Below are 144,179 nucleotides of genomic sequence, written 5' to 3'. Positions count from 1 at the left end.
TCTTTGGTTGAAAATTGAACGTTCTCAATTTTCAATTATTATAGATAATACATTATAGTAATTCTGTATTATGTTGTGTTCTTCTGAGGATTATTGGATTTTTGTTATAGGAAGCATTTAACCTCCCTAGAGTGCTCCCTTTTTATGGCTTTCCACTGCTCTTTTTTTAGCCTGGCTCCCTGGGGGTCTCCCACGTGCCTGCATGACTTGGTTATTCACCAAGAATTTGGGCAGCAATAGGACTCACACTTTCAATAGTTTTTCTTTTTTTCTTCTCAAGTTTCCCCAAACTTGATTTCTAGTTTGCCAAACTCAGGTTCTGTTTCCTGACATTTCAAGCCCATAGGACTTTGGTTTTCTTGTACCCAAGCTGTGCAAAAGTGAGAATGCACTCAGCTAAACAGGACAAAACAGAAAGCTCATAGAGCCCACCCATGTTAGCACTGCCTGGAAGAAGCAGAGTTCTTTCTGGTCAGTACATGCTTTCTGCTGCCCCTTTGCATCTCTCCCATAAATGCATGGGTGAGCTGTCTGCCAGGGATTTGGGAAGAGTTTATATATAGCATTTGCATCTCACTGCTTCTGTGCTTCTCTCATTGCCAGGAATTCCTCTTTAAATTTTCACCTGCTTGCATAGCCCTGTATTCTGATCTCTGGCACCCTGGGCCACAAAGGTGCTGGGTTTTCATATTTGAGCCATGACAGTTGTAGAGTACACTTGGGTCAGGAAGCCACAAATTCCCACCTTTTCTTCCTCACAGTTTTGTGTGTGGGTGTGCATGTGTGTTTTCAAGTTTAAATTCTTTTCTTGCTTTTGTTTTTGGATGCTTTTCAGGGTCTTTAAACAAGTTTTTTTTTTTTAATTCAGTTTTTATAATGGTCATCTGCAGGAGGATTTATTGTGACCACTTCATTCTTGCTCCATTGCTCCTAATTATATTTGACTCTGGGAAAATAATAAAGTTAAGACATGCAGGGTGGGATGAAGTGTTTGTCTACTTCAGACATCCTGCTAAGCTGAGTCCATTCTTGGGACTCTGCTGCCGTTTCATTCCTGTTAGTCCCCTATGTAGGTCAGAGAGGCTATGTCTTCAAATAAAATATAAGCTCTTGAGGTTAGGGCTTTTTGTGCAACTGAGCTGGTGTAGACAAAGAGGCATTAGTGATCATAATTATGCCTGCAAGGAGAAGTCAGTCTCGCTGGGGTGACATGGTGGGTGAATCTGAAGGCACTTTGAATAGTTTAGTGCTGAGAAAAGGGCTTCTGACCATTGTGCTATAGGAGTCCAGATCCCATTTGCTTTGCAAAACATTGGTTTAGAGATATAAGGCTCAATGTAATGTAGAGCACCTGGATGCCTTCTTTTGAAAACTGAAGTTATTCAACCCTGTCACTTTCTTCTTTTGAATCTAAGATTGGCAATATATTGGTTTTTCCTGCCCAGTGGCAGGATGTTTGACCTCTCTTCTGGTCAAACATCCTAATTTCTCTTTGGGGAACCACCCTTGACTTACCCATATGAGTGGTGGTTGAGTGGGGTAAGAATGCACTCAGGCTAATGAGTGTCCCCATCTTACTACAGTGATTAAAGGATGTCATATGCCTCAAGGTACTCCACTGAGATATAGTCCCAAGATTTTTGTCTTAAATGTAAGGAAAAAGAAGTTCTTTTTCACTCAGGATTGATGAGAAGATAGGGTATTACCCCTAGGAACTGCCCTCTACCAATAACTACAGAGAAAAATAAAAGCAATGTAGGTTTAGTCATTTGTCCTTTTAATCCTATTGCTGGAACTACAGAGGCCACCTTGACATCTCTTGAGAGGAATCAGCTTCAGGGAAACCAACACAGAGGAACTGGACTTGAGAGGTGCTGAGATAAGGCATTAATATGGGCACCTGGAAGAAGATCTACGTCTGAGATCCTTTTATACCTAAACTTTTTAGTTACCTGAGTTTATAAATTTCTTTCATGTTTAACCTGTTTCAGCTGAATTTTTATCACTTATAATCCAAGGAGCCCTGACTGAAATACACTAATTATTTGTCTCTTTAGTCCCTGCCAGGTAAAGTTAGAATTGATGGGCCTCATGGTTGTGGTGAATTGAGTAGTGTCCCCTCAAAATTCGTGTCCACTTGGAACCTGTGAATGTGGCCTTATTTTGAAATAGGATCTTTGCAGAGGCAGTTAGTTGAAGATTGAGATAAGATCATACTGGGTTAGAGTGGACCCCCAATCCAGTAGATGGTGTTTTTATAAGAAGAGAGAAGACTCACAGAATAGAAGGGGATTTGGGATGGGGGCAGAGGTTAGAGTGATGCACCCACAATCCAAGGAAGCAAAGGATTACCAGGAGCCACCACAATTTGGAAGAGGCAAAGAAGGATCCTATGCTAGAGACTTCGAAGGGAGCACAACCCTGCCCATACCTGGATTTCAGCCTTCCGACCTCCAGACTGTGATAGAAAGAGTTTCTGTTGTTTCAAACAACTCGATTTGCGGTAATTTGTTATGACATTGCTAAGAAATTAATGCAAAGATCTAATTCCTGCTTATCCTACCAGCCTCACTGTAGAGGCCACAGAGCATAGTGGGAATGGTGCAGACCCTGAAACTGAGCTTTCTGGACTCGAAAGTTTGACTTTTTCACATGTACCTTTCTGAGCCTCAGTTGTCTAATGGAGGTAATGATAGTAATAACTCACTTGAGGTTGTCATGAGAATGAAATGAGTTTAGTTTTTAAGGTGTTTAGAGCAGGCTGTGGCACAAATGAAACACTCAGGACAGGATAGCTGTTGTTATTGTTGCTGTTATGTGTGGTCGTCATCACCACTGTCTCCTATTGTATACCCACCAGGACTGCCTATCCCAGCTATGGAAAATGACTTGTACTTTCTCACATGCAACTGAAGCCCAGAGAGTTTCAGGAACTTCTTGCCCATGATCCACCAGCTCCCATGAGCCGGGTGCAGAATTCCAATCCTGCTTTGCTTGCATTCATAACAGGCACTTTTGCATCGTCCCAGAGCAAAAGTAAAGAATGGCATAGCAGGACCCTCTGTCCTTTCCCTCTCTTTTTCCTTCTCCTGAGCCCTCTTTTCTAGCTCTGTCAAGCCTCTGATACTGCTCAGTCGTCCAACTGTGGTCTTGGGTGATGGTGTACAACACCCTGCAAAGAGGCTGTGACTTTTCCCGAGGCCAGAGTTTTCTTTTCTAGGATAATAGGCCCCTCTTCCTGCCTCTAAAATCATGAAATACCTTTTTTTTTTCTGTGTGTGTGTGGGGGGGGAGGGGTGCTTAAAAAACTCATCTGTTCCATTTATGATATTTGCAGTCAGTAAGCCATCCCCTAAAAGCACTTTTATAAGCCCAGAAAGAGACAGACTGGGAAGGAAGTCTCATAAACCTGTAGGGGAAATTTCTGATTAAAGCAAGTAGGAAACACGTTATTATTTAACTGAACCTTCTGCAAACTCTGCTGTCGAAACCTTGTATTGATTTTGTCTTGGTCTCTGTCAACACAGTTACCCCTGGGTCAATACATCCTGATTATCTATCTCAGAATGGTTGGGAATGAAGAAATGACTTACATTTCCATCCAGGAAGTTTTCTTTGTGTTGAGGGCATTTTTTTTTTTTTAGTACTCTGTCAAAAAGCCAGAGAGGGGCACCAGCATAGATAGAAAGAATGAAAGAAAAATAGATAGATAAATATTACACATACATATACAAATATATTTTATATGTAAATTTAAATCTCCTGTTCCTCCCATGGAATGGTGTTTTTCTTTTTTTTTTTTAAAGACTTTATATATTTATTTTTAGAGGGAGGGAAACATTGATTGGTTGGCTCTCACATGCCCCCAACTGGGGACCTGGCCTGAAACCCAGGCAAATGCCCTGACTGGGAATCGAACCGGAGACCTTTCGGTTCACAAGACGGCATTCAATCTATTGAGCCATACCAACCAGGGTGGAAGGGTGTTTTTCTTAATTCCTTCCTCTTGCCTGTCTTTCTCCCCTATGTCTCTGCTTCTCTTCCTTCACCTGTCTCCTCAGCTCTTTTCGTTTTTTCAGTTTACCTATTTCTCTCATCTGCATTTCTCCATTTCTATTCAGGCTCCTTTACCCCACAATAAACTTGTCATTGGCTATATGTCAGGAGGAAGAACTTTACCCCCTAAGCCTAGGGAAAATGGCCAGTTCCATTAGCTTGCCCTCCTTCTGAAGTTGTTATATGTGCAGTAGGAAGTCGTTTATATATTTTTTTCTCTTCTCCTGCAGAGTTGCCATCCTGTGACATCAAGTTTTTTTCTGGAAGATGATAGAAGAGGGCAGCAAGCTTTTTCGGTAGAGGACCTGATATTGGTCATGTGAGACTTTCCTAGTCAGATGACCTCTGTCGTAATTCCTCACCTGGCCATCGTGTGCCACAGTGTAAATAGATAGTATGCCTGTGTACCAATAAAATTTTATTTGCAACAATAATGTAGTTTACTAACCCCTGAATACTCTTTGTGGGAGATGAGGCATGTCCTGATGTATATCTGAGCTTCTTTTCTGGTCTCACCCCTTTGATATGGTTTCCCAAGTTTACATAGTAGGAGTGGAGCCTGGGTTTGAGACAGGACCACCCTCCCAGCTCATGTTTATTCTTAGTTCATCACACTTTTCTGTGAGAATACAGTTATGATCTGCTGCAACAGATGAAGTTACCTTTCCTTTCCAAAACCCCTTCCTGGCTCTCCAGTGCTGACCTGATGGGTTATGTCCTTAGCCTCACATCCAAGCCCACAAGCTTCATTGCCTCTAATTTCTGTAGACCTTTATTTTGGGCCCTTGCATTCTCTTCTCTAGGTTAACATGTGGAGCATCAGAGCTTCCTTTTTCTAATTTATTGTTGCATCTTCTCTTGTTCATAGAACATTCCTTCGGAAGACACACTTCCTATTTCTTGGACTGGATTTAATTGAACTGAATTGAACATGCCACTCTACCTGACTTCTACATTCTGCATCATTCATTCAATATTTACATTTGCCAACTTCTTTTGTTAATTACTTTTTTATTACATTTGTCTAAGTTGCATCGCCATTATCTAGCATGGGACCTTTATAATATTAGGTTTTCAAAAGAAGTTTTATTCAATGTGATGAGTATTGACCGTGAGCCTATCATGTGCCAGGCCCTGTGTTAAGTGTCATGGCTGCAACAGAGAAGATGGCAGGTCAGGATGCTGCCTTCATAGGTATAGGCATTACATAATGAGACATGCACACATAGAGATGTGTTCTGAGAACTGAGATGGATGAGAAACATGGGTGAGTTGAGGGAAAGGCAGCATCATCCATAAGATGAACGACTTAGCAAAGTGGTGGGTGAAAAGTAGCCATTGCCTTTCTTGATTGGATCAGGTATCCCCTTCTCCAGCTTATGCTGAACCTACACGTAGAGCTATGCCCCCTCTTTGATTCTTCCAGAGATTCTTCCAGGGGAGTCCATGGCCATCTCTTTTCTTTTTTCCAACTGCATTTATCACATTATATTAAAATCTTCTATTTATAGACTGGCTTACACTCAGAAAACAGATTGTATCTTACTTAGCAAGTGTGTCTCTAAGTGTCTAGCACTATGCTTGGCACATTGAATGCCCAAGAAGCTTCTGTTGAATGCAAAAATGAACTAAGAAGGTGGGCTTGGGTTGGGTTGGGGGGAATGTGAGGTTTATCTGAAAGGTGCAAATACAATGGCCACCTGAGGTCCTGGATAATGCACTCAAAGATAAAAGAGTTCATGGAGAAAGGCTCCTTGTTACAGAAGGTGGGGTGAAGGAGCCCAGAGTACAGGGACAAAGGCTAATGTCCTGATGTTGTTAGAAGCAAGAAAATCTCAAATAGGGAAGCACTTGACCCTTTGTGCTAAACTCAGGGACGAGAGTCCTTGACTGGCAACTGGAGGAGGAGAGATGCTGTTATAATCTTCCATCAAGAGGTTACTGGAGAGCACACCTCCCTCCCAATTCCTAAAAGCCAGGGCCATGGCCTTGTCTGGGGCCCTGTCTCGTTTCAAAGAAGTCAGTGCTTTGGCACTTGCCTTTGTTTTCCTTCTTCAAAAACAAAAATAGACTCAGTCCTTGGGTAAACTGTATTCTCTGGTCGGGGAGGGGTGCTGAAGAGGCATCAGCAAACATTGAATGTGGACACTGAGCTAGCAGGTGCCCTTGGGTTCTGTCAGAGGCTCCCTGCACGGGGGAAGGTGGGAAGAGAGAATTGTGGTAGGTATCTCCTATCATCGGGAATGTGATAACTACCAACGATGATTATTGTTATCATTTCACATTCTTTATGCCCTAATTATGTGCCAGGCACTGTGCTGATCTCTTTACATAAGTCTTCTTATTTGTTCCAGAAAACAGCCTCATGCAGTAGGGACTGCCAGTATCTCCACTTGCAGCAGGAGATAAGCACATCCTGAGCTAGCTGCCTGTTTTGGGTGCTGGGCCCAGGGACATGAGGAAGCACCAGTGTGTGGGTGGTGACATTTTGGTTTATAGACCCCCTTGCCCACCATGTGGGCCAGTTTAACCAGTGGTAGAGAGGAGAGAAAGAGGCAAAGACTTGGACTCCCCTCTCTCCTTCTCTAACCTTTCCTTCTATGTGTAGACAGACATATCCCTACACCAACATGAAGAATGGTGAGGAGGACTAGCTGAAGACACGTAGAAAAATATGCATCTTTAGGTTAGATCGCTGTGGGTTCAAGTTGCTGCTCTTTCCCTTCTGCTGGGAGACCATGGACATGTGCTACAATACCTCACCACTGGAATATTTTCCTTCCGGTTTTTCATCTTCTAATCTTCCCAGACTAATTAGCACAAATGCACCCACTCTCTGAATTCTTTTCCGATCCTACTTGAGAAAATGGGTATATTGAGAATTCACATATTTTTTAGTGTCCCACAGTTTAATCTTGGGTTCACAATTACCCATTATGCTAAACTGTCAGTTCCTCAAACATTCTACTTTCCCCCCTGCCTCAGGACCTTTGCACATGCTGTTACCTAGACAAACTCTTCACCCCACACTCAAGCTGGTCTCACAAGCCTGCCTCCTGGTGCACCTTTAGTTCTCAACTTCAATGTATTCTGCGTGAAAAGACCTTGCTTGATCTCCTTTTTGCAATTTGCACGGTGGCTCTTCTCTCCCATAGCACCTTGCTCTCCTTCTTTCATACCCCCATCACATTTGTTAATTGTATAGTAATTCTTTCCTTTATTATTTAATGTCTCCTCCCCTCTCTAAACTCTATAGATGAACAAGGACAGAGCAAGGACAGAACATCAATGTTTTTATATCTATACCTAAATCGTTATCTGACCCCATGTCACGTATATGATGGGCACACAATGAACATTTTGGGGGAGTCCAGGATTGAGCAAATTAAAGAGAAGTTATAAGTAAAGTGGGAGAAAGGAGAGGTTGCTGGAGAATTGTAGAAATGCTATTTTCCTTGTGGAATTTGGTGATGGACGCCTGCATGGCTGACTTTCAGAGGCTACAGGATCAAGGCACCTGGGCACATCTGTGAGGCTGTTGTGTGCTTTGTGAATTTACGGCAGTCACAGGTTCCTAAGGGTTCTGTTGCGGCTGCAGAAGGGGATGTCTGGTGAGTGTGGCCCTCCCTGCAGTGTGCAGCTGCTGTGGAGACCAAGGCCCAGCTGGAGCTTGTTGGAGGCCTGGCAGGTGTAGCAGCCTGCAGCATTTTTCTTGCCTGGACCCAGGCAGCTCTCTGACTGTAAAGCTGGAACATGCTGACCCGGAACACTGCGACCTTTTGGCACAATTCCCTCCCACCCCTTCCCCTGCTGGCCAAGCAGGGAGGAAGGAGCCCAGCTCTTTAGCACTGGATTTCTCCTGCCTGGAGAACAGTTTTTTTTTTTAAATCCAGAGACTGAGAAGAGCGAGATGGGGCGAGCCAGAGGGAGCTGCCCTCCAAGCATCAGGAGAGTCAGATTGGATTCCACCAGACTTGGAATTGGCTTGTGAGGTTTTCACTCCCCAGGCTCCAGCTCCTGCTCATCAGAATACCTGCCTAGACTATGGACAAATTAAAGAGTGGGGCCACCTTCTACTTAGCAGCCCTGTCATCCAGCCTCTCAAAGGTCATCCAGTTAGGGACGAGTCAAATTGGATCTGACTTGGCTGACGGTTACAAAGGGCTCACTGAGTCTCATTTTTCTGATCTTTGAAATGAAGATAACAAAATTCCCTAGGGCTGTTATGAGGAATGAAGCTAATGTACACACAGTGCCTAACAGAGGGCCTGATGCAAGGCAGCAGCCATTAATCAATGATAGTTGTCGTCGTCGTCATCATCATCATCCCGAGTTATCTTGCTATCCTAGGCTATGTTGTCATGCAGCATCTATTTTATCTCTAATGACAACTCTGGGAAAGAGTTAACATTATCCACGTAACCACTTCTCAGCTGAGGAAGCTGAGGCTGGGATGTTATCAAATGACTCTGCCATAGCCTCATTGCTAATACTTATTAAAATGGGCTGTGCACACCCAGGTCTGCCCCACTACAATCCTGCTTTGGTAAATGGAAAAGAAAATTAGAGAGTATTGAGACAGTGACTTCATGGAGATACTTCCCTCTGAGTTAAGGCCTTACTTGCACGTGCCAGGGAGTGATTACCTAATTTCTGGGCTGTGAACTTATGTGACCTGATTTAATCTCAACTCTGCCATTTATGGGCTCTGTCTCTTCATCTATAAAATGGGGATAATTAACAACAGTATGAGCCAATGTATAAAAACTGCTATCATAGTACCTGGCATGCATAAGAACTTGATACATAGTAAGTACTATTATTAGGCTGAGAAATACTCAAGTTCTGTTCTTAGCCTTCCTTTTCTTTTTCTTTTGCAGCAGGGTAAAATTGGCCTCAAAAAATGATCTTAGATACTACCAAGGAAACCTATAAGCACTGGGGAATTGAGCAGAAACCCCCAAAGTTCTAGGATAACCAGAAATAACAACGGCCAACGGTGTGGTTTTGGTTAAGAACCAAGGACAGTTCCTGACTTGCTCCCTGCCCCCTTCAGTGGGGACACTGTATGCCTATAAGTGTCGGAGAAAGAAGTCTTCCAGGCCAGGGCTTCCCTGTTCGGTCATTGTCACAAATCCCCTCATCCCTCTGCCCTAGCTCATGCCATTTCTCCCCATCTGAAATCCCTCTACTTCCTCTTATCAGTGAAGTACTTCTGAAACGGGAAATAAAACATTCACCTTTGTGCCTACCGATCCAATTTAACGCATGTTGACCTTTTGCCACAATTGCTTCTGATATTTTGTTTTTATTTTTAAAGTGAAACTTGGCAGAGGCCATTGAAATTCCCTCTGTGGCCCTCCCCATCACATGCCTCTCCTTCCTGCTGAGAGGTGGCCAGTCTTGTGAGGCCGGTATGCAGGCTCCTGCATCTTCTTCACCTTACCACCATCAGTTCCCTTCCACTCACCCAAGGCCTCCTCGTTTTTAAGAGCAGAGTCAAAGCCCTCGACCTCCAGCACATGATGACCTTCCTTGCAGAGCAGTTGCACTCAATCCTAGAGTCTTCTAGGGTTTCTCATTTCTCATCGTAATCATTTATCAGTCAGGTGCTGAACATCCACTACTTCAAGGCAGCAGTCTTTTATTTTCTGCAATTGCAGAAATGACCTCCACGTGGTCCTTGCCTCCAAGAGCTCACAGGACATGTCATGTGGCTTTAATACTATCTGGCAGTGAGAAAGAAAGCATGTTGGGAGAGAGTTCCATCTTCAGAAGTCTGCCACAGCTTTCACAAGAATTAGCTCTTACATAATCCCTTGGGGCTTTGAGATCAGAAGACCAGAAGTTATATGGGAATAGGAAGTAAAGTAAAAGTTTCTACAATGTCAGGCCTTGTGTGGGGCTCTTCTAATACATCATCTCGTTTTGTGTTCCATAAACAAGTGAAATGAGTTTTAGTACCTTCCTTTAAAAGATGTAAAGGCAAGGCTTGGAGACTCACCAAACCTGGCGGGAGGGCGAGTTCCTATTTAACTTAGGACTTTCTAATGTCAATGCCTGTCTTTATGTGGCTCTCTCTTTAGGCCATGACCCGCTTGAAATGGACACTGAGCCTAATTCAACTCTGGTTCCTAGGCCCAGCACTGTCCCTTAGCAGATATTTGATGTTTGAAAGTTTATGCTGTGATCTCTGGGGCAGAAAGGAAACAGACACATGGGCCCTCTGCTCAGGAGCTCCGCGTGTAGATTAGATGGCAGGCTCTGGTGACGGGTGCGGGAAAGTGTTGTCCAAATGCCTACCACACAAGGTGCAGTTCTCCCTCTGAATGGCAGGTGGGCTTATATTCTCTTTGCTGGTCTTTGCCTTTAAACACATCAAGCGAAAGCTGCCAGGGACACAACTTCCCTGGGATCCCCTGCATGGCACAGCCAGGCTGGCTTTCTTCTCCCAAGGTCCAACATTCCTGGCTCCAGCCCTGGCTTCTCTACCTGCCCTTTGCTCTGTCAGCCTTTAGATGTTGGACTCAAACTTACCACGCGGGTTTTCTTCTCTCTTGTTTTCCTCGGGTGCCTTCTGCTATCTTAATAAAAATCTGCTCCAACCTGGGACACCCTATCAGCTGAACCAAATCTCACTCCCTGGTTCTCCTCATTCTTTCCCTTCACTGCCTCCAAACTCAGGAGGCTGTAACTTCAGATGTATGTCATTCCCTAATACCCCTTTTGCAACCTATGTCTTCTCCAAAACATCTCTGGGTGGCATGGACCACGTTGGCAGATGGGTGAAGCCTATGACCCCCTCCTTAAATGTATAAAATAAAAATGCATGGGTTTTCAAAGGAAACCACTTAATGCTGAATACAGTTATCAGTCACTATATACGTGCATATGCATATACACTGTCCTAGTTACATATAGTACATACAAGGTCTGTCCAGAAAAAGCCCAGCTATTGTTAATATAATGAGAATGGTTTGTGCCGCATCAGTGCAACCTGGCAGCCAAGGAGAGTGGACTGGAATGCATATGTATGACCAATGATGACTTCACTGGTCATACATATGCATTCGGGGCAATAGGCACTCATTGAGTGAGCATGTGTACTGTGTGGCTGTCCCATTCAAAATGACTGAGCAAGTAGAGCAATGAATCTGCATCACATCTCGTGCAGAATTTTTTTGAGAAACATCTAATCACCCAGGTGACTTAGCCCCCCTATAGTCCAGATTTGGTGCCCTGCGACTTCTGGCTTTCCCCAAAACTAAAATCACCTTTGGAAGGGAAGAGATTTCAGACCAGTGATGAAATTCAGGAAAATATGACATGGCAGCTGATGGTAATTCCAACAAAGGATTTTGCAGAGCGTTTTGAAGGGGGGAGAGACACTGGGAGAACTGTGTGAGGTCCCAAGGTGCCTACTTTGAAGGGGACTGAGGCATCACTGTCTTATGTACAACGTTTCTTGTGTCTTGGATCTTCTTCAATAAATGTCTTTATATTTCCTAGTACACACCTGATACTTTCTGAGCAGACGTTGTATATAACTGTTCATATATATAACATACATATATGTACTATATGTAGTTAATGTAATATATTAGTTTCCTATTTCTGAGTAAGAAACTTAGCATATTAAAGCAACACACATATATTATCTCACCATTTCTGTGGTCAGGAGTCTGGCTGTGGCTTGGCTGGGTCCTCTCGCTCAGAGTCACTCAGGAGGCTGCAAACAGGTATTATCCAGGGTCGTAGTCACCTTAAGATAGACAGGGATGGATTCTTCCAAGCTCCCTCACAAGATCTTTAGCAGGGCCTGGTTTTCCGTGCAATGTTCACCTGGGGCCCTAGTGCCCCACTGATTGTTGGCCAGTGGCTGCCCTCAGTTTCTCCGCAGGGTATCTGGCTTCATCAGGGTGCATGAGTGAGAGGGAGGTGAGCAAAGTGGCATCAGAGTCTTTTATAACAGCTTCAGCTCGCACTCAAAGGAGAAGATTACACAGGGCGTGCAAACCAGGGGGTGGGGACCATTAAGGACCATCTGAGAGGCCTGACTACCCGAGTACTGTTATATACATGGTTCTTTATGAAGGCATAAATAAGATCGAGGAGGTTCAATAATAACTCGTGGGACTTTGAGGGAGACATGACGTACCTGCAACAGTTGATACGTGATCTAAGATTATGTGTGATTTCTGTGGATGATAAAAATCACAGATACTGCTGATATGCTGGGGTTTGTTGCTTATGTACGAGACAGGTGACTGAGGCTTGAAGTTAGTGGGGTTACTGTTAGGAAGGTTCTGGTTTTCAGCTTTGGATATTTGCAGGATCAGCTTTTTAAATGAATATATACTAAGGTGATCAAGGTTTAAGGTTAGAGTCATATTAACCAGATTCTTAAAAGGCTGAGGTAGAAGGCATATTTTACTCACTCAGCCACTAATGGATTTAACTGTTTATGAGGTCTTCATTCTTTCAGCAACATTGTTAAGAGCACGCTTATTGACCATTATTATTTGACAGGTAGAGAGATACATGCTAGGGCCTGAGGTATCCAAGTAGGGGCTGATGACATCATCCATGGCCTCCAGGAGCTCACGGTTGTTCACCTTTGTCCTTGACTTCCCTTTTCACCCATGACATATGCATGACCATGACATTTACTCTAGGGAGAACCATTCTCTTTCCAACGACCCCCACACTAGCCTCTGTTCTACACAGACACTTTTATAATCTCAGAAGAATTGAGGAGGAAGCTTCTACCCTGGCCTGCCCTTCCCCTCGAAAGAATGGCTCTTCTGATTGGTGAGGCTGGGATCAGGGATCTGGGCTGGCACTGCCAAGCCATTTATTGCTTCTCTTCTCTCTCTTCAGTGTCACACGTGTTCTTTGCCATACGATCAGCCTACTAGGGTTGGCCTCATTCTATATCAGGATGATGCAGGGATAGGAGGGCTGAGGGAGAGAGGGAGGGAGGGAAAGAAGGAGGAAGGCTCAGAATTTATAGCTGCGACGGGGTGAGTCATCCCATCAGAAGAGGAAGGGACAGAGAGCCTACTTCAGACTCCGTCCTAAGCTATGTTGTCTAATCTGTATTTACCATCATAAGGCAAATAATTCATTTCTACATAACTCCCAGTTCTCTGGCTCCGTTGGAGTGGAGAGGGGTCTAATTCTCACCAAACATTTTATATCCTCCCATGGCCACATCCAAGGAAACACACAACTCACCACTCTCTAGTCACAACTCACACTTTTTACCTCCTATGCAAAAATGTCATTATTAAGACCATAATTCATTTTAATGGTTGTGCATTCAACAAATGCATGGTGTGGTAAAAGTAGGTTACTATTGTTCATATGGAAAATAAGACAATAATTAATAAATAATAACACAAGAATAAACTATTTTGCATACTCACCATGGTTAACCTACTTTTGCCCCATCCTATACTTATTAAGCATCTACTATGTGCCAAGCAATGAGCAAGATGGATGGAGGCAAGGGTATGATGAGTTCCTGCTCTCATAGAGCTGACATCCTGGGGGATAGAGACATGGGACAAATGAGGAAACCAAGATATTGACAAGATCCTGGGAGGTGCTTTACAAGAAATAGTCAGCAGGCTAGAAGGGAGGGTAACGAGGGGACAGTAGTGTTTCACAAGGTGGCCAAGTGGTAGGACCACTCCTGTGAGGAGAAGGAGTAGGACTGATTCCTGCATGACACGAAGGGGTGGGTAGCACAAGTGGCCCAAGAACACTTCAGGCAGAGAACATTGCATGGGCCCTGAGGCCTGGCATGACTGAAGAAAGTTTGCATGTTTCACTTAATTTTGTTCGAAGAAAAAGTCAAGGATATTACAGGGTTTCGTGTCCAAGTGGTATGAGTGAATGTATAACCACTAAGATAATTTTTCTTCCCATGTATATTTCATAATTATTTTGCCTACCATATTTTGGGAAAACTAATCATTTCTTTTAGACTCATGTCAGAGAACTCAGAATCATTCTACCAGCCACAGAGTCTGTGTTTCTGAAGTGGGGCTGGATAACTCCCAACCTGGTCTTCCTTTTATTCCAGACTTCACAGATACCTTGTCTATGTTGATCCACGTTATCTTCAGATGGATACCTTAGCTCTTGAAACAATGAGTTCCCATGGCTATTAACTCATGTAACCTCATCCAAAGAGATCTCTGATTTTTGTAAAGTTCTGGCATTTCCTTTTGTCCTTGGTGAGATCCTTGACCCTTAAGGATCTCTGAAATTTTAAGGAATTTCCACTGTTATGTAGGGTTTTTATTAAAATTCTTTCTCTGGCCGTTTGTAGGTTTCTGGCCAGTGAACCAGCTGTGCCAGGATTTCCTCCTCTCCCTTCCTCCCTCTCACAGCTGCTCAGTGGAGCCCCACTCCATTTCCAGCTGGCAGATCTGCCTGCCTCTCTCTCCTCCAGGCCCTCTTTGGCCTCAGATGCTAATTGAAGAACTCAGAAAGAGGACCTAAAAAGGGGGCTTTCCGGTGGGCATCAGTGAATCACTTGCAGAATCACTGTTCAGACGAGCCGAGACAGGGCCTTCTCGCCATCTGATGAGTCATGACTGAGCCAGTGGTCACCCAGACAAATGATGTGTCAGTCACTGTCCTCTGCCTGGTCCTGGACATCGAAACACTTTACAGTTCACTCCATCTGGGTCCATCAGAGTCATTGGACCCAACTCTATGAAAAATCTCAACTGAGGGGAGTAGTAAAGCCCTGCTTTTTAGAAGGTTGAACTGAATTTTATGTCGTAACATGGCTTCTCAATATGTTTGCCATCCTGATCGGCAACCACCTGGGCCGTGTTTTACTGAGTCAGGTCCAACCTCTCCACAGATAAATATACATGATCTACTTTTCATCCAAATGGGTTCTCATCATCAAGGTGGTCATTTCATGTGCCAGGGACCAGTGCAGAGTGAAGGAGAGTACTTCCGACAAGGCAAATAATAATACAGGGTCTGGTAGAAGTAACGCCTGCTTGAGTGTGGTTGGTAGGGTAATAATATGGGTGTAATAATTTATAGCTTTAATTTGAACATCTCATCTAAAATGTCAAATGGTGTGCTTGAGTGTGCTGTTGTTATGTTACAGAATTACTGGCTTCTGATTTTGTAATAAAAAGGGGCGTTATTTGTGCCAGACCCTGTATAATGACAGCCTCTCACACAGCTATTGCTCCTTCTGTCATGCAGACCGTGAGACTGAGGCTTGGGGAGTTTCAACCATCCCCCCACATGCTCACAGGCAGGAAAGGGTAAAGTTCAGAACAAGGGGATCACATCATTTATCATCCAAACGCAGGCACTTTTGAGGGTGAAAAGAGGGACTATGGGAAATGACACCAGCCAACACATGCAAAGGTGGCATGTCCCAGCAAGCCAGAGAACGTGGACGCCCAAGTTTTGAACCAGTCTTTTTGGTCTCAAAGCCCAGCTTTTCTACACTTACCCTATTGATTCCCAGGAAGGTAATGAGAGAAATTTGAATTCAGCTTTCCCCTCTTTTTGTAACGGTTTTGCTTGCTGACTCATTCCCTTCTTCCCACACCAGGGTGTTGGAATCAAGTCTTAACTCTGTGCTTTTAAGAAGTCCCATGGGTGATTCTGATGTGCTGCCAGGTATGGGAACTCGCGTGCTTGAGACTGTGATCTTCGAGATCACAAAGTCCCTTTCATCCACCCTTGTATCTTCATAGCTGTCACAGAGGCATGCACTAAGTGCATAATAAATGTTCAGTGAGTGCATGAATCATTGAATGAGTGAAAGTGCGTGCAGAGGCAAGCGGGCATGAGCATCACTGTGTGTCTAGGTAATAAAAATTAGTCTTAGAATGAGACAGAGCTAAGCAGTGGACACATGGGCCAGGCTTCTATCTCATCCTGAATGTGGAGTCCCCCAGGTTCAGAACAGGAAGGTGACACAGTATGGTGGCATTTTGGAAAGAACACTCCCATGGTTGTGTTCTTGGTGAAGCCGCAAGAAATTGGACACCGATGGTATTTAAAACATGTTTTCAAAAGGGCTACTGAGTGCCCAGCATAATATAACCTTTTACATATTTGAAAAATCTCCAAGTTGGGGTTAGCAACACCCTTGCTCAGCATCAGCCTCTGGACACGCCATTGCACAGTCATTGGTCACCTCGGCGGGGCACCTAAGAGCTACTCTTTAGGGGGAATAATTCCTCCCTGTATGTTCCCTGACTTCTCCCCCAGTAGCAGTGCTTCTACCTTGTGGGGGGGAGGGAAGGGAGACAGTCACCAGATTCAGGGAAATGAGGAGCAGTTTCTCTGCCCAGAGCAGGTCCCTGGCAGTTTTCCTTGCATCATTTTCTATCCATGACCCCTATGCCTTTGGAAGTCATGGACATGGCTTGCAGCTCTCCAGCTGGAGACGGGGTGCACGAGGGGGTTTCAGACACGGTTGTTTGCTTTTTCCCCTGAGTTGGGCTGTGGTTATTCTTGCTCCACCAGGGCACCCAGGGGACCTTGCTGTTTGCAACCTTGTGTCCTGGGGCTTCCCACAAAATTTTGCCCTGTCTGGCCTGCAGGCCACAAGGGAGCATGAGATGAAAGGTACCGTTCACACTTATGGCGACTGGAATGCTCTCTCTCTAAATCTGGTGATGTGGAGACCCATTCATGAGTCCAGTGATGAATGGTGGGTCCCTGGTATTGACCCTTTAATTGGCTTCCCTCCAGGGACAGGCTTCTTTTGAGAGGGTCTGGAAGCAGCCTAGGGCGTGGGTGTCCAGGCTCAGGGCTCAAGGGTGCCCAAATATGTGCTCTTCCCTCCCTGGCCAAAGCCTGCATCCTGCTGCCACCCTCACCCCCACTTCCCAGATCCTGTCTTCTCTCCCAGCACCATCCACCACCCTGAAGCCTTCCCCTACCACCCCAGTGCTCATCTCAACTGTTACCACATTCTGGCTCATGCACAGTCTCTACCTTTCTACGTTCATTCCACAAGCATTTTTGCACTGTTCGCCAGGCCTTTGCCGGAGCGTTTCATAAGAATACTACAATGTAGCATTAGCACTTCCCAGCCTTCTGCCATATCTCTTGGGCCAGAATGACTCAGTGGAATATCTCTTCCACTCCCACCTCCAACTGCAAGGAGGTCTGGGAACTCAGATTTGTCTTCCCAGCTCCCTCTGGGAGGCAGCAGTGGGGAATGGGGTTGGGAGAGGGTCAGCCAATGAACAAGGTTTGTGTCACAGCTATCATTGTCATCCCCATTTGGCAGATTAGGAAACTGAGTCACACAAAAGAGAGGTAGCTTGCTCAAGGTCACACAGCTTGGTAGTGAGGGAGACATGGGTAACATCCCAGGCTGACAACTCCTGAGTCAATGCTTGTAATGGCCAGGATACCCTCAAAGGGAGAGGCAGGGATAGGCTAGCTTATGGTATATTAAGAGGTATGTTTAATGGTTAAAATACTGGTCAGGTCTTAGAGAGAAAGTGCAGTCAAAGACAAATCTCTCATTTGCCTGAAATAGGACATGTTGGAGCATAACTTGATAAAGTAATTAGTAATATCAAATTTTTAAGGGATTTCCATGTGCAACTCTCTGTATATATTGGTTCTGATTCTGATAATGAGTTTGTATCTTTATCTTTTAAAAAATGAAACATTTGAGGCTTATCAAGGTTATGTGATTTGCCCAAAGTCACAAGGAAGGAAAGTAAAGATGATAGCTGGACATGAATTGGGTCTGTGTGGCCTTAAAGTTCAATCGGTGACTATCCATTTCTTTACACTGCCTCCTTACAAGGGACAACGAGAGCAGGAGGCACTGGCCTGCTTCTGTGCATCTCATGTTGTGAAATTACTGTCCTTCCTTGACTCAGATTGTAAACACAGGCTTTGTAAGCCAAGGCACACACAGGCAGATGCAGAGAAGCAACCCAGCCAGGAGAAAGTCGCATGTGTCCTGGTAGTGTGAGTCCGCCTGAGGCCTGTGTCCCCACAGACTCCTGGCCAAGCCACTGGGGGCCTGGGAGTCTGCAGATGACCACAAAGGAGCTGCAGCCTGGGCGGTCTGGGGGCGGCAGGGGTGAGGGGTGCTGAAGGGGCAGGACAGCCAGCTGACAGAGCTTACGTCTGCTTTTTCTAGGCTCCACGCTGAGTCCCTTTAAACAGAAGAGGTGAAATAAGTAAAGGTATTTGTTACAGGAACCGGAATGGCTGCCACTTATTCATTCATTCAGAAAATACTGATTAAACTTCTGCTATGCAAGGCTGTAGCAAAAACATACCTTTTAGAAGTAGATCTGCATCAGAACCGAATCTACTGGAGCCATGATCTTGGACTTCCCAGCCCCTAGAACTTTTTTTTTTTAATTTCTATTGTTTTGAAGCCACCGATGCATGCTATTTCTTTATACCAACCCAAACAGTTCCTGAGAATGCACACGAGGCTAATTAAATCAGAATCCCTGAAGTTGGTTTTGGGAAACGATTTCATAAGAGCTCTCCGAGTGATTCTAAGGTGTAGACAGAGCTCAGAATTACTGTTCTTGTTTGGTGGTTCTCAAAGTGCGGTACTGGGACCAGTAGCACAGGCATCTGCTTGGGGGCTGGTTATAAATGCAATTCTGGAACCCCACTGAGATCTGCACAACCAGAATTCTGGGGCTGGGACCTACTGTGTTTCAGTAGGTTCTCTGGGAGATTCTGATGCAGGCTAGTTTGAGAAACCCTGTTCTAGGGCACAGATCAGCACTCCCCCCCCCCCCCAGTAGGCAAGATGGCTAATATTTTAGGCTTTGTGGATCATATGGTCTTTGTTGTCACTTCTCAACTCTGCAGCTGTAGCATGAAATCAGACACAGATACTACAGAAATGGGTGGGTATCTCTTGAGTTCCAAAGATATTTATTTATAAAAACAGGCCGCAGGCCTGGGCTTTCATTTGCTAAACTTTGTTTTCAGGGGCTGAATCGGTCAGTTGTTGATGTGTAACAAATTACCCCAATACTTAATGGCTTCAGATCAAAACCACTTTTTCTTGCTTAAATATCTGAGCAGAGACTGATGTAATGTAGGCTTGTCTGAGGAGAAAGGGGTGGGAAAATATGCTTCACCTCTAGGGAAAAGAGCTAAAACGTCAATGGCCAAGAGCATGGATAAGGGCAAAAAGAGGGACAAAAAGTTGGGAACACTAATTCAACATGTAATGGGGATTCAGTGAAATAACATATGCAGAGTGCCAGGAGTATCTGGACATATGGTTAGTGCTTTGTAAATGCTAGCTATCATTACTCTTATTATTAATTATTATTCTTTATTTTGTATGAGTCAGGACTGGAAATTGGATGCAGGGGCTTATTATTCGGGCTGTTACAGACATCCCCACTGATGGGTGTCACTTGCCATTAGCACTATGGCCACCGGTGTAGACAGTCATCAGCACCTGCAGCCTAGTGGTTGACAGAACAGTTTATTCTTGGTGCTGGGAGGCTGTTTGTTCACTGTGGGACCTGGGACTGGCTTGTCACTTTATCATGAGATGCTGCTTATCAAAACCAGGCAGATCATCCCTGAGAGCCCTTGTTCAGTAGGGACTGAGAACTCAGACACTTATCTGAAAGAAGAAATGAGTTGATTGATTCAAGCTCAGATAACAAGACCTTCTCAATTAATGAAAGCATGTTTTGGGCACATCTTAGTGGAAAGAGACAAAAGAAGAGGAAACAAATTTGTCTTAAAGATTTATTTCAACGAGTAATGATTAACTTGTAATGTGTATCCTGGGCTCAGCACAACTTTCATTTAAACTCCTTCCCCTGTGGTTCCCACAGGTTCTCTGTAGACCTTTTGCATCGGAAGCACATACACACTTCTGGGGCCTCTCGTTGATTCCAATTTGGGAGGGTGAGGTGGGGACACTCTGCTTTTAGAAGCTTTCTGGTGCTTGTGATGAGCAGTCCGGTGAAGGTGGCACTGGCCTCCCGATATGTACACTCACATCTATCTGTGCTCTTCCATGGAAGCTGGGGTCCCCACCCATAGCTGATCAGAACTGGACAGCTCTGGATGCTGAGCCCATGTCGTGTTCATCCTTGTATCCCAGACTAGGTGCCTTGGAGGGATGCAATGTTGAGCCTGGTATTTTCAGAGCCTTCACTCTACAGGACAGGAGAGAGGCCCAGGAAGGCTGAGTGACTCACCCAGGGGTGTGCCACAGAGGCATCCCCCACTGTTCCCCTTGCCCCTTGGGGTCCAGCCCTTCCAAGCTTCTTCTTGTGGGGGGGAAGTCCCATGCATGAACCACCTCTGACATGTTAGGCCTTGTGCTAGGTGATTTAAACATGTTATTTCATTTTCTTCTTTAATAAACAAAACCTGCTAAAGTAGCATTATTAGCTTCACTTTGTAGAGGGAAAAACATGCTGAAAGTCTCACAGCTAATGAGGGAGAAAGTAGAAGTCAAATCGAGGTTTGTTTGGTGGATGTAGTGATGGAGAGGGAGGGCGAGGAGGGATCCTGGGGTCGGGATGATGCTGTGGTTCTTGATCCGGCCGTGGTCACTCAGGAAAGGGGTTTCAGGGTGTGAAAATTCATCCCTGTGTACACAGGCTTTGTATACTCTTCTACGTTGTTACTCTGCATTCACAAGGCAGGAAAGCCAAGCTGGGTGCATCTGGGTTGCAGACTCCTTCTCCTCTGTCCTACCCTGCCACCTCCTGAAGTGAGATCCTGGCTCCTATCCCATGAACTCTGATGCATGGGGCATTTCCACATAAAAGCACACAGGGTGTAAAGGGGGGGGGCAGGCATTTTTCTTTCTCGACCAATATTCTCTTCTTCTGCATCCATCATCTCTGGAGGGGTCTCAGCAGATGCCTGAATGTGACTTTACGTAGGGTTACTGTCAGAGCGCAAATGTGCCCTTTCAGAGCCCATTTTATGCGGAAGTGAGATGTCATTATTGTTGACATGTACATACCTGTGTCCCTAATTCCAGGATTTTATTATTTTTATAAAAACACCTTTATCCATGTATAATGGACATTAATAAGCTGCATACATTTAAAGTGTATGGTTGATAAATTCTGATGTATGTATTTATCCATGCCAACTTTACCATCATCGAGACCCTGAAGATATCAGTCACTCCAAGTTTCTCTGCAGGCCCTCCCTGGGTGCCCCCCACCCCACCCATCCCTAAGGCAATCAGTGCTCTGCTTTCTGTTGCTGCACATTAATTTTCATCATTTAAGATCTTATATGAATAGAATCAATTATAATGTACTCTTTGTGTGTGGCTTCTTTTGACCAGCATAATTATTTTGAGATTCATCCATGTTGTAGCCGATGTCCATCATTGGTTCCTTTTTATTGCTGTGTGATACTCTGTGCGGCATAGGTATATCATGGTTTGTACATTCATTTACCTGTTGAGGAACATGTGGGCCACCAATTTGGTGTTATATCAGACAAAGCTGCTATGAACATTCTTGCAGAAATCTTTGTTGGACATATGCTTTTCTTTTTAGATGTATGTATACATTCTTAAGAAGCTGTCAAACTGTTTTCCAAAGTGGTTGCACCATTTTATATTTCCACCAGCAGTGTAGGAGAGTTCCTGTTTCACTACATCCTTGCCAACACTTGCTATGGTTAGTCTTTTCATTTCAGCCATTAGAATGGGTGTGTCGTGCAGACTTCCGAAGCTGTGTCAACATGGCACTCCAGCCACATTGTGCTACTGGACTCTTAGCTTCTTTCCTCAGTTCAGTCTGTCTGCTGGGTACCGTCTGAGTGCTTCCTCTGGGTGCTGAGGTCTGGAAACTTTCTCAAGGCAGTAAACAAAAGCAGTCGTAAGGCTCATTGGAGCTAGAAACCAGGTCTGTTCCTCCTTGGCTGACATCTGGTGAAGAATTGGCCTAAGGCCACAAAGTCGTTTCATGGAGCTCAACTTGTTAGCATTTCCAAAGCACTTTCCCATTCTCGTTTTGAATCTTCTAGAGTCCCAAGGTTTGGTTATTAGCATCTCAATTTTACATGCAAAGACATAGAGGGCTGGTGATACAAGGTGCAAGATGAGTAATAGGCAGTCATGCAATATGGAAATCAGAGCTCAGGCGAAGAGACATTGACTGATATGTAAGCCTGACCCCCTCCTGAAGTCTAAAGAGGTGAGGTGCCTTGCTTGAGGTTGGCACAGAGGCAGAGTGTTGACTGGAACCCAGGTCTCTTGTCTCCTAGTACATGACTTTTCATTTGTCTCACTTATCATTCAAAACATGTCCAGGATGCTGCCTCCTTCTGGAAACCTTCCTCACCCCTCCATAGCCCAGAAAATTGAGCATTGCTGTAACATAAAAGTGTCCTCCGAGCTCTTATTGTTATCACATGTTATTACTGTGTATTTCCCTTTCTTATTAGGCAGTAGGGACAGGGACAGTCTTCTATCACTGCATCCCCATGTCTCCCAGTGCCAAGGAATTGTAGATGCTTAACAGATGTTGTCTGAACAAATGAATGACTGAATGAATCCACAAGTGAACAGACTAGATCAGACATATCTTGTGGAAGGAGAGGGACTCAGGTTTGGCTGTGAATGACAAGTCAGATTTAGAAAGGCAGAGAAGACAGAAACAGCATTCTCAGTAGAGACCTCTTCAGGAGCAGAGACCCGAGGCACATGGAGGTCCATGTATTAGTGACCTGGAAGAAGGCTAGGCTGTGGTAGTTTGCATCTTAGGGAGCAGTTTGAAATAAAGCTGGTGATGGAAGCAGGGAACTGAGACATGGTCCCTTTGGGTCTCAGATTTGTCAGATAGCATTGGATTGTTCCAGTTGCCTCTGAGCTGCTTTGGCCTGGAAGTCAGCATGCTGATTCATGCCTTAGTCACTACCAGTCTGGATTCCCCTTCACAGTACTATTCTATAAACCCCTACCCACCCCCATCACCAACAGACACTTCAGCTGTCATTAGATGCTTATTAAGGGGAGTGAGTCAGGATGGTGGCTTAAGACAGTTTCCACCCTGCTCCATGCCCCTTCCTCTCCTCTCCCTGCCATGCTATTTCAAGCACACAAACTCACAAATCTTTGAGGGGGGGGGGTTGGAAAGAATATGGGTTCTGAGCTACAAGCCCTCTCAGTATATTTTGGTACTTCAGTACAGTTGAGATGTGACCTTGAGCAGACTGCTTATCCACTCTGAGCTTGTTTCCTCAATATCATGGAGGGTGGTGTGAGGATTGAATGGGGTTAAGCATAAAGGGTTTTGCACAGAATATGGGGTACAGTGGGTCTGCAGGAAGTGCCGAGGATGCCTGTGGTTTGAGGTTCCTGAGTGCTGATTCTCTCGACTTCAGGATGGAGATGACAGGGCCATTTTCATGTGGGTCTCCAGAAGAATCCTGGGAAACCATTCCCTCCTGGTTGGCTGTTGTGGATCATCCTTGCGAAATTCCTTTCTGTGGTTCCCTGGGGTGCCTAGCTCAACTGCTCCAGAAACAGGAAACTTTCCTGGCTTCCTGGTCAGCTACTCATGCCCAGGCTGGCAGGGCCACGTGAGCTGGTTTTGGCTTTGTGGGTTTCACTGAGTTGTTCCAACACAGAGTCTCAGGTCTTCATATCAGCTCTTTGGTGATGTGGACAGGCACCAGAGCAAGAACCCTTTACCTGAAGGCCCCTACTCAGGCTTGGGTGTGCTGTTTGTGGAGTTTGCTTTTGCTTCCTGACACACTGCTGGGCTTTCAGACTGTAGAAGGACTCACCCATCCAGCAGCCCTCCACTCCTGTGTGTAGTCCTCCTCTTCCTTCCTCACCTAGCACGGTGCAATTGGGCCTTGCATTTTCCTGCCTCTTGTACATCCAACCCACCCTCAGCCTGGGACTTGCTGAGATTACGTTCTCTTTTTATCAATATTCACTTCCCACAGCCTTCAAAACTATCCTGTTTTGTGCCCTATCCACTCAGGAATCTTCTTCTATCCTTGACTTCCCTGCTGTTTGGAGTTAATGGCACACATTCGTTAGTTATCCTTCTCTGGGGGCAGAAAGAACCATTCTCATTCCCCAAGGAATAATTCCAAGAGAGGGAGCCAAGTAACTGAAGGTAGAGTCATAAAATTGGCATTCCCAGCTCTACTGCTCACTGGTTTTGTAATCTTGGGCAGATCACTTAACCTCTCTGGCCACAAGCTTTCATATTTGAAAGGGTGGGGCTAATGCTAATTGCCCTGTTCCCTCATCCCTCCAACTCCCCATTTACTGTGAGAATCAAATGAGATAATGTCTGTGCAAGTGCTGTGTAAAACAGAAGCTGTTATTACATAGAGGCGACCTATTATTATTCAGAACTGGTTTTCCTGATGATTCTTCGAGCCCCCCTTCCCTTTCTTTTGCCTGTGCTGACTTAAGGTTCAGCCTGTGTGGAGCTGTATCTTTGGGCCAGAAATTAGAAAAATCTGCTCTACTCACCAAGAGAATCTTTGGAATTGCTACGATTTCCACAGGTGGACCCAAAGAGGAAGGATAAAGGAGTCTGACACCCAAATAGTTCTTGGTTTAGCTTTAGCTCCTCAAAGTCTTCCCAATCCAGTCACTTTCTATGACCCATTGTTATTCTCCTGTGGACTGCCATCATCTCCCAGAAGCTTCTGCCTCCAGGCTTGCTCCTCTTGATCTTATTACTTCTTGCCTTAAACCCTGAAGTATGGGTCCTCATTGCCCTCAAGGGAAAAATCTAAGTGTACTTACAGGCATTCTTGCCGAGCTTTCCAGCCTTATCATAAGCTCTTGACCTCTTACCCAGGACCTTACTCACTGGGTACCTTGCTTTTGGACATCACCTTCTCTTCCTGTAGGGTTCAGTTTAGATATCACCCATTTGTGAAGGTTACCCTTGCTCCCCTTTACAAAGTGGGATGCCTTGCATTGTGCCTCTATAACATCTTGCTTTTCCCTGTAGCAGGGAAATCCACTGTCAGTTATCATCACGTGTTAGGATCTCTGTTGTCCAGGGAGCTGGAAGCTCCATTAGCCCAGGTACTGCCACTATCATACTCATTTAGGAGAGCCATGGCACCCATTTGGGGCCCAGCAATAGATGAATGAAAGGAGTATAGGATTCAGTGTTCTAGACCTCATCTTTGGGAACTGGGGTGCTCAAAGGTCTTCATGGATCAACACAGATGGGCTCCTTTTAGAGAAGAATGAGTACATTACTGAACAAAAACCTTCAAGCTTTAATATTTTCCTTTTAGACCTTTCTTTCAGCAGATGCCAGCTAGCTAATGCTGCCCAACATTTATTGAGTTAAATCTGTGCTGGGCTCTGTGCTGAGCATTTTACATGAGTCAACTCCTTTAATCTTCACTGTCATGCTCAGAAGTGAGTGTTATTATTATCCTGCTGCAATAGATGAGAGACCTAGGGTTCTGAGAGGTTGAATCACTTGCCTGAGGTTAATCAGCCATCAAGTGAAGGAATATGCTTGAGCCCAAGTCTGTTTTCCTCTAAAGTCCAGGCTTCTAATCACTACATGTGACTACAGGGATTTGATATCAGAAAAATTTAGGTTTGAATTCCGAGGACTTACCAGCTATGTTAATTGAAGGAAGTTAGATTTTTATCGCCTTGCAATCCATTCCTAATTTTTTGTTCTGTGCATTAAACAACATGGTCTTTGTCACTTACCTGGCATTTAGAAAGTGCCCAACTTCAACTACAAGTCAGTACGTCAGAGATAGGGTTTAGATTTTAAAAACTTGGGCAATCCTAAAATTAGGATGAATTGCTTTCTTCTCTAACATCCCTGAAGAATGGGGGAGGTCAGTATATAACTGAGCTTTTGACATGATGGGGAACTTACTCTTTCCTGAGACAGACTAATTAATATATCCTTTGACAACCAAGGTTGTGGGAAAGTGCTTTGCGTGTTTAGTAGAAGTCTGCTGCTCTGTGGACCTATTTGCTGAAGACAACTAGAAAAAAGTCCAGTCACTATGCCATAGGTACCTCTCCAGCCACTGAAGGCAGTTCTCCTATCTCCACTGTTGCATCAGGGGTCTCACTTCTGTAGATGGGATGATCCCTGTCAGTCCCTTCATACTACTTCTCAGGGAACGAGGCTAAAAGTCTCATTATCCACCCAATTGCTAACCTAGAACCAGCCCAATGCTTCTGTACCTACTAACAAGTAAGAACTAAAGACAAAGACTTAGCAACAAGGATGCTTACAATAGCATTGGTTATACTTGTAAAAAACTTAAGGTGACCGCTTAAATAGTCAATGACAAGGGATTGATTGATAGAAAACAACATGTCCACAGTCCATATGAATGAATACTTAGTAGCTATCAAGAATGACTAGAGGAATAACCTGGAATGCTGGTTATGGTGTTTGGCAAATACAAAGTCAGGTTGTAAAACAGAATACAATGTAAGACATCCAATTGTATGGAAGAAAATCTGAAAGTATTTAAAAGGTAAAAGTGTTTATCTCTGGGTCATGAGGTGATGGGGATTTTCTTCTTGTTCTAAATTTTCTATTGGGGGAGGAAGTATAGTTTAGTGGTTATGAAAATGGACTTCAGAATCAGCCAGACCTGATGTTAGTCTATTTTCTGCCACGTGAGAGCTTTGTCACCTTAGTTTCATAATTTGTAAAGTAAGTAGACTAGTAGTACCCCTCTTAGTATTGTTGAGAAAACGAGGAGACTGGCTGAGGTTCTGGAGATCTTGCTCTATGTCAGGTATTCGGGTCAGCAATCGATTTGCATGTTTCCTATCAAGATCTCATGCTACAAAGAAGGAAACTGAGATTTAGAGATACGAAGTTACTGGCCCTGGACTTACAGGATAGGAGATTACTTTCCCCATTCTTGGCACTTTGGACCTTTCAGTGTTGCTAAGCTACAGTCTGTACTTCTATCATCCACATCTCCCTGCTGACTCATTCTGGACCCACTTTGACTAAAACCCCCAGACATTTTCATACTGGTCACGTCCTAACTATCCCCTAGTTGTGCTTTATCTTTATCTTTTTTTGTGGCGGGGTTGGGGGGCTTGAGTGAACTTATTATGGAGCAGACAGGTGGATGAGGAACCTGAGCATTCAAATCACCCTTGACTATGAGGAAGTCCAAGAATACGCCCTCATAATTTGGTAGTGAGAAGTTGTTAATCACACCTACTTTACCTCACAAGCCCCAGGGGTAGTAAAATGCATGAGCTTTGCATTTTCCTTTTCAACTCAGAGAGTAACTTCTCCTGATGTGAGAGTGGGGAAGTGGAGCAGCCAGGACTGGTCTAGTGAGAATGTCATTGGCCCGGACTCCTGGTAGAGGCTGAAGGGCAGCGGTCATGGGAACAGAGTACAAAGCACAGCTTCAAGAGCAGGAGCTTGGATGCCTGGTGGATTTGAGTTCAAGTTTTTGCTTTGTCACTCACCCACTGTGTGACCCTGAGAAACTAACTAAATTCTCTGAACTTCATTTTCTCATCCTCAAAATGCAGCTAGCAGTATTTATTCGGTGGAAGGTCAAAATGAGATCATGGGAGTGAAAGGCTCCGCCCAGCACCGGGAGCCTTCCCTTCCTGCTGGAGTGATCCAGAAAGTGTGGATGGAGAAGAGAAATTAGAGTAGGAAGATCACACAGCCCAGACCCTTAGTGCTGCCAGGGAGAAAGGGAGCTTTGGAGGTCAAAGTGGCCCGAACCCATGTTCCTCTTCATTTTAACAAATTTATTATTATTTACATTTTATAATCAATGTGTTTGTGGTGAAAAAATCAAACTATGCTGGAACATATAGAGGAAATAGTAAAAATTCCTTTTAATAATTACCCTACAATCCCATTCTATACCTCCAGAGATAGCCACAGTGAAGTTCCCCTAGGTACCTTTCTGGGCATCTTACTAGGGATTTGAAACATGCAGAGTCAGACATAGAGGCTTCCTCACCCGGGTCATGTATGTTCTATGACTTGAATGTTCACATATCTTCCATGAGAAAAATAAAATGCTGGAAAAACAGGAGAAGATGGGTTCCACTGCCCTGGTATTTCCAGCACCGCTTTTCTGCCTGGGGTGGAGGTTAATGAGTCCAGATGACTACAGAAGTGGAAGTGGCTGGGAAACCTCTGGACAGCTTAGTTGTTGCACATGGTTAAAGCTTCTGCACATGACCCTGAGCTTCTTCTTTGGGCAATATTACCCTAGGCCAGATCTGTCTCCTGAAGTCTCGGTCCTTTGGGCTGGAATGATCCTTCCTCTTCCAGGGGGAAACAGGACAAGCCCAGGCAGAAAGATGGGTCTGGATCACAAACTGTGAGTCAAAGGTACTTGTGAACATGACCAACGTTATATTAAAACATATGCTGTCTCCCAAGGAGGAAGGTAGTTGCTTCTGCTTTCTTTACTTGTTAGAGTGGGTGGAAGTCCTTCAGAGATGGTGATGGATAACGGTTACTATTTAAGGGGTGATAGGGGCGTTCATGCTCCTTTTGGCTCCTTAGTTTCTATAGAATGCTATTTGGGGTGGGGGTCAATTCTAATGCTTTGGGATTGTTGAAGTACAACAAAAGCTACACAGGTTTTCATTTTATAGATTTCCTCCCCACCCACCTCCCCTAAGACATTTACTATGAAATGTGATTCTAAGGCAGGGGACAGAGCCTTATACTTAGGAGTCACCTAATTGCTATAGATTGATTTACTACAATTGTTTGTATTCTTACCGACCATTTACTTATTCATTTGTTCACTAATCAGAATGTTTTCGGGTGACACTGTTTGCCAGGCACTGTGCTGTGTGCTATGTATGGTGTGGGCACGAAAGGGCATGTGACCAGTTGTCCTTTGAGCTGCATCAGGGACAGGCTTTTAGCAGAGTAAATATTTGAGAAGGGTTTCAAACTAGGAAGAGGAGTTGTCCAGGTAAATCTGGGGGAAGGGTATTTCATGGAAAGGAAGCATTGTGGGTCAACAGAGGAAACACAGGAGGAGGGGCCAGGTGGTGGGGGTGAGAAAAGTTGGGGCCTGTCCTGATTGATTGGCTCAAGTTGTCCTATACAGACAAGATCTCAAATACTCACTGAAGAAAGATCTCCTTCCAGTCTGTCAGAGTTGGGTTCCTCTGAGCCACTGATTTACTCTACAAAGATTTATTCAACAGCTATGTGCTTTGCACTGTGCTAAGTGTCAGAATCATAATGCCCACTGTTTTCTTTCGGCTGTTTTCTTAAAGGCCCAGGAAACGGTGTTAAAGTTTAACTTGGCAGTGATCACCTAGATCTTCAAACTATGACAAAGCATCTTTCTGTTTAAGGGGCAACTACTGTGAGGGTGGTATTATTCTTTATGTTCTCAAAAATGCGAGGGAGAATGTGACACAGCCTTTTACTACATTCCCCAAATAGAAATCTAGATATCAGTGTGACGTACAGCTTTATCTGTTGACACAATGCCAACATGACCAAACCCTGGTTTGTGATAGATAACTTATGAATGCCGTTAAGAAATCATAACCATGGCTTTGAATGCCATCACTTGGTCAGCCCTCTGTCACACACGGGAGAGATGACTTGCATGAAGTTACACAAGTTTCATCAGACTGTGAACAGAGACAATGCAGCTGATGTCCAGGATGCTGCACTCTGATACCTCCATAAATGAAACGTCTGTGTCCCACAATCAGTTCACAATCAAAACAATAATGGGCTCTGCCCTGAAGTCCGTGTTATTGCAATCCTATCTCCTAACCCCTCCCACCTCCACCTCCTCCGCCCAGCTCTGGGGGTTAAAAGGGCAATCAGTTCAATTCTCATCACCCTGCCTTTTGGTCTCACCCTGCCTATGGTCTGTTGCCCACCACTCAGCCTTCCAAAAAGACACACAATATCATTCTAGAATAGTCTTTGCACAGGCTTTCACTTGCTCCTCTCAGTGTCTTTTTGATAAACAAAACTGGAAACCCAGATGGGCAATTAGGAATGAAGGGCAACAGCGGTTTGGCATTGTTTCAGCTAATTGCTGTCCGGAGTGAAAGATTGCACCATCTGTGACAGCTGGCCTGAGGAGTCATCACTGTCTCAGCAGTAAGTTTCCCCGTCCGTGGGGTAGGGACTTCCATGGCTGTTTTGACTAGTGTGTCCTACAGACGGGTCAATCTGAAAAGGTACTGTAGATACCTCATTGCTATTGTAAAAATTAAATGGGACAAAGCCATCACATTCTTAACATCTGTCTGCTCGATTTAGGTGAGGCATTTAATTTTCTAGAACCTGTGTATCCTGACCCTCATAACACGGGACCCTGTGCTTGACTCCATTACTGTCTGCTGTTGATGGCACATTGCCTGTGATGCCTTCTTTTCTCTGGTTTTGGAGGTGGAGAAAGGAGAGATGTGATGTGTGTATGGTTACCCAGAGAGCTCTGCCAGCCATTAGCTCTTTGCTCTCTGGGGCACTGAGCTCTGGGACATGCTGTAAGGCCTAAAAGGCCTTTTTGGGTATCCTGAGTTATGTTCTTATTTATACTAAAGTGGCAAGGACTGCGACCTTGACTATTTAAGCCAAAGTGGGAGGGGTCCCTAGGCAGAAGGCAGAATAGGCAATAAGATGTCCATATAGATCACTCATAGAGTTTTTTGGAAATAAGGGATTATAGCAGGGTTGTTTTGGTGCTTCCCCCCGCCTCAAACTGCCAGGTACAAACCCAGAGAAGGAGGAAGTTAATTCACATTCTTCCTTTCTACTAAGGGCAAAAAAAATCTACCAGTCTGTTCCCAAGGGCTCATTTTCCATCTCTGCTGTGCTCATCAAAGAGTATTGTGAAACTGTTCAAAGACTTTGAGGGGGGACTGGTGTCCAGAGCTCACTTTTGTGTCCTTGCCTTCTTTATGTGACATGTGCCACCTCCTTGGTAACCTGGCCCCAGAGGGCTCTACTTCTGCTCTTGGGACGGGTGTGTTTATAGCGATGCAGCAGGCCAGGCCACACAGGGAAGCTGCAGGGGGTGCCTAAGTTCACATCTCCCACATTCCAGGTGAATGTTTTTGACATTGAGCAATGGAATGAGTCTGCCAGGCTTTGGTCTGTTCGATTGGAATGCAACCGAAAAGGAAAGTCCCGGAGTGATTCAAACACTCACCTCCCCACAATGCCTGCTGGTTTTTAGAATTCCTTTTTAACTCCTTGATGATAAGCACAGCCCAGCACTTTTATCAACTCCATGGCACTTGTTGGTGCCGATGAGTGCATCTTCCCAAGAGACAGGGATGCGAATCAGAATATTTTGTTGAGTCATGTGTACTCAGCGGCTCTTTCCCAAACACGGCATCAGACCCGTAATTGGCAGCACCCAGGACTCTGCTGGATGACACCAAACCTTCAGGAAAACTCAGTTTATTTCTCGAGCAATTGTAGTCTCACACTCTCCATTGGTCTGGTTGTCATATCCTGTTCTTAAGAAAGCCGAACCCCTGGATGGGGCAGCGGCACAACTGGTTTTGCAGATAAGTTTGAAAATATGGCTGTTGCTTTTTCCCACCCACTCTGGCTCTTAGCAACAGGACAGCTGACGGCCTCCACTAGGGGAAAAAGCACAGAACCTGTGGGGGAGCCTGTCTTGAATTCTTGCCTGAAGTCTGATTTATTTAAACCTTCCTGCATTCTTGGGTGTGGAGACCCAGGAATCATGACAAGAGAGAATTCCCCTGCCCTTCTGGTGACCTCAGCAAATGAGCAGGCAGAGAAAAATCTCAGAATGAGATAGACTTTCTTCCCTACAGAATCTGCCTTATCTGGGCCAGACATTTCCTTTGATTTGGGGAGTAACCATTGGAAAAGTTGGACGCATTCATACAGGGAGGTGGGCTGGGGTGGGGCTCTAGAAAGAGCACTAGGCTAGGGTGGGGGTTCTGATGCCCCCTATTTTAACGGAGGCTGCCTCTCCTTCCCTATGGGACCTCAGGTAGGAAACCCCTGGTGCTCTCACTTTCACCTAGTGTTGGCTTTCCAAACTGCAAAGTAAGGAGATTGAACTGGATGTTTTATAAGGTACCTTTCAGCACTGAGTCTACGGTGGTAGTGGTGGTGGTGAGGTGTGTGTGCGTGTATTTACAAAACTTTATTTTATATCATATATCCATCTGATTCTCTCTCTCTCCCCTCCCCCACACCCTTCTTTCTCTCTTTCTCACTTTAGAGTTAATCATAGTAAAGAAAGAATTTGAGGCCAAATCTGAAGCCCATGTTCTTAACCGTTAAAGCAATACACATAAAGGCACCATGAAGTTGCCATTTTATGTTCTATCCATTGATCTTTATCTACATCTATTAATTTGTGGGAGGAGGATTGGGGAGTTGTGGAGGACTTCAGCTTTCACAGTCAGAGAGATCTGGATTCGCATTCTTGCTCTGCTTCCTAACAGTTTCGTGGCCTCAGGATTCTCAGCTGTAAAATGGGAATAACAAAGCCTGCTTGGTCAGGTTGCTCTGAGGATTAGGTGAAGTGATATCTGTGAAACACCTGGCACAGTGTAAAAACACCTGCTGCATAGTAAGTGTTCAAGAAAAGGGAAGTGAGTTTGAGATATTGATTGATTATTTATATTTTTTGATGGTACAGACTTGCCTTAATTATTTATCATGAAGCCCCACACATTTTGTGGCACCCAGAAGACAGTTGTGTTTGCTGAGCCACACAGATGCAACGCACACACACACACACACACACATCAAGGAATGATGAGTTTTATGACTTCATGTTGCTGGAACTTCTTCATCGGGCTCCACATTTTCGATGACTAACTCATAGCTGAGATAACCAATGTGATTTGGTTGTGGTTGGCTGTTTCTTACACAACCTGAATGTTCAATTATTTTCAAAATATGAACAGTTGCTTTCAAAGTACTATGATTTTTTTTACAGGATGTTATCAGGATCTCTATCTCTCCCTGTATATTTACCTTTTCTTTTTATTGAGCATTTGCTATGCAGCAGGCACTATGCCAGGTGTTTTACATTTGTTATTTCAACTGTCCTCATAGCCTCTCTCTCAAATAGATTTTGTTATTCCCATTACACAGCTGAGGATCTTGAAGCTTAGAAAGTGTGAGTCATTTAAGACCATTGTAAAGACCATAACTGTTAAGAGGGAGAATATGAATTTGAACTCAGATCCCTCCAAGTATTAAAATAAGGGCAGGGGCAGAGAGAGCAATCCATCTCATGTCTTATTACTGAGCCCACTACTTTGGGGGGAAAAGCCATCTACCTCCTTATTATTTTTAGAGAACCCTCATGCTGTGTTCCTGGCTCCGCTATATATGATTTTATTTAATGCTATTAATAATCCTGCTGGGTAGATATTAATATTAAGCCTAAATATCAGAGGAGATAATGAAGATAATGATTGATATGTAGGTAGATTAAGCAATAAGCCCAAGTAACTCAGGCTATAATTGGAACAATTTAACTTAGTCTCACTGTACAGTAAACTCTTCTTATAAGTCTCATCTACTGATTTTATTAGTGTCCATGAGGTTATGTGGTCTCTGTTATTCTGGGGAGCATCATTATGGCTTATCTAGAACTTAACTTCTACTCTTTTGGGGGATGCCCATCACCAGCCTTTCCTCATTCCTGAGAATAAACAATGTTGAAATACTTCTTTAAGAGGTCATCTAGTTCACTGGTTTCTAACTGTGGGGGATTACCTATTTACTGGGTTGTAAAATCCAGTTTAGTAGTCCATGACCAACACTTAAAAATGAAATGATTAGACTACAAAAGATAGAATGTATTGCACTTAGGGTGAAATGGTGTTTAGAAACAGTTGTTTTAGTCACCTGTGTGTATGTGCTCTGAGTCACTATGTGAAATGCATTGCTTATTGAGGGTGATGTTTAGCAAAGTTTGAAAGACATTGGCTTCATTTAACAGTTTTCAAATTTTGTTCCATGGCCTCCAAGGAGAGGAAGTAGGGATTGGAGAAGTTGTGTAGAAAGAGCCTCTTCTAGCTAAAGTTGAGTAGGAATGTTCCCTCTTCTAGCTAAAGTAGTTCCATATTTATCTGCTTTCCATGTTGGATTTTCGTATAGCATTTCATCTTAAAAAATAAAAGGACTTAACTGGAAAAAAGAAAGAAAAAGAATGGAAGAACCATTGATGTACTTCATTGGAGTTGTGTTGCTTTGACCATTGATTCATTTTTGTGTGACTTCATGTGGTAGCAAAGGACCAGCCATGCGCCCAGTCCTGTGATGGCTGCCATAGAGCAGCAATGCTAGAGAATGTCCCTAAACTGTTAGGACCAACTTGATAACAACTTGTCACTGAAACCAGTTAGAGTAAAAAAGTACATGAAGATGTTGTTCAGAACTTGGCAGCTTCTTTAAAAAGGCATACAAAACATTATTATAAGAAGAGGTATGAGAGGATCAAAGCTGGCTGAAACAATGAAGATGAAATGGAATACAAAGGACTATACTTTGGTTAAGATCCACAATATAAATTTCCTTGACAATAGTTCGTGTCCCAAAGTTTGAGGTTGTTAATTGACTTCTAAGTCAACAGGGTGGCATAAGGCAGACCTCAAGGTAAGCCTGGATGCATTCTATGCATTCATAGCAGATATTATAAAATATGCCCATAAGGGGATTGCAGAAATGGCTGAATACTTTGTAGCTTTTTCCATATTAGGTAGAATTTATGTTCTGCTTCTTGATTTGGGGTTGGCCCTGTGAATTGCTTTGGCCAATAGAATGTGGTAGAAGGGGTGTTGTATCATTTTGAATCTATTCCTCAAGCAGGCAGCCTCCATGCTTGCACACTTGGACCATGATACCAACATAGGAATAATCCTGGCTAGCCTTCTGGAGGAAGGCAGACAATGTGGACAGAGTCCTTAGGTATCCTTGCTGAAGCTGCTCTAGAGCAACCAATTGTGCTCTAGATCTAGCCAATCTTATAGCTAATCTGCCAAGACTCACAAGTGAGCCCAGATGAGTTCAACCATGCCCATCCCATACTAGAGAAATTGCCTAGTTGATCCACAGAATCATAAGCTAAGTTTTGGAGTGTTTATTAGGCATCAAATTCTAACAGATACACCCACTGTCCTGCACTGGCAAATCCACACTGGAAGATAACAGTACTGTGATCACATCTGATTGACAAAATTTTCTAGAAATGTTAACAAGCAAGAATGTGTTCTGGTTAGTGTGAGGGGAAGGAGCCTGGAAACCTGGTAGATAAGAAGTTAACGAAGCTAAATCTGGAAAGTAAGGATGTTTGTAGGAGCACAGGTTCTACTTTCTGACATTAATGGGAGAAGTGAATAAATTCTTTGTAACTTCTGTGATGGATTGAATGATTGGCTGTGAGTTTTATCTCATTGCCTCTATGGTCTTATGGTGGGCCATAAGTTTCAAGAGTGTTCTGTCCTCTTGAATACTTTCTTTGACATTGAGCTTGGATGTCTGACTTGATTTGGCCAATGAATTATAGGCAGAAGTTAAGAGTGCCAGTAGTGGACTCAGTTTCCTGTATTTCTGCCATCACCATCATAACAGCTTGCCCCAGTTGTCCCACTGAATCCCAGAGGAGGATGAGATGAGAGACATGGGGAGCAGAGCCACTCCCACCACCCTGCAAAGTGCAACAGAGCCCTTCTAGCCATCCCATAGAGTCGTGAGTGAGAAACGGATGCTTATTGTTATATACTCCTGGGGTTTAGGTATTGATTCCTACCCAGTCTTATGTGACCAAATAACTTTACAGATTAAAAGTAGAATCAACAACCAGTTGCATCAAAGATGCAAATTTCCATTGTATTTAAGGAAGGATCTCTTTGCCGAGGAAAAGAACTGTCCCCAAATGAAACATATGGTGTGATTAGGTCTTCTTACTTAGAGTGGAGTCAGACTTTCATTTCAGAGTGACTAGGTTGCTAAGCAATCTGGAGCATAATTACCAGATAATTTCAGTTGTGTGTTAGCACAGAGAAAGGATGAGCATGGAGGGGTAAGTGTGTGTGTGCAGAGAAGGTGTTGGTTAGGAGCAGTAGACACTATGGGGAGCTTTGAATGTCCCACTTAGGTTTTGACCTTTGATTTAAACCTGTGTGCATTTGTTATTCAGCCTGAAAGCCCTCCCTCTTACCTCCATGTTCCACTCATTCCTAAACATCCTCTCAAGTACAATTTCCTCTATGCAAATTTCCCTGACCTTTCCAGCCTGTGGGGACCAACCAATATCTGAACTCTTCATTGTGGCTGCCTCAACTTTTTCCTTGACTTTTTGTGTTCATTCATATGCTGTCTTAACTCTTCCTTTGATTTTTTTCCGGCTGAGATGTTTTCCATGTGCTCACATAGTGTTTCCTTCCTCAAACAACTCATTGCTCTGTACTGAGATCTTGTCTCTTCAAAAAAACTGTGAGCTAGTTGAAGGCACGGAGTGTGGCTTATTCACCCTGGTGTTCCCTCTTATCTACTCCAGTGCCTGGTACACTCTAGGGCCTCAGTAAATATTTCTTGAGTGAATGGATATGAATTTCTTTCATCTTTCTGATGCAACTGTAAACTCCTGAATGGCAGTTGGTACTTAACATTCTCACAGTGTTCCAAGGCCTGTGCATTTATTCAATCAACAAATATTTGTTCAGGGAGCCTAACCCTGGCTACAGAACCCTATGTCACCTGGCTTCTCCCCACCCCAATGACATCATCTTGTGTAACTCCCCTTCACTCACTGATCTGCTCAAGCTACACTGGACTTTTCTCAGTTTTTAAACCCTTAAAGCTCATTCCCACTTCAGGGCTTTCCTAATCTACTTGACTGCAATCTCTTCCCCTTGACCTTCTAAGGCTTCCTCCTTCTTGTCATTCAGATCTCAGTGTAAAGGTCACCTCCTTCAAGAATTCTGTCCTGAATACTCAATCCATGGTGCCACTCTGCCTCTCTATTATATTGGGTTGGCCGAAAAGTTTGTTCGTTTTTTTTTTTTTTCTGTAAGATGGCTGTACTAGTGCTTAGTTGTCTTTAACTTCATTTAAACAATATAGATTATATTGTGAGAGCTGTCATATCAGCATGCATTTAAATTGGTGAATTTTTATGTAGCCATTTTAATATTGAAGATGGAAGAATATAAACAATATTTTTTTGGCATATTATGCCATATTATTTCAAGAAAGGTAAAAGCACAACTGGAATGCAAAAAAAAAAAAAAAAAAAAGATTTGTGCAGTGTGTGGAGAAGGTGCTGTGACTGATCAAACATGTCAAAAGTGGTTTGTGAATTTTCCTGCTGGAGATATCTCACTAAATGACGCTCCATGGTAGGGTAGATCAATTGAAGTTGATAGCGACCACATTGATACATTGATTGAGGGCAATCAATGTTATACCACATAGGAAAGAACCAATGCACTCAAAATATCCAAATCAAGTGTTGAAAATCACCGGCACCAGCTTGGTTATATTAATCACTTTGATGTTTGGGTTCCAGATAAGTTAAGTGAAAACAACCTTTTTGACTATTTCTGCATGAGATTCTCTACTGAAATGTAATAAAAATGTTCAGTTTTTAAAACAAATTGTGATGGGCAGTGAAAAGTGGACACTTTACAGTAATGTGGGATGGAAGAGATCATAGGGTAAGCAAAAATGAACCACCAACAACCACATCAAAGGCTAGTCTTCATCCAAAGAAGGTGATGTTGTGTATATGGTGGGATTGGAAGGCAGTCCTCTATTATGTGTCCTTCCAGAAAACCAAACAATTCCAACAAGTACTGCTTCCAATTAGACCAACTGAAAGCAGCACTCAATGAAAAGTATCCAGAATTAGTCAACAGAAAATGCATGATCTTCCATCAAGATAACTCAAGACCACATGTTTTTTTGATGACCAGGCATACAGCTTGGCTGGGAAGTTCTAATTCATTCAGTGTATTCACCAGACATTGCACCTTCAGATTTCCATTTATTTTGGCCTTACAGAATTCTCTTAATGGAAAAAAAAATATAATTCCCTGGAAGACTGCAAAAACACCTGGAACAGTTCTTTTCTCAAAAAGATAAAACGTTTTGGGAATATGGAATTATGAAGTTGCCTGCAAACTCCAGAAGGTAGTGCAACAAAATGGTTATTAAACTTATTGGTGAAAATGAAAAATGTGTCTTTTCTTTTACTTCAAAAACTGAATGAACCTTTTGACCAACCCAGTTCTTTCAATCCCAGTTCTCGGCATGATATTCATGACTTTTTGATAATTTTCTTATTTCCTCCCTCTCCCCCTTTCTTCCTTCTTTCCTTCCTGCCTTTATCAGTATGCCTCTTTATTGATTGATTGTCTCTTTCAGCTAAAATGTAAGCTTCATGATAACTTTTTGGTCTTATTCACTGCTGTATCCCTAACGTCTGATAAATGTATATTGAGTGAATGGATGAATGAATATGGGTCTAGTATTCAGCTGTGTGTTGGTGAATATAGTGGAGAGAAGGCAGACAAGTTCTTGACTTCGAATATCTTATAATTTTTGCTGAACTGATCAAATACATAGTACAGCAGGAAAAACCAAAATGAAATCAATAAACAACACCACAAACCAAAACAGACTGGAGTGTATGTGGCCCATCTGGTACACTTAACTGTCAGCTTCCTCTGTGAAATGAGAGAATACCTAGTTTGTAAGTGTGCCATGAGGATTAAGTGATGTAATGAGCGGGCAGTACACAACCTCATGCCTGGCATTCAGCATGCGCTCCATGAACGGTATTCTCCATCCACCCCCCCATCTTCCTCAGCACATGTGCAATCAAATGTATTTAGAAGCTTACATTGGTCTGCCCATCTAATCCACTCTAGAGAATTGAACTTCAATTCCAAGTATGGCTCCTGGGTTTAGATCCAGTGATAAAAATGCTTCTGTCCCAGGTCCTCCCAGAGTGTTAACAGTGGAGGTGGAACTGATTATAGTTCATTTATACTTCATTGCTCTATGTGCTTTGATTTTGTTCAAAGTCTTTGTGGCACCCGGGAGGTCTTGTTAGTTGCTGTTCCAGCAAAGTGTGGCGGGGAGCTATGTGATAATTGATCTCAAGCCACTGAAAAGTCATGAAGAGTCAGGAAAGGCTGTAGACAGGGCTGGTCTTCTGCAGAGGTACAGGTGATAACTGCTGGTCACGCCTGAAGTGCCATCATTGGAGTCAGTCAGTCCTTTAGGTCCAATCCTTGATGGATTAGAACAACAACAAGGATGACACTTTTAGCAGTCACTTGCATGTTAATTAGAGTTTGCCGAATGACACTGTTCTGTTCCCTAGAGATATCTTGTTCAATTCTAACAGGCAAAATAATCATGGTATTGAGTACAATACCATGTCTTGTACTCAAGACATGGCTCTGGGTAAGTCCATGTCTTGGGGTAGTTCTTTCTAGAGATGGGGTGGCTGAGTGTCTAGCGGGCTAGGGCCCCCAGCAGCCCTGGAGAAGGGGCCAGATTGGCCCACAGAGAGGCAAGGGCAAGGACAGTTGCACAACAGAACTCCCAAAGTTAACTCATATCTGTTTCTAATCTGTTTTCCCCTCCCTGCTCCACCTACACACATGTGCCCTTTAAATATTTATTTGCCCACCTCTGCCTTGTGTGGCAGACTTGGTCTCAAAAGTCAGCTTGATCCCTTTGAAGGTGTTTACTAATTAGATCAGGCGGGGAAGTTAGGCAACTTCAGATATATTTATCCTGCCTAAGGTAGTTCCTGAGCACAAGACCCTAACAGCCCGGGGGAGGTCAGCTGCAGGCTCCCTGCTTCCTTTCTTTATTGGAGGAAGTCCTAATGATTGCCCAATTAAGATGAATGACATGGCCTCTTTTTCTGTCATTAGCTCCCACCACAATTCTAAGACAGACATCAGAGTGACTAGAGCCAGAAGGCTAAATGCTCTTAGTAAGTCCAATTATGGATCAGTTGAGTTCTGGGCTCAATTTGACACAGTCCACATGAAATTCTTACTCAGTGACACTGCATCCGGGCCATCAGCATTGACTCAAATCTGATCTTGGCTTGAAGGGAAGATTAAATTGCTGCTGCAGCAATTCAAGTTCAATAGACATGCAGGACACTGCCCTCAAATATTTTAAAATAATATTTGCTTCAGGAGAGGCTGTGCACGTGTGTGAGTATATGTGCTTTGGTGTATATGATTGGGCTATGTGTATGTATGTTTGTTATCCAGCTAAAGGAGCTTTTAGAAGAAGAAAAGAGTAGAGTGAGGGGGAGAACTCTTATCGTACTGGGTCTTAAGGCAACCTTAGTCCATGGTTAAGGTTCATTTCATTCCCTTCAGCCACCTTGGCGGTTGTCACTGCTCTGATAGGCAGGGAGAGAGACAGCTGAGGATGACTGCATGGAATGTCTGTCTGTGGTCTTAGAGATCCCTTCCTCAAATGTCTCAGCTTGTTCCAACAGTGTTCAAAGCCAAGCACTTCCCACTTGTAGATCAGAGGCATGAAGTCCCCTTGAGAACACCCAAAAGCATGCTGGGAATGAAAAATCCCTAATTGTAGACATGTAGGCTGTTTCTAATGTTTCCTCATTATGAACAACACTGTGATGAACATCCTTATTCTTTGGCATTTTTACACCAAATTGTGGGCATAAAATGAGTCACTAGTTTTTGATTTAAAGGGTGTGCATTTTGTGAGGCTTTTGATAAATACTGCCTAGTAGTCCTTCTAAAAGACTTTACCAAGTCTCCAAAAAAAAAAAAAAAAAATCCATGACAACACTTCCCCTCTTTTTTATTTTTTTATTTTTTTAACTTTTTGGTACACATAAGAAAGGATAGACAGCAAAGAAAGGAATCTGTTCAAAGGGAACAACTCCCCTGGGGGCTTCAGCCCAGACGGTGAGAGGAGCAATGTCCTGCATGACCTTGGCTCCTTGCATGTGTACCAGTGTGTTGCTCCATCCTCTTGGGCTGCTCTGATCTATGAGTCTTCATTCTGGTGTCAGAAAGAAGCCATTTTTCTTAGGGAGCAAAGCTAAATGGTGGTGTTGGCAGGGGAATGGAGAAAAGTCAGATGGGAGCACAGGTGAGGTGGTGTCAACCCGAGAGCTCTTACTGCAGCATGACCAGGTATTGTGGCTTAAAACTCAAGCACATTTTTCAGGCAATACTTTCTAAGATGTCGCTACTTTTGGGGGAGGCCAACTCTGGATCATTCTCCACATGCCAGCAGAACTCAGTGGGTCTGAATGAATAATAATGAAGAAGTATAACTTGCTGGATCTTCCCAAGATGTGGGAGACACAGGAAGGAATCTGGCCAACCTTTCTGTTGAACCTCTATTACAGCTGTCTTTATGCAGGTGACTGTGGCTCATAAAGCTTTTATGAAAGCCCTGTCACCCTGTTGGTAAACCCTGTGTCATGCAGAAGAGTGCTGAGCACAGGAACGCCCATCCATGACTTCTCATAGGTTTCTGCCACTGCCAGGGAGGGGAACTCAGCATTTGTAACTCTTGCCAAGAAACCAAATTATTGAAGCCATGGGGCTTGTTCCCAGTCGTAAGACCTTGTTTGATGAGAATGACTGTGGCTGTATGTAATTCTGGGGCTTATTGGCTTGGGTGAGGGCTTCCTAGCACCTGCTGGAATTTGATGAGTGAAGGGTGCAGGGAGGAGAAATGGAGAAAGGGGGTGTTTATTGACCTAACACAGCCTTGTTAAAAAATGCCAACCACGAATATGTGGTCTCTCTGCATTTAAAAAGAAAATTGCTGACTCGCAGGAGAGGAAGTGGATTGTCGTTCACTGCAGATCCTCCCAGGTGAGCAGATGAATGGCAAAGAGAAGAGTTGAGTGTGGGTTCAACCAAGGATCCCCACATGGCACAGCACCTACCGAAGAGATTTCCTAGGATTGTGTTTTCCTTTTTATTTCTCTCTTTTCTCCTCCTCTCTTCTCTGCCAGATGGGGCAACAGAAATACCACAAGCCACTGGGAGATACTGGGCTTCTCTGAGCCTCAGTTTTCCTGTTTGCAAAATGGGTGTGGTAAGACCTCCTTTTCTGTTTGTTCATTCACCCCTCGTAAACTGAATATCAAACACCCAGTAAGCAAGAAGGCAAAACATTGGCTCCAAAGCTTAACATGTGTTAGTTTTTGTATTTTTACATCCTGTTTTTAAATTTCTGCTTCTTCTTTTCTTCTCCTGACTAGACCTCTGGACTTGTAGAGACACAGCTGAGCATCTTGATGGAGCTCCACTGGTATAGCATTACGGATTCCTAAATTTGGACGCTGTTAGAAGATTCCTCCCCACCTCCATCCCTGTTTTTGCTGTGAAATACTGCTCAGGCAATAATGTGTAAGTTGAATATTCTTTTCTTTTTCTGATGTCTGTTTTCATTGCTTCCAAGCTTTCAAGTTTTTTTCTATTTCTACTTACATCACCCAGACTGCTATTGCAACAGGCTTCTAATTGGTGTCCTTGATTTCTGCCGCACTCCTTCTCTGCCAGCACATCCTACACATAATATTCATTCATTCACTCACTTAGCAAACATGTATCAAATACATGCTAGACTCCAAGAACTATAATCGGTGCCCGACATGACTCTAACTAGTTTAAGTTCCTCCCGCAGACTGTCATCACTTTCTATAGAAATGTGAAACCCCTTTACCTAGAATTCAAAATCCAACCTGCTTTTTAATTCACTACATGACATCCTCAGCTCTCAGCTCTAGCTGGACCAGTCTCCACATTGTCTCTGTGCTTTTGCTTTTACCATTCCCCCTTCTAGGTAGGTCCCTTCCCCCCACACCCACACCTGCATTTCATTTGTTCAACCCTGATGTTCAGTGGGGGCAGCTCAGATGTTAGCTCTTTTGTGAAACTCTCACTGTTCCACCTCAGGACGCTTGTCATTTAATATCGGAACCAATATAATTCAAATTACTAGTCTCCTTTTCAAGATAGACAATGAGATTTCAAGGTGTTTGAATGAAAACAGAGAAAGATTTTGGCTTACACATTCTTGCATTCTTCATAGGACCTAATATGGCATCTTGCTCATCAAACACTTTCTAATTTATTGTTTGAGCCATACAATGAAACATAAAAATGGGAAATGGTGCACTGTTGGAATTATCTCAGTAGTTTATTGCTTCCTTTTCATTTCTGAGAGTGACGTCAGATGCCACCATGGGGTCTTTATCCCTTTTCCATCAAAGCCGTATAGAAAACCGTATAGAAATACAGGGTTACATGTTCTAGCCTGGAGAGAACGGTACCTGATACCAGAAAGAGCGGCAGCTTGGCATGCATATCGAGATCTGGGTCATAATTCTAACCACAAACTCTGTGAGTCTGGAAAAGTTGCCTTGCCTTGTCAAGTTTCATGTCCTTCTTCTGTGACACACAATTAATAACCCCCCTTGCAGGGCTGCTGTGAAAATTAATGTGATATTGTATGTATATATATTATTACCTTGCTGAATTCAAGCTGGTGCTTATTAAATGTAGATATTATCAATATTGACCATGAATGCTGGAGTACCCTACATCTCCTAGGACTCTTTGTAAGAACTATTAGGTTTGTAACTGGATGGGCATCAAACTCATTTGTGGTGGGCTATCATAGACTTTCAGTTTCGGAGCTGTCCAGCATCCAATCTCCTCTTTTGTTGTTAAGGAATATCTTCTTTTGTAGTCCTGTGGAGAGTAGTGGCCTTGCCCTGGCGCAAATGCCAGAGACTGTAGGCTCCCACATCATCTCTTAGCTGCCAGAGTGGAACAAATGTCCAGGGCCAGGTCCACTAGATCGCTCTGTGACTTTACTTCTTGGATGTAAGATCTGGGTTGTATGATTTTTGTTTCTGGAATTCTGAAGCTTGAATCTATGTTCCAAGGCTAAATGGTCAGTTAGAATTTATTCACAACTAAGACAGCTTTGATGATGGCATCAACTACATGCTCTCTTCTTCCTGCAAGATCATTGTTGAACTTCCTCTTCTTTAATCATCTAGACTGTGATGGTCCTTGTTTTCTAAACCTCTTTTTGCTGGGAGCCTCTGCTAAACTTCAAGTAAATCATTACCTGCCCCCCTCCCTCCCATTCTTTCTCCATATGTTACTTGAAAGCAAGAACTCAGAATGACATATTACATATCTCAGGCACTTCATTCAATGACAAAGAATCCATGGTGCATTGGCCTGATCTTTGATCCCATCCCCATGATGGCTAGGTGGGCTCTTCTGCTGCCATTGTCTTTGCAGCTTGGTTTCCATTGTTTACCTTCTGGGAATCCTGGAGATGAAAAGAATGTTAAACTCTCCTCTGGCTCAGCCACTGGCTTTGAAATCACCTGCCTGCCTGTTGTCTGTCTGTCTTCACAGAATGGTACTTCTCCCTTTAACTTCTTACTATGTTCCAGTCTTTCACTCCTGCCTTAGGAAGGAGACTCAGCCCGTGCAACTCTGATGCCTTTTCTTTCAATACTTGTCATCAGGAGACATGGGTTCTCATCCAATCATTGCTGTGGATCATCTTGATATAAGCCAGTTTATCTCTTTGTCTTTCCTTCTTCTCATCTATAAACTGGGCTAAGTAGTAGCAGAGGGTCAGTTTGAGGAGGAAATAAAATGATTGTCATGCTGAGATCTCTGCAAAGACTGATGAGGTGATAATCACCACATGGTGTTATGAATTTTTTTAGAATACCAATGATAATAAAATCAATGCTGAAAACATTAGGAAAGATTAAGTGGCCATTTGGGCTTTGGTTATTAACTACTGAGAACTTTTTATTGAATGAGAGTGGGGGGCTGGGGGCTGGGGTAAAACTACTAGTTTTCTTAATCAAGTAGTGACCTCTTCTGGGCAAAGAAAGCAGCAGGGCCTCAGCACTGGGGGACCTTACAACATCGACACCAAGGCAGGCAAGCAGTGATGGAATGGATGGGCCCCAGGGGAGAATCTCTCAGGGTGGGTGTTCACTCTGGGCAACCAAGTGGAAAACAGAAAGGAATGAACTGGAACCAAAACTCACTTGCCTAGTAGCTTTCTCTGGGAAATCCATCATAGAGTAAGCCCCTGCAATCTCGTGGACCTGTTCAATGCATCGAGGTGAGGCCACCAGGCATGCAAGCTGCCCACTTCCAGGAAACCGACAGCAGCCTCTAGGGAGAATGTTTCAAGAAAGGTGCAGATGGGAAGTGTATTTTTGCGTATGCTTAACTGGTGAGAAAAGAAAGGCATTTTCAGATGTGCAAAGCAAGGTTCAGAGAATAGTGAGGTCTAGAAGATCAAGGGGCTTTTGCCCAACGCCTTTGGGGAGGTGGAAAGGGACATGTTCAAGTCCTACTGCAGTCTTGCCAGTTGGACTGGGTGTGATGAAAACCAAACATGATTTTTTCCCCTCCAACAAATATCACCATCTATTAGTTCAGGTTCTTGAAAGGAGGAAGAAGGAAATCCTTCAGGAAGCACTCCTGGCAACCCCAGCCCCCATCACATCCCTCTTTTCTGTGTACCTGAAGGGCTTAAGCAGTGCTGGATGGTGGAGCGTCCAATCAGATGTGGTCTATCTCGGGCAGTGCCTCACGTCACGTTTGCAAGACCACAGGCCACAGCTTCCACGGAGACTCATAGGCCACAAGGTGCAGGGCTGATGAAAATCAAATTATCCTACCCCTTGTGGAATGGGATTTGAAAGAGCTGGACACAGAGAAGGGAAAAGAGCCCTGGACACAGGGCTCAAGTTAAGACTGGGTTTTCTGACCATCCTTTCCTTCTCATTAACAGTCACCCCTTGTCCACTTCCCTCCAACTCCCCACTGTCTACTAAATTGATTCGAAATATTAAGAGAACCTGCATGCTAGACTGATTAATAGCAGGGGAGCAACAATTTGTTAAGCATTTACTGCTTGCAAGTCTCTGTTTATTCATTTATTCAGCAGATATTTATTGAATGCCTACGGCAGCATAGACACTGGGGACAAAGTACAGTTGTCCCTTGGTGTCCATGGGGGGATGGGTTCCAGCATCTGCCAGAACACCAAAATCTGCGGATGTTCAAGTCCCTTAAAAAAGGCATAACATTTGCATATAACCTGTGCATTTTCCTATACACTTTAAATCATCTCTAGATTACTTACAATAACTAATACAATGTAAATGCTGTGTAAATACTTTTATATTGTATAGTTTAGGGGATAATGACAACTAAAAAGTCTGTACATGTTCATTATAGGCAACTATTATAAGCCTACATGGTCCACGTGTAGTTAAACCTAACAACAATATAACCTTTTATTTTTTAGAATATTTTTGATCTGCGGTTGGTTGAATCAATGGATGCAGAACCCGCCAATATGGAGGGCTAATTTTAGTAAGTAAAAACATTATAAGCTCAGTTATTATCAAAAATTTTATCAACAAAGATAAATCTTAAACTGTGAAATCTCTGAAGATAAGGGCTCTGTTGCAGTAAGAGGCTACAATGGTATGTTGGTGTTGTTAATCTAGGAGAGCTTCCTGTAGGTAGTGACCATTCTCTTCATCTCATTGTTCAGACCTGATAATCTTCAAGGCCTCCTTGCCTCCTCTTTTTTTTCTTACACCTCACATCCTATCCACCAGCAACCCTGGTTGGCTCTGCCTCTGTAACATGTGCAGAATCCACTTTCTTCTCACCACTACTGCCTTTCCTACTCACCCAAACACCCCAGTCTCTTCCCTGAGTTATTGGAACATAGTCTCTCTGCTTTTGCCCCTACCTCCTCATGGTCAAATGTGTTTGGACAATTCTGAGTCAAAAACTTTTAAATCCTGTACAGCAGGACTTCTCAGAGGCTTTCACAACTAATCAATATAGTGAATTTCTAACAGGGGGATATAATATATAGCACGTTACTGACACATTTGTTCACAGAATTTTTCTTCTTATGGTGCATCTTACACAGCTACTGTTCCATGGAAAGCCTTCTGGATAACCCAGAAATTGTCTATGAAAACAAGTTATTATTATTATCCCACATGATGACATAATGGGAAATGGAGCCACTCCCAAGTTTTGCCGACCTGGGGGTCAGGTTGACTGAGTTCTAGCCGCAGTTAGCTTCTTCTGAGCTGTGTGGCCTTGGGCAAGTGATTTAATTTCCCTGAGCTTTGTTTCCTCATCCCTATGAAATACACATCATAATTCCTGTCCTTACTACTTTGCCAAGTGTTTGGGAGAATCAAATGAGATAATGGACATTAAAAAAGGGGCATCCCCTTCTCCCCAGTCCATCAAAGCAAAACAAAACCCAATACCACTGCTGTGCTACTGTGGGCTCCTAGAAAAACATTACTATTTCCGGTTACAACATCTCTGCACTTAATCGTAATCAATGGGCAACAAATTAACATTAGGTTTATTTATTTGAGCAACCAGGAATACAACCCAGGGAGTTCCTGGCTTTTGGCTAGCAATCAAACAAAACAGAGAATTAATTGGAGCGAAGGCTGTGGAGAGTGCCAGTCCAGGTCAAGCATGGGAGCGGGCAAGAAAAGCCAGGTCCCTGGACAGCGTAGCAGAAAGAACGAAAAGAGCCAGGATTGTGTGAACTGGGTTAGGGAGATAAGAAACCCTGGAAGTACAACACAGTAGGGACAAGGCTATAAAACTGCAATGATGCTGATAAAGAGTTTATTAGCCCCTTAGCTAACGGCGGTGACACGGTGCTCCACACGGAGTAACTGAGTGGCTGGGTGTGGTAATTCAGTGAAGGTCAGTGGGGCAGAGTGGCCACTCTAAGATGGCAAAGTTCTGTGGGTCTTTTAAAGTGCCTGTTCAGAGTATTTGGTTCATACCAGGTCAGCAAGCTCTGCTGATGTCTCCTTCCGGACCCAAACGCTGCCAGGTTCTTGTCTTCTCCAGTGCTTTTGGCTATGACTGAATAGGTGACCTTGGGCTTGGGACTCTGATCTCCCAGACTAACTCACAGTCACCAAAAACATCTTGATATGTTTGTGGGCCAAGCCTCTGAAGACAATGACAACAACAACGATGATGATAGAATCAATAATGATAATAAAAAAATAAAGCATCCACATAGCAACTTAAAAGCCACTTATATCCGACCCCTTCAAAACATGGCCTGAGGTTGGTGTCAATGTCCCCACGGAACTGAAAAGGGAGGCCAAGGACCAACAACTTATCAGACATCACATGGCCAGAGAAAGGCAAAGTTGGAGTAGGAACCTGACTTTTTTTGTCCCTCCATTCTATTATCTTTGTTTTACACGACGTTGCTTCTCTGGCCGCTGCCCACAGAGGCCAGTAACCCTTCTGGTACCCAATCCTGAGAAAAACTATTGCTGGAGTGCCACACCTGGAATAAGTTCCATTGGATAAGAAGTTTTATGTTTGGGTGCTTTTGTAAGGCAGGATGATCTAGGCTGATAGCAAAGTTGAGCCGTCACCAAACCTCTAAGTAAATGCTCATTGTAGAGTTTAATTGGAGAGGCAACATACAGTGTTAAAAACCACCTGGGTTCCCTCTTCAAATCTGGTACTTACTAACTGTACAACCTAATATATGTGTGGATCAGTTTTTCCATCTGTAAAATGGAGCTTATAATATTACCCACTGTGGCAGGGTTGTGAAGTTTGCACGAATGTGTGTAAAGCACTGGGAATGGCATCAGTATGCATCAGCCACATTGTAAGACACACATGGCACAGGCTGTATACGATTGGTTTCCCTTGTACCTGGTTATCCTTGCTTTCTTCTAACTCATCATTGAATGGTAATTACCTGTCCCCACTCGACTGAACAGTCTTGAAGGAGAGGGCACTAGACTTACTCATGTCTCCATCTCTCATACCTGGTACATTGTTACCTCAATGAGCAGATGAATAACTACACAAATAGCTTGTCTAGTGTAGCCGATTTAGAAGAACTAGATGAAACACATTTGTTTCTGGATCTGTGCCATCATAATTTTCTTCTGACACAGTAAGAAAGCGAGTAGGTGGATATCTTCATGTGGTCTTGTCCTCCTTCCTGCACTCATCCTTTGACTAATATGTCTTTAAAAAGAGCCCGTGCGCATTGGCCAAATACTCTGCAGTTAATTATTTGTGTTATCTAGAGTGTCCCCTGATTAGGTATTGATTGGTGAGGACAGAGACTCTGCTTCGTTTTCTCTTAGATCCCCAACGCCCAAGAGCTGTGACTGTTGTCCAGGAAGCACTCAGTCAACATTTGCTGTGAGTAAGTGGCCTGTGGGTGTTCTCTCATTTTGGTTACATGTCCATTGATCAGGAAGTTTCATTCCAAAGTGTTCTCTCCACCTACACAGAGACCTTAAGATCCAGGTGTCAGTGTCCTAGGAGAGAACTCAATAGACTTCAAAAGGTTTCTGTTTGTACAAAGCTATTTACCAGGCTCCCTAAGCAAACAGGAGAAATGGAACAAAATGATAAAAACAATCTGCGGTGCTTTCCTGTGGGACTTTCTTTCAAGGCACGTCAAGTAACTGGCAAAATTGACTACTTGGAGGAACAGAGAAGAAGAAGGAAAATAGACACATTATCAGGAACCTTTGTTGTGGGTTTTGTGGCTTTAGCTGACCATGACTCGGCCCAACCTTTGCTAAACGTTTCTTTCTTGGAATGACCTCTAGCTGGCTGGGTTCATAGACTGATGGCATTCCCTGGAAACATGGTAGGCTGAGGCCAGGGAATGAATCAAGTGGCATGACCTGGCCTTTCTCAGAAATGAGGGTTTATTAAGTAACAGAACCCAGATGGCAGCACAGCCAGGGGGCAGGGAGCATGGGTTGGGCTCAGGTTATCGGTGGTGGCACCTTAATTGCCTGGAGTAGAAAAGGACACAAATATTTAGGTAGCTGCTGGGTTTCTCACAACCAGGAGGACCACAGCTTATAAAGGGACCACAAGCTGGCAGCTCATTTAGTGTGAGGTGAATATTATTCTCCCTGTGAATGGATGAGGAAACGGAGTCTCTGGGATTACATTGAAGTTGTCTAAGGTTACCCAGAAATGGGCGGAGCCTGGATCCAAATTGTGAGCTTTTGATGCCACATCCTGAGCTCTTTCCCTGAAGTGAGAATCTAAGAAGCCTCAATTTTTCCCAGACACCAGCTCAGGCAGGGATTGGGCATATTTGGCTCATTGTCATTACCTAATTACCAGTTTGCTCTGAAGCGTGACTTCATCTCTGGGCAGCTTCTGGGATGCAGACACATTCAGTAATGACAACAGATGTTTTTTTTCTGGGAGTTGAGAAGCAGAGCTTAGTGAGAAGATACAGGTTAAATGACCAAGGGCTTTAGAACTCCTTGAATCATAACAACTTGCAAACTTTGAGCACTTACTGAAGGCTCTCCCTCAGGAGCTCACTCTGTCTTGCAATCACCTTGTGAAGTATGCATCATTATCATATCCATTGTACAGATGAAGAGACTGAGGCTTGGAGAGATTAACTTGCTCAAGATTGCACATTTGGAAAGCAGAAGAGCTGGAGATTGACTCGAGGAGGCTTGAGCGCTTAATCCTGACTCTGCAAATACTTGTTATGTACCAGGATAATGCCCGTGGTTCTCAAAGGGGTCCTCCCCAGCCACACTGGCATCAATCAGCAAATGGTTAGCAATGTGGGGTCTTGACCTCAATCCCACACCTATGTGTCAGGAACTCTGGAGGTGGGCACAGCAGCCTTCCCCTTCCTGTGTTTGTGGATGCACACTCAAGTTTGAGGACTTGAGTCTACTGTTCTGCTGTGCTCTGAGGGAGGAAAGGACTTCCCCAGGACACAGTGGGCACCAGCTAAGCCTCATCTTGGGAAGGTGTTGTTCCAAGAGGTGTTTTAGACTGCGGACTACACCTGGGGGAACAGAGGAGAAGCAGCATCTCTCCAGAGAAAGGATTTGGTGAGAGGAGAAGGTAGGAAGAGGTGACATCACAGCCCCCTTCCAAGAATGTGATGTGTTTGTAGGACAGGTATTGTTTATCCACTAAAGCTCACTGAAGTCAAGTGACTTGCTTGGCCAAGGTTGTGTAAATAGTGACAAATAATGAACTGAAACCAGACCTCTCTATACAGAATGTTACAGCTGCATTTCCTCTTAGGAATACGGTGAGTCCTAAAAGTTTCAGCAATTCCCTCTGAATTGTGAGAAATTCTCCTCATAACTGTCAGTCACCTCCAAAAGATAACCTGGAATGGGGGAAGAAAAAAGGACGGTCAGTTGGTGATCCCAGTAGGGGGTAAAGATGAGGGGAGGGGTTCAGTGAAGGGCACAAAGGAGAAAAGGATGACCACATGGTACCGTTCCATAAACCCATGACTGTCTCATCATCTTAGTCATTGTCGTCACCATCTGTTGGACTGTAAGTGCTCTGATGTGTTACTAGCTGTACAATATAGCACGAGTGACCTTGGGTTTGGTTCCTGACTTTGACACTGTCCCTGAGCAATTGATTTAACCTCCCTGAGACTAGCTCTTCATCTGTAATATGAAGATTATCAGGATTGGGAGGAAGTTTTAAGAGAGTATTATATGAGAAACCCTTAGCAATTTGCCTGGCTCGTAGTAGGTGCTCAATAAACATGCATTATTGATTGTTGTCATCTTGTCCAAGGGCTGGCTCACAGGTGAGCAAGACACCCATGGCTATAAAGGGACCCTCAGTGAGAGAGGACCGCTACTCAGCTGTTTGCTGCCACAGAGATGCCCCATTGTTTGTCCGTTGGTACCTAGTATCTTTTCTACCCTTTCTCTTTATTTCCCACCCCCTAAGACCATTACTGTGCCAGAGGCTCAGTCTTAAGAAAGAACACTGTCCTCAGAGAGGTCACAGGTACAGCTCACCCACTCTATTGTGTCACCCAACACAGTGTCTGGTGTCCTGGGCATCAGGGACGCATGTCACCTGGATGCCAGCTGCTGGGAGGTGACTGGTGGTGGCAGAGAGCAATGTTTTCAAGGAATCTCAGCTGCATAATTCTTCCTGATTGGTTGCTTAGAGATTTGTGGCAAACCAAGTTTGCCAGATCCTCTTACATCCTTTATTTATTTAAAAGGCACTAAATTTTATCTACCAATTGCAATACGCCAAGTGCTGTGTGGCACTTTATGAATGTTATTTCATTTAAGTGTTGCAGTGAAATCTGTAGAGTGGTTATAGTTATTCCCAGTTCATGAATGAGGAAAATATAGTATCTATGAAAGTGGATTTTGAAATCAGGATTAAATCCAGTTTCTGGCTCTAATTTCTCAGCTTTAGTTCTCTTCCAGTTAATGTCTTAAATAGTTGCTTCTTCCTGAAAAAAAGAATATCTTGATAAAGAGGCCCCTTAGCAAAGCAAATGGAAGAGGGTTTGGGTGGAAGTGGGAGCAAAGGTCTAGTTCCCGTTAAATTAAAGCCATTTTCTGCTCCCCCTGGTACATGAGTCTGGCTCAGCCCCACTGTTTCAGACATTATTTTGAAGTTATGACCCATTTACTTTGGTCTTGAAAAATGTGCATTGAGAATTCTAATGATTGTCAAATTAAGGGATGGTCCAGCCAGGAAGTTTCTAGAGGATGGACTCCATGACAGACACTAAGACATCACTGGAAATGTATTGATATGAAAATCAGTTTTTTTTATCATTGCTTCTGTCAGTGAGCATGCTATATGGAAGAGATGTTTGACAAACCACCAGAGCTGGGAGTGTGGAAATAATTCCTCATTAAGTTGCTTTTTAGGGATGGGGGTTAGTGTCAGGAAGGCATGCAAACCTGGACCAGAGCAGAATTGTTTCACATGACATAGGGGAGGCTGAGGCTGCCAGCATATGTCACCTTCTCTGTTTTTCCTATATGTAATGGATGACAAAAGAGTTAAAGAATATCTCTTTGAAGGGAGGGGTACAGAGTGATTCTCTCGTCCATGGTGTTCCTTTCCTTTAGTGCAGCCCTGACCTCACTCAGAATGCTGCTTAGGCCTTCATGCCCTTTCCTCCCTTTCCTCCCTTTCCTTCCCTGTTGAGCACCTCCTCTGGTTCTCTGGCCATTGCTGCACCGTGTTCCATTCCCATCTCCAGCTGCAGCTCTTTTTCTGCCAATCACAACACCTGCCATGAGGCCAGAGCAACAGGGTGAGTGCAAGGGCGGCAGTGGGTCCCAACAGGCAGGCAGGGAGAGGGCTGGGACCCAGGTCAGCTCTAGCATTTAGAAAAGGAGGTTGGAATTTGGAATCTCTCACTCTGCCTCTGTCTATGTGACTTGACTGAAATACTTGAGCCCATTCACTACATAATATGAAGAGCTAACATTCCTTGAGCATTTCACTATATGCCAGGTACTGTTCAGTGCATTATGTATATTTACTTAAATGATTATCATAATAATCCTACAATGTAACTACTGGTATATTCCCCACTTTACACACGACGAAACAGAGGCACAAAGAAGTTAAGTAGCTTGTCCAGGGTCACAGAGCTGGGCAAGCAGGACTTAAATGCAAGATTCCGGTGACAGAATTTTCCTTCTTAGCCAATGTATGAAGCTGCCTCTCCGGAGGACAAAAGGCATGGGTGAGGGCAGAGAGAGGTCCTGTCTCTGACAGCTTTTTGGAAGGTGAAATTCTATGAGTCTCATTATTAACATGGTTCTTAGAGAAGAGTGTGGGGGCAAAGGCAGTCTACAAGGATTTTCAAGTGGGTTGGAGTTGTTTGGAGATCACCTGTGGAGTCAGGGTCATAGTGTGGTCTGGAGAAAAACACCCTGGGAGTTGATCTTGTCAACACTCCTCCACCCCCACATCTCTGCTGTGCCCATCTGGAGATACCCAGAAGAAAACAGAAGTCACCCAGGTGGCACATGCAGAAAGATGGGTGTGTGCCCAAGCCAGGAAGGGGCTTTCCTTCTTCCAGAAGAGTGTAGAGATGTGAGCGAATGTGTTCATGTTAGCTCAATATTTCTTAACATCAGCTAGTAGAACTAATTTTCTGACACCGTCATCTTTTACACCCTCACCTCAATACATACTTGAATCTCCTCGAGCTTTAATCCTGGTGTGTGTGTGTGTGTGTGTGTGTGTGTGTGATTGTCCATCTAACACCAATCTCTCTATCCACCATAAGCATCACAAGGAAAGACTTTACAATGTTTATTTTGGTACCACCGTGTTCCTTGCACTTAGCACATGCTCAGAACATAGTAGTTGCTCAATAAATATTTGTTAAATAAATGCATATGTCTGAACTAGAACCCCTGCTTTGTCTATGTTGCTTTTGTCAAATTACCAAAATCTGTAAGCCTCACTTCCCTTCCTTTTGCAAAGCTGGTGTTGGGTACTGACTTCAGAGGTCCTGTAGCCTAACATTAATGTAAGTGTTCAATAACTGATAATAATTGCTGATATTGTTAACTAGGTTAGTGGCAATCTCTTCCTGTGAAGGGCCGGATAATAAATATTTTAGAGTTTGTGGGGCAGATGATCTCTGTAACAAAGACTGGACTCTGTCATGGTAGTGTGAAAACGGCCATAGATGATAATGTAAACAAATGGGGATGGCCATGTTCCAATAAAACTTTATTTACAAAAATAGGAAGGGCCAGATTTGGCCCTTGGGTTGTAGTTTACTGACCTCTGTACTCTATGATCTGAGTAGTGTGAATCTAACAGGTTTTAGGAAGCCACATCAACAGATTGCAAATATTCTTGAACTTTCTAGGGAAAGCTCACTCCTTCATTTTTTTTTTTTTTCCATGTTAAAGATGTGCGCCATTTTTCTGGCAGGGAAATCTGTGTTCTCAGGGTCTGTGTTTGTTGATAACATCTCTCTGACAAGTGCAAATGGCGAGAGCCCTCCCACATCTTTTCCCTCTAACTCCTCATTTGTGCACATCCCTCCAGAACTGGTCTGTAGTGACAGACTTGGCCTTTGGGAGATGGGCACTTTGCTTGTCTCCCAAGTACAACCTTAGCTATATGGTAAACCTAACCAGAATAAATGCTTTCCTAGAAAAGACATTAAAGAGATGGTCTATACTCTGGTTTCTCTTCAGAATGCACAAATCTTTTGCCTTTTTAAAGAGATGGTCTATTTTTTTTAAAATATTTTTTTATTGTTGTTCAAATACAGTTTTCTGCCTTTTCCCCCAGCCCTCCCCAATGCCCTCCCCTGTTTCCACCCCCTTCCCCTTGTTGTTGTCCATGTGTCCTTTATAATTATTCCTGCAAATCCTTCACCCTGTCCCCCTATAATCGCCTCCCCTCTCCCCTCTTGTCACTGTCAGACTGTTCTCAATTTCAGTGTCTTTGGTTATATTTTGCTTGCTTGTTTGTTTTGTTGATTAGGTTCCTATTAAAGGTGAGATCATATGGTATTTGTCTTTCACTGCCTGGCTTATTTCACTTAGCATAATGCTCTCCAGTTCCATCCATGCTGTCCCAAAGGGTAGGAGCTCCTTTCTTTCTCCTGCATAGAATTCCATTGTGTAAATGTACCGTAGTTTTTTGATCCATTCATTTACTGATGGACATTTAGGTTGCTTGCAGCACTTGGCTATTGCAGATTGTGCTGCTATGAACGTTGGGGTGCATAGGTTCTTTTGGATTGGTGTTTCAGGATTCTTAGGATATAATCCTAGCAGTGGAATTGCTGAGTCAAAAGGCAGTTCCATTTTTAGCTTTTTGAGGAAATTCCATACTGTCTTCCATAGTGGTTACACCAATCTGCAATCCCACCAACAGTGCACTATGGTTCCCTTTTCTCCACAACTTCTCCAACACTTCTTGTTTGTTGCTTTGTTTATGATGACCATTCTCAATGGTGTGAGGTGGTATCTAATTGTGGTTTTAATTTGCAAGAGATGGTCTATTTTTTTTTTTTAATTTGGTCAAGTCTTAGGAAGAAAGCAGATTTTATTTTATTTTATTTATTTTTTATCTTTTAAAAATTTTTATTTATTTTATTTTTAGACAAAGAGGAAGGGAGGAAGAAGGAGGGAAACATCAATGTGTTGTTGCCTCTTGTGTACCCCACACTGGGGACCTGGCCCACAACCCAGGAATGTACCCTGACTGAAAATCAAACAAGTGACCCTTTGGTTCACAGGCTGGTGCTCAATCCACTGAGCCACACCAGCCAGGGCAGAGAGCAGATTTTAAAAATATACATAATTTTATTAAACCATGCCACCCCAATTAACTCAATAAGTATCAATTATATATATATATATACATATATATGTATATATATATATAATTGATAAATTGATACTTTTTCATTGAGTATATATATATATATATTCAATGAATTCAATAAGTATCTTGAATATATATATTCAAGAGAACAAGACAAATGTGCTTTAGGGAGAACATGGATAGTTTTTCAGGCCTTACTATGCATCAGCTATGTGGGAGGGGGGCCAGGACATCACGGTTGATGATTCTCCAGAACCACATGGAGTGTGGTTTCCGTTGGTAAAGTTGAGGTTCTGTTGACAGAAGGGGGAAGGGACGCTGGGGATTAAGAAATTTCAGGTGGTTTGGGTACCTATGAGGTGGCTGCCTCACCTTACTCCTGTGAGCATCATGTTGTCTCGCTTGTACTAATGAAAAAAATATATTGTGAAAAGCACCTTGCCCATGGCCTTGAACAAAGTAGATCTGGAATAAATGGGTACTGCAGGTTTTCATCTGTCTTTACTGTAATTATGTACAAAATATGACACCCAGAAAATCCTCTGAAAGGTTAGGCTTGCCTGAGCTGATCACATGCTGCTGAACTCTGACATGTGTCACCTTTTGACATTACTGAGGGCCCACACACTGTACATCTTTCTGTTCTTCCATCCTTAGAGTTTGGGTAATGACTGCCCTCATGGTTACAATGTGGCTGCCTCAGCACCAAGCATCATGTCTTCTCAGGACATCATCTCAGACAAGAAGGAAGAGAGCAGGTAGCAAAAAGGGGCTCCTCCTGTGATTCTCTGTGTATTAGGGAGGGAAATCTTTCCAAGAAGGCCCTTTGCAAACTTCTCTTTATGTGTCATTGACCGAAGTGTGTCACATGCCCAGCCCTAAACCTATCGCTGGTGTCGGGAGTGTGGTAACCATGCTTGGCTGAGAAGAATCGTGATTCATCCACCAGTGCCAGCGCAAGGAAAGGGGCACAAGGCATTGAGTAGGCAGGGCCTACTCATATCTCTCAGTCATCTCTCCCCTCATGGCTGGAGAACATGTCTGCTTTGTTCACCAGTTCCTAACAGAGTCCCTGAGCTGTAGTAGGCACTCCATATATATTTTGGGGGAATGCATAAAACAATGGATGCATAAATTATGACTAGAATCTTTTTTTCCTTTGCCTTTTTTCTCACTTATTCTTCTGGTTTACTCATTTCTCTAAGTCTGGTGTAGACAGTCCTAGAGCTATTCTTCCTGCCTGAAGATGCCTCTTCCCAAAGACTAAGACCTGTCACACCGTCCAGTTTTAGCCTTTGATGTGGCTGGATCAGTGTGGTCAAGGCAAGCCCAGGGTGGATGAGGCTAGTGGGGATCCCAAACACTGCATGCACAGGCCTGACCCAGCCCATTCTCAGCAAGATTGGAAATCAAGGCAGAGTGTTCCCTTTCACCCTCTCTCTCTGCAGTTCCAGTGGCTTCTCAAGCTCCACTATTAGAATGTCAACAAACTAACAGGCATCTTCAGAAAATCTTAAAGAAAAATGGCTTAAATGCACCAAGTACCTTGGATGTATTTGTTATTAAGCATTTAATGAGATAATTAGAAGCCTCTTCCACTTAGCTCATAGCTCAGAAGGTCTATACAACCTTTGTAGGTATCACTTTGTTAATCTATAATAGTTTGAATGAAACACCAAAAACATTTACTTGAATGAGTGATTATTCTGAATTGTTTACCCCCATTGTTGGGTTAAATTGGGGACCTCTTTGCTCAGTTTTAGAGTACCCCTGGGAAGGAGACAGACTGATGGAGTGGTTGTCCAGTCTGTGTTGAATCTGATCTCTGTCACTTATTACCTGTGTCACACTGGTCAGGTTGCTTAATATCCTAACCCTCAGTCTTCTCACCTGCAAAACTGGGCAGTAATTGAGGGTGGTTCAGGTACAGTATCTGCAACAAAGTGTGGGCACAGTAAATGCTACCTCTAATTGCTTTTGCCAACATGTTAATCTTCATTTAGCCATTGAAATGATCACCTTTTACAAAGACTGTTGTAGTTGTCATCTTTGAAAAATAGATTATGCCACTTGGGAGACACAATGTCAGTCCATCCAACAATAGAAAGGCAGTAGTTGTGAGGCACTGTTTGTATTTTTGGCACCATGCTGGACACTGGCATTATATTCAGAACATGCTGGGCTTTTCTGGTTGCTGAAAATAACTCTAACCAGTCAATTGCAGGTGGTTAAGAAATACCCAGAGAATTGATATCTATTTGTTCTGCAAAAATCAAGTTCTTTGGATTGGATTGTCTGATCATGTCACTCAAAATGGTCACTTCAGGCTGCTTGAATTGATTCTGTCCTGCAGTTGGGGGTGAACCATAAGGTTTCATAATATGGGACATAGAGGATGTGGAAGATCTTAGGCAGAACTAGGCAGTGCTGGTCTTTAACATGCCTGTCCGGTAACACATCAATCATCACTTCAGGCAATTCACTTCACCATCCTGGGACTCCTGATCTCTAAAGTGAGCTTTTAAAGACCCACTCATATCACTTATCTGGTTATTTCAGAGCAAAAGATGGAATGACTTTATTGTTGTCATTATTGAGAATCTTTTCAGACAATAGAAGTGCCTTGGGCCAAGGAGTAAGAACAATTTCCCTTTTGTGATCAGTTCTTTCCAACTCCCTGAATAAAAATTAAACTAAATGTAAGAGGAAATATTAAAAATATCTTTTACTTGATCACCTAGAAGTCACAATGGACTAATGTGGAAGTTTGGGTCTTTAGAGAAGCTCCCACTAAGACAGGATTAGATTCCCAAGAGATTTATGGCAGGATACACCTGTGAAGAAAAAGGGAGAAGGTGGGAGGCAGGGAGAGCCTTCAGCTTGCATGCAGGTCTCACACCTGTAAAAGGAGAGATGGGAGGAAGGAGGAAATAAGTCTCAGACTGGAGTGCATTCTAAAATTTGGTATTTGGCTAGGTCAGTGGGAGTTCTTAAACCAAAATCGTCCACAGGAGCAGTTCTGTGTCCTGCAGAAATGAGCCTGGACTATGCTTAGTCATTGGTGGGGAGCATCCCAAGGGTGGTGTGGCCTTGACATGAACACAGGAGTGGACCGGCACATGGGGCATCCATCAGCTGTGCTTCCCATCACAGGAGACTTGAGCAGCATGTCTTCCTGGCCACCCACCAAACTGTGAGACATTTTTTCTTTGAAACACAGATCTCAAGGAGTTTGCAAAACAACCCAGATAATTTGTAATAGTATAGGGTTTCCACCCAAAATCAACATCTCATTCTCTCCTTTGACTTTCACTTCCCTCTGTGTTTCAGCTAGACCATTCAAGTTGAAATCCCCACCCAGGTTGGTAGAGTTCCTCATTTGATAATTAAAAGAAAAATCTGTATGTGAATCAGCTACATGAACTTCCTTTGTTTTACTCTCTCAATGAGTTATGATTTACTCCTGGGTTTCAATGTTTTCCCACTCTCATCCCTGCTGGGGTATTTCATAATTTCTCTATACAAACTATATTACCTTTCTAAAAACAAAAAAAGGATGAATAACAAAACACAACAAGGTGAGTTTTTAGACCTAGACTAATCAGTTACCTTTGAGGTGTGTTTATAACTCACAAAGTGCTTCAGTTCATGTCCCATGGGCTGCTTCGTTCTGCCGGGCAATGTGGAGTCACAAGGCAGATTTCCAACTCTCCAACTTCACCTTACCTCATCTCCATCTTCCTTGTGAGTGACTTGCACTGTATGTAGCATGGGTACACTGGACAAAGAGATGATCACACTACTCAGAGGGATGTGCGATTTAGAACTGGTGATTGTTTACTTCTGGAATTTTCCATTTAATATCTTTGGATCACTGTAGACCATGGGTAACTAAAACCACAGAGAGGTGAAACCAGAATGACAGAAGACTACTAGAATAGAGGTTGAAATAGTGGAGAAAGACTTCTCAGAGGCCATTGGACTTCAAACTCAATCAATGGGTTTTGAATGACACCTTGGCAGATCAACACAGACTACTGGGGAGACGGCATTATACAGAGTAAGAGCGGCTATCTGGGTGGTGTGGATCCTGTACCCGCTCCCTAGCTGTGTGATAGTTAAGTAGAGCAAGTCACTTTCTGGGCCTGAGTCTCCTCACCTGTTAAATGGGAAAGTGTGGTAGTTCACTCATAGGGCTATTTGTCTGTAAAGGGTCAGATAGTAAACATGTTAGGCTTTGTAAGCTATATGCTCCCTGTTGCAGCTACTGCACTTCTCCATTGCACTGTGTTGTGCATTACGTGTTTGTGTCCCTGCCCCAATCCATATCTTGAAACCCTACCCACCTGCCCCATGATGGTATTTGGAGATAGGGCCTTTAGGAGGTAATTAGATTTAGATGAGGTCATAAGGGTGGAGCCTATAAGAAGAGAAACAGACTAGATTCCTCTCTGCTCTTCACCATGTGAGGACACAGCAAGGAGACAGCCGTCTATGAACCAGAGAAAGGGATCTTACTAGACACTGCATCTGCCAGCACCTTGATCTTGGGTTTCCTGGATGCCAGAACTGTGAGAAGTAAATTTCTGTTGCTTAAGTCACCAGGTCTAAGGTATTGTGTTGTGGCCGACTGAACTGACAAAGACATATTGGAAAGCCATGTGAACAATAGGTAAACGAATGGTTGTAGTTGTATGTCAACAAAATTTTATTTATGGACAATGAAATTTTATTTCATATCATTTTTACATTTCACAAAACACTGTTATAGTTTTGATTTCCCCCCAATGATTAAGAAATGCAAACCATCCTTAACTCTCTGAGCATACAAAAACAAGCGGCAACCTGGGTTTGGTCTGGGAACCATAGCTGCTGACTTGAGATAGAGCATCAAGTCACTTGTTCCATAAGGGAGCCCCACTTATCAGATGGAAAAATGGAGTCTGGAGAATTCATGCAAGACTGTGGACGAGAATGTCTGCCACACGGATCTTCAAGTGTTCTACCCAGTCAGGAGGGAAAACTGCGACAATGCAAGCTACCGACTCTGAATTCCTTCCTCACCTCACATTTCTCTTTGTTGATCAGCTGTCTTTACATATTATTTTTAGAACTCTCAAAATGGCAGCCACAGAAAGCCAACACCCAAAACAGAAGCAAAAGGGGAACTTCTCCAGTGAACACTCACTATTTACTTGGATTCAGGCACTAATCTTAGGACAGAAATGTATGAAAATTTACCCAAAGACATGTGAGCATGAAGAGTTAAGCCAAAAAAAACAAAAAAAAAAGGGTTGAACTTCTTACTTCACAGTATACTTTTGAATCGAATGATCTTGACTTGCTTCTCTCCCTCAGCTCAGCAAGCTTTTGTAATACCCTTCTCCTCCTCACTTTCTGGGAAATAATGGATGTTTCAAATAAAAATAGGTGTAAATCACTGTACGAATAAAATGAATAAATATGATGTGCCTAGAAACAATATTTAATTTGAAGCTGAATTTATCCTTTAGCCTGAGGGAACGCATAACTTATATTTGTGTGTTGCCTTAGTTTTTTGAAAGCTTCCATGTACTGTTAGCTCATTTGCTCTTTGCAGATTTTTTTAATTGTAAAAAAGGTGTTTGCATGCTATACGGATTTATCATTTCCCCCTCTTCCACCCCAGGGTGAAATGTACAGTCAATGAATCACAATGAACTTTTGCTTATCTGGTTGCCCTTCCCCCTTCTAGTCCCTTATTTACACCACGTGGACTCTGCATTCATGTCACTCTACACTTTACAGCACAGTCAATGCTTGCTAACACTTCTGTGCCTTTGTTCACACAGTTCCTTTGGAACTGAATGATTTGCACCCCAGAATCACCCTGTCTTTGGTGTAGACGGGGAAGAATAGAGGATGCAAATTTGAGGTAGTTCTATACCAACAAGACCTCTCAGCTCTCCTGCGCTCCCTCCAAATGCCAGAGGGATGTCAAGTTATTCTGTGCATTTTTGTGGTCATCTTTTTGCAAAGAGGTCCAAGGCCTTTGCCAATGTCATCTCTTCCAGCTTCAATGCTCTTTGGTGGCTTTTTAAAGGAAGAAATTACAGATAGGCTGGCAGAAAAAGAAAACACTACATGAGACTGAAGATAATCAAAGAATTAACTCTGATTAGATCCTGAATCCTACCATCTGTCATTGTTCTCCTAAAATTTTAAGTGGATTATTTTAATTTCTAGTCAACAAACATTTTAGGGGCCCCAACTTGGCATTAAGACCTGTGCTATGTGCTAAATGGGTGGTAGTAGGTGGAGGCACAAAATAAAATGAAAATGGTCCTTCTTCTTTAGGTCTGTGCAGTCAAATGGGGATAGACACGTATGTTTATACATGTTCAGTGCCATGTATTACAGGACTGGACAGCTGTGAGCACAGGGCACCAGGGGAGCCCAGAGGAGGAACATCTCCTTTGCCTTAGTTGGGAAGGGCCAGGGAGTGTTGTCTAAAGGGGCCAACACCTCAGTGTCTCTCTACTGTTGGTCCAGCTTCAATACTACAGCCTCTCAAAGCTGGCTCTTCCTGGGATCACAGCACCTATCAAACTGAATTATCATCATTTGTTTAATTATCTGATCTACTGTAAATTTCAAAAGACAGAGATGGTTTGTATTTTGTTCATAATATGTCCCTGCCATGTAACAGTACCTGACACATAACAGGCACCTGATAAATTTGGGTGTGTGCTAAGCCAGAGAATATTAGCACGTCAGTTTTCACTCTCTCCCTCGAAGTGCTAAGGGGAATTCTGCTGTAATATTTAATGATGACATATTGCATTCCAAACTCTGAGCCAAGTCTTGAAGGAGACAACAAAATAAGGAAAAACATGTTAGAATGTTTGGATCCAAAGGAACCTTGGACGTCAGTTGATTCCATGTCTCATTTCTACAGGTAGAAAACTACAGTTCAGAGAAGTGCTGTAACTGTTAGAACAGGTCACCCAGATACTTAGTAGCAGAGAAAGTCTAAAAACCAGGCATCTGGATTTCCAGTCCTTACTTCCTTCCTGTGAGTCACATGTACTCTTCTATCAGATGTGTAGTGGGGAAGAGTAAAGGTTGTGAAAAGGACTCATTTCTATTGCTAGCACACAGAATACTTCTGAATTCTCCAGGAGCCTCATCTTGCAAATACGGCTTTGGGTAAGAGAATATTTTATGTGTTAAGATTATATTCTACAAAAACTAAAGAAAAACTAAAGGATGCTTTCTCTGGCATTAAGTAATTGCTTCTAGCAGGAGTACCTTCTGCTTTATAGAGAAGACCCCTGTTCCCACTTTTCATCTGATGTCTCAGTGAGGCCCAGAAGGAAATGTTGGGAACAAATGCTTGTCTGGGCTGTAATAGTCCCTTGAAAAGCAAAGCTTGAGATGTTTTAGGGATCCCAGTGTTCTCTCAGAATTGGTTTTGACACTGTAGAACTTACATCCCAATTTCCATGCCAAAATATATTGTGAGCAGTGGTTGGATAGTTTAAGGAATATATAAAAATAAGTTTTCATGTCAAGAAGAAGAAGACATGGTTGGTATCCTGTGACTTGAGAATTATCCTTAAAGAGCATTTTTCTGCAGTGATGATAGGAAGAAAGTGTGAGAGGAAAGGATTCATTGGAGGGGATGAGATTCTGTCCTCATTGAAAAGCACGAAATGATCAAAAAATGTACCAAGGAAAAACAAAGTAAGAAAACTTTTTCTTGTATTATCAACAATAAAAATTCATGATTTCTTACATTTATTAAGCTCTCAAGATGTTCCAGATACTGTGGTAAACCCTTATGGGAATTAATGCATCTAATCTTCACAACAGCCCCATGGGGAAGGAGCAATTAATATTCTAATCTTAAAAAGAGTGGACTGAGGCATAGAAAACCAATGGAACTTGCTAGAGGTGATATTCTGGGAAATGGTGCATTTCATGATGAAACATAGGTAGTTTGGTTCTAGTGCCATTTTTTTCCTTTAAGTTAAAAATTTAAATCAGAAAGTAATATATACCCTGTGGAAATACTTCTCGATCCCCAAATTCTACTTTACATGAATTAACAGAGACACGTACAAATATTTATGTACAAGACTGCTTCAAACCATTCCTTCCACTAATGGAAATTGGAAGCATTCCAAATGCTGAACAATTAAGGATATATTAAGTGCTCAATTTAAAAATGAAAAAGAGAAAGCAAGCACAAAGAAAATTATGAAATCACTAATAATTCCTCTACTTTGAAATAACTACGAAGAAATTGCTGAGCAAATGTTTCCATCTTTTTTCAGCATATTATTTCTAATACAAAATTGATATCATACTGGATATATTGCTTTATGATCTGACTTTTCTTTGTGGATCATATTATAAATCATTTTCAAGCTATTAGTTTTTATTCTACCACTTATTTTAATGGCTTTACAGTATTTCATCATTTGTACACATCATGATTTATTTAACAACCCTTTTGTTCTTAGATCTGGACTCTTACTTTTTTAAAAGATTTTGTTTATTTTTAAAGAGAGGGGAAGGGAGGGAGAAAGAGATGAAGAGAAACATCCACCCATTGCCCCCAGCCAGGGACCTGGCCCCCAACTCAGGCACATGCCCAGACATTGAACCCGTGACCTTTTGGTTTGCGGGACAATGTCCAAACAACTGAGCCACACCAGTCAGGGTTTGGCTCTTTTAATCATTATTCTATGGAGCCTCAAAGAATTGTAAATCATCAGTTATAGAAAGTGGTCCAGGATCTTTAACATGGGGTTGAAGACTTACATGATCTGCCCTAACTCTTCCAAGTTCATCTCCTTGTGTTTTGCTCCACTAATCATGAATACAGCCAAGTAGAATCACTTCTTCTAGAAGTGTAACTGGGCATCTCTTACAGCACCCATGCAATTCCTCTTATGCATGTATTTATCTACCTAATGATCTAGCCATTTTTTACTAGACTGAAAACTAGTTGGAAACAGAACTTCTGCTGGAATAAACTTCTTAACACCACATGGGAGAATTGTGTCTTGCACTTAGTAGATGCTCAATAAATGTTTGTAGAATAAATGAAAGCAATACAATATTATTTTTAAAAGTGTAAGATTATAAATCATTCAAATAGCTAACAATAGGGCACAAGTTGAGTAAATTATAACATGTCAGAACTAAAAAAATTGAGTATTAATTAAAAGAAAAAACATAACAAAAGAAATTATCTGTATGTAATGTTAGCTGAAAAGAAGAACATATAAGTAGCTAGAATTTGTCTGTTTTAAATTGTAGGTAGAGAGATGGAAATTGGAAAGGAGCTTTGGAGAAACGTGAGGGGTGGGTGCTCAATTGGATGGACATGGGGGTGGGGAATTTTCCTTTTTCAACTTCTGTAATATTTTAAAAAGAGAGAGCGAATGAATGAATTACGCTTGTCAACATATTTATAGTTTTGAGGTGATTTTATTGGATAATGGAACATAAGGCATAAGCTTTGTCTAAAGTAACTTGTTTTGAGTATTCTCTGTATTAATCAGAAGAACATTAGTCACTTTGTGTGTTTTACATGGTATAATTCTCAAAAGTATCCAGTGAAGTAGGCAGTAGCCCCTGTTTTAGAGCACTGAGGTACAGAGATATTTTAGCAGCATTCTGAAGATTACACCACTAGGAAATGTCAGAATTGCAACTTGTGGGCAAAGCTGTTAGATTCCAAAGCTCTTGTGGGCTTCACTACTCTGAAGGCGTCAACCTGATATATTAAGACTGGTTAGGACTCAAAGTAAGAAAATATTAACTCATTAATAAAAAAAATATTTAGACCCTACTTTCAAGAGGCTTAAAATTTTGTTTTAAAATATTGCCTACATGTATGAAATGCTATTGAGAGGAAATGTGTGACAATTCCATCATGCACACTCTTCTACTTTAGGTTGTCCCATGAACATCTGCTTATTCTGTGATCATCACATGCCTTCTCCTTGGAAATACTTCTCCATCTCTCCTTGCCTTGTGTAAGTATCCCTATCTTGATTCCTATGGTGTTTTGTCAAACTTCCACTATAATTTAGCATTAGATTGTCAAGATCTCTGGAGTACAAGCTTCTCCATGGTTGGGAAATGTCTTACTGATTTCTGTGTCTCTTTGTCCACCTGAGCAATGACTAGCAAAAATGCATTTCTAATTTTTTCTTCAATGGCGCTTGTTATTACCCCTTCACCACAACTATTATTTACCAAACCTCCAACCCCCAAATGTGGCATTACAATTTACTGCTGCTAAACAAATGTGTAAAGTTAATGACTGTGGTTACCCAATTGTTCCTGGAGGGCTTCCTTTCTTTAAAAAAACTTTGATTTGTCACATTTCTAAAGCACTATGTGTCACAACTTCTTTGTGCCATATTTAGTCTCCTGGGCCTCAGTGCCTCCTAACATCTTCTTTATCAGGTTCTCTCCTTCCGTTGCCTAGCACAATGCTAAAGTGGATGGAATACAACATTCTGCTCAACCCCTTCTTCAGGAGGAATGGGCAAGTCTTGCTGCTTTTGTAGAAAAATGATTACCAACTTGTTTTCTTATGATTCAGAGATTCAATTACCCATGTCTCTGTCCCTCTCCCTCTTTTCTTCTTCCCCATCCATGTCTCCCTTGCTACATCTCTGGGATGATATATTTCCTCATTTGTTTCCCTCTTTATGAGTCGTTTCCATTCTCCACCCTAGGTACTACAGTCAACTATGTGTTTATGGTCCAACATGCCTTTGGCCCTTGAGTCTCCATAATACCAACTTTAATCGCCAGGACTTTCCAGTGAATTAAGTCTCAATATCTTACTGTAATATTTCCAGGAAAGAAAATTTAGCTCATTTGGGGGTCAGGTGTTTACCAATTGTCCAATAAGCCGAAGCCAACTTGGAGAGGGTCATGTGGAACAGACACATTGATCTCCGAAAGGAGACTGGGAGTGACTGATAAATTGACTGTTAAGACATATGTAGCAATTTATAACTCATCCTTCCCACCCTTCTAATCCTACCTAATATCCTAAATATTTATCATATCTCTTTCCTTTCCACTGTTTCGGCCCTCATATGTTCTTGCTTAGATTACTGCGATAGTCTTGATTTGGTCTACATGTTTCTGACCTCTTCCCCCATGCTAATATACATTCTACATTTCTGCCTTGGGGACACATAAAGTGATCATGCCATTTTCCTAATTCTAAATCATCAGTGGCCTCTCACTTCTCTTGAAATGCAATATAAATGGTTTTAACCATATCCCTTCCTACCTGCTTCATCCCTCTGCTCACTAGTCCTCTACTTGGTCTAACTGCTTGGAATGGTTTGCTGTTCAAACGCCCACACTTCTCAGCTCCCTTCTTCCCCTGGAGCTTCTGTAGCTCTTTGTATTACAATACATATAAGAGTGGCCAAAGCACAGACAGGGCTTAAGGAATGGTTGTTGAATGAATGATACATGATGAGATAGAAGCAGACAATCAGATGTGTGGCTCTGGTTTTGACTTTGGCATTGTTATTCTCCCATCTTAGCAAGTTTTCCTAAACTGTACTTCCTGAATTCCCAGGAGTCCACAAAAAAAATATTGTAGAGATTATAATGGAAAAAAATATGCTTAGTCTTCTGATTAATGTATAGGCTCAGCAAAATGTCAAGTTTTTCTAATTTTGCTGGAATGAAGTAAATTTAGTGTAGTGACACAACCTCATGCTAATTAGAAGCCCTATTGGAATATTTAATGAACAAAACTACAAAACATTAAAATTGCTTAAAAATAGTATTTTTAAAGGGACGCACAATCCTTTTAAAATGTTAAACTTGTTGAGATAAAAATAATTGGCATAAGAATTGGAAACTGCCTTAAAAAATCTGGGATTTAGTTTTAATATCTGTAAAATGGAGATTGATCGAACTCTCCAGTTCAGATATTTCCATTTTAGGGATAGATCAGAATTACCTTGCTTCTTATTTTTTTCCACTGGTGTACCCCAACAGGGCCAAGTGCCCTATCTCTTTCTCTGTTCCCAATTCCCGAGTAGGGATTGGCCTAGACCAAGTGCTAAACAAGTACGTGTTGACTAAATAGCTGACCAAACTGAGTGCTTTCTGAAAAGGAAGAAAAATAATTGTATTCAAGGACGAATGTGAGCCATTTAGGGAGTAATGCTGAGTTAGAACATATTGACATTTACACAAAAGAATTGAGAAGCCACTTGGAAACATGTAATTGGCAAGTAGAATAACTGAATTGTGGGTGGGAAGGGAATTAGGTAGGAACACAATGAACCAAGCATTTCCTTGGGAATGGTTATAGAGAGCAGATAGTGAGAACAAATAGGTAACAATTTTTAAAAAAAAGAAACACAGACAGTTACTGCCCACTGAATTTAATTCTCCAGCCTTGCTGCACAAAAGTCTCTTTCGTTAGTGTGGGAATAAAGAAATAAAAAGAATATGACCCATGAAAGCTGAAGCAAAGACTCAAAAGATAGAATTTGTAATGTCACGGTGATGATAATTATGCTGATGTTTGTCAACATATTATGATCATCTACTATGTATGACACTTTGTATAATGGAGTAGGGCATAATAAAAGGAGAAAGCTGATAGATTAAGGGAAATTAAATACGATTATTAACTAAAAAATCTTAACCTAGTAGGAGTCAATAGATATTAAGTCCTCTATTCTCCGCTGTCTACAAAAACTTTCACTTTTATTTGAGTGAAATAAGGAGCCAGTGCAATATCTTGAGTGGGAAGGAGGTCATAAAATAATATATGTCATAAGAACATCACTTTGGCTGTAGTGCTTATAGAACTATCAGAAGTTAAGGAAGGACAGGGACAGTCAGGTTATTACAGTAATTGAGGCAAAAGATAATGATGGCTTGAACCAGAGTGGTAGTGGTGGGGTTGGTGAGGAGTCATCGGATTCTGATATCTTCTGAAGGTTGAACCATGAGTATTTCCTGGAAAACTGAGTGTGGGATCTGAGAGAGAGACAGCACAAATGACACCTTTACCTAGATTTTAGCCTAAGCAACCAGAAAGATGAGCTTGTCATCTATTGAGATGGGGAAGCTGCAGATGGCCTAAGCTTCAGGAACAAAGATCAGGAATTCTCTTTAGGACATGTTGACTTTGAAAGGTTGGTTTACATATCCAGGTGGACATATCAGGTAGAGAATTGAACATACTAGTCTGGAATTAGGGAGATGTGTCTGGCTTGGAGACACAAATTTGGGCTTTGTTGGCATGTAGATAGGTGGTATTTAAAGAGGTGCAGTACACCCACTTTTCCCAAGTTGATTTTATCTTGTTTTAGCTTAGGTCAAGGAAGTGGGAGTTCTCCCTTCCTTTCTCCTTCCTTCATTCTTTCCATCTCTCTTCCCTACCCCCATGATGCTTTGCTTGTGCATAGGATAGGACCATCCATCCATATCTAAGGTCCCTTGTGCTTTGTGTTTATTCCTCTGCCTCTACTCAGCTTCCCATGCGAACGGATTGCCATATTTGTTTGGGATTTTGGTTCAAGCCACAAAATAAAATGGTGAAGCTGAGCAATGCTGAAAGTGAACTCATGACCTAAGATTTGGGAGACTGGTGCTCCAGCCACTGCAAAATCAGAGGCAGGACTGTTTTTGTAAGTGTCCATAGAGTTGTGTTAATCAGCACCTCTCATTTCAACAAAACCCCCCTCATAAGTGCAAGTTTATTTACTCTGTATATTTTGGGGGGAATTTTTGGAGAGGAGAGAGGAGAACCAGGAGAATTGTTATTTGCCTTCAAGCAGTGTATGCTTCCGTGGAGGAAGTTTGTGCTTACTCATGAGAAAGCATGATGTATTCAAAAGAAAAGAGTGGGATGATGATTGACTGGAGGGGCTACCGAGAAATAAACTACTCCTATTTGACCATCACATTCCACATTAAATGTCATATCATCTGCAAAGTCTTCATTAATTCTCCACACAAATGGTCAATGGATCCATGATGCTCAAGAAAATTAATCTTATTATAGTAAAAATCATGTACCTCTTTTGTTTAAAAAATAATATAAAAATAAACAAAAAAGAAAATGTATTACCAGAGGTAACCATGAGAGTGTCCTTTGGGTATTTTTTATGTACAGTACATGTTTGTTTTATGAAAATGAGATCATACTATACGTTTTCTGTAGCCTCTTTTCTCACGAGACAACAGAGCTGAGGAGTTTTCCATGTGTCTGAGTACTGGCCCAAAACGTCATTTGGGTACCTGCCGATTATCAGTATTAGCTCTCATGTTGGTGGCATTGTGGCTTGTTTTATTTTATTCCTCTTCAGCATCCAGAACAATAATGAGGGGCAGGATGTGCTCATAGTCGCAGAATATTAGTGCTCAGAGCTCCCTCAGGCAGCATCTAGTCCATACTTACCTTGCAGATGAGAAAGTTGAGGCTCAAAATGTTAAATTGATCGACAGTACCAGATCAGATGGTCAGGAAGCTGCAGAATCAAAACTGAAACCAAGTGCCTGAACTCTAAGCCCAGGATTCTTTCGGTGTGACACCCAGAATCTGTGTCAACCCAACATCTGTGAAGTAGACGTGCAGTAAAAGAAGAGGTTATCCTTTGCAGGAGAAGTTCGCAAAAAAATATAACAGCAGAGGTGACTTGTGGTTCTTTCGACACTTTCAGTTTTACTTCAAACCCTCAGACCCCAGAGTTTCATAGAGGGGTGAAGTTGCAGTGTGAGGTCTGGTGAGGGGCAGCTTGAGGAAAGGAACTCAGGAGCTCAAGTTTGCAAAACCCACAGTTGTACAACAGCTCAGCTCTAGCCAATACCCTGAGGGGTGCAAAGGAGACCTAGGACAGCCACCAGAGTCTCAATTTGAATTTCACATCAGACCTGATAGGCTCCCATCTCTTAGCGCTCAGCCCCAAGAAGCCTATTAACATTTCAACTGTGCTCAATCATGGTCAGGGATGATTTCCAGTGGTGGTCTGGAAGCTTCAGTGAATGAAGCTCAACAGCAAATGCAGAGCTGAGAACTCTGAGAGTTCTGGCCTGTTGTTGATATAAGACACCATACTTTCACTGGTGCCTCTCCACATTTTCACCGGTATGATTTACTTAAAATGCATACCTAGACAGGCTGCCTAAAACCTCCCGCATGGCTTCAGGAAAAAGTCCACCTATCTCTTTGTAGCATGCAAGACTTTCCACAACCTGGCCTTTGTCCACCCCTGTCTCCCCTCTGCCATTTTGTTTGCATCGACACTGAACTTCCTGTAGGTCCCTGCACAGAGACATTCGATTTTTCAGCCCGTTCCAGCTTAATGGAATGCACTTTCTCCTCTTTTACCCTGGTTCATCTCACTTAGCCGAATTTGGTGTCCCCTCTCTCTGTTTCACTACCTTGAAAATTCCATCGTCTGTGGTTGTTACTGAAATACGAGTATTCTTGGCAGTTTTCAGTCGAATGATAGAACTTTATCTTATATCTTATACTCCCATTAGGATCAATGTTACTTCACCTAATGGCACGCTCCAGATCACTGGACACCCACCATACAATGCAGCATTAACGACACTGGGAGCATCAGTTCACCAGACTTAGAGTCCAGAGAGAATCTCGTTGTTTATTTTTCCCAGCGGCAAATTATCTGGATGGCATCGATGGTTTTCTCTAGTACTGCACTTAGGATATTTTCTTATATATTGGCAGTGATAAAATGGTGGGTAAGAAATTGCACGTTCATCGAAAGGAGGTGGGCTGATAGAAATGCATAAACATGGTACTCATCTCAAAATTAAATTACCATATGTACACGGTTTGGCTTGTCATTTATGTACTTGTATATTTATACACCCATCAGCCTTAATCACCTACGAGAATGAATGAGTACATTTAAGACCAAATGTTTGCAACATAAGCTAATGGTTAATTGAAAATTTCTTCTTGGAGGAGAAAGCTGAAAGACAACCAGACAAGACAAAGCTTTTTAAAACAACAGCGACTCTCGCTATCATCCAGTTTGATTTTAGCTCAACCTAAAGGAAATGTCTGGTGAAATGATCTCCCAGTTATTCTCTTTAAAGTGTGCCAGACCCAGCACACAGAGACAGCTCAGCTTATCAGAAAAAGCACTGCATGTAGCAGCAGGAAACTCGAGGCCAGCTCCTTGCTTAGCCATTTCTGGGTGTGTGTTCATAAGAAATTCACGTAACTTCTCCAAGCCTGTTTCCTCATATTTAATCTAGCAACCTGGCTACTAGATTCAAAAAATCACAAAATACATGCACTTACTTTGAGGTTCTAATTCAATCTTATTTATACGAATATGTTATTTTTTTCATCCCCACGTGCATCTTATAAAAATCAGGGTCAAAGAGTCCAGAAACACTACTGCTCCGACTGTTGCTGCTATTACAATGACTGATGCTAATGACAGCTGCTATTTATGGAGAGTTTAGTACATGCCTGCATTGTTTCAGCATTTACGTGCATTCCTCATCTATGCCTCATAAAACCCCTATGAAATAGCTAGTATTATTTTCCCCCTTTTATAGATAAAGAGTTGGAGACCCAGAGAAGTTAAGTAACTTTCTTAAGATCATACAGCTAGTAATTGAAAGACTGGGACTTGAATCCAAGCTTGGACTCCAGAATTCAAACATTTCACAATCACCTTCTACTCCCTGTCTAATAATAATAGTAAAATTAGCTTACAGTTGGACAGTGCTTTGTTCTTGCACGGAGATAATCTCATTTTATCCTTATAGCAGTCCTGTGAAATAGTGGTTATTATTCCTATCTCACAGATGTGAAATTTGGGTCAAAAAGATTAAGGGATTTGTCCAAAGTCACCTTGCTCTGGAATAGTAAAATCAGATGGTTGTTCCATTTTGCTGGGAACTAATAATTTCTCCCATTCTGCTTCTGGCTCTACTCTGCTTTTGTTGGCACCTCCCCCACTGATTCCTCCTTCTACGAGGACTCCAGTTGAGCCCTTGTATTTTTAATTGGCTTGGAACATACTCTTTCCTGTCCTCTGTGACACTCTGTCTGTGACACGTGAGACTAATTGTTTCTACAAGTACAGCAGGGCTCTGCAGAGCTTAGAATGAGCTACCACGGACTTCTGGCCCAGACATTCCTGGCATTTAAGGAAATCACCAAAGGCGGACTATTCCAACTGCACTCTGGTGGCGAGGTCATCTGCTCCCCAGGAGCTGAGCTCACCACTTATTCACATTTCCTCTGAAGGAAATACAAGGTCATCCTTAAACAGAGTATCCACTTCCACAACGTCATTGCTGTCTGTGAACTTTAAACATGCACCCCATTTTTTACTGTCTGTGATTTTGAATGCTCCATAACCTGGCCTTGATTAAGCTGCCTAAACCCTCCAGCCTGTTGTCTGCCCGTCATGTCATTTTTCTCTGGGCTGTCATAGCACCCTGTCCTTAAGGTGTTCCTTCAACCAGAACGCTCCTCTCCTAACCCTTGACTTGGCTAACATAGTTTCAGCTTTGCCAGGACCATCCCCACAAAAAACTTCCTTGACTCCCTAAACCACACCTCTGCTCCCCTTTGCTCTCCCAGCACATGCAACCTCTTTTAAAAGACAGTCTGCTCCTCTTAGCATTTATTACAGTATCTTGAGACTGCCTGTTCAGTTGTCCATCTCCTGCAAAGACCTCTCTGAGGACAGTGATTTTGGTATCCCCTATCATATATAAACATAATAGGTGCTCAATAAACATCTGTTGAGTAAATGCTTACTTTTATCTCTGAAGTCACCCAATAGTTTGAGAGGATCCCTTTATTGCTGTCCATGCTTGCTGGATTTAGAGTTTCCTGAAAGCAGACATTCTGCCTCATTCAACACTGTATCTTCAGAAGCTGGCATGGAGGAGACACTCAGTAAATGAGGGACTGCCCAGGGTTTCAGACCCTCTAACCTGGCCTTCAGCCTGTCCACAGCCTGCCCCACCTCCTCTGAAATGCATTCCTGTACACAATTGCCCATCTTCTATTTTCTCTTTATTCTAATGTCTTCATTTATGGTCTGCTCTGCAAAATGTAGTATTTGCTGATGTTACTTGCTCTTACTTTTCCTGTGTTTTATGTGTTCATATCCCTGTCCTACAAATGTAAGGTAAGCATAAATGAGATAATACTTTTTATATCATTTTAATTTCTACCACCTTCTTTTTTTATGTTTTAAGAATATATGTTTATCAATAATAAATGTCCATATTTGATAAGCTCTTAAAATGTGCTACTGTGTAAGTGCTTTACATATAGGTCACACTGATTTTCATAATAATCATAAGAATTAGGCACTGGGGAAATTGAGGCTCAGTTAAGCTATGTCTTATCCAGGTGGTGAGTGACAGAGCAGAATTTAAACACAGAGCCTGTGTTTTCAACCTTTTCTACTTCTGCGTCATGGACAATTCAGAAAAGCAGTGAAGCAATGAAAATAACATAAAAACACCCATAATTCCAACTTGCTGCTAGAGGCAACCGTTGCTGACATTTTGGTACATCGCTCTCCCATCTACAGTAAGCAGCCTGCAGCATCACTCCCAACAACCCCACCACCAGCTAGTTCTACCCTGTGTGATAGCCTCTCTCTAAGTGAGGGCTCGAGTTAGTGACTCACTTCTAATGGATAAAATGAAGCAGAAATGAATATAACTTCTGAGATTAGGTTATAAAAAGACTGTGGCTTTGATTTTGGCTCTCTCTTTCTCTCTCCATCTGGCAGAAGCTAACTGCCACTTTGTGAACAGACGTGTTGAGAGATCCATGTGGTGATGTAGCTGAGGACTCTGATCAACAGCCAGCAAAGACCTGAGATGTGGGTGAGTTTGGAAACTGCTCCTCCCAGTTGAGCATAGCAATGGCTGCAACTCTCCCTGCATCCCCCCCTCCTGTCAACACACTTAATCTGGTTTTGTGAGAGAGAGTGAGCCACAGGCACCCAGGTCTGTGAGATAATAAATATTTGTTGTCTTAAGGTGCTAATTTGGGGGGGGGGTAGTTTGACACATAGCAATAGGTAAATAATAAATAATCCTATACACATTTATATGAATGTGGTTAATCTGTTTTTCTATTTATCACAGCTCAAATTTTAATGTATTGAGTAAAACAAACTGGTAAATCATGCTTGCATTTAACAGTCTTTAAAACAGCTTTAAAAAAATTGTGAAACACAGCTACATACAGAAAGTACACAAAGCTTAAACATGCAGCTGCAAGAATTATAAACAAAATCCATGATTCCAATTTCAGTACACTTTACTTTTCTAATAAAATAAATCTGAAGCATATATGTAAAACTAGTGGCTATTTCATCTTCAAAGAGAAGATAAATAGAAAGCTGCATAAATGTACCACTTCGGGATAATTTAGAATCTGAATCAGTATGAAATATTGGCGTACACTTTTCTTTAACCTTCGAAAGAGGAAATTTTTAAAATTAGTCATAAGGAGGGAGTCTAGGGATTGTGCCACAGTGGAGTACTCGTAATGTGTGGGACAGAGTGTGGCCTCAGTACACAACTGATAAATGAATAAGTAGGCTTGGAATTAAAAACATGGATTTGAGCTCCCTCTCAGCCACTTGGAAGTGTGTGATGTCATCACTTAACATAAATTAGTTTTAATTTCCTCATCTTTTTTCATGACCATAAAACCTTATATAAAGACTTCAGATTTTTTTTAAATTTCAATTACAGTTGTCATCCAATACTATATTTGTTTAATACAACCTTGTGATTAGAAATGGATTTAACTTACAAAGTGATCATCTTGATAAGTCTAGTAGCCAGCTGGCCCGCACATAGTTATTATGATATTATTGACTATATCCCCTATGCTGCACTTTACGTCCCTTTGACTATTTAAGTGCCTCATCTTTAAAATGGGAACATGACCATGAAGTTGTGAGGTTTAAAGAAAATGACACTATTTCTAGAAGGCCTTTGGCAGAGCACTTGGCCCATAGCAAACCCTCAATACGTCAGTTACTCTTGAGCAATAATTCTGATATCAGGACCCTGTGAAGTAGTGATTTATCTCTACATAAATCTTAAGTATGCATACACATTTTTAAACGTAATAACTTTTTCTTATTAACTGATAAATGTGCACAATAAAATAATTTTTTAAATGTTTTTGAAGTACAAAGAAGAAAGCAACAGATCACTCCAAAATTCTGCCAGGGAGGAATAACCAGCACTAATCCTTGGTAGGCATCATTCCAAATGTCCCTGTGTATAGACAGGTTGGGGAGAGGTAAGGCTATTTAGGTAGATTAAATAGCTAACTCACTCATTAGTATTGTATTAGACATACTTAATGAAGGAAAATAATTACCTAATTCCACTTGAATGTAACCAAAGAAAAACCAACTGAAGTAAAACTAAAAGAATTGCTGAAATTTAGATCATGTTTTTTTCTTCATTGCCGGTGATAGTATTTTGTCCAATATTTAAGTGAGATTAAGTGAAAATTTAATGAAAGCACATAATTTGGAGTTATTTTTTTTCCTTTTAATCTACATCTTTCAAGTTTTCAGGTTGTACTAATTAACCGTCTACTGTAAAGGTGAAGCAATTCATACTCTGATACTTTCTCCAATCTCCTTTCTTTTGCCTTGTGAGTGTTACTTTTAGAATTTTACACTTAAAATGATTGACGACACGTTCTCTTCAGCAATGAAAATGTTTGCTGTTGCACTGTTATTTACACTTATTTAAGTGGATTGAATTCTCATCTCTAGTTCTTTTAACCTTAACTTCTTCACTCTAGACAGGTGTGTGTGTGTGTGAGAAATTCATCTTGTGATTGGATTAGTTTTGCAGTATTTTCTCCAAAAGGGCTCATATAGTACCTGGATTCTCTCATGTGTGAGAAGGTCTTCAGTTTCAACATTCTTGAGTTCCATTTTCTTTTATTTGGGCTTTGTGGGTATTACTCTAATTTCTTTTGGAAAAATATCAGTGTGGAGCAATCTGGGGCCAGAGCGATTCCTGCTCACTCCCTTTTTTCTGTCTGGATGAAGTCTTCTCTATAGTTAAAGTTGATCAGGGTATGTTTGGTGTCTCCATGTAAATTATATATTTTCTAGTATATTAAATTTTTATGATTTGCTAGTTTACTGTTTTTTTTTTTAATATCAAAAAAACCTCCCTAACCTTGATGAATCACATCTCTGAAACACCCTTCCAGTTGTTGGGTGTTCCCCTTAAGAAATGGAAACAATCTTTATGTAAGCCAACTTTGAAGTCCTTCTTTGTCATCATCTCTAATTGATTTATTTAGTTTATCTTTTTCCTTTGCATATACTGTGACGTTCTAAAGCCTTTTCCTATTATCATTGTTTGAATTTTTAGCCATACCTAGTCTGTTCTTCCCTGGTTTACATTTATTTATTTGATCCGTAAGGATGTTGCTTTGCCCCTCAATTGTTTCCTTAACCCGGTAATCTTCCTTTTCATCCCAGCCTATTGCTTCATCATCTTGTTTTTGAGTCTTGTATAAATGACTCCATACAGAGTTTTTTATTGTGCTTTTGCAGATTGTATTTCCTTTCCCTTTTGTGTTCTAGAATGTTTGCATAGTTGAAATGCCATTCCCCCCTTTTTTCTCATGCTTAGCATGGAGAGCTCTGCCCAGACTTCTTTGCTCTGACCTAGTGTGGAAAATACATTAGTGTTCCTTTTTTGCTTCATCTTTGATGGGGTGGTCTTGTCTTGTTACTTTTAGCTAAACTGAGCAGGCTAGATGGCTCTTTTGGAACATTCCTCTGGACTCTGAGGATACAGGGCATGAGGTGAGAGCTCAGCTCTAGTTGCTGGTTGAACCCACATGGGTTTTCTTCTAAGATCCCACAAGGTATCCTGGAGGGGTCCACCCCCAGCCCTTCAGATGTGTCCTCTTCATTCCATCATCTTAGTTTGAGTCAATGTAAAAGGTTGGTCCCCAGTGGCCTTTCACCTTTCGGTGCCTCTCCAGTACTCTACGTTCATTGCAACTGCCATAACACTCCTTTAACGTCATTTGTCATTAACGTCAGATTGTGTCACTCCCTTGCTCAAATCCTCCAAAGACTCTTGTCTCACTCACTCAAGGCTGAAGTCAGTCAATGCTTCCTGGTTCCCCTGTGTTACGGCCCTTGGTGCCTCTTTCCTGTCCCTTGACTCTCCTGGCTGCAGCCTCACCGACTTCCTTGCTGAGCCTCAAATATGCCAGGCACACATCTTTTTCAGGACTTTCCATTGGTTCTTGGCTGCCTCTGGCTGCTTGGTAAATATTTCTTCTGCTCCCACACCATGCTGAGTGGGTGGGAACTTGCCACTTTTTCAGGTCCAATCTGGAAAAGAGAACAAAGGTCCCCTCTTCCATGATCCCTGATACTGGGAGTTCTGTCAGTTCCAACCTGCCATCCTCACCTGACACTTAGGTGACAAGGCATGACACCCCTTTTCAAGGAGTCCTCTCTTCTCCATTCTCCTGCCCATGAAGTCTTTACTTAATTTCAGGACAAGGAAACAGCTTAGTTCTGATCTATTATGTAGTATCTATGTCTGGAAACAATATTTCAGCTTGGGGGGATTAAAAACCCTTTTTTTTCTGTTGATATTTCTCTTCCCTGAATCGCCTGATGCTACTATGTCTAAGCACCAGAATGGGAGAAGGCCAGGGAGAGACTAGAAATATCAGGAAATACTAGGAGATGCCTTTGCTTAATATATAAGAATATCATCTCTCAAGTAAACATCCAATATATAAGAGACTCAGTACATTAATTTTAATCATCTCAACACTCTGAAAAATCAATACTACTATTTCCATTTTACAGATGGGAAACCCAAGGCCCAGTGAAACCTGAGAAAACCTTGGTGGAGTCTTGCCGTCAGGCATGGGAGCAGATTTTGTTTAACACTTGAATAGAAAGCACAAGCAAAATGCACTTAGACAAAGAGAATCTGAAGGCCCCGCAGTAACAGACACACCACAGAGGCTCCTATTTGAAGCTCAAAAGATTCCCATGCTGTCGATGAACTTGTTTTCTGCACCTGGCTTAGCGAATGACTGCAGGGAGCTAATGCATTCTCACTTTGCTCCCACAAATGTGCACATTGCTTTTGTGGGGTATGGCGGAAGCAACAAGGACATGGGCTGGGAACAGACTGCTCCTCATCTTGGTCCCACACTGATGCTCAGAACCTCAGTTTCCTTTACTGGAGGGGGTGGTTAAGCATGCCTCATGGACAGAGCTGGGAGAGATTTTACTGGGAAAATGTTGTGGGGTGGAAAGCAGGTTTGCCCCTCTCCATTGAAGAAGACCAGATACGAAGAAATGCTTATAGTCTGCCCTCAGTGAAGGTGTTACTCATCAGAGTGTGGCCCATTCAGGGTGAACACCTTTTGCACATTTTACCACCACGCATAAGGTGGATAGGCCTCTACCAGGCTGGTCATGTCCATTCCTATTCTCAGCCAGTCCCTGGGTGGCAGAGGAAGGTTGGTCATCTTTGTCTTGGTAGAGGGATAGAGCTTGGTAGGTAAGCTCAGGGATTGCCACCTGTGCCAGCCATTCTAGGACATGAACGGCTTCACTTCAGACCTGAGCCTAGGCCACATTTGTGACTGAGCTGGCCACGTAATCCTGCTCTCTGGAGGAGTGATAAAAGTGTCCTTACCCTTTTAGTAATAGGCTCTGACTTTGTCTCCTATTATTCCTCTTGTGTGATACAACCTGGGAAAGAATTCCTGGAGAGTAGCAGGACTAAATAACAGGTTGGAGAGCCCAGCAATAATATGCCTAAAAACTCTTGCTGTGCAATGGGTGATACTAGTAGCTAATGTGTATGGAGCATTTATCTCTTCAAGTACCTTTGAATATATTAACTCATTTAAGCCTCACAACAACTCTATGAGGTAGGTACTCTTATTACCCCATTTTATAGATGAGGAAATAAAGTGCAAAGAGATCAAATAACTCACCAAAATTCATATAGATATTAAGCAGCAGAGCTGGGATTTGAACCTGGGCAGTGAGGAGTCTTCAGATGCAACTATCATGCTGTTGTTAATATGAACAGACACTAGCCATGTTAGTTCCTTTTTGAATTTGTTGTGGTACGAATTTTGTATTTTCTTGAGCACCCGTCTCAACCCCTAAACCCGATGGAGAGCTCAGAGTTGGAAAGATGGTGTAGTTTAGAAGGGATGAAAAGTAACAGGGGTATCTAGAATTTACAGGTGAAGGTCTGAGGGCATGTGTGGTAATATTCCTCCCCAAACCCTGACTATGGGGCTCCAGTTTAACCTTCTTGCACAGGACAAACTGAGCCTCTAAGTGAGAAAGACAGAGCCTGCATTCTGTGGACTAGATGACTAGCTGTGAGAAATGGGACTTCACAGACCTGGCTGGGGCACTGAGCAGAGCAGTGGGGAGCCCCTGCAGGGACAAGCTGAAGAGGCTGAGATGTTGAGTGGAAACCAAACTTTCAGTTTGAAAGAGTCTGTGAAGAAGATTTACAGGAAACAAAATAAAATAAAATAACATAATAAAATGAAAGTGTGTCACACTTTTTTCCATTGTTTTATAAGCAACTTTTCAACCAGACTATGTAGAACAGAGTGGGGTAAGCCACCATGGGCTTTAGTTTTTGGATATATATACATATACACCGTTTGTGATAACAGCTACTTGGAAATTGGACAAGTTCAAAGTAAGCTGCCCCCAGACTTCCAGTTCAAAATGGCAGCTGTCTATAGGTGATACAGGTTGCTAAGGCTAGTAGTATAGCCTAATGACAAAATCTGAAATGACTGATAACCATTATGGGGTAGACGGATCTGGATTGAGAGGAACCTACCTTGGTTCCAACCCATGGCACACTCTCGTTTCCTTTCATAAAAAATTCCACTCCTCAAGAGTTGTTCTCATAAACAGCATTATTTCTCCTTTCTCTGGCTCCCTTTTCTCCAATTTCTCCTAATACAAGCAGATTCTGAGATTCACAGGCAATCCCTGGACAGAAAATAGAGATTGAAGTGACCACAGGGAGGCAAGTGATCTGCAAACCTCTGAAGGTAGCGACCAAGGCATGAAGACTTGGGCTGTTTCTGTGTGTCGGAGTTTGGGATGTTTCTGTCCCATGCATATTGTCTCTGAGAACTAGAAGCTGGTCTGAAGGCTGAGGAAGAAGGAAGCCTGATGCATGGCATTCCAGGAGACAGACAGCCAGCAGACAAGAACGGGATGGAGATCACTGAGCAGAAATTGTGGGTTGGAGAACAGAATTTGACTCCCAGGGCAATATACAGAGCAACTCACTCTTCCTGGCTTTAAAAATACTAACACAAAAGACAAGCGGATAAAAAAGGTGTGGTACATTTACACAATGGAATACTACTCAGCCATAAAAAAGAAGGAAATCTTACCTTTTGCAACAGCATGGATGGAACTGAAAATGATTATATTAAGTATAATAAGCCAGTCAGAGAAAGACAAGTACCATATGATTTCACTTATACGCAGAATCCAATGAACAAACTGAACTAACAAGCAAAATAGAGATAGACTCATAGACAGAGAGCAGGCTGACAGCTTTTGGTGGTGGGGGGCTGGGTGGGAAGGGTGGGGGAATTGAGCAAAAAAAAAAAAGAGAGAAAACTCATGGATGTGGACAACAGCATGGTGACTGCTGGGGGAAGGGGGAGTATGAGGAGGAAGGGGGAGTGTGAAGAGGTGGAAGAGGGTACAGGGGAAATAAATGTGATGGATGGAGACTTGACTTGGGGTGGAGACCACACAATACAGTTTACCAATGATGTGTTGTAGAATTATGTACCTGAAACCTGTATAATTCTGTGAACCAGGATCCCCCAATAAATCAGTAAAAATGCTGACATGCAATACAATATACAGATGATGTATTATAGAATTGTATACCTGAAACCTATGTAATTTTATTAACCAATGTCACCCTAATACAGTCAATAAAGAAAATACTGATATACCTACCTCATCCTGTCCAAGGTTGAGTAAAATGAATGGTATCATTATTAATGACAAGAAGGAGCCAATGAAAAATTTGCCCAAAAAAGGGCAGGGGAAGATAACTTCAGTAAGGCAGAGACATGCTGAGAAGGAGTTATCTTTGAGTCTAGATGGTCCCTTCGGAAAGCTGTGGCACTCTCACAGACTGCATGCAGGTCTCTGACATAGAAGCAGAATGTCTGAATGTAAGATCTGGAAGGGGAAAGGCCAAAGCATTCGATGGAAGCATGATAATGGGATAGAACAAGGCAATGTGTGCTCAATGGCTAGGATTAAGTCTCAGTTAGAGGAAGAAAGGGCAGTATTGGTATAACCCGCTGCAAGAAGGGATATCAGGGGTGAGAGTCACATGTCTGAGAAAGTCTCCCAAAATTTAGAAAAATGAGACAAAGACTTGAAAGGGTGAGAGTAACAATAGTGGAGGTTTCAGAAACATTGGACAGAAAATGTGGAGCCCTGTGATATAAGTAAGCATTCCCAAGCTAAAGGGAAAGAAAACTCATGGTGGACAGAAATAAGTGACTCTTATTTAGGAAAACCCAAGGATAAGAGCCTCACATCTGTGTAGGCTTGTGAAAGCATCAGCCTAATACGAGAAATGAGAAATTCCATGAATATCCAGACATGAAACAATGGGTTGTTTCAATGATCAACATTAATGCAGCCTTCATCTTCTTCTCAGCATACTAAATGCCAGAAGATATTTCAGTAGCATCCATAGAGATCAAAGAAGAAAAGGGTATGGCCCAGGAATGTTACATATATGATCCAGTGAGCCTTCACATATGCAGGAAACAATATACCAATGGAGATGCAAAGAGACAAAATAAATGATCTACAAACCGTCCTGGAAAAAGTTCTTTAAGACATTTGCAAACTTAGTCATGAGAGCTCATATCTAGAGAGGGACCACGGAGCAGGCTTAGCAGTGAGCAGTGATGCACTTAAAGAAGAGATAAGCTGAAATGTCACCATGATGGTTATAAAACAGAAGGAAAGCCTGAAATTCATTCAGGAAACAGAGTGTTTATAATATGTAAAATAGTGTCAAAACAATGATCTGGATCCCGAAACCTCAAAGAATTATTGAAGACTGAGATGGGGCATGGAAAAGAAAACTCAAGTGCTGAACTCATTGTCTTACAAAGGACCTATGAATTTTATCTTTGTAAGGTGTTTACGGATTTTATTTTTCTTTAGGCATACCTGTACTTTCTATGTTTCTAACACAAATAAGTATTTACTTGATTCATAAACTGTGAAAAGTAAAATAAGTAATGACAAAAAGATATAAAATACCCTAAGATGAATTTTACCTGCAATTTTGAAAATCTACATGGGTTCTTGTCTCTAAGGCACCATGTTTTTTTCCTACGTCTGTGGGAAAATGACACAGGGGTAGGCAGAATGGGAGGTGCAACTCTAGATATTGTGAGAGCTGGTGGTCCCACATATTCCTTGGGTAAAAGGGGAAGGAAGAAAAGTCACGAGGGATGGGCTCAAGTTTCTGCATGGTTTTGCAAAGCTGTGAGGATGTTATGACTTTCATGTGACCCAGGACTACTCCGTGGAATTTAGGATTCATTTGTAGTAGGGGAGTGTGTGTGCAGGGGCGGGGGAGGTGTCTCACCATTTTCTCTGGGTGATCAATGGGTGTGTGACCTGCAGAAATATTACTTTACCTTCCTTAGGCTCTGCTTCTTCATCTGGAAAGTGTGGGTAATAGGATATTCTTCAAGGACCTTAGAGGAATCAATACATTAGGTGCACTAAGCATCTAACAGCAAGGGAAACAAACAGTAGGTGCTGAATTGATGCGGCATCTTTACCTTCCAAGCACTGTGAAGCTTCTGACATTCTAAACTTTGAGGAGAAGGTGTGCTGCCAATGGGCTCGTTATCTGGAGAGTTCCCGATGTGTCTCAGAAAAGGAGAGGAGGGGGCTGCCAAAGAGATGGAGGAAGACATTCAGGGCGGAGATGCTAGGATCTCACTCGGTGTGTTGCCCTGATGGCCACTGTAATTGGCAGATTCTCCTTGCCTCGGCACAACAATCCCAAATGGCCTGTGAAATGCAATCAGAGAGAAATCCTTCACCACATACATTTCCAATGAGGAAAGCTATTGCTGTCTGATTTAGTAACTAGAACTCATAACTTTCTCCAGGAAGGAAAAGTTGCTTGCAGTTATCCATTTTGAACACAGAATGGTGAGAAAGTCAGGCTATTTATAGCCACTTTTTCATTTGGTTGCATAAGATAAGCATTTCTTGGGAAGATGGTACTTCCCTAACTCAAGCTCTTGCAGTCTAGAAAGGGAAACTCTTTTGATGAATCATTGACCAAGGCTTGGCCAACCTGGATCTTTCAAAACCCAGTCTCATCATCACTCTTTGGGAAGTCTTCTCAAATCTTCCAAGTCAGCACTGTCCCCTTCTTCCTTCTACATTTTCCCCTGCAGGGAGAACCTGGCCTAGAACCACATTCCCTAGACTTTTGCCAGCAGGATTCATGGTTTGAGTCTGCCAAAGAGAGATTCTGGTATGTGTTTTGTAGGCAGAGAAAAGCAGAAGTTCTAGTTCTCAGCAGCAGCTCTCAGGGAGTTGATGTCATGAGATGCGGATGGATGTTGCCAGTAGCTTCCTTTCAGTCCTCTGGAGAATTATACCCTTCAGCACTCCTTCCTGGATTCCAGCCTTTGAAGATTTCCTACCAACATGACTCTAACCCATCCCACAAGTTTTTAAACTTTTAATTCCCTGTCTTAAGTCCCTTTTTTGCTTGAAATACCCATTGAGCCTCCTATCTTCCTTCCCCAACTTGGAAACACCCAGACTGAGTTAAGCACTCTTTTTGACAGTCTTACAGCACCTTATTTCTGTTACTGCCCAAATCAATAACTTAGAGGTTGAGTCTATAGACTGTTGAGTCCATTGACAGCTTCTTCAACTGTTGACAGTAACCAAAGACTCTTTTTATTAAAGAAAAAAAGCCTGCCGGCAAATGCAAAGGCTCTGCAGATAAAATTGCTATGAGTCAGGAAGTTCTCAACCATATATGCAGAATGAATCCAGTGAACAAAGGGGACTGAAACCAATGAAATCAATAAGAGTACAGTCATAGAGTCTGATGAGTGATTTCAGTATCACTGGGTTAACCACTCAGATACACTGTGACTTTTCTTTTATTGGCTTCATAGAATCATTGACCTTTTTTCTTGTTTAAAGTCTAACCAATTGATCTATCAGTGAAAACTAATGAAGTTCACCCACTGCCTCCACTTGAAAACCACAAGCTGGTTTTGTCGACCGTAGTACTAGTCATTAGCATAAAGAAGGGTGGAAAGCCCTGGCCAGGCAGGTCAGTTAGTTAGAGCATCGTCCTGATGTGCCAAGGTTGTGGGTTTGATCCCCACTCAGGGCACATAGAAGAATCAACCAATGAATGCATAAAGAAGTGGAACAACAAATTGATATTTCTTTCTCTGTCTCTTTCTCTCTGTTTCTGTTTCTGTCTCTCTCTCTTCCTGTCTTTCTCTCGCCCCATCCCTCTCTCTCCCTTCCTCTATCTCTCAAATCAATAAATAAAATTAAATAAAAAAAAGAAGGGTGGGAGGAATTTGATGGAAGTCCCTCCTTCTTTGAGCTGTCCTTGTCCTTATACACCACTTTGTTTTGGAGAGCTCCAGAAGAAAATGATGTATATCAATCATCTGATAAAATACCCTATATACCCTAAACCAGGGGCCAGGAAATGCTTTTGTAAGGAAGTAGATAATTTTGGCTTTGTAGAGCATACAATTTCTGTCCTGACTGCTCTGCTTTGCCATTATAAAGTAGCCATAGGTAATATATAAATAAATGAGCATGGCTGTGTTGCAATAAATATTAAATTATAAAATCAGGTGGTAGATCAGATTTGGCCCAGGAGCTTCAGCTTGCCCACTGCTGCTCTAATCTAGCTCACTGTGGTTAACTAATTTTTTCTCCTAATCTGGAGGATAGTCTTCCCTCACCTATCCTTGTTCCTTGACGAGTTGGCGTTGAGAAAAAGCACAACTGCTGTGTATGTTTAAAAATCCTTGGACAAATTGTGTACAGATAGAGGAGAAAAATGAACATTTATTCAGCCCCTACTACTAAGTATTATTCATGCACTCTTACACATGAGAAATTATGATCCTCATGGAGGAGGAAACTGAGACACAGAGAGTTTAAATAATTGCCTTAAGTCACATGGCTGAAGGGGGTGGACCCAGATTTGAACATGTCTCTGTTTGGCTACTTCTAACAGAGCTTACAATGGCTACCTTAAGGCAGCCAGACTTCCTCTATGCCCCTTGCACAATGACTGAAAAAGTAAAGGAGAGAGAGAGAGAGGTTTGGTCAACAAACACAATAAATTCTTGAATATAAAAACCTATCTAAGAGCCTGGGCTCACATAAAAAATTTTGATCTTTTTGTTTCCCCCCATCTTAACCATTTTAAATTGTACAGTTCAACAGTGTTAAGTATACTCACATTGTTATGCAACCATTCTCTAAAATTCTTTTTGTCTTGCATAACTGAAACTCTACTCATTATACAACAATTTCCTATTCCCCAGTCCCCTCTCAGGCCCTGGTAACCACCATTATACTTTCTGTTCCTGTGAATTTGACTACTCTAGGTACCCATATAAGTGGAACCTACAATATTTGTCTTTTTGTGACTAGCTTATTCACTTAGCATTATGTCCTTGGGTTCACTCGTGCTATCGTGCGTGTCAGAATTTCCTTCCTTTTTAAGGCTGGATAACATTCCGTTGTATGTCTAGACCACATTCGTCCATTGATGGGCACTCGGGTTGTTTCAGCCTGGTAGCTATTGTGAGTAATGCTGCTGTGAACTTGGGTGTACAAATACCTCCTGAAGATCCTGCTTTCAATTCTTTCTGGTTACATACTGAGTAGTGAAATTGTTAGATCATGTGGTAATTCTATTTTTCTATTTTTGAGGAAGCCCCTATACTGTTTTCCACAGCGGCTGCACCATATTACACTGCCATTAACAGTTCTCATTTCTCTATATCCTCATCAACACCATTTTCTGTTTTCTTCCTTTTTATTGAATTTATTGGGGTGACACTGGTTAACAAAATCATACAGGTTTAAGATGCACAATTTCACAATACATCATCTGTACACTGTATTGTGTGTTCATCACTCTAAGACAAGTCTTCCATCCATTCCCATTTATCCCCCCATACCCTTTCCTGCCTCCCCCCATCCTCTTTCCCCTGGCAATCATATGTAGAAGCTAATGAACAAAATGAACTAACGAGCAAAATAGAGACAGACTCGTGGATTATCTGATTCTGTTTTTGTGTGTGTGATTTGTTTTAAATAGTAGCCATCCTAATGAGTATAAAGTGGTTCTCCATTTCTTTTGATTTAAAAAAATGGAATCACACAAGTTGGGAATCTGCATTTTCCCCTTTAATATCCTGAACATATTTTTAAGTCAACAAGTATTCATTTATAGCATCAATTCCAGTTGCTGCGGAGTTTCCAGCTTTATCCCTTGCTTTATCTGTGCAACTCTGGCTAAGTTGCTCAAATTCTCCCCACATCAGTGGTAAAATGGGGTAATGAATATTTAAGAGACCTCAGAGAATGGTGTGAGGATTAAATGAGGTGATTACATGAAAAGAACCTACAACAGATAATGGTACATTGTCAGCAATTAATGAATATTATCATCAATACTTTTATTATTATTTGCCCACTGTATTGATGGCTCTATCTAAATAATTCTTTATTGACCTTCAGGTTGTACCAGATTTTTCACTTTGTAAAAAGACGCGACCATCAGCTTCATAGCTGCAGTCATTTGTTTTCAAGCCATGCAAACAGGTCTCTTCTCTCAGGGATTACCTGGCCGGCTGAAACCAGGCTCCACTCATGACTTCCTCAGAGTGGTTTTTGGTCTCATAAAACAGCCTCTCCCCTGCCCCATGGATACATTGCTCTGGACTTGATTTTTAAACAAGCCCTCTCATAATTCATTGCCAAGGTATCTCACCAGCAGATCTGTGGATCTGAAGCTTTTTGGGGGCCTCGGCACAATGATGCATGGCCTGGAGAAAGCTTAGTCAAATATTTACACAGAGGAATGTGGCATTTCCTTCCCTGGTGCTCAGATTACCATCAGAATCTTATCTTTCCCCATAAAAGGAAGTGTGGACTTGTATTAAGTTGTCAACACTAGAAAATATAATGCCTAGAATAGAGATCCTGGGAGACTTCCCAATGTTCTTCTGTGCAATGCCATCTGAGGGTAAGAAAGAGATTCTGTTGGAAGAGGAAGCCTGAGGGCTTCCTGAGTCAATGAGGTTGGGTAGACTTGACTTCCCATTAACCCAGGTTTTCTTGAGTGGTCAGAAGACCCTCTGTACATTGTCATCATCAAGGGAAGGGGACTGCTAATCACAGGACAAAGCCCCATCTCAAGCTTCTCTGTGATAGACACACACATCAGAGGAGCCTCTTTCTCTGAAATGAAGCCAAGTGCTACATGGGGAGAGCCTGGGCTTAGAGCCCAGCCAGGCAGGACTGGATTGAAGTTCTGTTCCTGACACTGTTAACTTCCATCACTGAGCAGGTCACAGACCTCTCTGAGCCCCAGTCTTCTCATCTGTAAGCCAGAGACAGCATGACCTAACATACAGTCTTCACATAAAGGATTAAGTGAGATACTATGCGTAAGGTCCCAGGGTGATGGTTCGCTATGAGGTAAAGAGTGACCACACCAAGTTGATCAATACCCAGCTAATGCAGAGAAACTGGATGTTTTTGAAATCTGCTCACTCTGTAACATGGACAAATGCCTGACTTGTTTTATTTCTTTCTATTAATATTGAAATTCAGACTCCTAGAAATTGAAAGACTTCACGTTGGGAAGTATTGATCCAGACCAACATCGTCACACACAAGCCTCATGATGAAAGAACTCATCCTAGCCTAAACCTAAAGACATTATCCTATTTCCCCTATGGGATTTCAATGTCATGTCAATAAACTCAGAATAATTCATTAATTCATTCATCCATCCATTCATCCCACCAACAATTACTGAGGGTGGACTGTGTACCAGGAACAGTTGTAGGCACTGAAGCCCCACATTGAAAGAGACCCAGTCCCTGCCTTTTGGGTGACCCTAGTGGAGAAAAAAAGACCTCTAAACTGACCATTTTATGTCATAAACTGATAATTACAATGTGGGCAACATGCACAATGATAGAGGTACGTGCAGCGTCAATGGACAATAGAATTTTAGAATTGGAAGGAAACTTAGAAGTTGACTAGTTCAAACCTTTCTGATGCACGGAGTCTGTAACTGTAGTCTCCCAGCTTCCGCCTCATCATCTCCAGTCTCCCGGAATTCACCGCCCTCCTCCACTCCCAGCCCCAGGCAGCCTGTGGACAGCTCTGACAGTTTGAAAGTCTTTCCCTGGGGGGAGCCAGTATGGGTCTCCTGGTAACTGCCACACAGCCCCATGGAGGGAGTTAATCCTGTCCTTCTTCTGCATGACAACCCTTCAGGGACTGGAAGTCACCTTTCAGGTGACAGGCAAACAGGCATAATCTTCACCTCACATTGCACAGGGGAATACGGGGGAGTTATGGGACTCGTCTGACGTCAAGATGGCACAGAATTTGACATTGAGGGCAAGGTGAGACCATCTCATTTGGGATTTACTTGGATTTTAACTACTAGCCTTACTAATTTCACTGGAATTTATATTTTGCAGTGTCCTCACATAAACCTGGTGAAATAGTCCAGAATGATTTATTATTTCCATTTTGCTTATAAATAAAACAAGACTCTTAGAGGTGGTGTGATTAAGTTTATCCAAGAACACATGGTACAGCTGGGACCCAAATTCTGAGACTCTGAGTATAGAACAAATTCTACCCAGGTGTTGTCTCCCTTCTCTGCTATTTGCCCTATGCCCAGTCAGTCCTTCCTATAATCTACTATATGGTCTCCCCTTAGATCCTTCTTCTTAAAATATTGACTATATCATATCACTCTCTTTATCAAAAATCCCCAAATAAAAATATAAATAAATAAATAAATAAATAAATAAATAAATAAATACTAAAAAAAATCCCCAGGAATTTCCTCTTACATTAAGGATATACCTCCAAGCCCTTCAATGACATTCAATACTACTGGCTGGGAGTTTCAGGGATGGTGAAGTAGATAGACGAAGTATAAATGGGCATGCAACAATGATAATTGTGGGAGAAATATACTCACACAGGATATTTTGAGAACACAGGAGCAGGATAAGGAGGTTTCCAAGAGTCAGGTATGCTGAGAAGGAATGCTGCTATATCAGCAGGATTCTAGAGGACCTAGAGGAGAGACACAGGTTGGTGGCTCTGTGTGCAGGAAACTATAAGTAACTTGGTGTTGCTGGACAGCTAGGCAAAAGACTGGGCTCAGAGTAGGATGAGGTTCCCTGGGAGGCAGGGCCAGGTCCTGTAAGCAGTCAGATTAAGGGGTTTCGGCTTTATTCTGCAGGCTGTGATAACTCAGTAGGTTTTGAAGTGCACCAGTGGCAACTGCATTGGGGATTTGCATTTGAGGGCCAGGCCTTTGGTGATTTTGGGGAGGAGGATGGACTGGAGTTGGAGGTGGGCATGGGTGAGGTGGGAACCAGGCTGGCTAAAGGCAACATAAGGAAACAGTTGTCTTGATTCAACTGTTTCCCCACTGCCCTCTATCTCCCCAGGAGAGGGAAGAGAGAGGGCAGTGGCAGTCCTCACATAAAAAGGAAAGATTTCACGCATTTTAGGAGTGAAAACCAAAATATCTAATGACCTGGTGGTACTGGAGATAAAGGAGAGGGAGGAGTCAGGCTGCCAATATGTTCTTAGGAACTTCCAGATTGGGAGGAAGAGAACTGTCTTATTGAACTGTCTTATGGCCATGCCACACCTCTACCTAGACTGCAAGGAGGCATTGCTGAAAGGGGCGTGCTGTACTTATTTCAGGAACCTTGGTTTACTGAGGCTGACTTAATAATGAGGAGCTCTCTCTCTTCTTGGTGTGGTGGCCAACCCTGCTGGCTAGTCACTGACACCTGCTTCCTCTCCTCCCTGGACACTCTGCTGGATGTTCCCTCCTCATTCCTCCCTTACTTTGCCTTCTTTCCTCCCTCCCTCCCTTCTTTCCTTCCTTCCTTCCTTCCTTCCTTCCTTCCTTCCTTCCTTCCTTCCTTCCTTCCTTCCTTCCTTTTCTTTCTTTTTGCCTTCTTTCCTTCTGTCCATCCTTCTTTCCATTTTTAAAAATTGTTTTTGAGTTTTACTTTTCCAGCTCTCATTCTGTAAGTTTAAGGTATAAAACATGATGATTTGATACATGTATATACAACAGGTCTGTCCAGAAAGTATCTGCCCATGTGACTTGAAAAATACAGACATTTATTAAAGAAGATACAAGAAACATTGTACATAAGACTATGACGCCTCAGTCCCATTCAAAGTAAGCATCTCGGGACCTCACATAGTTCTCCCAACTGCAGCACAACATTCCTTCTGCTCTGGTAGCAGAAGCTGCCAAACAAATTTTGCCACAACACATTCCACGCCAAGATCCTGCATTAAAATCTTGGACACAGTAATTTTTGGAATCCCCAGATTAGCTTCTGGTTCTCACACTGTCACTGAATGATCTTTGTTGATTGTAGCCAGTACAGGTTCAACATTCTCAGGTGTTCTGCTTGTTGCAGGCCTTCCAGAATGTGGATCCCTTTGAAGAGATTCCTGACCATCTTTGAAGCATTTGTGTCACTATTGTTTGTGCTACACTCATTGCATCATCCCCAGAAACCTTCCAATTCATCAAATAGTTTCTGCAGAGGAATGTTCAACCTTAATGCAAAATTTGGTGCAGATTCATTGCTCTACTCACTTAGTCATTTAGAATGTGACAACCACACAGTACACACGTTTACTCAACGGCATCTACCACCCCCACTGACCAATATGGTATAGTCATCATTGTTCACATGTGTACATTCCAGTCCACTCTCCTTGGCTGCCAGGTTACATGGATGCTGCGCAAACTGTTCTCACTATATTAACAATGGCTGGACTCTTTTCTGGACAGATCTCGTATATGGTATTATGAAATGATTACCACAGGATGGCTAGTAAACACCTCCATTACCTCACATTGGATGTTTTGTTTTTGTTTTTTGTGATGAGAACTTTTAAGCTCTACTCACTTAGCAACTTCTAAGTGTACAATCCAGCATTTTTAACTATAGTCACCACACTGTACATTAGATCCCCAGAACATACTCATCTTGTATTTAGAAGCTTGTATCTTTTGAATGCCAAGTTTCTTAGAAAATTTTTGCCTCTACTTCTTCTACCATATATAGAAAGTGAGATGATAATCAAGAAGAAAAAGAAGGTGGAAGAGGAAGAGAAGGAAGAAGAAAAGTTAATCAATTGAACTCATCATTTGTTTTGGTCTAATTTCTGTAAATATCAGTTCCAATAACTGGCTTGAGCATCGGGCTAAAAGGTGTTTAGCCCAAATTCACGATGACCAAAGTCATCACCAGTTAGTACTTTGAAATCAACGCTATTCTCCCATTGGTCCAGTTCACATATCCCTTCCTTCCACTTGAGTCTCTGTGCTTTAACCAGCCTGGTCTTCTTTCAGTTCCTCAACTAAGTCAGGTTCCCATGAATTTGCAAGTGCAGTTTCCTTAGCCTGGAGTATCATTGTCTCCCATTTGATTGGCCAACTTGTAGTCATTCTTCCGCTTTCCCCATAAACACCACTTTTTAAGGGAAGCCCTCCTTGACCCCAAGGCCAGGGTATGTCCCCTGATAATCCTCTCAGTGCATACTGGACTTCTCCTATGCTGCAGTCATCAGAGTTTTAATTATATTGTAACTCTCATAGGTTAGCTGTTATGTCCATTCATTCCCAGTAGATTGTCAGCTCCCTGAGGGTAGAGATGGAGTCTGTCTGTTTGATTTCTCTCTCCTCAGAACCAAGCAGAGGGCCTGGCACCTAATGTTCACTCCATAAATAGCCAGTGAAAGTGAAAAGATTTTCTCAGTTAAATAATAAAAAGTAAACTTAAAGAAAGGCTGCCCTTCCAAATGACTTTCTGGGAAACATACTACACATGTGACATTCTGAAATGAATCAGGCTACTTGGTAATTTGATACTGACTTAAATCTAAACCCAGACTTAAATCCCAGGAAGGAGCTGTCCCATTTCACAAGTGAAGAGTCAGAAGGCATGAAGGCCCATGGCAGAATCCCTCTGGTTATGTGTCATTGATAAGTGTGTCACTCTGGGCCATCCCTGCTCACTCTCAGGTACTTTCTGTTGGATGTTGACACTTTCAGGTACTTTCTGTTAGGAGGCATATGGCAGTGAGCCCTGGTCCTAAAGGAAAGGGGAAAACATTGCAGATGGACCTCGGGCTCAGTTACAGTAGGAGCTACATGACCTTGGGCAACTCTAAGGCTCAGTTTCCTAACATGTAACATGGAGACTCGTATCTTTCCAGAGCCCACGTGTAGAGTTGTTGGCAAAGCTGATATGTGGGTAGAGTGGGCAGGTGCTCCAGATGTTTTCACTGACATCCTGTGCTTTCCCAGTATTGGTATCTATTTCAGATGCTTCGAACCTTTGAACTAATAAGTCCTAGCTCCATGAATAAAGAAAAAGAGTACTTTATCTATTGCTGGTGGGTAAAAAGGCTGACTTAGTTGCAGGCCCAGTGGCAAGCCTAAAGACAATGACTTAATTCCCTATTCATGAACATGGACCTGCTGCACAAAGGGTGAGATGTTGAGCAAAGAGCAGTGCCCTCGTGGGGCCTGTTGAACAAAGCTTCTCTTTGAAAGAGCTCATAGGTGATGTGTTCATTGTTAGCAGATGTGACCCTCTTAGAAGCTTGCCTAGATTCAGACATTTTTTGAGCACCTACTTTGCCAGGTATTCTCTGTGAAGCATTTTGCATATGCTGTTTTATTTACTCCTTTCCTTAGCCTACATGAATCATTGCCTTCTTGACTGATAACGATGTTAAAATTCAAAGGGATTAAGTCACTTGCCCTCAGTCACACAACAGGTAAATAGCAGGGCTGGTATTTGAACCCAAGTCTGTCTGAAGTTAAATCCCATTGCACTTTTAAATATATTATACTCTCTTCCCTAATAAAACACATTCAATGGAGAATGAAGACCAAAAGTATAGATAGGAAAACCAACTCCAGTTTCATTATTAATAATGATAACTATGAATATTTATTATTGCCTGATAACTTTGAAAAACAACCAGTTTCCTTTGGAATGTAGGACTTTCCATTCCCTTTTATAGAAACTCACAGTTTCTGATTGTCTCTTTCTCTATTTGAAGGTGCTTGAAACCCCCTGGAAAACAAGCTTTAGTGGGGTGGAGAAAGCATTGGGCTGGGGACCTTTTCTAGCTCTGAATCTCTCCGTTGGGGGATTCATTCAAGATCTCAGAGACTCATTTTTCTAATGCATGAAATGAAGACAATTGTGCTGCTTACTTGCCTACCTTTATGGATTTTGTAAGGATCTACAAAGATAATTGTTGTACAATGTTATTCAAAAGACTCCACATTGTATTTCTAAGGAAGAGATTCCACATTACTCCCACTTTCTCAATGCCTAAAGATCCCCTTGGCATCTCATTCCTTACGAGAATTTATGGTCAGTTGGACATAATAACAAAATCACTCTTCCTATAACTCATATGCATCCTGAAGTGTTTCCGTTTTTGCACACAGGAATGTTTTCTAAATGGGGGAGATGCAATTCCTTTTGGAGGTTGTGGACTCAAGGTGCCACTAAACTGAAATGCATTTGCTCCCATTGACATAAAGTGAATCCTTCATTTGTGGACAGCTTTGCTGCAGAAACACAATCTGTTACTACAGCCAATAGCCTCATCTGGCAAGTCTTGTCACTGTCAGAATCAAAGCCAAATATTGCAGAGACTAATGGTGTCACTGAGCCAGTCATTTCTGTGACCACAGAAGCCTGCTTTGGAGGTATTTGTCACTGTTAGAGACCCTTAATGGCCCTGGCTAGTGTGGCTCAGTGGATTGAGTGTTGGCCTGCAAATCAAAGAGCTGCAGGTTTGATTCCCAGTTTTGTGAACAAGCCTGGGTTGTGGGCCATTTCCTCAGCTGGGGGTGCAGGAGAGGCAGCCACACATTGATGTTTCCCCCTTTTTCTCCCTCCCTTCCCCTCTCTAAAAATAAATAAATAAAGTCTTGAAAAATAAAATAAAATAAAAGAGATCCTTAATGGAATTAGAGCCCCCTAGTTCATTTTTTTTCTTGTTTATTATCTGGTCAAGCTCTGCACCCAGCTCTCTTTGCCTTACCTGAGGAGACAGAGCCAGCCATGAGCGAGTCACAAGGTCCAGTCAATTGCATTTCTACAATTTTATTAGAATGGCTGGTAGATTAGCTTTATTAAATGTGGAATAACTGTCTTGGATGTTCATTAGAGTTTCCTACAGTTTCTAGAATAATTGTGTGTGGTTTTTTTTTTTTATTTTTTAACTTTTAAAAAATTGTTGTTCAAGTACATTTATCTCCATTTTCCCCCACCACTCCCTCCACCCCAGCCATCCCTATTTCCCACCTTTGGTCCTACTCCCCTCTGGTTTTGTCCACATGTCCTTTGTAGATGTTTCTGAAAACCCTTCCCCCCCCCCATTATCTCCTCCCACCTCCCCTCTGGTTAGTGTCAATTTGTTCTTAATTTCAATGTCTCTGGTTTTATTTTGCTTGCTTTTTTGTTTTGGTGATTAGGTTCTACTTATAGATGAGATCATATGGTATTTTTCCCTCACTGCCTGGCTTATTTCACTTAGCATGCTATCACAAAGGATAGGAGTTCCTTCTTTCTTTAGAGGCATCTATGGAAAGAGAGCAGGACAGGGAGCTAGGAGACCTCAGCTGCTGACTCATGGTTCTTCAAATTCCAGGGCTGACCTTGAGCATGGCCAGAAACCTTTTGGTCTTGCTCAGTGGTATGGACAAAGTGCCATGGAGCTCAGGGGTTGGAAAGAGGGGGACGGGGAAAGTTTCTCTGGGGGAACATTTGAAATTTGGGCTTTAAATTATGAACTTGATTGCACCAGGCAGACAGAAGCAAGGGCAGGAGGGATTCTTCACAGGGGAATCTGACTGAACAGAGCAAAGGTAGGTTCAAGTTGACAATGGTCTCAGGAATGGTGCATCTTTGACTGTGTTGAGAAGGATGGTTGTGTTGGTGGAGGCTAGAGAAGTAAGAGGTGTAGGTCAGGTCATGAAAAGCCTTGAGGACCCTGGGCATTGGACAACTCCAAAGGCATCAATCACAGCAGAGACCTTTGTGACCCCAAGAAAAACCATAAAATATGAGACTTAGAGCCTGAGCAATCAGGGAGCCTTAAAACTTCAGTGTGCAGATGGGAGAAAACTATGGCTCAGAGAGGTCACATGACTTCTTCAAAGTCACACAGCACAACAGAAAGATCGCATTTATCTTGGGGAAAGGAGAGGATCTTTACAACAGAAAGATAGTGTTTATCCAAACACCACCTAGAAGCATCTCCCCATGTGTTGTCACCCTTGAGAAAAGCTGCCCAGGACTTCCTGAAGACCTCACCTGTCAGAGGCCGGCTTTGAGTAGACATTGCAGGTTGCTTGATTCACCAGGCTTCATTTCAGGGTACCTTGCAACCTTATGATCTACTTAAAGAGAATGGTAGCCCTGGCTGGTGTGTCTCAGTGGACTGAGCGCTGGCCTGAGAACAAGAGGGTCACTGGTTTGATTCCTAGTCAGGGCATATGCTTGGGTTGCAGGCCAAGTCCCCCAGTAGGGGGTGCACAAGGGGCCACCCCACATTAATGTTTCTCTCCCTCTCTTTCTCCTTCCCTTCTCCTCTCTCTAAAAGTAAATAAATACAATCTTTAACCAAAAATATAAAGTGAATGTAAATTTTATTCAGATGAACCAAGCCTTGGCCTTTATGAAAAAAACAACACAAAAATTCTGCCCTTATTTTCTCCTCTTGATAAACATGAATGACATAAGGGAGTCCTTGGGAAAAGTAGAGGATCAATGAATCTTTTATTCCTCTTCCTGATGTCTGCAGGATTTTAACCACTTGCAGGGGTACAGGCCCCAATAGTGGGTGACCAGTACAGCAGGTCCTTGCCCTTGGAAATCATAGTTGAGGTTGAATTTGGGGTTAAAATCCTGAGAAGCTGGGCTCATGGGGGTTTGCATACAAATTGTCACTGAGAAGTAGGCACCCAGCTTGCTGCCAAACACCACCTATATCATTGCAGTTGGACATCTCTGCAGGTAGACAGACTTTTTATATTTTCATTTCACAGGTGAAGGTCAAAGAAGTTAAGCCATTTGCCAGGGTCACATGTTTAGAAAGAAGAGGAAACAGATAAAATGGTGAGAATGAAGGAGAAGGAACCTGGTTTTCTTCTGTTTGGCAGTGCAGGTGGAGAAGGAGGTAGAGGCAAATGGAGCAGCCGCTGGCTGAAGCTTAGCATACTCTGGTGTCCGTCACTGAAAGTTGGAAGGGTGAGTTTCTCAGTTGATGCTGAATTATGAGTGACTAGCAGAGTGAGAAGGAAAAAAAGGAAGCCTGGTTTCTAATTTTACCTTCTGTGGCACTCTACCAGAAAGCCCCTCAAGGTGGCCGGAAGTTGGAAACCCTCAAGGCACAAAGCCCTGGACCGACATGCAAAGGCCTGGGAAGGGGTGGGGCCCAGAGTTGGAGACCACAGGGCTCTGTCTGGGTCTCTAGCTCTAACTAGCTATTAAGGTTTCTTCTCTCTGGCTCTTCATTTGCATCATGTCATAACCATATGGTGTTGTTTTATTTACCTCTTGTAGGGAAATGACTACTTTAGAAAGAGAGGAAACCAGAAGCCCCAAGCTTCTGTCCCTCCTGTTCTTCCCCTCACCCTCTGTCACTCTCTCCAGCCTTTGCCCCTCTCTCCTGCCATCTTGACTTTTATACATGAGGACCTTGCTTTAGTGATAGGATCCATTTCTTCCAGCAAATAGTTGCCAGTGGGGGCAGAGGGGTTTATCCCAGTGACATTTTTAGCCAGAGTGAGTTAAAGGGGGACTGACTCCCATTTCTTTCCCAATGGAGGAATACTGAGAAGTTTAAGAAGCCAAAGATGGTTCTGCTCATAGATCAAAGGCTTGAATTACATGCTGCTTTGCTCTTCTTCTGGGATGTCTGGAGAGCTCCTCAATTTTGCCGTTTTAGAAGTAGTTTTTGCAATTTACACACAATCTCTTAATGTACTTCAAGACAGAGTTTTCATCCTGTGTTGTGGGTAAGAGAGAGCAAATGTTTTGACCTTTCCTTGTTCTTGAAATGATTCTGGGTGATTCAACTACTCAATCATGACTTCTTGGCTCTCTAGCTTATGATTGATCAAACACCTGAGAAGTATTAAAGAACAACCAAAAAACAAACAAGTAAAAAAATATCTTTAGAGGTACGATTAAAGGAGGATCCATTGCTCTTTAAAATACTTTAATTCCATGTTTATTTATTAAACAAGCATAATTTTAGGTCCATGCTGTGACGGACACTGGGCTAGATGCCCAGGACCCAGAGTTGGAGAAGGCCCTGTGTCTGCTTTGAATCTGTTCATATTTGCTAATTTCACAAGTTAGAGGTCACAGCTACACAAGAGCTACTGAAAAGGGCCCAGGGAGCTTTCAGAACAGGGCCCAAAACAGTGCTTCAGGAAATGTGTGAACTCTGTTAGACACTCAATACAGGAGTTTATTTATATGTGGATTTTTCCTGGAAGAGGTTCATGACTTTTACTGGATTTTTAAAGCATTCATGATCAAAACGTGTTTGAGAACCATGGCCTCTGAAATCACAGCGAAAAATTTAGGTGACCCACCCCTGGTTATCTACAAGTGGGATCTCCCCTTTTTGCTCTTAGTGGGTTATTTTCATGTGGGGCCTGGTTTTTAAGTCTATCTTCTGAGAGTATACTTCTTAAAAATGGGGTCAATGTCTTTGCTACCTTGAATTCACTAAGTTTTTACATTTTCCATAGTGCTCAGCTCATGTCTTGCAAATAGGAGATCCACGGGCACTTGTCACCCAATTCTCTATTCTGGCTTCCATGGTCCTGATTCTGCTCCATCTCTGGCCACTGTGAAATCTTCTGACTCTCCCAAGGCAGGGTGGGAATAAGGAACATTCCTTCCCTGGGGTGTGTGCACACACATGAGTTCTCTCAATGCTCACACCCCAAATTCTTTGTTTCTTAACTATCATGTGGAGTGAGGTGTTTGGATACCACGTTAATAATAGCTCTTAGCATGTATGTGGCACATTCCATTTTCAAAGGCATTTATAAACATTGAAAGATGAAAGCATGCACCACCCATCTTGGGAAAAAGGGAATGTTAATCGCCACCTTGTCTGTTCCTTGGAGAGGGTCACAGAATCTGAGAGCTGGAAGGGATGTCAGAGGTCATGGTACAACCTCCGTTTCCTAGAGGAATTCTCTTTCCTGCGGAGCCCGCAGGGGTGGGGAATTCCCTGCAGTTTCTTTTATGAGTTCACACAAACTCTGCTCTCGTGTAACTTCATACATATCTGTCTATCTCTAACTATCCGTCTATCTATCTATCTATTTATCTATCTAGCTATACCTACCTATTCATCCCCTCTCTCACTTTATCATTCATTCTATCCCCTCCCTCCAGTCCTTCCTTCCTTCCTTCCTTCCTCCCTCTCTTTCTATCTTTTTGTACAAAGTTGCAAAATTGCAGATCCATGAACAAAATGATGTTGTTTGAAGCCATTAAATTTGGGGTGCTTTGTTATGTATCCAAAGATAGCACTGACAGCTGGGTAGATTGGGATAGGCACCGCCTTGTTGCAGTGACATTTTGGGAGCACTGCACAAGCCCTGCTTCTCTTTCTTCGGCTGCAGCTCTCTGAGGGGAAGACACTGATGATTCTAATCCCATACCTTTGCTTTTCTCACCTCGCATAGCACCTTCACAAGCTATTCTTGTCACTGCTGCTCCACCACTTCCCAAAGCGCTGACATAGAGAACTTGGGCTAAGCTGTCCTTTCTCTTTTTTGTTAAAGAGAGAATTTATTAAGTGCCTGCTACTTCTCAGGTACTGTGGTAAGTGCTTTTCATGCACACCGTCTTCCTCAAAGTGCTTGAAGAGAGGTATTTGTCATCCTGTTTACAGACCAGGAAGCTGAGTCCCAAAGAGATTGAGCAGCTGTCCAAAACTGCACAGCTAAGGAGTAAAACTAGGAATTGAACCCACGTCTGTCTGGATCTAGAACCACACAATATCATACTTACTATTGTACTTGTATGGCACATGAAAGGTATTTAATAATTATGATGCATTACTTTCCACCCTTTTCCCCCAACCATCCCTTTCATTATTTTTCCATCATGAACTGCTTATTTTTAAAGAATTTATCCATAAAATAACTATGTAAAGTAAGTTATTTGTTTTCCAGTTTCTCATTAACTAAAGTTGTCAGTATTTTAAGGACAGCAAAATACTACTAATCTTTATTCTTTTACTACCATTTGTAAAGTGCCATGTATCATTTCATTAACTCCTCAATAACTCAGGGAAGTTGACCTTACTATCCCCATTTTATAACTGAGGAAACAATCCATGAGGAGTTGAGTTCCCCGCAGACACCCAAGGAGCAAAGCTGGGATCTGCACTCCCTCTGCTTCCAACGACTCTGCCTTTGAGTTGGCTCCTTATTTCTGATGGCCATGGTATCACCAGTGCTTTCAAACTGAGCTAATGCAATTGCAGCCAAAAGCACCAAGAAGTGTTAAAAATTTTCATTAATCTATGCAGCAATATCATGGATAGTGATATTATTTTCAAGGACCCCATTTTGGTTACCATAGATAACCATTTAGTTTGCACTAAGATTTTCTAGTGAAGAGATATTAGCAATATCATTGCCAAACTTTGCATCCAGATTTAATAGAATTTTTTTTTGTAATTAATACTGAGGTTCAACAATAGTAATAATAGACTAATAATATAGTAATCACTGCTATTTATGGAGAGCTACCACGTGTCCAGGTTTGTGCCACACACTTTATTATGTTTTCTCCTTCAATTCTTCCACCCATGATATGTAATCTCTATTTTATAGGAAGGTCAGTTTCTGTGATGTTAAATAAGATGTACAAGGTAGTTCTAATGGAGGCCTTAGGATTTGGGTCCAGGTCTATCTGGCCCCAAGCCTGAGTACTTAATAAGTGCAATACATTGAAAAACATTGTCCACTTTGAAATAATCATACAGGACTTTCAGACACCTTACTTAACAGGAAGACCTGATATCTTGAGATAGTGAGGACCATCTTATGCAGCTGCCTGATGCTCCTTCTAAAGCATCATGGTCTCGGTGACAGGCTTGGGGTTGTTGGTGGTTGGCATTATCCAGAAGATGAAGGTGGTTGTCATTTCCCTAATCCAGAATTCTAGCGGTGGCCATTCCAAAGGTCCTTTCTGAATCTTGGTTCTAAGAAACAGTTCTTCCAACTGGTACTCATCTATCCCACATGACATGAAGCTTCTTGAAGACAAGCTCCTTGAAGATATTTCATAGATACTGGGTACATAACTGGGCTTAAATCAATGTCCTGAGTTTCTGTGGTATTATGGGAGGGAAGGGGAGAGATGGCATTATTTGCCTGGAATGTGGAGAGGGAGAGAATGGAAACACCCTAGACTTCATGAACATGAAGAAATCATCTTTGAGAGGAGAGAAAGTCATGAATGAAGTGGTGGGATAGAAAGACAACCTATGGACCCCTCCCTGTTCCGCCAGTGATTAACTGTATGTCTTTAGGTGAGTCCATTTTCCCTCTCTGAGTCCATATTTCCAGGTAGGAAAATGTTGCCTGCTTATCTTTCCAAGAAAATAGTTATGAACACCGTAAGACAGAGCATACATGAAACGTGTGGAAAATAACAAAATGATATAAGCACGACAATGGCGTCAGTGACAACAGTGATAAGGAAAGTTTCCTGGCATTCTTCCTACAAGGCCCTCACCACAACCTTGTGGGTCATTATGTCTAGTTTACAGATGAGGAAACTTTGAGATATTATCCTTATTAATTATGTAATTATCAAACATGCAAAAAAGTCCTGACATCCACTAAGTTTTTTGGGATTTGGCAGAGTAAGAGAGCTGGGGAGCCAGAGATGGCATTTTCTTGGCCAAAAAGCAATTTTCCAATTAAGTCTAATTCAGATTGTGCTGGGAATATCTGTGCAACATTGGATTCACAAGGGATCCTTTTTTGAAAAACATCCGTATTGAGGTATGATTGACATACCCAAAACCATCTATATTTAATGTCTACAACTAGATAAGTTCAGAGATAAGTACACACCTATGAAACTATCACCACAACCTTTATCATAAACATATCCATCCCCTCCAAAAATTTCCTTCCACCTTCTTTATTTATTATAATAATTATTTTAAGGAATTCTTAAAAAGTGGAACATGTACCTCCAATCAAACATTTTGTAGTACCCACAGTTCAGGGATATGCTACCCAGATCCTTCTGGAATGGGCCCTTTAGGGTTGCCTGGATTGAATTAAAGCAGTCCATTCTGAAGCCAACTGGCCAGAGTTTGGGCAACTCCATTACCTCATCCTCCTTGCCATGTTGAAGAAACAAAGATAATGACACTTTCCCAAGGCTGGGGCTGCATAAGTCTTAATTTGTGAGTGTTTGTAAATGGCTTTGAAGATGGCAAAGGTTATTTAAGTGCTAAGTATTATTTATTGTGGTCCCAAGTACTGTGTCTCCTCCTCATTGTCAGGCTACAAAACAATAAGGGATATGGTTAAAGAACCTCTGAAGTATTCAACCATTAATAGATTAGGTCACCTTGGCCTGAGCCCTGTGATGGTATCTGCAAACCTAGCATTAGTTTTGCAGCATTTTTGTGTGGGCTGGTGGTTGCCTAATTTGCCCTTGAACATGCCAGCAGCAGGCCCTGGCACAGGCATGGCACACGGGTGATGCAAGCGCTCTTTGGACAGACCTCTTGCTGACATCATGCTTTGCCTTGTGCTCTTTGAGATGCAAATTAGGTGGTGGAGGAACCCTCTGGTCCTTTCATCATTGACACTTAATGGAAGAGAATTAACACTCATTGAGCCTTCTGTGTGCCAGACACTTTTATGAACATGATCTCACTTATTCTCAAAACAATCCAGTGAAGTGGGTATGAATGGCCCCATTTTACAGATGAGAAAACTGAGGCTCATGGAAGTAAAAAAGTTTGCCCTTGATCATATAACTAATAAGAGGCCTTGAAAGAATTAAAATCCAGGACTGTCTGGCTCCAAAAGCCATGCTCTTTCATTTTATTAAGCTGTAGGCAGCATGCCCTACTCTACTCTCCACCCCAGTGGCTTGGTTAAGTTTCCCCAAATCCCCTGCTAAAATCTCTTTGGTGCCTTTCCATTGCTTTAAATGGAAGACAGAACCACTCCTACTATGGCCCTGCACCCTCAGCCTCTGGTTCCTCCTTCAGCTTCCTTCAGCCCCATGACCCCATGCTCAATTAGTTCGGTTCCTTGAACATGCCAAAACCTCCTTCCTCTGGGCTTTTTACACACTGCCTTCAAAAGTTTGTCTTGTCCTTTTATTCCAGCTAACTCCTGCTAAACCTTCACACATCACTCTCTTGGGGATGCCTTCACTGACACTCCAGACCAGGAGCTCTCCATTTTAGTCCCTGGACCAGCAAAGGGCAGCACTACCTGGGAACTTGTGAGAAACACAAATTCTCAGTTCTCAGCCCAGAATCAGAAACTCTGGGCAGGGGCCCAGCCCTCTCCTTTGTCCACTCAAACTTGAATATCACCGGGGTTTCTCCCTGGACACTGTTGACATTGTAGGGTGTTGAGCAGCATCCTAGCTTTTATCTATTCAATGTCAGCAGCCTTCCTGTCCATGTCCTTGCCTCCCTGCAAGTTGTGACACCCAAAAATGTCTTCAGACATTGCTTAATGCCCCCTGGGGGCAAAATTGCCCCTCGTAGAGAATCACTGCCTTAGATTAAAGTATGTCTCCCTATAATTCCTGTAACTTACTGCAATTGTTTACAGCATGTCTCTGCTGTCACATTGCTAGCAGCCAATGCACTGTGGACACCTAATAAGTTCTTAGGATATGATGAGGTGGCATGGCAAGGCTGCACTGCACCTCTTCAAACTCAACTCTATATATGAATTTTGGGGCGGTGACAGGACAGGGGGACTGGAGTGGGGAAGCAGGATCCTTAAAATACTTCACAACTTGAAGGCAAGTTGCCTTTATCAGAACCCAGAGAGCAAAGGGGCTCTTTTTCTTATTTGCTCATGCCCAGCTGTGAACAGGATCTAGGTACTGTTTCTTTTAAAATGTAGTAGCCGAGAAGGTGATTAAATGCAAGAGAGGAAGAAAACGTTCTCTCAGAATGATGCTGAGGACTTCACCAGAGATGGGCTCAGTGCTATTGCCACTGAAAGAAACAAAACCGCATTCTACCCGCAAGAGCAATGAGGAGGTTGTTGGCCATGAGATTGACTCAGCCTGTCTTGTGGTGGCTTAGGTCTTTGTGACACTGTGCACTCAAATTAAAGAGGAGTGGAAAGGCAGGTTCTGACCCTTCTGCTGCACACCATTACCTTGATCTGAGAAATAATTTCTAGAACTAGGGTGAAGGAGAGCTGGGGAGGTGAAGAAGAATGAAATTCTTGCTTGTATTCCTTGTCTAAACGTATAGTCAACTTCACCATCCTAGCTCCATGAGGAGTGGACGTGAACCCAGGACATTTGGTTGACTACATGGACATCTGTACTTCCTAGGACTTACACTACTCCTGAAAAGAAACAAGTTCCACTGAGCTTCATGAGACCTATTGGAGACACGTGGCTAATGTCAGACTTCCTGTAACTTAAATGATTGGATGTACAATTTGGGAGTTGCAGTTGAGGTATGAGAGGGTGCAGACCTAAGAGGCAATTATTTTCAAGTACATACAGGGTCTGACACAAATAGCACCCCTTTTTAATTACAATATCTTTTATTACAGAATCATAGGCATATAATTCTGTAGCATAACAATATCACAATCAAGCATACCATATGACATTTTAGGTGAAATTTTCAAATGAAAACTATAAATTATTACACCCATATTATTACCCTAGCAACCACACTCAACCAGGTGTTACTTTTGCCATATCCTGTGTGTGTGTGTTTTTCTTATTTGTCAAAGGAAAGTTTTAATTTTTTCTTGAGATTTTGAGAAGAGGAAGAAAAATAGGAAAAAATAGCATTTTTATTGAAAATTTTTCATTTTTCTTTTATTTTTGTTTCATGTTTTTACCAGATTGTACCAACAACAGTTTTTCCTGCTTTTTCATTTAACACTATATTTTAAGCCTGTCTCCAATTTGTGCAAAATGGCATCATCTTCAGAGTGATACCTAAATTCAATTTCAATTCATTTCCAAATGTAAATTCATTAAATGCCCCAAATGTGAAACCCGAAATACAATATTCTAACACATACTAATATGTTCACTTACAGCTAAAGACTGAGCTCACAATTTCTCTGGTACTAGAGTTCTAAAGAAATCAGTAATCATGAGTTTACTAACCTGCAATTTGTAATAATTTGCATAAGAGCTAAAGCATAATTTCAGTATAGTCTATATGCCAAATCAACTTAACCAATCTCATTATCGGCATTTGCAGCCAAAATACCTTTACAACAAACATCTTATGTAGAAGACTTTTATATTTTCCTGAAATTAAGAGCACTTCCTTTGACATGAGGTCAGAAATTCAATCAGTGATTTCAAAATATGAACATATCTAAACTTGATAAAATTTTCAGTGAAACTGCTTTCCAAATTATCCTCCCATTAGTGATGCTTGAGTGTGTCTATTTAATTTACTTTTATCAATATCAGGTGATACTTAAAATATACATGAGAGAAAACTGTGCCTCAGTGTTTGTATTTCTTGGGTGAATGCTCAGATGGAAGAGCAAGGCCATGTGGACTTAATTTGAGGCAGACACGCCCGACCCTGGGGCAACATCCACTTGTCACTCACTCTGCATCCTACAACATCAACAACAGTTCAGCTCTGATTAGCGTTAAGGTGTTTTTCTGCCAGAAACTTTTCTTTCACACTTACTACATTTATGAATTCCATTTTAAAAATGGATAAAAAGAATGCCTCCCTCCATCCCCAACTAAATTCAAATTCCCACAGGGGCTGGATCTCTCCTTGCTGGAGTTAAAGATAATTTGTAGGCGTGCATATCTTCTTACAGAACCAAATTACTGAAGAGAGTTGTAACCTGGTTTCAAATACTCTTGGGTTTTCTCACTCAGGCAACTTTTTGTCATTGCAATTAGAGCAGAGGAGACTGGTTTAAAAGCCAAGTGTAGTTGCCCAGTGAACAGATGATGGAAAAAACACAGAGAGGGGAACTATTTTTCCCTTTTTCTTCCTTTTTTTCTCCTTCCTTCCTTCCTTTCTTTCCCCCTCTTTCATGAGACATCTACTTAGTCTGAGGTAGAATGTGGTAAATAGGGACTCATTGGGGTAATGAGTACTATAATATCACTATTAAATTAGCCTTGGCTTATTTACTGGTTAGAGTAAAATCCAAATTAGCAGGACTGAATGAGAAATATATCCTTTGACAAATTAAAATTTCAAATAAATTAGGGATATTTGGATGATTTTTTTCTCACACAACTGCTATTGAAAGTCTTTTTTTCCCCTGAAGTACATCATGTTTTCACTTTTTAAGAGTAGTCTTGTGATGGCAATTAAATTTTCTTAGACAGAAAACTATGAAATCTTAATTCTGTATAGGGATTCTTATATGGGACTGAATATGCACTTATTAGAGACTGATCCTCATTTCTCTACCCTCCAGAGCATACTCTGGAAACTGCCATTTTGTTGTTTTGTGCTGATATTATTTCCCTTTTGCAGCGATTTTCAACCTGTGTACTGCAAGAATTTTTAAAACACACAATACCTGACTATTTAGTCAGGGGCACTGACCTCTCTTCCCTTAGATTGTCAAATAAAAAATGACAACAGGCAACACAGCCATAGCTCTCCAGAGTGAATGAATCAAAATTATACCTACTTTTTTGTCAGAGAGGCAAAAAATATAATGTATTTTTTGGTGTGCCACAGAATTTTAGTAATTAGTTTGTGTGCCATGAGATAATAAAGGTTGAAAATCGCGGACCGGTTGTGACGGAGCCTGGGTAGCAGTGCTGCATCCCTGTTTCCTCTTTTTCCTGGGCACACAGCCTACATTTCCCAGCCGCCTTTGTATTTAGGTATGAACTCTAACTAATCGAATGTGATCAGAAGTGATATATCCCACTTTGTAGTCTAGCACAGAAAGAGCTCTCATAGACTCTTCCATGTTCTTTCCAGTCTCTGAGCTTGGGGAAGACACAGACAAGCTATTAATTAACCTTGGGAGTCCCACATTGGAGACCATGGAGCCAGAAAATGGAGGAATCTGTCTCCTGGAATCAGAAAGAGGGCCATTTGCTGATCAACAGCACCCATTTTGGATGTTCCATTTGTGAAAATTTCTATTGTATTTGGGACATTATACATTTTTGAAATTCGTTGATAAAATTAGTTAATAATACCTTAAGGAATTATCACTTGCTAATAAAAATAACATCAAAACCCATATTTTAATTAACTAATGTTTTTGGTGAGTTGATTTCCAGGGAAACAATTTTTTGTTTGTTGTTTATAATCAATACAGACAAAATTCTCTCTCCGGTTTAGAGTTAGTCAGTGACAATACAGGGGAAAAGACAAGGATCAGCAAGGTGGAATCAAGGGATTCCAAGGTTCTTATGGCTCTTCCCAAGACTTTCCCAGCCAGAGAACTAACGCCTTTAGTGAAGCTCAGGGACAGAGTGTCACCTCAGTGTTAGGTTCTTATCTCTGTTACAGTGTAAATCCTCAATATCACTTTAAGCCTTTACTTATCATTTAAACCTTTGTGTGCAAGAAGGGTCTGAAGAGCAGACAAGACTAATACTGGCCTCTAGATAACATCTGTGAAGCATGTTGAGATCCTGGCGAAAATACAGTGTTCTGTTTCACAGCTGAAAATAAAAGCACAATCTGATGGAAGGGATTACCTTTAAGTGGAGAACTGTGACATGGGACACATAAGTCGCTTTTCCCTTGTGATTGAGCACTAAGTTATCCAGGTGCACCAGTGGTCGATGTTGAAGTCATCCCTTTGGCACTTGGAGGTAAAATTTGGGGGGTTGGATTAAATAATACAGTCAGCTAATATCTGTCTTCTAGTGTAGAGGTTTGGTGGGGGTGGGTAAATAGCAAAAATCCAAAGATGTAGGGAAAAGAAATAGACTTTGCCATATTCTTCTGAATGTAAGAACTCAGAAGAGCAATGAATGATGTCCTAAATATACAATGGAAAAAATTTTCCCACAGATTGTTGCTAAATATCTCCCTGTTTGTTTGTCTGGGCTGATGAAGCGCTTTCTGCACTGGGTGAGTCACTTCTTTCTTCTTTGCAGACTGATTCTCTTGAAAGTCCTAAAAACATTTATGACATTCATAAATATTATTTGACTGGAGGTTATAAATATTGAACTGGGGCTCATAAATGTGCCCTTAAGTTCTTTTTTTCAGAGTTCTGAGTCCTCTCTATCTTTCCTATTTCCCATAACCCTTCTGAGCCCCTAAGTTAAATGAAGTTTGCATATACACACATTTTTTTAGAGGTATTTCTTTATCACAAGGAGTCCTAAACCTAAAAGAATCAGAAGGCACTGATTCAAATCATTGCCACTACTTACCTGTGTGACAGGTCAGGTTGATTCCCACATGCCGAGAGTTGCAAAAGAGCAGGGGCAGTGTTCTCCCTGCTCTTTGTGGTGCCTGCACAATGTCCAAGAAATATGAGTCCCCTTTTCATAGCTTGCCTTCTAGGTGCAACATTCCGTGATCAAGTGGTCATGTGATCACCCCTTATTCCTAAATCTTCTTTCTCCATTCTCTTTTCCATTCTTTTTCTTTCTCCATTTTCTCTTGTTAGCCTGGAGGGGTCATTTAGTGGTGGAGCTAGAACAATGGATATGCCAGAGCAGCTGAACTGTTGCCTCATCAGGAACTGCCCAGATTGTGGGCCTTTCATTCAATCATTAAACGTTCATTGAGCATCTTTTATTTGCCAGATACTATGCTAAGTGTGATTTTAACCTAATATTAAGTGTGTTATTTATCTTATTGAACAAACAGCATGCATCCACTGTAGTCTTTTCTGAAAATGCAAAGAAGGAGGAGGAGAGAGAGAAGGAGAAGAAATTTATAGTACCACTTCCTAGAGTTTACTGCTGCTAATAACTGGGTGTATATTTTGGGGGGGAGGGTTGACCATGTAAATATATACATAAAAGAGGAGAAAATATGGAAATATATTTATTGCACTCTCTCTCTATATATATACACACACACACACACACATATGTAATCCATTTACTTCATTTCACTTTCTCATCACTGTTGGCTGACTGGATTGGAGGGGGTGATCTTTCTCATGTATGATGTAAATTCATTGTAGAATGTATTTACTAGAAAAACACTTATAAGAGTCCATTTCAGTGGACTGAAGGTCAAATTCAACATTAAACAAAGAGGAGATGAAGACACAAATGACATCCCAAAAGGTCCTTATTTTGAATGATTTACTAGAAACAACTGGCCAAGTCAGAACCGATTTTATGAGTAAGACAAAAATTCTACAACTGAGCAGGTTGATGTGTGAAACGTCTGTGTCAGTGTATGTTGGCTCAAGAGGACACACATGCAAACACACCACCCTTTTACTAACAAATGTTTCAGGTGCAAAACCAACATCTGAAAATTTTCTCAGATGTTTGCCTAATTAAGACAGGAGATAGCCTGCCCAACCATAACCAAGCACTTATTATTATTTGCAATTTCCAGACATAATTACTATTTACAATTTTCAGATGTTAATGTGCCAGATAACATGTTAATTATTTAACCTACATTATTTTACTTAAAAAGTGCTGTCCAGTACTCATTTTAATGTAGTGGAAAGTCAAACTCATAAAGAATAGGGAATTTATCCTAAATCAAGTAGCTGGTAAAAAAAAATCCAGGGAAAATTAAAGCTGCTCTCCTCTAAGCTGGAGTCTGAGTCTGCCACATGCTACTGCCTCTATCATGTGAAAAACACAAAGCTATATTGAATGAATAAATGGATCAACTTATCTTACAGATGGATTTTAATAAATGTTAGTTGACTGGGAAACCACAGCTCCTAATTCTCTCACCAAATTTGATTCACCATGCCAAATGAGGTAGTAAATTACTTGTAATGAACTTGCTGACCCAAGCACATTTCCAAGTTTTTGAGACCGGATGGGCTCTCTTGGGGCTAGCAATGAGACGGACAAATCACTGGAGGTGGTACTCTTCCAACACAAGATTCCCCCTCAAGTTATCATGAAGGCACCAAGCCAGCAAGCCCCCCTTCCCAGACTTTGCTGTCCAGCATGAGGTTGGGGCCAAGGGATAAGATTCTGGCACGTCACTACTCCTCATGGTATCTTGACTCTGACTACATCTCTGGACCTATTTTACTTCCTGAAAAATTAGAAAATTGGCTTGAAGATGGCAGAATAGTGGTTTTGGGAGATTCTTTGCCTATCTTTGACTCCCAATTAAAAAGAACAAAACATCAAAAGAACATAAGTAAAGGCTTCAATGAAACTAAGCAATGCCAGACATCAGCCTTACAACTGTCAAATAATGGTGATGTCTGAGCTGAGGAGAAGAAGTAACTTTATACCTTGATCTTGAACAGAGTGACAGTTACCCGAAGAGCAACTGTCAACATCCACAAAGGCCTATTCCACCATCCTGTGAATGAATCACAGAAACAGGGTCATGGAAGTGCCTGGGGAAAGGGGACTGGTGAGACATGTCCCTCTGGGGACTCAACTTACCTGTGAAGAACAGTATGAAAGAGAAAACAGGCCAACAAGCCATTTCTACTGTCCATGACCTCCTGGCCAAGCAAAACTGATGAGACTTTTCTTCTCAATACATACCATAATGCCTTGCTCATAGTAGGTTTAATAATCTGAAGGAATAAAAGTCATAAATGTGGTGGACGATGTTGAAGGACCCACAAGAGCACTAAAGTCTGTGCTGAGTTTGGATCTCTGGCTTTAATATGGCGAGGTTTATCTGAGCCCCTTTCCAGGTGGCATCATCAGGGATATGAAGATTGAAGAGTGTGACGTCTAACCTCTAGGGTTTCTGTTCTTTTCAGAGGGTGTCTGAGGAAGCTGATCTCCTGTGCAATGCCCAGTGATATCTGTGAGCATGGATGAACATGGATAGTTAATCCACCTTCTAATCAACAGAATGAAGAATGGTGATGTCATTACCTCTCTCTGACACCCCTATGATGTAACGGCTTGAAGACTCCGAGGCTCTTGGGCAGGAAGAAAGCAACTCAGGGCTCCCCAGGGCTGAATATCATCAAGCCTTCTGCGATGACTCTCTGAAAGCCTAGGGATGTCTGGAATGCATTGTCATTGGCTGTAGAGCAACTTGCTGGAAAACCTTTGAAGGACAAGACATCTTTATGTATTGGTCATTGTGAGAATTTTTAGAGAATTGGACATCAGGACCATGGGGGGCTGCTTCTCACAATTTATTCTTTTTTTTTTTTTCCATGAGCTGATGGGGGAATACTCGGCTTACAACTCATCTCTGAGTATTATCCAATCTGTATTTTGACCTCTCATATTCACTCTTCTAATGATGGCTTAAGAGTTCCTCTTAAGGGATCAAAACTTTACAGTAACAATAGCTAGCTTTCCTTTACTACTATTTCCCAAGAGCTCTGTTAAGGGCTTTACATATATTACCACTTTTAACTTGACAAGGAGGATACTTTTTTCCCCTTTACTTTAAGAAAAATGAGGCACAGAGAGCCTAAATAATTTGCCCAAGATCACAAAGTGAGTGAGTCCTAGAGCTAAGAAATTAATCCAGATCTGTCTGAATTTACAACCTTAACCTGTATTAACCTTAATCTTCAGTAACTTTGATGGTGAATATTTAGAAAGTTAACAAAGACTTGGGGGGTAGTAGTCATCTGTGACCTTCCAATGCTCTTGGACTCAGGGGACCTGGGCTTGAATTCAATGTTTTCCTTATAATAAGTATGTTATTTGGAATATTTATTTTCTTTTTTTCTTTCCTTCCCTTTTTTCCTCTTTCTTTACTTTTGACTTTACTTATCTCTAAATTGGGAGAGAACAGGGTCTTCCCATGTGGTTGTCGTGGGAATTAAACGAAAGGATAAATGTGAATGAGTCCTCTGGGGGCGCAAAGTTCAGAAGGGAGACAGAAACCCACATAGCTAGTCATTAAAACGGTCTGTTAAAGCAACACAAATGGACACATATATCCTAAAACTGACAAGTTTCTCTTTAACCACCATAATAATGGAAAAGTTGGCCTTGATCATATCAGTGGTTCTTATGGTGCCTTTGGGGATGGTTCTATCAACATATTGGACATTGGAATTGAACTTTGGCCATTGGAAGATGACAATGTTTGGGATTGCCTAGAAGAAGACTTCCTATATTGGCTGCATGGTTGAGTTTCTTAACTATATGAGGTCTGTCCAGAAAGTATCCAGTCATATAATATGAAAAGTAGAGACATTTATTGAAGAAGATACAAGATACAAGAAACATTGTACACAGGGCAATGATGCTTCAGTACCCTTCAAAGTAGGCACCTTGGGACCTCACACAGTTCTCCCAGGATCTCTTCCACTGTTCACAACACACTGAAAATCCTTTGTTGGAATCTTCATCAGCTGCCCTGTTGTATTTTCCTGATCTCATTGCTGGTCTGAAATCCCTTCCCTTTCAAAGATGATTTTAGTTTTGGGAAAAGCAAGAATTTTCAGGGTGCCAAATCTGGGCTGTGGGGGGCTGAGTCACCTGTGTGATTTGACGCTTCACCAAAAAACTCTGTATGGGACATGATGGACGAGCGGGCACATTGTCATGACAAAGCTGGTAATCATCAATTGCCCATAGCTGCGGCCGTTTTCATCATACTGCATCTCTCAACCAATGAAGAACATTGAGGTAGTGCACTCCTTATTAGTTGTTTGGCCTGGGGAAGTACCCTGGTGATGGACAACACCTTTCTAATTAGAAAACACGGTTAACATGGTCTTGATCTTGCTGTGACTTTACCGCACCTTTCTTCTCGACCATCTTTGAAGCATTCGTGCCACACTCTTTATTTGTGCTGAATTCATTGCTTCATCCCCCAAAGCCTTCTGAATCATCCATATAGTTTCCACGGAGGAATGCTCAAGCTTAAGGCAACATTTGACGCAGATTCATTGCTCTACTTGCTCAATCATAGTGAATGCATTGGCTACACAGTACATATTTTCACTCAACAGCGTCTACTGCCCCCACCGACTAGTACAGTGAAGTTGTCATTGTTCACACTTGAGCATTCCAGTCCACTCTTCCTTGCTGCCAGGTTACATGGATGTTGTACAAACCATCCTTATTATATTAATAATGGCTGGACTTTTTCCAGACAGAACTCATAGTGATTAAAACCTGGGAGGAAAGAGCTTATTGGGTTTATATATGAGGGGAGACCCAAAAAACCAAGAAGAGAGTTCATTATGTAGTGGGCTAGGAAAAATTACTGGGGGAGAATAAAAGAGAAAGGAAGAGCTAGAGAGGTGAAGAAAATATGGAGGGACTGAAAGAAGAAAAGAAATTAGAGAAGACAGGAAGTTACTGAAAGAAAATCTTAAATAAATGAGAGAGAAGAAGGAGGAGGAAGAGGGGAGAAGAAGGAGAAGGAGAAAAAGAAGAAGGAGAGGAAGATAAGAGGGATTGAGAAAAAAGAAAAGGGAGACAATTAGAAGACACCTTTATAAAGAACCGAGTGTATGTTAAACTCTTTTAACTGCTAATAGGGCAAGTCTTTTAGCCATGGTGGATCCTTCCTGAAGTCCCGGAAAAATAAAGCTAAACCATAGATATGGAATCTTTACCTTGCTATTAATACCTTGAACTTCATCCTGACTCTAACTTTATGTGTGTACAAGTTATTCACCTGCCAACCCAATTGTTTGAAGTGGGTTGAGTCCACTGAATTCCCCTTTACCAACTATTCCTCATTCATCTTCATTACTTATTTATTCAATATTTATTGAACACTACCCAGGGACCAGGCACTATACTAATTGTTTTTAATAATGAGTAAAGAGGTTTCTGAGATGTTTTGATTTGTGTGTGTGTATGTGTCATTATCAGCATCAGTATCATCATCATCATCATCATCTTTTATGTGCATTCCTCCCTTGAGAGTGTTTTTACATCAAACGAGTTTTACATCAGTTCTGACATTGTGTACTCCCAATGCTCTTGAGGAGGGAGAGTTACTCTCTTCACTCTGAAGATAGAAAACTCATATACTTACAACAGGTGACCTAATTTAAAAGTAACAAACCTGAGACTAGAACTCATCCTGACTTTTCATTTAGTGGCAGGTCAATGTTGCATAGACACTGAAAGCAGAGCTGCATTTGAATCTCGGCCATTTTTTAGTGTTTGACCTTAGACAATGACTTGTTCTCCTTGAGTCTCAGTTTTCTCATACGTAACGTGGGAGTCATAATATCATCAACCTCGCTGGATTGCCAGAGAATTAAATAAGATAATGTATGGAAAGTGCTTGCCCAAGTACTTGACTCAGAGTAGGCACTCAATACATGTTAGCTATTCCTATTGCAGACTCTGTCACCCTTTCTTTTGGACGATGGAATGTGGCAGAGGGGGAAGATTGGGGCACAAGCATGTTGATGTCCTCAAGTAGTCCACTGACTGGAGACTCCTTTGCCTGCCATTCACCCTACTGGGCACCAACCCAGGGCTCTAAGGGAAGCCATTACTTATTCTAGCCGAAAGGAATTAGCTGTCACTTGACTTGACATTTTGTAACAGGCCTTGACCCATGCCAATTATAACTCCTTGGGGTCATGTGTCACCAAATCAGAACTCTTGAAGATCTTTTCTTTCTTGAAGACCTTGGATTCAGCAGTCTCTAGGAAATAGCCCAAATGTAATGTTGTATACTGTATAAAACCATGTTGGATATGGAGCTGAATCCAGGAGGGATAAGGAGAACAAAAGCAGTGTGATTGGGGACCACGGCGCCACAGGATCTTGGCTTTGCAAATCGATCAATTAACCTTGTCTCTTAAGAATTCTAACCCTCATGAAAAATTGGCCTCAGTGGGACTTTGGTAGGGCACTGGAATGGACCAGAGATTTGGGGTTAAATTAGAGACTTATATATAAAGAGAATTTAATTCAATTTGTAAAACTACGCTTGGGGTTGTCTGTTATAGCTATTTCATAAATGAGGAAACTGAGATTCAATATGGTGTCCATATTGAGATGGTTTGAACCTACTTTTGCCCCTTCTGTCTCCCCAAAGATGATCTTATCCAGTCACCTGCCAGACTTACCTTCTATGTAGTGAAAAGCCCAAATCTCCATTGCCAGCCTCATTCTGTCCTTTGAACTCTGGATTCACGTATCTAATGCCTACTTGACATTTCTACATGGATGTCTAATAACCATCTCTAACTTATTAGGTCCAAACAGAACACTCGAATCCCCTTCCCAATACCCCCCAGAAGCTTGTTCTTCACCCAACCTCCACATTTTATTGACTGACACCCCTAACTATCCAGTTCTTTAAGCCAACGTGCAGGGATCTTCCTGGATTTCACAAATCCCCTTATGCCTCACATCTACTCTGTTAGTGAGACCTCTTACTTCTACCTTGAAAACAGTTTCCAAATCTGTGCACTTTACCCCAAATGAACCAAAACCATCCTAATCAACTCCATCCTCACCCACCTTGACCACTATAATACCTTTCTAACTGGTTTTCACCTTCCTTGGCCCCTGTACAATCTACTGTCTACCCAGTTACCAAGTAGATGTTTTCCCCAATGAAAATAAGCTCCTTCCCTGGTCTGCTTAACATCCTCAAATGTCTCTATAGCACTTAAAGTAAAACCCACATTCCTTACCTGAGCCCATGAGACCTCTCCAGATTTGGTGCCTGAATACATCCCGGATTTCGTCTCCAACTTCATGCTCTCTGGCTGTGATCACCCAGACTAGGTTTCTTTATGTTCCACTAGCACCCCAAGTTTTCATCAGTGTTGGGGGCTTTGTACTAGCTGTTTCCTCCTCCTAGCTCCTTTTGGACTCAGACATTTTTACCAGGGCTCCTTTTTATCATTTCTTCTCAGTCCAGACTTAACTTTCACAAGGCCAATTTTGTCCAACCAACTTAGTATAGACCCTCCACCTGAATAGCTGTCTTTCCTGTCACTCTACTTATATTTTGTCCAAGTGTGTGTCTCAATCTGGCATTATCTTATTTAGTTGGTTTTGCATTTATTGCCCATCTCTTTCATCTAGAAGGAATATGAAATCCAGGGGAACAAGGATTGGGCCTCTCCATGTTCACTGCCATGTCAACATTGCTGAGCCAATGGTCTGAAACAGAGCATGCTTGCTGATTGAATAAATGACTACCATTTATTCAACTTGTATGACTACTTGTATGGTTGTTTCAGGTGAGAACTAATTATAGAGGGTTTTCAATAGGGAGGGGAATCAAGTGGGTATGTAAATGTGGCCACAAATATTATCCCAAACCTAAAGTAGCATTTACAAAAAGTTTTATCTGATTGCATTTTGGAAGAAACCAAAATGCAAAACAAAAGCAAAAGCTGTTTTTCCTTAGTGTTCTGATCTTGGTCTTGTACACCTTGGTTCACATGACAAAAACAACTTGAAAACAAGACATTCTAAACAAGTGTGTGTCTTGGCTGTGGTTTTTCTTGGGTGCGGAGCTCAGGGAGGGCAGGGCCCAGGCTCATGTCTGACAGCTGGCCCAGCTCACTCCTTGCTGCCCTCATCCTCAGCACACTCGTCTCTGCCCACACTTCTGCTCTGGCCACTCTTGCAAGTGCGCCCTGCCTTCACCTCTTTTCTTGTCCAAGTCTGATTCCCACCTCCACCCCAGCCTGGGTTATACTTCATCCTTGTCCCAGTAGCCAGGTGAGCTGAGTTAATGTCCCTAGGTTAAAGTCCTGGCTTTGCTACTCACTAGTTGTGTAATCTTGAGCAAACCGTTTACTGTTTCTGAACCTCAGTCTTCTCCTGAGTGGAAAGGTGATAATACAGAGCAGTTGTAGGGAAGAAATGACCTGGTAGTTGGGAAGTGCTTGTTATGGCGCCTCCTGCTTGCTAAGTGTGCCCATGGGACTACTTAACTATTATGTCCTTTCTGCACTCACCCTAAAAGCTGACATTTTCCTAAATCATTTGGTTCTTCGAAATTCAACTATTCAATATGAAACCTTAATAGTTTTTATTCTAAATTACCAGCTGCCTCATGTGTGGAGGTCTTCCTTCTGTACCAAGAAGTGGGTTTCTTGAGAGCAGAAGCCATGAGACACAGAAGTACAAGAACTTTTCCCTTCCTTCTTAGAATGATTCTAAGCCCAGACTAATACTAACCACCAACATTTGCAGAGGGCTCTACATTCTGCTTCTGCTACTACTGTTATTACTACCACTACTACAGGTACTACTCATTACGACTTTTGCTATTATTCTTACTGCTGTTGCTAGTACTGCTATTACTAACACTAGTTAACAATTATTGACTACTTACTATGTGACGGGTGATGATCTAATATACCATAGCCAGTGAAGGAGGCAGCATGCATAGTGGTTGTAAAAGCAAATTGGAAGTTAGAGTTCTTGGCTCCAGTAATGAGTAGCTGTGTGATTCTAGGAAAATTGCTTAACCACTCTGTGTCTCAATTATCTTAAAATAGGGATATTAATCATGGAATAAGATCAAGGAGATAATGCAAATAAAAAGTTTTGAAAATCTTTGAACAGTTCCTCGTATTTAATGAACACTCATTATTGTTAATATTGAAAACACGTTTTAGTGTACTAAGGGTTTTTTGTCCCGTATCATCCTGCCCTCCTCTGTGCTGCTACAGCACTGTACTTTTTGCACATCTGGTGCATTTTCTACAGGGTAGTGTTGCTTTCAGTTTTTGCATTCTCCTGCCAGCCTAGACTCTTTTTTAGAGTAAGGGAATGAGCCTTGTTCACTGTTGTATCCACATCACCTACCACAGGCCGGGCACATCCTATGTTTCAATACACACTGGTTTGAATGGATAAAGGGCTGAATTTTTGAGTTTGTATTGTGAACTACATCTTATGCCAACTTGTTATAACATGTAATGCACATCACAACCTAATAAGATGGAAGACATTCCTCCCCCTTTTCTTCCCCGTCTTTCATTCTTTCCTGCTTTAGTGGCAAATGTCTTACTTTCCAATTTTATAAATAAACACTGAGACCTATGATGGGAAATAGTCTGGTCAAAGCCATTCAGCCTTTCCATGAAGACTCTGACTCTATAACCTCGGATTCTACATACGCAGGCCCACAAGATAGGCTTGATAACTGCTGGGCAGGCTGAATTGCAATTTGAGAAATTCAATGAACATTCTTGAATGGTGTGGCCTGTTCTAGCCCTTTACGTGAGAATTGCATCTTGGCATCACCGGGAAGAGAAAGCGTAAAGCATTCTCCTGAGAGCCTCTGAGCATATTCAGCAAATTAAAATCACTGCTTGCCACTAACTGTATTTATGAGATTGAAAAAATACCTGAGTCTCTGTGTTTGAGCTTTTAGCTGCCAACTGAGTTGACTGCATGGCTGATCCACATCAATGTAGGGAAATTGTCTGTTAATCTTTTATTGCCATGTTCCTGTTCAAAAAACTCTGTTCCTAATTTGCCCGCAGTGTGTGGATCCAGTCATTGAAAGAGCATAAAGTATTGTTTTTAGTCAGAGAGCAATCTCCTTTAAACATTTAAAAGATTAAACACACACACACACTCACATCTTTATTACAAAAGGCAATAAAATAAGCCATATAGTAGAAAATTTAGAAAAGTAGAAGGGAAAAAAACATTACCTCTGATTCTATGACTTTAGCATTATTACTATTAGCACATTGATGAGTTTTTTCCAGAACTCTTCCTACTTATTTTCACATTTCCATTTGTTATAATAGTATTCCTATAAAGCTATTTCCCTGCTTTCCCTTAACATTTTAACAGAGTAGTTTTCCTTATTATAGTATCGTATCATGCCGTAACCTTTAAATAGTTAAATAATGCTCCCACAGACCATTGTTAAGTTTCCGGTTCTCAGAATAAGAATGGCTCATTAGCTCTAGTTTTGATTTTCAGAGCCAATAGTAAAAGCTTTGAAAATGTTGGTATTTCTTTGCCATTAGTCAGAACTCATGATCAGGCCACCTTGTTAGGCTTGGGGCTTCATGATCTCCACAATTTGCACATGAAAATAGTTGCAAAGTTGTAACAGGTTTGTGGAGGGACTTGAAAGGTCATGTGATCCCATCACCTCATTTTGGAGATAAGGAGGTTGAAGACCTATGTGATGGTGGAACGGGGTATGAGTGTGTGTGTCATTTTTAGGAAACAAGGAAGGCAGTGTAGCCAGAGTGTAGTAAACAAAGGAGAGATGGCAAGGATTAGGACAGAAGGAAAGGTGTGTAGAGGGGAGGGGACAGCTCATGTAGGGCCTTAACATTTCCAGTAAGGACTTGGGCTTTTACTCTGATGAGAAGGAGACACATTGACACCACTCTGGTTGCTGTGTTGAGAATAGAATATAGAAGTAAAAGTGGAAGTAGGACAATCATTGGAAGTGATACAGAAAGAGAGGCAAGAGATGATAGTGGCTCAGGCCAGGTTGGTAGCGTGAAGGTGACCAGAGTGGTCAGTTTCTACATATATTTTAAAGGTTGAGATGATAGTGTAGTGCTTGACAGTAGATGAGATGATAGTATAGATGGATGGAATAGATGTGGAATATGAGGAAGAGAGGAGTCAAGGGTTGTCTCCAAGTTCTTTTGACCCAAACAACTGAATACTTTATGTTTTCATGGACTTCGATTGGGCAGACTTCAGGAGGAACAAGTCATGGAGGTGAAAAGGAGAGGCAAAAATTAATAATTAAATTTGGAACATATTAGGTTTGAGATATTTTTCAGGCATTCGAGTGACAATGTCAAGCCAGCAGTTGAACATACAAGTCTCGGGTGCAGAAGAGAGGTATAGAATAAAAATTTGGAGATTTGAGTGTTGAGTGGTATTAAAAACCATGAGACTTAATGAGATCATCTAGTGGGTGAGAGTAGATTAGTAAGAGACCGAGGTCTTCTCTTTGGAGAGAAGAGATGGTGCTTAGGGAAGAAACCAAAAAAGAAGCATCCAGTGAAATACTTAATAACTGCATATTACTCCACCATTGGGAAGAACCATAATTTACTGAGTCATTCCATTTGGGAAGAACATTAAGTTATTTTCTGTAGGCATGCTAAAGTTTCTACTGCCCGCATCCTAACAATGCTCTCGGGTATTTCCCTGGCCTTTCACACAGACATCAGCTATATGTTAAGACCTGGTGGACTGGTGTCTTAATCACAGCTCTGACAACACCTCCTTAGATCTCTGAGTAATTCAGTATTTTCTATAATTTATTATAATTAGGCTTGAACTGAGGTAGAGTTAACCTTTATACTATCTCTGATGAGTGAGAAATTCATTCAATTCCATCCAATAATCCTTATTAATTATATAAATTAGCTATAAGTTAGCTGTAAATTAGTTCATCTATACTGGGTAATGAATAGTGTAAGCAGTATTGGCAGTGAGCATAATCGACTTCCAGGAATGAACTGCTTACAAAGGCTTTAGTGCATTCATTGGTTGTCTGCAATCACAGAAAACCCAGCACTATGATTTTACCCTCATCGCCCCAGTAGCTGACCTCAAGCGTTCCACACAGAAGCTCCAGGACATGAGAGGAGAGGAAATCACAGGCTTTGGGATCATCCAGCCCCATATTAGAACCCAGACTCCTACTCTTTGGTGGTGTGGCCATGGGAAAGTTGCCTTATGTCTATAATGAGAATATGATACCAATAACTATTTTAAGAATGAAATGAAATACGATATATTTAACATATGGCACAGAGTAAGTTCTCAACAAAGATGAGTTCCCTAATTTTTCCTGTAAGTTTAGTCTTCAAAGCCCAGATAAAATATTTCCTCTAGATAAGAAAATTAGTTCATACTAATTGCAATGACTGATCCATCCTGGAAGCTCAGACAACGTGCTAACTTTGTCTCCATTTTGTGTTATTTCTATCTCAAAATGAAGTTAGATATTTGCATATTTCTCTCACCCAGGAAAGAACCTACGTCTCATTCATGGCTGTATTCTCCTCGGCTCCCCTAGAGTGGTGTGTAGTATTGTATGTGCTCAACATTCTAATCTATTATATTTTCTCAACCCAGAGAATTTCAATGTGGATCTGTTTAATTAGTAGAGAGGTAGCCGATGTCCCCATGTGTGTTTGAAGGTGATACAATGACATTTTTTGACAATTCTTTAAATTCATGATCTGCCCTTTCCTCTCTATTAGTCTGAATTAAAGAGGTTGACTTGGGAAAGTTTAATGGAACTTTCTTTCTTTGATGAGTGTTCTTGTATCTTGAACAGTTAAAAACCACCACCATCTAAACCAAGAACAAAAAAAAAAATCTGCTTAGAAATAATAACATGGTTTTAACTTTTTACTAGGCTTGGATTCTTTTTATATTTCTTTTTTTACTTCTTTAATTAAATGACACCCCCCAAACCCCCACATATATACACACTTAAGAATAATGAATCACTTGACTCATTTGTATAGTAATTGATAAACTCTGAAGAAGGTGGTATATGATTAAACACTAGCTTTTTAAACCTCAATTGCTGTTTCTTTATGAGTTTGGGGCAGAACAAAAATCTGCCTTGCAAAAGAAATATGTGATACAGTCTTAATTAATATGATCTTGCTTATAGGCATATATTTGAACTAGAATAAGATAATTTAAGTTAGTGAGTGTTCACATGGGCCTATTCTTGTGTACTGTGTAAGAGGTATGTAAAATAAATAAGTAATCGCTGACTATACTAAAGTACAAAGCTACCACTTATTGAGTTTTTACTGTGTACCAAATACAATGCTAGGCATTATACAAACATTTTCATAGTTATTTTGTGTTCTCATAACAGCTCTGTAAGATAGATTTTTTTTTTCTTGCCTTGGTCACACATGTGGAAATGGAGTCTTAAAAAAGTAAGAAAGCTAGTCCATTTAGCTAAGTCCAACCAAGGTCCACTTGGCTCAAAAAGGGTGGAGATGGATTTTTAATTCACTTTTGCTGTTCTGAAGTCTGGGTTCATGGCCACCATTGAGTACCTATTTTGAGAAAAAGATTCAAAGATGAAACAGCACAGATCCTGTTCTTCAGGGCCTCTTTAGCAGGAATGATAAAATATATGGGAAAAAAACCACATTATGCAAAAGAGAAAGTAAGATCTTAAGAAAGATCGGAAGAAAGGCATTCCTGATTGGCCAGTGCCTTTACTCTGTGTCCCCTCCTCTATACTTATCTTGTCAGCGTGCTTACCCCAGTGAGTGCTGAATTGCCTAGAAAGTTAGAGTGCTTGGCACTCAGTAGACACTAAATGCATGGGATGGATGAAGGCGTGAATGGGATGCATGCTTCATGAAAGATGCAGTGTATGAGGAGAGCTCTGAGGGACAGGAAGGATTTAAATGTATAGAGATGAGAGTGGCAGCTCAGTGAGCATTCCCAACCAAAGGACCAGTTTAAGCAAATATGCAGGGTTGGCAAATGCTGGGTTTCCACGAAGAACTGTGGTGAATAGTTTTGTTCACCATGCCAAGTTCATGAAGGGCAGCAGTGCAGTAAAACTTGGGCTCTCAGCTGGGGTCAGATATATCCCAGACCAGGGGAGTCACATTTTTTTCTTCTCAAACAAAAAGGAGTATTTATAAGATTTTGAGCTATTTTGTGACTTAGCAAGATTCATTGGCAGTAGCCTTTAAGATATATTGGGATGGAGCAGGACATCCTACAAAAAGCTTTGGAATTGACATAGATGGGTTTGAACACTACCCTGGTAAGTTACTGGGTAGCCTCAGGCATTTAACAACTTCTTTCAGCCTTACTCAGTGTCCTCATCTACAAAACAGAGTAATGAGACATATGGTCCATATGTTATGGAGTTAGAAAAAGAGTATGTTACATGCATATCTTAGTCCCTGGTAAGTAGTAAGAGCTCAGGAAAGAGTGGTTGTTAATATTATAATAGGTCAGAGACAGAAGAGACTGAAAAAGAGGATCCCTGGTTGGGAGATTTGTGTAAGAGTCTGAATGAGTTTCTAGGAAGCATGGAAATGGGGAAGAGGAAAGTAAGAAACTAGCAAATCATTAGTCGTGATTACAAGTATGACTCCTGCTGTCAAAGACCTCAAAGTCTTATTTCAGAGACAGACTTCATCCACAAAGGAGAATTAGGGCACAGAGCCCCAAATGAGACAGTGTTGGGCAGAGTTCTGGGGACACAGACAACCCAATAATTAATCATAGCTAAAGCAACTGTAGTTTACTGAACACCTGCTTCATGTCAGGAAGTGTTCTGGAAGCCAGCGTATATTTTCTTATTTAATACTTGTTTTAGATATCGGGAAACCAAAGTTTGAGTTTCAATAATTTAATAATTCCTCAAGGACAGAGGAATCTGGTCAATGACAGCTGAAATTCAAACCCATATCTGTCTGATTCCAATGTGTGTGCATGTAATTATTCTACTGGTATATAGAATAAACTATGAATGCTCTAGAAAGGAATTATGTTGAGTCCGAAAGTGTTGGGTGGAATGTCATAGGGAGGAGGGAGCATTTGAAGGACAAGAAAGAATATGAATGGCATGCTGAAATTCAGCCATTTCTACCTGTGGGGCAATGAATAAAGTAGTATAATAGGCCAGTATTATCTTTTCTCCTAGGGAAAAAAGTAATGGATTCTTGGTTTTTCAAAATCAAGTTATCTATAAAGAACATATATTTCCAGTTAGACTCCCTCGAGATAACATATGTTCATGCAGAACAAAATCAGCAATTCACTGAGTTTTAGATTTTACAAAATTGGTAAAGTTTATAGCAAGTTTTAGGAGTGTTGGATTGCTCTCAGAACTTAGCACTAATCTCTGTTCTCTGCTGTCTTCTCTTAGTTGGTACCATTCTTTTCTACTCTCTGGTCCATTAGAATTTACTCCAGTCTTAAAATTCCTTTGAAACTTTCTTATGGGTCCTCCTTGCCCTGTTAGTCTTTCATGTCACCAGTCCCCTACACACACCACACCCCCATTCCAGGTAGAGTTGTGTCTCATTATTCACAGTAGTTACTTTCTATAAAGTTGTTGTGAACACTGAATTAGTGAACACTATACCATTGTCCCTGGGGGAGATATAATGTTAGGTTCCTGTGAGCCTCTGGTCACAATGTTTTCATCAACTGATCAGTAAATAAACTTGCTTTATGTGTGTGTCTACTTAAAGTCATCTTATTTAGTATGTATTGTTGATTCATTGACATTGAACTCCTGACCAACAGCACTACATCTCATGCCCGAACAAAGCTCATCTAACACATGTATTTTCTCCACAGGGCACATTGCAGCCTTCTGGTGCTTAGAAACACCAGACAGCACCTCAGCTCTGCCACCAGGAGACATTCTAAATGGCAAACCAACAAAAAGCACAAAAATGAGAAAAACGAGGCACTAAATAGATCAGGGAAAATGACACTCCTGTACAATAAGAAAGAAGAAACCAGGAGGCAAAGCATCACCTTGTTAGACCACAGTGAGGAATCTGCCTGATGGGTGGTGCAAATTCTTCACTGCTTTGTCCATGTCGACGGAGAACCCGAAAGGGCTGTGAGTATTGATTTTCTTTCTTTTCTTTTCTTTTTTTTTTAAAAAAAGACCTATAGCTTTATTTATTTTTTTAAAGATTTTATTTATTTTATTATTTTTTAGAGAGAGGGAAGGGAGGGAGAAAGAGAGGGAGAGAAACATCAATGAGTGGTTGCCCCTCATGTGTCCCCCACCAGGGACCTGGCCCGCCACGCGGGCATGTGCCCTGACTGGAAATTGAATCAGCAACCTTTTGGTCTGCAGGTCCGTGCTCAATCCACTGAGCTACACCGGCCAGGGCTTGATTTTTGATTACAAATAAATCTTAGCAAGTAAACAAATTCACAAATATGGAATCATGAACAATGAGGATTGACTGTATTCAAATGTTTAACGGGAGTGAGTTATAACATTACAGTTGGCCACTAGGTGCTACCATATAGCCCAAAAGGTACTTCAGTGTTGAGTTACCTTTAAGATTTTTAAATGAACCAGGCAGGGCTCTAGTTGATCAAATCTTTGTGCTTCTAGCTTTGTAAAATAAGCCAGTGGATTTTTTTCATTAAATAAAAATTTTAATTTATTTTTAATTATAGCTGACCTACAATATTATACTAATTCAACATTTATATACTTCAAAAAGTGACCACCACAAGAAGTCTAGGAACCATCTGTCATTGTGCATAGTTATTACATTATTGGCTCTATTTCTCTGCTGAACACTAGATCTCTATAATTTAATTTGTACCTGGAAGTTTGTGCTTCTTAATCCCCTTCTCCCTTTCCACTCAATCCTCCCACTTCTCTCCCCAGTATTTTTTTTTAAGTGGGGTGTGGGGTGAGTATGCTAAGAAGACATTTGGGAGAAAATACTTTCTTTTACTACTAAAGTTGTAGGCACCAGACGTCAGGATGTTTTGTAGCAAATGTTTTCAATCACTATCAACAGTTTGCCAAGTACACACATCAATTCAATTTGCAGAAGCAGTGGAAGCAGAAGAATGAAGGGCAGGAAGGAGAAGGTGCAGGGAAGGTGCCTTCTGGGAAATGTCATTTAATGGGAGGACTGAACACAAAGCCTCGCCATCGAGTGCCTGGAATGGCTGTCTTTTGGTTACAAGGGACAGTCAGCAGAGGCCCTGTGGCTTGTGTATGAGGATGTCCCCCCAACGGTTTCAAAAGTCCAGATTCATCCTGAAAGAAAACGTATTTGTTTAGCGATTTGCTTGCTGAGTAAAAATGACTTCTATAGAACTGTTTTTAGCTGTTTCTCACGGAGAGGCATTCCAGCTGGTGTGAAGCCCCAAATGTGTTTGGCCAGGAGTAGGATTGATCTTCTCCGATATCCCTCTTTATCTTCTTGCTCCACAGTTCAGGGTAAACGTATCTCTCTAAGTGCCACAATCTGATTCCCCGGAGTTTTCCCCTGAGACTGATACGATATGACCTTGGCCTATTTTTCACATCCCCCCAATCCTTTCCCATTGTAGCTATAGCTAGGGTTTTCTATGTATCCATAAACAAATTGTCATATGCCTGACTCCACATTTTTGCATCCCTTAATCAACACACATGCACTTGTTTCCATTCTTTACTGACTAGGAAAATCCATCCTTTAAGGCAGAGCCTCGGTTTCAACTTCAGAATAGTCCTTTCTGAACTTTGTAACTGCACAGAGACCTCTCCTTCCCTTATGTGACTAGATGCACTCAGGGTCCTTCCAGCTTGGAAGTCCTATGTCTATGAAATGTCATCTGTATCACTCTTCTGTCATTCATTTTTACTCTTCCAAGCTGTCATATTACAAATATGTAGGCAATATTGGTTTCAGTTTTAGTTCATCTATATAACTGGATTGTACTCTCCTTTGCGGGCCAGACTATGGGTTACCTTCTCTATTCTTAGTTTCCTCATAGAACTAATAAGAGGGGATCATAATAGGAACTACCTGGTAGAGTTGTTGTGAGGACTAAATAAAACAGAAGATAATCCTGATTAGGGAATAGGCTTGATTCACTATTATTAATCATTTTATGCTCCTTTTTGTCTACTACCCCCAGAACAGTAACATCATAAGTAATCAACTTGTATTTAGAGTGGACTTTTCTCATCTGTCTATTTAACTCATGCAAATTCAACCAGCTACACACTCTTTTATATGTAATTACAATAGTATAAAATTATATTTCCACATACATATTAATTTTATTGATATCACATATTAATATGCATATATTACTGTGGCAGATTGTATATAAGAGAACATCTATATTGTCCTTTCTGGGCAACTTATGGGATTCTCATGGGTAGCATTAGTTATATGTAACTTTTACATGTCATATGAGATTCAACTCCATTACTAAGGTGTTAGATACTTTACATATAACATCTCATTAAATCTGTGTGCCCATTAATTTTACAGAAGAGAAATTTAAGGATCAGGGAGGTTAATCAACTTGCCCAAAGTCACACAGCTACAAAAATCAAGATTTTTAAAACCAAAATAGTCAGAAACCCAAGCCTTTGGCCATTCATTCCCATCCTTCTTGGCTGATCTGGGTTTGGGGTAACAGGAATGTCCCAACGTGAGCAGGGGTCAGTGGCCAACAAGGGAGACGGGCCACTGGTCATCTCTGAAAATGTGGGCTTGTCATTTGCACTCATGGGAACTTTGATCTTGATGACTCAGGGCATCTCCTGGAGACCAAGGACTGATCTTTTAGGCTGATCTTCTGGTTCCCTTAGGGACATCTAGCGTGTCCTGCATGTAAATGCAAGCTGTGGCCGGAAGCCAGGCCTTGACTTTGTATCCACTGGCTGATGTAGGCAAGGCTCTGATTTCATCAGCTTGGTGTTACTTAATGTTTCTTTTATTGCTCTTGAGGAGACAGCTGCTGACAGCACCTGATGACATTGTTCTACACTGAAGGTCATAAGGGATCCTGTTCAGGAATATTTATAGCCCAAATCTAAGCTCTTGATTTGATTTGACTGGAGAGAGTAACTAATTGTAAGAGAGAGAGCTCATAACTCAGGACTGTCCCAAAACACTGTTATCCGAATGGAATAGTAATGTGCTAGTTGCTAAAATCAATAGACCTTCACTGTATGCTGAGTCCCAGGCATAAAAAGGTCAACAGGACACAACCCTTGCACTCAAGGGACTTATAACCATCTCTATTCCACAATAAATCCCATATTTCCTTTATACTAAGACAGATCACTGGCTACACTACTATAGAGTTTGCTCACTGTAAGTTCTATTTGTCCATCTTCGTTGGTGATGCTTGCCTGGACTAGCGAGGAAGAATGACCAACATGTGGGGCAGGAGAGGTGGCAGAATGTTCACTGAGTGAGGAGTTAGGAGAGACAGTTCAAATTATAGTTCTGGTCCCTATTTGCTGCATGACCTGAGACACGTAATTAAATATCCCCAAGCTTTTCTGTCTGTAGTGCAGATAACCGTACTCTCTCCCCCATGGTGTGGTATCACATTTGGTAATGTTCTTCAGACTGCTCTGTAAACTCTATGATGTTTTTATTTTATATGGGGATACATGTACTCTATCTATAGAGTCTACCTTTGGAAATCAAGAAACCCATCTTTTTTGTCTGTAGTCCTTTTTAATTCACCAGACTGTTAAATTAATGAGACTATTTCATCCCCTGACTTCTGGGTAAATGGCAGTTAATGTTCGTATTTCCTGTCTTTTAAAAGCTGGCAATTAGTTACAACATAAGTGACCAAATGCCTTGGAGTGGAGCAGGTACCTAATACCATTATTCTTTCCAAAGCAAAGATTTGAGAGAGTTTGAGAAAGGATTTTGGGGCTGCCTTTGGATAAAGAGGGGCCTCCTACAGAAATGAAAAGATCCCCAGGACAATTCAGCGGCTCATGAGAATTGTGATACACATTATTTGAAATTTGGATGAATCTCAGTAAGTCTCTAATCACCTTCTATCTTCTGAAATCAGGTTCTGGATGTTGTCTGCTATGTAGCAGTAGTCTTTCACTTCAGAATCTGCGGATAAAATAATCAGTGTGTTAGTATGAAAGTCAGGAGTGTTTCGACCTACGTCCAGGGACCTACGTTTGATATAAAGTTTATTTCTTCTTGGCAATGGCTGGCTGTTATTCAAGATAGAGGGCATGTCAGCATGAAGATATCAAGGTCTTAAGTTAGAGAATAGTAACCCATAAAAAAACCAAAAATGAATGCTGGAACCATCATGATTAACTGAATGGGCTTTCGAGTCAGACGTGGGTCTAAGTGCTGGGTCTGCCACCAATTGAGCTGTGTGATTCTGGGCAAATCACTCAAACTTCCTGAGTTTTATTTTCCCCACCTGTAGAATAGAATGAGAACAGTATCCCCTCTTAGGGTTGTTGTGAGGAGTATATTAGGTAACGAATACAGAATGCTGAGATGTTGGCAACTCCTCACCATCATAATATTGTCCTCATCATTATTATTGTCTTCATCATCCTCATCATTGTCATTAACATCTGTCTTGACTTTGCCCCTCATTCCTTGTGGCTCAGTTGAGGTCCACCTCAATTTCTCCATTTCTTTCTAGCCTGCCATCTCCCAAATCAAATAACAGTTCAACTTTTCTTAAAAAAAATTCCTTTTATGTCCTCTGAAACTCAGGGGGCTCAGCCATCTGAGGCTAACTGTGGAGTATAGGAGTAGATTACGCCTTTTGATCTTCCCAGATAAATAGCCAAAAATCCCACCTGGGTTTTCCAAGTTCCAGCAATGAGGGATGAAATCTGGTCTCTAAGACCATTGTGATGCCACTGGGATTTCCCTGCTCTTTCCTCACACTAATCCTAAGTGGCACCTGGAATCTGTATTGTTCATGCCCTGAGGAGCTAGTCTTCTTGACTACTCTGTGTGCAAATGTGAGCCATTCGCTTCTGTCTTCCACCTTCCACTCTCTCATTTACTCATCCACTCATTCCCTTACTCATATTTGTTACACAGTTGCTTTTTCTGTTATGTGACAGCCTAGGGGTAGAACGAAGAGACGCGGTGACTTCCTAGTGTGACACACAGTCTAATGAAGGATGCTGAAAAGTAAGTAGATGGTTCCAATGCAGTATGATAGAAGCTAGCGTGAAGGAAGCGTGCAGTGCCAGGACGCACAGAAGAGGAGAACCTGCCCTGTCTTGGTGGGTCGGGGAAGGAGTATAGACAGAGTGGATGTGGAAGCTGGGTCTGGCCAGTAATACAGAGAGGATGCAGGTGGTCCAGCCAGGGGAACAGAATGAAGGAAGAACCCCACCTTCTGGCTCTCCCTGGGCACCAGCTGCTCTCAGCTGTCTAGCACTTTTATGTTTACTTCCTCTTTTCTTGAGATCTTGACCAAATGCCTGAGGCATGAGGTAGTGTGAGTTATAGCCACTAGCTAACCTTGGAGTCCTCCTCCAGGGCCTTTCAGTCAAACATATGTGTTTTCATGCTGAGCTGCCTAGAGATTGTGATAAACCAAGTCAGGACCCTCTGTGACATGCAATTCTGTGTCCCTTCTCACCTTAAACTGGGACAGGCATCTGTCTCTGTCTCCTTTCTCTATTTCTATAGTCTACACAAACTATACTTGAGACTTCCGATCAGAGAGGCAAAATGAAATATCTAGAATTCTATGTGTGGCAGGCTGCTCAGTGAGCAACACGCCTGCACACACAATGAATTTTCAACTTCCCAAAACTTGCTCACGCTCTCCCTTTACGTGGAATGTTCTTTTCCACATCCTCCCAGACTCTCTTAGAGTTTACCTCTCGGCCTTGTACTTGCATTACATTGAAACTCTGAAGGGCTGTAAAGACTGGAACTATCTCTTAGTCATCTCGATAGTGTCAGCAAGTTGTAGGTCCTCAATGAATCTTGCTGAATGATTCAACAAACAAATCCCAGATATATCTTACTTGAGTCAAGGTGCCTTTTAGTTTAAAGCCATCTGCAAGGTTGTTTTTTTTTCTTTTTTTGAAACTCTAGAGAAGGTCATGTCCCTTACAAACAAGCTTTTATCTTGACGGTGTCCATGGAGCTGGGGAATGGTGTGGGCCTGGCTATTGGGCAACACGCAAACAGAAAACTCTTGTGATGGATGGGAGTGAAATTGCCCTCAAGTACATGGACTTGATAAACCAGTATTTTTACAGAAGCCGTGGTTACCAAGCAGATAAGTCCTGGGAATCAACCCTCTGCCTGCCTCCTACAGGATCTCCTTGGTGACTTCTTTTGTCTTCTCGCAGATATCACAGGGTTCTCTGCTGCTTTCAATGACAATTTTCAAATCCAGGGATGTGGCTCAATAATGAGTGATTTCAGAGCCTGAGAAGTGGTCTTGCCCTAGCTCCAGGTGGTAGAAAATTAGTGTAGCAGAGATTCTAGAGTCAGAAGGAACCAGGTCCTAATCCTGGCATCACTATGGCAAATTTGGGTGAGTCAGGTTGCTTCTCTAAGCTTCAGGCTCCACATCTGCAAAGTGTGATGTTTTCTTGCAAGGGTTTTAGAGAAGATTAATGTGATAACAGAAAGAGGTCATAGAGCGAACCTGGTGTGTGCTTGGTGCTTGAGAAAGGTGAGGCAGACAAGAGATGTTGAGATCGCAGGCAGCAGCTGAGGAATAACCATTTTTTTATTAAATGTCACTTCTTTTGCTCCTATATTTGCCCTTTTTTGGATAGAGTCAAGTGAGGGTCAGTGTTTCCCCTCTGATAGGTTGTCTCATTTCACTCCTGCTGAATGGAGTCCCCGTGGTCTCCCCTTCACACCACGGTGGTTGTTTGCACCCTCCCCCCAGATAACGCTTGCACCCCTGCCCTGTCCCACTCCTGCGGTGGCTGTTCAGTGACCATTTCCCCAATACCGGGAACTAAGAGGGGATACTGTGAACTTGGCTATAACTTTGGCCTAGGGTTTTGACCCCAGAGAGCACATCCTGTAGCACAAAATAGGTACCGAAAGCGGTAATTATAACACTGAACACCACTCCCTGTCACACCCCCCACCCTGTGAAATTCCCCCAAGAGGTGTTAGAGGGGTGAGGTTGGGGCGGGGGGGATCGTTCCCTCCTGGGGGCCAGGAGGACATTCAGAAAAACTTCTCCTCTCCTCACAACTTATTTGTGTGTTACAAGAGGTGTGTTGTCTATTTCTTCAAATTGGTAATCTATGCACGGAGAACAAAATTTAAAAGGTACGAAGTGGGATCTAGTGAAAATCTCTACCTGAGAGCTAGTTTCCTGTTACTAGTTGCTATGTACCTTTGCAGAATTCTAAGAATATATAGATTTGCATTTATCACACAAGCAGTGACATCCTATACACATGCTTTTTGTAGTAAGCACTGTATTCTGAGGCTCGTCTCTCCACCAGGACATACAGACCTCTCCTCTAAATGCTCAGAGTTTACTCAAATCATTTGCTGATAGGCATTCAAATTGTTGGCAAAAATGCCATGAATAATTTTGTGTACAAGTAATTTCCCTTGACAGATTCCTAAATCCATTAAGGAATATGAAGGTAGAGGCCCTGTAAGCTGTCTCATGGGCCCAGAGCGCAAACATTTCTGGAACGTTCTCCACCAGGTCTGCTTGTTCTTCTGGGGAACTCAGGCGCCTTCGAAGACCTGGCTTGTTGGTCACTCTCTGCCTTAAGCCTTTCTAGACCAGCACCAGTCAGGGAAAGCTGCTCCTGTATCTTTGGGGTCTAGGAGGTGCCTCCCAAACTGTAGCTCTGTAAGGATGGCCTGAGGACTTGTGAAACCCAGATTGCTGGCCCCAGAGTGTCTCATTCAGGAAGTCAGTGGTGGAGCCTGAGATGTGCACTTCTACCAAGTCCCCAGGTGCTGCCAATGCTGCTGCAGGACCACAGTGGGGACCCCTGATTGAGCGATTCCCCTCTCTGTGACCACAGCTTAGTGCGTCTCTTACTGACAATGTTTCCACACCCACACCCCAGGCTGGGTCAGCTCCTCTGAAAAGCTGACCCAGCTTTCCTTTTCAGGCTGAATGAGGACAGGGACTGGCCTCAGTTTTGTCCTACAGTCTATCTGCAGGTCTTATCAGAGTCTCCAAGAACATAGTAGGTGGACAATCCGCATGTGTTAAATGAATCAGTGCACTGAAACTATTTGTTTATTGTGCTTCAGCCCACAATGCTAGATTCCTTAAAGCCAGGGCTTCCAGACCCTGAAATATCTCCTTCTCCATCACCACCAACTGGTCTCTTAGATGGTCTATGGCTCATAATTGGTCTTCCCCATTTGATTTATACCCTTCTAATCTCTGCTCTCAAAGGCAGACAGACTGATAATCTAATAGTGTAGATTGGAAAGATGGGCAAATGCCTTCATTTTCACCAATAAAGGGCTGGTTAGAAAAATTACCATACCTTCATTTCAATGCATAAAGAACTTTCTAATTATTTCTTCTTGGTGTATACCTTCTTGTACCAATGTCCCTTGGTTAGTTAAATGCTATAGCATTGGAGGGATAAGGTAGTTTGATATGACTGAAGGATGTGTCCCAAATCTATATTTCACAGGGCACATTTTCATTAAAGTTCTTAAATTAAAATTTTCTATTCATATAACTTGTACCTGGATCTTCAGTAAAGGATTGGAGGATACCAAGGTGCTCTTTGGTGGCAGGTTTCTTGCAGACACTGGTGAAAGGACAACAGAGTCAGATCAAGAAGGATTTTGTTGGCTGTGCTTAAGAGCATGGATTTTACGGCCACAGAGGATGTGGAAATGGACAAAGTGGGAGTGTCTATGGTCGATGTGCACGTTAGAGAAATTCCTCTGGCTGCGTTGTTTGATTCACAGGAAGGAGGGAGACTCTCCCCCAAGTCAGGTGAGCAATGATCAGGTTCTCCGCTGAAGAACAGTGGTAGCAGGGTTGGAGAGGAGGGACGCATATGGAGGCAAAAGGACAGGATTTGGTCTTTGCGTATGGCATATGGGTGTGCATGTGCACATACATGTGTTTAAAAGAAAGCATGTGCATAGTTGAATGTGTGTGCATGTATATGTGTGCACATGCATGTATAAGAGAGACAGCATGTGCATGGTTGGTGTGTGTGTGTTATGGAAGTGAGGCTCTGAGAATCAGTGAGGGCCGATAATGCCTCCCTAGTTCCTGGCTCTAGAACTGGATAGTTGGTGGTGTGGTACATCTTAGTCTTAGACTATGGTGGAAGCAACTTTTGCAGAGGTAGAGAAGATGAACTCAGTTGAGGCCATGTGGACTTTGAAGCACATGTCAGAGAAGCCCTGCAAAGAGTTAGATACTCTAGTCTGAGGCTCAGAAAGGAGGCAGAACAGGACAGATATCCATTTGAGGTACTGGTGTACTCAGATGGATCACCCCAGAAGAGCATGGGCTCAAATTGAAGGGAGATCACCCATGTGTGGCAGCAGGCTGAGGATGTGGATTCTAGGAGGGGACAGAGAAGAAATAGTGAAAACGGGGGGAGAGACACCACAGCGAAGGCTGGATGAGGAGATGTCTGGTAATTGCTGGAGAGAAAGCACAGTGATGGGACCAGAAGCCAAAATGGAGTGTGGAGAGGAAGGTGAAGCCAGGAAGGGAGGGGCAGTCCCTGACAGCAATTAGGCTGAAGAAGGGCAGAAAGCCTTGAGCTGCAACTTGATGCTTCCCTGCTGGGTTAACTCAACGTGGCTCAGTTTTTGTTTGCTGTGAAAACTGAAGGCATTATGAGAGTACTTTTATAATACCACGTAAGCATTTTACTACTGAAAAATCTTGAAAACGCTTTTTAAAAGTGCAACAAACCCAAAACTTTAAAAAATAGGAAAAAAATCCACTCCAGGGTTGTTTTTTTATCTTTGTGGCATTTTCTTCCAAGCTGTGTGCCAATTATTGCTGGGAGGCAGGATGAGTGATTATTTTAAGCATCTGCTAAAGCCACCTGGCAGACAGATTCCATCAATATCGGTGTTGGAAGGGACTGCCTTCCCCAACCTCACTCTGCAGCTAGGTGACCTTGGGCCAGTCATTGCACCTTTGAGGAAGCTAGTGGGATTTGTCATCAGTACAACAAGGCCTTTGGATGAAGACACCTCTAACTAGGCATGTTATACTTTGACAGCTGGGAAGGACTCTACTTAGTTCAGCCCTAGCTGGGCACAGCTCAAGAAGAAGTGATGAGAATTTAGGAAATCTACTTTCATCCACACCTTTGTACTTAATACAGTGACCTGCTGTTCTGTGCTAGGCTCCAAATGCCAGCACATCGTAAGTTGCCTGGCTGATTAGATTTCTAGAAGTTTGCTGCCATCTTAGTGTTGCCACTGACTTTTCCAAGGTCAACATAAAATTGCTTTCAGAATGATCTGAAGTTTAAAGCAGCAAAAATTGAAAAAGTGTATGGATTCATATCTGGATTTTGTTATTGATTATTAATTACAAACCACTATAAAACAGTAGTTTCTCAGTCTTCCACTGCAGCAGAATCACCAAGAAGGTTTGTGAAAACCCAGAATGTTGGGCCCCAACGCCACAGTTTCTGATTTAGTGGGCCAGGGGTAGAGCCTGAAGATTTGCATTTCTCACAAGCTTGCAGGTAAGTGATGCTCATACTGCTGGCCCAGGGATCACCCTTTGAAAAACACTAGTGTGGAGGAGAGAGACCTGGCCTTCGCATCACAGGTAACTCAATGTCTCTGAGCCTCAGTTTCCTCATTCATGAAATAGGGACATACAGATCCAACGAACTCAATGCTTAGATTTAAGAAAATGGAAGGAAGGAAGGTAGGAAGGAAGGAAGGAAGGAAGGAAGGAAGGAAGGAAGGAAGGAAGGGAGGAAGGAAGGAAGGAAAAAGAAGGAAAAGGAAAACCAAGGTAATCCCCCTGCCCCCCTTTTTGGTGGCATTTTCTTCCAGTCTATGCACAGGGAAGATGATCGTTATAAGCACATTTCAAGCATCTGCTACGGGACCTGGTAGTCACAATTCCTTAAATCTCTGTTATAGAAGGAACTGTGTGGATTGCTTTCTCCAACCTGAACCTACAGCCAGGTGACCTTAGACAAGTCCTTCACCCCCTTGGAAACCTCTTCTGCTTGCATCTCATTAGGCAGAAATAAATCGCATTGCTACCATCAGACACACCTTCATTTATAGTATCTGTCTTCTTAGGACTTTAAGGATGTTGAGGACTGAGACTGCCCCTCATCAATTCTGAGGGAAGAATGAATGTGCATATTATAGCATAGTGGTCAGGAATCAGACAGAAGTAGGTTCAAATTTTGGCTATGCCATTTAATAGCTTATGAGCTTGTACAAGTGACCTGAATTCATTGAAACTCAACATTTCATCCCTAATATGAAAATCAGAATACCACTGACCTTCCAGGTTGGTTATGGGGATTAAATAAAATTAGGGCTAGAGATGCTTGGCATGCTTTTGGACACATAGTAAATAATCTATAAATGGTTTTTATTGTGTACTTGGAAATGCCTGATACAGGAATGCCTGACATGGTTACTCAATAAGCCCTGGAACCCATCTGAACTAAATCATGGCCAAACAGACAGCTGAAGTATCAGAGGAAAAACCCAAACCACCAAGGGAAAAAATAGCCCATCTTTCCCTAAACAAAACCTTCTGAAGGTTCCTTTGTGACAGCCACAGGTGGGCACCCTGCTGCCCCAGGAAGATGAGAAACAGCTGGCACATCGAGGGGAAGCCCTGGCCAAAGCGTCTGGTCCACCTGCCCCAGCAGTTTCTGTGGCAGTGATTTGCCAGATCCTAGAGGAGAGAGGAAAGTCAGAGAATCCAGGAAGGGAGGGGGAGTCAGAAGACAGCAAAAGAGGCTTTGCAATTATCTCCTGGAGACTGTTTAGAATGCAATGTTCCTCCCGCCCCCTTTCCTTTTCACATTGTAATTTTCTTCACAGAAAGAACACAATGGAGAACATATTCCAGACAGTTGAGAGCTTGCTACCAACTCCAGCAACCCAGACACAGTTAACAGATACAGTAAAAAAAGAAACAGAAGCGTTTTTTTCCCCTTGCAGAGATTGAAGCTAAGAAATCGTTATGTTTGAACATCGCATTACCCACCCACTTAATGGTTTCGGTATGATCTGTCCTCGGTGCTCAGTGTGTTTCAATAGCTTTTTTCCTTGCAGAAGGTTGGAGCTGTGCCATGGATGTGCCCTCAACCCCATCCGCTGGAGAGGATGGAGAGTCAGCCTGGGTTGCATGGTTCGCTCCTGGATTCCCACATTATGTGTTGATTGTCCACATTTTCTTCTCATCTACCTCCAGGAAGTGGGGACAGGCTCGTGGCTTAGTTTCAAGGTGACAAGTATGTTTGGAAGGAAGAGTGCAAGACAGCAGGATACAAGGGGCATCAGGATGCTGTCTTGCTTCTTGGCGTTTTCCCTCCTCCATCTCTTCTCCCACTCCCATCTCCTTTTCATCCTCTATGCAGCTTCTCTGTGCAGAGCCTGATTCTCCAAACCTTTCAACTTTCAGCTCAAAAGTGCAGCCAGGCTGTATTCTTTAAAGAATTTTTTTATGTTTTAATTACAATTGACATCCAATATTATTATACTAGTTTCAAGTGTATACCACAGTATTAGACATTATACGAGGTCTGTCAAGAAAAAGTCCAGCCATTGTTAATATAACGAGAATGATTTGCATGACATCGATGTAACCTGCCAACCAATGAGAGTGGACTGGACTGCACATGCGTGAACAATGATGACTTCGCTGTACTAGTCAGTGGGGGCAGTAGACACCATTGAGTGAACATGTGTACTGTGTGGCCATTGCATTCAAAATGACTGAGTGAGTAGAGTAATGAATCTGCATCAGATTTTGCATCAACCTTGAACATTCATCCATGGAAACTATTTGAGTGATTCAGAAGGCTGCAGCTATGGGCAACTGGTGGTTGGCAGCTTCATCACTACAACATGCCCACTCATGCATCAAGTCTCCTGCAGAGTTTTTGGCAAAACATGAAATCAACCAGGTGACTCAGCCCTCCTATAGCCCAGATTTGGTGCCTTGTGACTTCTGGATTTTTCCAAAACTATAATCTCCTTTGAAAGGGAAGAGATTTCAGTCCATCAGTGAGATTCAGGAAAATACTATGGGGCAGCCAATGGCAATTGGGAGAATTGTATGAGGTTCCAAGGTGCCTACATTAAAGGGAACTGAGGTATCATTGTTCTGTGTACAATGTTTCTTGTATCTTTTTCAGTAAATGTCTCTATTTTTCATATTACATGGCTGGATACCTTCTGGACAGACTTCATATAACTTACTACGTGATCACCCCAATAAATCTTGTACCCATCTGACACCATGTATAGGTATTAGAATATTATTGCCTATGTTCCCTCTGCACTACTTTATATCCCCATGACTATTCGGTACCTGCCAATTTGTACTTCTTAATCCCTTCACCATTTTTTACCCATCCTTCCAACCCTCCTCCTATCTGGCAATTGCCAAAATGTTCCCTGTTATCTATGAGTCTATTTCTGTTCTGCTTGTTCATTTATTTTGTTTTTTAGATTCAATTATTGATAGATATGTATTAATTGCCATTTTATTCTTCATATTTTTAAAATCTTTTTTTCTTCTTCTTTTTAAAGAAAACCCTTTGACATTTTTTGTAATACTAGTTTAGTGATGATCAACTCCTTTACCTTTTTCTTGTCCGGGAAGCTCTTTATCTGTCCTTCCATTCTAAATGATAGCTTTGCTGGGTAGAGTAATCTTGGTTGTAGGTCCTTGCTTCTCATCACTTTGAATATTTCTTGCCACTCCCTTCTGGCCTGCAAAGTTTCTGTTGAGAAATCAGCTGGCAGTCTTACAGGAGCTCCCTTGAATGTAATTAGCTATTTTCCTCTTGCTGCTTTTAAGACTCTCTCTTTGTCCAGGAAGCACAAAGAGACCCAAACAAGATGAATGCGAAGAACCCACACCAAGACACATCAAAATTACAATGCAGTCAGGCTGCATTTTGACACATATCACCAAATGGCCTCCCAGAAAGTTGTCTATTTCTCCAGAAGAATATAAAAGTATGTGGAACCATCCATCTTCTTCTCTCTTTTTTATTTCTTTCCTACTCATGGACTTGTCTGATAGAGTATCTTGCCCAGAATATCGCTTAGTGCCGTTAAATAAGTTTAATGCTGACCTGTTAAGCCTTTGTCTCCCAGAGGACCCATCCTCTCTGAGTGGCCATGCAGAGAAAAATGCAGTCATCTCAACTGCAAGCTTTCCAGACCAGGTAACTCTTACCTGACCCACTAGCTGCTCAGTGATGCCGACCCAAGTCCAGTCAAGATATGCTGAGCACATCCTGTATCAGAACTAAGAAATGTTTGTTGTTTACACTGTTGCCATTTATTGACCATACACTATGTGCCAGGAACTACTAAATTTAGAGAACACAATGATGAAGGAAATATGGTCCACGCTCTTGAAAGGGTCCTGAGCATTCACAATGAGATTAAGATATGAAAGTACTGCAACGTCTATTTTGCAGATGGGAAATGCTGAGATATGGAAAGGTGGCTTAAATGAGCGCTACAATATGGGGTTGTGCTAAAGAGAACCCCAGAACTTGGCCATCCCTAACTTAAGCATTCGTTCAGAGGAAAACCGTTGATCAATGGAAAATATGGGGAAAAAATACATTCTTTTTCAATCCCTCCCTGTTCTTTCAAATTACTTTTAAAATTGCTCTTATTTGGCAATGTGGAAAGTATAAAAATTTTGCCCTAGGTTAGCTCATGGTTTATTTGGAGAGATAACATAAAAATGTCGAGGATTTCAAAAATGATACAAGAGTTTCAGGGCAAAGTGTATCAGCTACAATGCAATTATAGTGTTGAATTACACTATCCCTCATTAGAGCAGGATCAGGTCCTCCAGACTAAGCTCCTGGAGCCTACAGCTTGTGTCTTACCCAATATCACATCTCAGAACTTAGTAGGTCAATGAGTAGTCTACACAATTATCTGTATAATTTGCTTTCGCTTTAAGAAGACCATTTCTAAAGGCATTTGTTTTACATTTACTTTTGTTCATTGCTTGGTTTTAACTTTACTTGACAAATAGAATCGGAACTTTCCACATCTATAAAGGGGAAGGGAACTGACATTTGTCAAACACTTAAATACTTGACATGTCCCCACCACCACGCTAGGCGTGTTACATTTCTAATAACATTAATCCTCACAGTGACCACAGGAGGCTGATTTATTACTGACATTGTACAGAAAGAGACGCTGGGGCTTAGGAGGTTAAGTAACCTGCAAAAGGTCACACAGTGAGTATGTGAAATAGAGTATTTCTATTTAAAACTTATTCTTCCCCCCCACTCCCAATGCTAATACCCTACCTTGAAAGAACACCTAGATTAACCCCTTTTCTGATAACATAAATCTTCAACTTGGTGATGATTTGAAAAGGCTTTCAATAAAAGGAGAGCAAAGAAAAGCCACAGTCCAGAGACAATGTGTGCATTTTCAACTGGAGCAGTTAGAGTCACAGAGTTTATGGACTCACAGTGGGATAGATTAGTGTATGGGGTATATAATAACAGGGTCCACAAGCATCCTGAGATTAAACAGTTTATGCACATCTTCCTACTTTCACCAGCTGTACTTGCCTCTGACTTAATTATATGTTTAGGGTACAGATGCCTCTAGAATTGCAGACCATATCTTGCTTGCCGGGAAGGGTTATCGGTTAGGTGACTCTTGACTCATGGAATGCAGGGGGAAAAAGATGTTGGGTTGTTCCTTAGCAGTGGAGATATATGTGAATCATCATGAGCCAAGATTCATTCATTAATTTATTCAAAGATATCTATTGATTACTCTGGTAAACATGTGTGGTCTCTGTTTACCTGAGCAGAGAGGTGGCCAGTCAGAGTACTCCATTCTTCTAGGCAGACAAATTAGTGCAGCGTTTGACAAACAACCTAAGCTGAGCAAAAGCCCGATATCAGGAATTAACATGAACACTCAGAAAGTGTCTCTCAGATCTTGAACTGAAAGGATCAAGGGGTTGCCAGGGGTCATTTTACCCACCACACTAAGACAGCCTGCTGGAGAAGGAAGGCAACACAGAGGAAACAGAGCTGAGACATGGAGAAAGAGAAAATGGTTGAACACCTGGAACCTGTCATGCCTGAATGTCTCAACTTTTGTAGCTTCATTGTGCAGATACCCTCACTGTACTCAATACTAGAGGTGGGCGCTGACTTTGACTTGTGCAGGGAAGTTCCAGAGCAGACTATGGGAGGCACAGCTGATATTATAGAGCAAGCAGAAGGCTTGAAGTCAGAGCTGTCCTTGAATTTGTTCTTTTAAAATCTAATTATAGGGTCTACAGATCCTGTCCCAGGAGTAAGTTGAGACAATAATAGACTGTCTTCTCATCCCACAATGGGGCACATGGGCTTACTAACTGGTTGCATCATTTTGGAAAGCAGTTGACCTCTCTGACACTCAGGTTACTTATTTGTAAATAGGGGCTCCTGGGAATGCTTCCCTCCAGGAGTTGGAAGAATCAAATGAACTAGTGGATATGAAAGCACTTTGTAAAATTGTGAAGGGACCACACCCAAAAGTTCCCAAGGGCAGGGCCTGACTTAGTCACCAGGGACAAATACTCATTTAAGTACTAAATGCCTAATAACAACATGGTTGATGCTAAACATGCTTGTTGAAAAAAGAAAATAAGCAAATTCTTTTCAGGTACATGCTCAAAACTTCTTCCTTTTCTCGTTATAATGTAATTTAAAATGTATCACTGGAGAGGGCCCAGTGTCCTTGGCCATGAGAAGCTCTGATCTCGAGACTCCCTATGCCTGACAAACCACTACAACACTTACACTGGAAAAACAAACAAACACCAAAACCCAAACCAACCATTTGTTATTATTATTTTTTTGAGTCTGTGGGTCAGCTGCACAGTTTTGCTAATCTCAGCTGGGCTTGGCTGGGCTTATCTGTTCTCATGCATCAGATGCCAGCTTGTGGGCCAGCTGGGGAAGGGCTGGGTTAGGATGCCATCAGATGGGAAGTCCCCCATCCTCAACAGGCTAGCCTGAGCTTCTGTTCACGCTGGTAGTGTGTTTCCAAAAGACTGCAGAATTGCTCAAAGCCTCCAGAAGTTTGGGCTCCAAACTGGTCCACTTTACAGGCTCCATAGCAATGTTTAAAGATTTAGGGGGTAGGAATACAGACTTTACTTCACTGATGGGAAGAGCTGTAAAGTCACATTGCAAGTGGTGCAGAAACAGGGAGGATAGAAGTTGGAGTATGTTTGCAATCAATCAAATAACCTTTGAACCTAAGTGGGACAGTCATTTAATGCTGGAAACGCAAGTGGAAAAAATGTGGATTCTCTCTTATCTTATCTCTTTATCTCACCCCTGCTCTTTTTGCCCCCTGACAGTGCCCTAAGGAAGCATCTCAGGATCTCTGCTACCTAGGCGACTGTGGTAACTCCAAACTGATCCACTTGCCTTCAAGCCAATTTGACAATCAGTTCTTTGGTGTCTTCTATCTTCCCAGTCAGAAAGAAGGAGAAACAGACATGCTACTTGTCATTCAGTCTGATAAATCACTCTCCCTTTGTCCACCAAGGTTACTTTAATAAAGTTCTTTGTTGCCTACAAAATAATGGCCGGGTTTTTTAGTCTGGCATTCAGTGCACTCATCAGTTGCTCCCAATCTCTCCTTCCAGGCTCTTCCCTGTTACTTCTGGGAGAGGAAAAAAAAAAAAAAAACACTTCGATTGCTTTTGAACCTTCAGCACTTCCGATAGTCCCCCAGCTGTACTTCTTTACATGTAACATTTTCTCTATCTGTGTATGCTTGCCCTCACCTCTGCCTGTTGAAATCCCACTCATCCTATGAAGACCTTGTTCAATTGTCAACCTTCCCCATGGAACCTTCCCTTCCCAACCTACCTAGAATCAATCTCTCCTTTTCCTGTTTCCTTAATCATTTTTTACTATATTACCATACTCTTGTGTTATGTACCACACTGGACTGCAGCCACCTGAGGGCAGGCCTGTCACCTGTGTCTCCATCAAGTTAGCGAGTGTGTCTCCCTCCTGGCAGCTGCCGGGTCAGTGCTGTGGACCTGACTTGAATCACCTCACAGTTCCCTCCCCCTGCTCTGCAGCACTGCCTGGAGTCTCAGAGCTGGCCAGAGTCACAGTTACTTTCCAGGATGCTGTTTAGCCAGCGGTGTAAGCTGCACTTGAGGTGGGATATGCCCTAGGCTGCTGAATTGGCATGAACTATAGGCCTAAAAATATGTGCTGCTCTGGAACAGGGGGCCGGTTACTAACTGTATGTAATCCCTCCTCTGGCCGCTTTTCTTAGGCTTGAACTCACAGTGCCTTGCTGACATTATTTTTAGGTGTCTGACTGTTTAAAAGAGGGCTACAACTGT

At 42.0% G+C, this 144,179-nt stretch overlaps 2 long non-coding RNA genes across 3 annotated transcripts; both read left to right on the top strand.

Moving 5' to 3' along the window:
- Positions 1-29,928: 29,928 nt before the first annotated feature.
- LOC123480905 (uncharacterized) lies at positions 29,929-112,704 on the top strand. Of its 2 annotated transcripts, none has more exons than XR_008427572.2 (6): positions 29,929-30,170; positions 42,313-42,460; positions 46,419-46,486; positions 66,258-66,339; positions 75,112-75,208; positions 111,974-112,704. It is a non-coding gene; the product is annotated as an uncharacterized lncRNA (long non-coding RNA). The 2 variants fall into 2 exon arrangements; XR_008427571.2 differs by having other exon boundaries at positions 29,929-30,250.
- A 25,159-nt stretch (positions 112,705-137,863) lies between these two features.
- LOC123480906 (uncharacterized) lies at positions 137,864-143,271 on the top strand. The gene is made up of 3 exons (XR_006657052.1): positions 137,864-138,035; positions 139,634-139,777; positions 143,172-143,271. It is a non-coding gene; the product is annotated as an uncharacterized lncRNA (long non-coding RNA).
- The last annotated feature ends 908 nt before the right edge of the window (positions 143,272-144,179 follow it).

The sequence above is a fragment of the Desmodus rotundus genome, chromosome 8, assembly GCF_022682495.2.
Source record: "Desmodus rotundus isolate HL8 chromosome 8, HLdesRot8A.1, whole genome shotgun sequence".
Taxonomy (NCBI): domain Eukaryota; kingdom Metazoa; phylum Chordata; class Mammalia; order Chiroptera; family Phyllostomidae; genus Desmodus; species Desmodus rotundus.
The sequence above is the reverse complement of the archived record's forward strand: the minus strand, read 5'-3'. Positions and strand labels throughout refer to the sequence as shown.